The sequence below is a fragment of the Rhinoderma darwinii genome, chromosome 1 (genome assembly GCF_050947455.1).
Source record: "Rhinoderma darwinii isolate aRhiDar2 chromosome 1, aRhiDar2.hap1, whole genome shotgun sequence".
NCBI classification, from domain to species: Eukaryota; Metazoa; Chordata; class Amphibia; order Anura; family Rhinodermatidae; genus Rhinoderma; species Rhinoderma darwinii.
In genome coordinates, this window is record NC_134687.1 from 345,413,288 (window position 1) to 345,557,466 (window position 144,179).

A 144,179-nucleotide genomic window follows, 5' to 3' on the forward strand; every position below is an offset into this window, starting at 1 on the left:
GAATCTGGTTTTCCTAGAATCTGCCCGGAGGCTTAATCCTAGACAAGCTCGTTGGGCACTATTCTTTACCAGATTTAATTTCTTGGTTACCTATAGGGCTGGGTCCAAAAATATTAAGGCTGATGCACTGTCACGTAGTTTCATGGCCAATCCTCCTTCCGAGAAGGATCCTGCTTGTATTTTACCCCCTGGTATAATCATTTCTGCCACTGATTCTGATTTAGCTTCTGACATCGCGGCTGATCAAGGTTCATCTCCCGGGAACCTCCCTGGGGACAAACTGTTTGTCCCCCTGCAATACCGGCTAAGGGTACTCAGGGAAAACCATGACTCCGCACTATCTGGTCATCCTGGCATCTTGGGTACCAAACACCTCATTACCAGAAACTATTGGTGGCCTGGGTTGCCTAAAGACGTTAGGGCTTACGTCGCCGCTTGTGAGGTTTGTGCTAGGTCCAAGACCCCTAGGTCCCGACCTGCGGGCTTACTACGTTCCTTGCCTGACTGCATTGTGCCAACTGTAAAGTTTGGTGGAGGAGGAATAATGCTATGGCGTTGTTTTTCTGGGGTTGGCATAGGCCCCTTAGTTCCAGTGAAGGTAAATCTTACTGCTTCAGCATATCAATACATTTTAGACAATTGTTTGCTTCCAACTTTGTGGGAACAGTTTGGGGAAGGCCCTTTTCTGTTCCAGCATGACTGTGTCCCAGTGCACAGAGCAAGGTCCATAAAGTCATGGTTGGGTGCGTTTGGTGTAGAAGAACTAGACTGGCACAGACAGAGCCCTGACATCAACCTCATCCAACACCTTTGGGATGAACTAGAATGGAGATTGTGAGCCAAACTCTCTCGACCAACATCAGTGTCTGACCTCACAAATGTTCTTATGGATGAATGGGCAAAATCCCCAAAGACACAGTCCAGAATCTTGTAGCAAACCTTCTAGAAGAGTGAAAGCTGTTTCAGCTGCAAAGGAGGGACCAACTCCATATTAATGCCTATGGATTTAGAATGGGATGACATAAAAGCTCCTGTAGGAGTAATGTGTAGGTCTTCCAATACTTTTGTCCATATACTGTATGTATATATGTATTTATGCCATAAAACTTGATAAATTGTCTGGAATACATAGACACTAATATTTTGCTCCAAAAATAGTGCACATTAATGAATAATTTACTCCATTTTATGGTGCAATTGACAACCTAATTCTGGTGGGTTTTGCTAGTAAATCTCCCCTGTTGCATTTCACAAATATTACCATAACCAGGCAGATTGATGTATGGTTTTTGCAGATCAGACGCAAGGCTTAGCTCCATCTTGGCTTTACAATCCTAAACATTGGAAATTATGGAAAGTTACATAATCTGATTGATGTGTTAATTCTCACTATTACATAAATTCCCCCCTCCATTAACACCTAGCAGTAACAGGACATGCAGTACCATTTCAATGACTGTAGCCAGTTCTAAATTACTACATTTTCCAAATCTAAAACTTTTCATGTACCTGGAATATAAACATCTATCTCTATGTGTTCAGGATAGAGTAAATAATTTTTTAATATACACTAGTTCAAAAACGTTATCATGGGATTTGCTGGTCATGTCTATTTGTACATGTAAAATGAGCCAATAAGTTTTAGCTGACTCTTTAAACTTATGTATTTAATGGAAGTAAACTGTTTTATTTTTATTCTTATTCTTGACGTGAATCCACTTGTTGGAATGTCAAGCCTAGACCACCATTTCTGGCATGAATTACAAGTGGAGCTCATGATAGAGCTTGTTATAAAAATTAGCAAATACTGTGTGTAGATTACATTATTGAATCCTAGTGGGAAAGGGTTGCTTGCACATGTCTGAATCTGCATTCACAAGAAACAGAACATAAGTTTGTCATAGGGTAGTTAATGAGGTGATACAAGACCAATTCTATACGTTTGTTGCCAAGAGAATAAAACGCACACATTTCTTAGCAAGATTTTGGAAGGGAGTAATGTGCTCCTCAAGATGAAACATTAAGCATCTACTGAAAGAAGTATTAGCAATTTTTGAAGTTTGGCAATTGTAATGTAGTAAATTATATATACAAATATTTTTCAAACTAACTTTTTTATTTTTCTACTTTTTTTTCTTGCTGTTGCTAATTAAAAGAGGATCCGTCAGCTCTTCTGTCATGTCTGTTTTAGGAAACAATTCTATTTCACATCATATAACAATTTTGAAGTATCTTCTCTTAGAACGCATTGTGCCGTTCCTCTGTTATTACTCGTGGAAATTTATGAATAAATTGACAACAGGGAGTAACTATTCTCCTTGTCAATAGGATGTGTCCCTATACAGCCTTACACTGTCAGCCCTAATTGTGCAACAAACTGCAGGATCCTGTAAAGCTGTTTTCCGAGATCGGAAAAAATATGTTTTAAGTACTTAGTGACGCCCCTGGCTGCTAGTGCTGCATTGTTGGGTCACTTAGGAGACCCAGCGATGCAGCTGAAAACTGTGGGTCGTCGGTCATGAGAAGTTTGGGGGGGGGGCCAAGAAGAACCTTTGCATCGGGGCCCATGAGCCTTTAGCTGCGCCCCTGCGTATACGTTTTACGTATGCAAACGTAGGGTTTAAGGCCTCGTTTACACGAACGTATTATACGCGCGTGCGACGCGCGTGCTTTGCACGCATGTCGTACGCACCTATATTAGTCAATGGGGCTGTTTAGACGATGCGTGAATTGCGCTCATTGCGTGTGCGCAGAAAAAAACTCACGACATGTTCTATAATCGTGCGTTTTTCGCGCACTCACGCACCCATTGAAGTCAATGGGTGCGTGAAAACCACGCATGCCGCACGGAAGCACTTCCGTGCGAACTGCGTGATTCGCGCAAGAGCTGTCAAACTCCTGAATGTAAACAGAAAAGCACCACGTGCTTTTCTGTTTACAAACATCCAAACGGAGTGTGAAATTCGAGATGAGCGCCCCGAACTTCACCGGGTTCGGCCAAACTCGTTTTGACCGAAACCGGTAAAAAATGTTCGGGTACGCGACGTCAGGAGACAGTCACTGTCCACGGTGCTGAAAGCGTTAAACTGGTTCAGCACCATGGACAGTGACTTCCGCTCCGAAAATCCATGAACCTGTAAAAAAAAAAAGACGTTCTGACTTACCGATAACTCCGGTCCGACCTCCCGGGATGACAGTTCAGTCCAAATGACAGCTGCAGCCAATCACAGGCCAAGCACAGGCTGCAGCCAATCACAGGCCAAGCACAGGCTGCAGCCAATCACAGGCTGCAGCGGTCTCATGGACTGCGGCGTCATCCTGGGAGGTGGGGCCGGATGGCAAGAGAGGGACGCGTCACCAAGGCAACGGCCGGGAGCCCGGACTGGGGGAAGCAGGAAGTTCTTGGTAAGTATGAAAGTCTTTTTTTATTCACAGGTTGGTGTATATTGTGATCGGCATTCACTGTCGAGGGTGCTGAAAGAGTTACTGCCGATCAGTTAGCTCTTTCAGCACCTTGGACAGTGACGGGCCTCGACTACCTCATCTCTATGATGGCGGCTGCGTGAAAATCACGCAGCCGCGCATCATGACACACGGAGCTGTCAAATGCCTTTTGCGCGTTTAAAACGCAACAAGGCTGCGTATACGCAGTGCATACGCCATGCATACGCGCGCAAAACGCAGCGTTTTTTGCGCGCGCAAAACGCATACGCTCGTGTAAATGAGGCCTAAGTTTGTATTCGTAAAACGTATAAATTTTTTTCACCATATATGAGAACTTACCCAGATTATGAGACAACCACTGCCCAGCCCTTAGTACTGGTGCCAGAAAACACTGCAGCCACTCCCTACTTCTTCCTTGTTATTTTGACATTTTTCAAATCTTTATTGATTTGGTTCAAGAACAAAAAATTCTACGTTTTTAGAAGTAAGAACGGACACAAACGTATAAAAACATATATGACGTATACTACAAAAAACGTAAGCGTATGTTACAAATGCATATAATTTTGTAACTTTAAAAACGTATGCGTCGCCATATACAACAAACGTGCACAAAACGAGATGTAAACTGAGCCTAAGGAATTTATCTCTAATAAAAGCCTTGTACAGTGAAGGAAATAAGTATTTGATCCCTTTCTGATTTTGTAAGTTTGCCCACTGTCAAAGACATGAACAGTCTAGAATTTTTAGGCTAGGTTAATTTTACCAGTGAGAGATAGATTATATATATAAAAAAAAACAGAAATGCACATTGTCAAAATTATATATATTTATTTGCATTGTGCACAGAGAAATAAGTATTTGATCCCTTTGGCAAACAAGACTTAATACTTGGTGGCAAAACCCTTGTTGGCAAGCACAGCAGTCAGACGTTTTTTGTAGTTCATGATGAGGTTTGCACACATGTTAGATGGAATTTTGGCCCACTCCTCTTTGCAGATCATCTGTAAATCATTAAGATTTCGAGGCTGTCGCTTGGCAACGCGGATCTTCAGCTCCCTCCATAAGTTTTCGATGGGATTAAGGTCTGGAGACTGGCTAGGCCACTCCATGACCTTAATGTGCTTCTTTTTGAGCCACTCCTTTGTTGTCTTGGCTGTATGTTTCGGGTCATTGTCGTGCTGGAAGACCCAGCCACGAGCCATTTTTAATGTCCTGGTGGAGGGAAGGAGGTTGTCACTCAGGATTTGATGGTACATGGCTCCATCCATTCTCCCATTGATGCGGTGAAGTAGTCTTGTGCCCTTAGCAGAGAAACACCCCCAAAATATAATGTTTCCACCTCCATGCTTGACAGTGGGGACAGTGTTCTTTGGGTCATAGGCAGCATTTCTCTTCCTCCAAACACGGCGAGTTGAGTTAATGCCAAAGAGCTCAATTTTAGTCTCATCTGACCACAGCACCTTCTCCCAATCACTCTCAGAATCATCCAGATGTTCATTTGCAAACTTCAGAGGGGCCTGTACATGTGCCTTCTTGAGCAGGGGGACCTTGCAGGCACTGCAGGATTTTAATCCATTACGGCGTAATGTGTTACCAATGGTTTTCTTGGTGACTGTGGTCCCAGCTGCCTTGAGATCATTAACAAGTTCCCCCCGTGTAGTTTTCAGCTGAGCTCTCACCTTCCTCAGGATCAAGGATACCCCACGAGGTGAGATTTTTCATGGAGCCCCAGATCGATGTCGATTGACAGTCATTTTGTATGTCTTCCATTTTCTTACTATTGCACCAACAGTTGTCTCCTTCTCACACAGCGTCTTACTTATGGTTTTGTAGCCCATTCCAGCCTTGTGCAGGTCTATGATCTTGTCCCTGACATCCTTAGAAAGCTCTTTGGTCTTGCCCATGTTGTAGAGGTTAGAGTCAGACTGATTAATTGAGTCTGTGGACAGGAGTCTTTTATATAGGTGACCATTTAAGACAGCTGTCTTTAATGCAGGCACCAAGTTGATTTGGAGCGTGTAACTGGTCTGGAGGAGGCTGAACTCTTAATGGTTGGTAGGGGATCAAATACTTATTTCTCTGTGCACAATGCAAATAAATATATATAATTTTGACTATGTGATTTTTTTAATTTTTTTTTATATAATCTATCTCTCACTGGTAAAATTAACCTAGCCTAAAAATTCTAGACTGTTCATGACTTTGACAGTGGGCAAACTTACAAAATCAGCAAGGGATCAAATACTTATTTCCTTCAATGTAGATGTCTCACAAGATTAAAGGGATTGCTCAGCCAGGATTTTCATGCCCAAATTTCGGTGTTCCTCATTCATAATGTCTGCTTGCATCACGAAAGGGCAGCCACACAGGACCGAGCTGCTAGATAATTTTTTTTAACAATCTCTTTTTATTAAAGGGAGCAACATATAACAGGCAGTGTAAAACAAAAACAAAAAGCAATAGTACAATCATTTTTTTGCAGATAGATGATACATGGTAGAACAAAATCAGCCATATTATTGTATGGGATTACAAAAAGATTGATAATGTAAAGCAAGGTTACAAAGCATACATGGTATCCTGCAGGTTAAATATTCATAAAACTTAGAAACTTGGTAACATATGAAAAAGGATAGAAGGGGTGGTGGGGGAGGGGGTATTAAATTAGTTACGGTATAAAAAATTTATTCATATCCCTATTAATAAGGCAAAAAATTGTCAAGATATCAGGGGTGTCCAGATCAGAGGCAGACACAGACTGTATATAAAACTATACAAGTCTATATTGCACATTTTATTACTAGTTTAGAAGACACGTAACAAATATCAATATTGCAAATCATTTCCATATTTAACAATTGAGTACCGTATTTTTCGGACTATAAGACACAGTTTTTAGCAAGAATAAATCTTGCTAAAAAGTCCCTGCGTTGTGTAGTCGGCAGTCAGGGAACCCGGCAGTGCATGGCCCCCTGACCACTCCTTATTTAACCCCTTCCCGACCCGTGATATGCCAGCACATCATGGAGCGGGGAGGGGATGATGTATGGAGTGGGCTCACGCGCTGAGTCCGCTCCATACACTGCAGGTGTCAGCTTCTGACACGCTGCTCTAACGTCCAGGAACAGAGATGGCGCTGTTCCTGGCCATTTAACTAGTTAAATGCCGCGGTCAATAGGGACCGTGGCATATAGTGGCTTTCCCATGAAGGACATTTATGACGTATCCACAGGATATGTCATAAATGTCAGATAGATGTGGGTCCCACCTCTGGGACTCGCATCTATCTCTAGAACGGGGCCCCCTAAACCCTGTTCTATCTTACCCGGCTCTGCTGTCTTCCGGCTACTTCCTGCTTACATGGTTGAGTTACGAAAACAGTGTAACTCGCTGAGCTACACAGTTTCCGTAACTCCCATAGAACTAAATAGTAGTTACGGAAACAGAGTAGCATGCTACACTACTTCTGTAACTGCCATTCACTACTATGGGAGTTACGGAAACAGCGTAGCTCAGCGAGTTACGCTGTTTCCATAACTCATCCATGTATTGCAGTGTATTGTAACAGCGAGCCTGCCCTGCTGCTGTCTGAGCTGCCACAGGTACCTATAGAACTATAGACAATCACCTGCTCCCTGTTGGCCAGCTGCCTTACCGCCAAGGCGGTACGGCCCAGTGGGTCCACAGACCCTTCGTGACAGTACGCTCAGGCCATGGACCCCGCTGGTCGATCCAAGACTATGACGACGTCACAGGAGATGCGAGCGGATATGCTGGACCTCCGGTCTCGACGGGACCAACTCCTCCAGGCATTGAACATTCTTGCACGTCGACAGGAGGCACAAGCTGCCGTTCCTCCTACTATACCTCCTGGCAATGTGGATCCTCAGTCTACACCTCTTGGCAGTATTGACCCACGTGTTTCTTTGCCACTTCCTGACCGCTATGATGGAGAAGCAAGTACCTGTTGTGGTTTTCTTAATCAATGCCAGATCCACTTCAGTCTGTATAGTAGGACATTTTCGTCTGATGGTGCCAGGGTCGCTTTTATCATCTCTCTCCTCACTGGCAAGGCTCTTGCATGGGCGAACCCTATCTGGCAGAGACAAGGACCAGAGACCCGTGACTTCCCTCCCTCCGGACTTTTCGTATGGTGTTTTAGGAGCCCTCATGAAACCTGTGATCCTGAACCGCTATACTAAGACTCCCAGCGGTTGCCTCCAGCGGCCTCTCGGACATCTTTGAGGTCAAGGAGATCTTGGACACCAAGAGAGTGAGAGGAAAGACTTTTATTTGGTGGATTGGAGGGGGTTTGGTCCTGAAGAGAGGTCCTGGGAGCCAGAGGAGAACCTCAATGCCCCTACTCTTCTGAAGTTTATCTCTCGCTCTGGTCCCAAGAAGAGGAGGCGTAAGAGGGGGGATACTGTAATGTCCGTGGCTGTGGGCTGTCAGCTCCAACCTCTCCCTGACAGCCACAGCCACAAGTCGGCAAGCGCTGGCCCCAGCCTCCTCCTCAGGAGACGCCGGCGCTCGCATCCACTCACCTCTGCCGGATCCTGTAGGGTGCGCGCGCATTCTCGTGCCCGCTCTTGAAGGGGCAGCGTGCGCACCGGACCTCATAGATGAACTTTGACCCGTGAGTACCCTGGACTATAAGAGGGGTCCTGCCCCCTAGTTCTATGCCTGAGCGTTGTTGTGTTCCCTATAGTTTGTCTATGTGATGGCCTCCTAGTGTGTTTCCTGTTCCAGTCCCTGTCCCTATACTTGTTTCCAGTTCCTGTTCCTAGCAATCCATATCTTCCTGGTCTAGCACGGAGCTGTGCCAAAGTCGTGCTGTGCTACATCCACGTCTGACCTGCTTCACCTCGCCTGACGTCCGCCTGCTACCTAAGTCCCAGCCGAGCCTGCCCTGCTGCTGTCTGAGCTGCCACAGGTACCTATAGAACTATAGATAATCACCAGCTCCCTGTTGGCCAGCTGCCTTACCGCCAAGGCGTTACGGCCCAGTGGGTCCACAGACCCTTCGTGACAGTGGGAGAGCTATGCTGGGAACTAGGAATGAAAGGGAAAGCCATGCTGCGGACTAAGAATAAGAGGGCTGCTTATTTGTGTGCTGTACATGTTTGCTGACTGCATTGCACACTTTGACTTGTATTCTGTGTACTTTTTCTTTGGAGGATTACCACCATAAAATAAAAAATTTCTGTGCAATTTTGGGTGGTCGGCTTAAAGAGGTTTCACTGTATTTGGTTCCTTTGATGAGTCCAAGATGGCAAAATATGTACGATTTGTAGTCTAAAGGAAGGGCACTGAGCTGGGACAATCTTTTCAGGATAATCAACCTTTCTTAGGATAACTGTTATTAGGATGAAGTGTAGAAATTATATCACATGTTTGGTGTCTTTGTAACACATCATTTTGCCCCTTATTGAGGTTCCAGCTGACTATTCCAGTTCTTGAGCCATAGTAGTCTCAGTTTTTGAAAAACTTAATAAATGTTAAGCTTTAAGTGCCAGTTTATTATCAATGAAGTCAAGCATACACACAATTATACTGAACGTAAGGTTTAAAAAAAATACCAGCGCGAAACCAAACATAAAATATATGGCTAAACGAGTTAACAGAACAAAACCCTACAAGCTAGGAGTGAAACTAAGCATGAGGAAGTCTAAGCTTTTAAACTGACATATTGTAACAAGTAGCGTGAAATGTAAATCAAGTGTGGAGAAGAACAACAAACAGCAATAAGTTGGCCCCATATATACTCACTGACTTGAACATCTCAATATAATGTATGGATAAATGAGTAGATAGGAAATGAGAACAAAGGAATCAAGGAAAACCCACAACAAAGAAATGCAGTACAATTTACAGTACCATACATGTGTTTTGAAAACCCCATCTACACGTAGTGGAAAAATATGTGCCAAATTTAGTTTATGCTTTGGATTATTAAATTCACATCATGTCAATTCTGTCACGGATTTGTTGCAGATTTTCACTGCGGATTCCACTCTTTACAATGCCTAGGGTGAAAACCGTGGTAAATTCTCAGCAAAGTCATGTGGATTTTGCTGCAGATTTTATTTCTTTTTTATCATAGATTTAAGACCAAATCCACAGATAGGCCTAAAGATAGGCCATCAATTTTAGAGACCCGGATAACCCCTTTAATTGGGACATAGAGGCAGATGGTTGTGCTCGAATTCAAGACATCTATTTCACTCAGTTGATGGATGAACTAACCAGAGGGAATGCTCTGCTGGATCCGCTGTCTTCCCTAATAGACAAGATAAATTATCAGATGTGGAGAATTTGGGGAGTAGTGACGATATTATGGTAAGTTCCAAAGTAATTTTCAATAAAAACAGTGCAAAAGAGAACTTCGAAAACCTGAAATGTCAGAAAAGCAAAGTTAAATCCACTGGGGGAAGCACTCAGTCTTGTAGACTGGATCATATACTTAGGGATACAGAAACTAAATAGGGAGTCTTTTAAAATATATTGCATTAATTATGTAGTAAATGTATACCCTCTGGGCACAGAATGTCTAAAAATAAAAGGAGACCAATATCACTAAACAGGGAAATTCAGAATATAATAAGAACAATAACAAAGAGCATTTAACCCCTTAATGAACAGCCTATTTTAGACCTTAATGACCAAGCCATTTTTTACGTTTTTCCATCGTATCATTCAAAGAGCTATAACTTTTTATTTTTGCGAGACAAGTTGTAATTTTTAACAGCACCATTTTGGGGTACATAGAGTTTATTTATTAACTTTTATTCACTTTTTTTTGGAGGGGAATAGAAAAAAAAATGCAATTTCGCCACACTTTTTTGGGTCCTAAATTTACGCCGTTTACCGTGTGGTATAAATAACACAATAACTTTATTCAGCGGGTTGTTGCGATTGCAACAATACCAAATTTATATAGATTTTGTATGTTTTACTACTTTTACACAGTGAAACATTTTTTTTTCAAAATTATTTGTTTTTGTGTCTCCATATTTGAAGAGCCATAACTTCGCCGATGCAGTTGTATGAGAGTTTTGTTTTGCGGGACGACTTGTAGTTTTTATCAGTACCATTTTGGAGTAGATGCGTTCTGTTCCATCTAAGGAGTTAGGGACTCGCAAGTCTGGGGATCCTTGTCGTGGATTGCGAGCTTGCGTCCTTTTGGCCAAAATGATTACTAATACCCCAGGTATTTTTCATTACTACATATATTCGCTTCTCTTGGACACAGCTGGGTCTTTGATGCTGGGAGAGCATGGTGTGTTGTTGTTTGGCATAGCAAGCAGGGTAGCCCGCTCTATGAACTATCAAGGCGTCACAAATAGGCTTCTACCTGGCTATACACGTTGTGCCTCATGACATACACACTATCCCTCCATGTTTCACACACTTGCACCCCATTATCCATTTTATTTCTATTGAGGCACTTTACTCATTACTGCCCCCTATATTTCACTCATAGTATTACACTTGCACACACACACTATTCATTTATTATTTCTTACTACACATCCCATGCACCACACACCACTCCCCTCAAGACCAGTGGGAGTGGCTATTATTATTTAAAGCACCTGCTCACTCCTTCATCAGCATTTTCTGACCTGGCTGTGTCCATTTGCAAGTATGGCCTTTTTCTGTGTTTTCATATATGTCCCCTTGTTTTTATCGGTTCTGTTTGTACATCAGGAACGTTCTGTTCCATCTAAGGAGTTAGGGACTCGCAAGTCTGGGGATCCTTGTCGTGGATTGCGAGCTTGCGTCCTTTTGGCCAAAATGATTACTAATACCCCAGGTATTTTTCATTACTACATATATTCGCTTCTCTTGGACACAGCTGGGTCTTTGATGCTGGGAGAGCATGGTGTGTTGTTGTTTGGCATAGCAAGCAGGGTAGCCCGCTCTATGAACTATCAAGGCGTCACAAATAGGCTTCTACCTGGCTATACACGTTGTGCCTCATGACGTACACACTATCCCTCCATGTTTCACACACTTGCACCCCATTATCCATTTTATTTCTATTGAGGCACTTTACTCATTACTGCCCCCTATATTTCACTCATAGTATTACACTTGCACACACACACTATTCATTTATTATTTCTTACTACACATCCCATGCACCACACACCACTCCCCTCAAGACCAGTGGGAGTGGCTATTATTATTTAAAGCACCTGCTCACTCCTTCATCAGCATTTTCTGACCTGGCTGTGTCCATTTGCAAGTATGGCCTTTTTCTGTGTTTTCATATATGTCCCCTTGTTTTTATCGGTTCTGTTTTTAAAATATATTGCATTAATTATGTAGTAAATGTATACCCTCTGGGCACAGAATGTCTAAAAATAAAAGGAGACCAATATCACTAAACAGGGAAATTCAGAATATAATAAGAACAATAACAAAGAGCATTTAACCCCTTAATGAACAGCCTATTTTAGACCTTAATGACCAAGCCATTTTTTACGTTTTTCCATCGTATCATTCAAAGAGCTATAACTTTTTATTTTTGCGAGACAAGTTGTAATTTTTAACAGCACCATTTTGGGGTACATAGAGTTTATTTATTAACTTTTATTCACTTTTTTTTGGAGGGGAATAGAAAAAAAAATGCAATTTCGCCACACTTTTTTGGGTCCTAAATTTACGCCGTTTACCGTGTGGTATAAATAACACAATAACTTTATTCAGCGGGTTGTTGCGATTGCAACAATACCAAATTTATATAGATTTTGTATGTTTTACTACTTTTACACAGTGAAACATTTTTTTTTCAAAATTATTTGTTTTTGTGTCTCCATATTTGAAGAGCCATAACTTCGCCGATGCAGTTGTATGAGAGTTTTGTTTTGCGGGACGACTTGTAGTTTTTATCAGTACCATTTTGGAGTAGATGCGATTTTCTGATCACTTTTTATCACATTTTCAAAGAAAACAGCAATTTTTGCATTTTTATTTTATTTTTTACGGCGTTCCCGTGCGGGTTAAATGATGTAATAACTTTATAGTTCGGGTCGTTACGGACGGGGCGATACTAAACATGTGTAACTTTTTTACTTTATTTTGTTTTTTAATAATAAAGCTGTTTGTAAGCAGAAAAAGTGGGTTTTTAATGTTTTTTCCAGTTTTTATGAAACTTTTTTTTTTACTAGTCTCACTAGGGGACTTTACTATGCGATCATCCGATCACATTTATAATACACTGCAATACCTCTGTATTGCAGTGTAATATGCCTGTCCGTGTAAAACGGACAGGCATCTGCTAGGTCACGCATGACCTTGCAAGCATACACTACAGGCAGACCTGGGGGCCTTTATTAGGACCCCCGGCTATCATTGAAGACACCGGCACCCTGAGGGGTTAACGGGTGAGATCTATACTGATATCGATATCACCTATTAGAGCAGGGATACCCCCAGCCCTCAGCTACCCCTAGTAGCTGAGAGCAGGGAGATTTAACGTAAAAACACTATGGGGCGGTCACTAACGGGTTAAACACTGTAGGCTGATTGATCAGAAAAAGCTTCCCAGACTAAGGCCAGGTTCCCACCTAGCGCAAACGCTGCTGAAATTCCGCTACGGAATTCTGTGGGGAAATTCCGCAGCATTTAAAGTAGCACCAAAGTGGATGAGATTAATAAAATCTCATGCCCACGCTGCAGAAAAAAACCGCTGCATAAACGTTAATAAATTGACACTCTAAAAGATGGGAATATAATTGTAGATGACAAAGAAAAAGCTGAGATATTAAACGTGTACTTTTTATCTGTGTTCACTGATAAGCTGCTAATGTGAGATATTCAGGTGGACAGTAATCAATGTAATCCACCCAATTTTAGGATAACATTGTAAGGAGGAGGAGCATTTGCAGCACCACAGAGTGTCATAGGAAATTAAGGAGGAGGACGGAGAAGGAGGGAGGCTGTCAGAGAAGGGGAGGATACAGCAGATGTCATGCTGCACTGAATAGCTCATGGGATTGCTAAGCAAGGGAGCCTGCAGACTGCCACTGAGGTGTCAAGGTTAGCAGTGGGGAGGATATGGAAAGTGAAGCCTGACTGGGGTCTAAGAGCTATGCTGGTGTACTGTATTAGAATGAGAGAGGGAGTCATTCTGGGGACTAGGACTGAGAGAGGGAAACCTAATCCTAATTGGGACGAGAAATGAGACGGGAGCCATGCTGGGGAACAGGATTTAGAGGGAAGCCATGCTGGGGACCAGAAATGAGAGTGGGACCATGCTAAGGACTAGGAAAGAGAGGGGAGCTATGCCGGGATCTAGGAATAAGAGGGGAGCCAAGTTGGGGACTGGGAATGAGAGGAGGTCATGCTGGGTAGTAAGAATGACAGGGGGAACCATGCTGGGGATGGAAAATGAGAGGGCTTTTTATTTGTGTGCTACACGTGTTTGCTGACTGTATTACACACTTTAACTTGCATTCTGTGTAATTTTCTCTTTGAGAGGACCATCCCCATAAAAGACAATTTTTCTGTGCAATTTTGGGTTGCAAGCTCAAAGAGGTTTCATGGTGTGCAGTTTGGGACAATTCCAAATCAAGTGTATAAGACTATCTGGACATATCATATATCTTAGGGTCAATTGGAGACATTAACTTTAAATTGATATAAAAGAGTAGGAGTATAGAATGTTCTATGAAATAAAAACAGTTGCAATATTCTATATGAGACTGAAAGGGACACCTTTTCAATCGATTTGTTGTTCCATTATTTAGGAATGTTAAAAAAGTTGGAACCGGGTAACTACTGTTCGGTTAGTCTTACAGTTTTGTCATGCAAAATATTTCAAGGTATTCTAAGGAATTAACTGCAAAGCTCCATTTGCAGGAATCTATGATCTGCAAACTGTATTTGTTCTAGGGAATAGGCCAGCCACCTAGTGACAGCTATTGGTGTGCCGACGGCCACCTCCCGAAATTGCCATTGGAATGAAACGTGTCCACTCTGCTACCTCATAGCAGTGCGGTCACGTTAGGTACTCCCGTGTGCGTGCGTGCACGCTCGGGATTACCTCAAAAATGTTCCTAGAGGCTCGGTGGAAAGAACTTGTGCCTAGAAACAACATATGCAATATTGCATACCCGAAAGGATAAATGTACTCTGTAAGCTGAATCACGTTTTTAAACTGAATTTTAATAACTATCGGATATATCAAACATAAGTGTTCAGCTATTCCATCGTAACTAAAATATGCCTACTTCTTTTTTTTTTTCAAAATAATTCCTAGATCAGGTTTTCTGATCGACTAAATAGGTCTGTCTCTCAAGGCATAATTTCTTGACCTCCGAAGTATTTGGAAGAGATGTCTGCTTCTGATTCCTGGCAGTGACTATAATAAAGTGCAGAATTAGCTTTACTTGAGAGAGACTACCAGGAAAATAACATTTTGAGTTGGGTGAGGGGGCGCTATTGCTAGGTGGCTGGCCTATTCCCTAGATCAAATACAGTTTGCAGTTCAGATTCCTGCAAATTGAGCTTTGTTCTTCGGGAGTCAGCCACCTAGCATCAGCTATTGGGTAGAATAGGACACACCTGGTAGTAGCTCTCATAAATCTTATTGTCACAGCGCGGGGTGTGGACCCACTGGGCGGTACCGCATAGCGGGGTAGCAGCTGGCCAACAAGGTACAAAACAATGTCTATAGTTCGGAACGGGTACCTGAGGCAATGTAGACAGTAGCGGAGGCACGACGTGACTTTCACAGCAGGTGGCACCGTGGGTGCAGCGGAAGACACGACTTGATTTTCTCAGTAGATACTATAGCACGGAATACAGGGTACAGGCAGCAGGAAAGGGTAACACTGGGAACTGGAAAACACTGGGAGACCATTTGTAAGACAAACTTAGGTATATAACAACGCTCAGGCGAGGAACAAGTGGGTAGAACCCCTTTTTATAGTCCAGCAGCCATTTGGGCTAATTATTGACGAGTGACAGCTGGACGCATACTGGCCCTTTAAGGCCGTGCACACGCCCTGCAGGAAACAGTCCGAGGACCCAGAAGTGAGTGCCGGCGTCTCCCTGGAGGGAGCTGATGCTGCGAAGACAGATGTCCATGGCCAGGACCGTCAGAGGGTAAGTCTGAACGACGACCCCCGGCCATAGACTTTACAGTATCCCTCCTCTTACGCCCCCTCTTCTTGAGGCCAGAGCGGGAAATACATTTCTTCACGAGGACAGGGGCATCAATGTTCTCCTCTGGCTCCCAAGACCTCTCCTCTGGACCAAATCCCCTCCAATCCACCAAATAAATCATCCTTCCTCCCACTTTCTTGGTGGCCAGGATCTCCCTCACTTCAAAAGTTCCGGATGAACCGCCAGGAGCCACAGCAGAACTAGGAGTCCTGGTGTAGTGGTTCAGGACCATGGGTTTCAGCAAGGAGACATGGAAGGAGTTAGGGATCTTGAGGGTAGGAGGCAGTCGAAGCTTGTATGACACAGGATTGATCTGTAGCAGAATCTCGAAGGGTCCAAGGAACCTGGGGGCAAACTTGCAAGATGGAACTCTCAGCCGGATATTCCTGGAAGACAGCCAGACCTTAGTACCTGGAAAAGACTGGGGAGGTTCTCGTCTTCTAGTGTCTGCCTTTCTCTTCATGCGGTCCACCACCAGCAGAATAGAAGATCGTGTCTGCTGCCATATCTGCAGAAAGTCCCTGAAGGTAGAGTCGGCTGCAGGCACCTGGGACATAGTAGAGCCAGGCAGGGGTAATTGAGGATGTTGGCCGTAGACTATGAAGAATGGACTGGAGGTGGTGGACTCACTGGTATGGTCATTATAAGAGAACTCCGCCCACGGGAGCCGCTGCGCCCAGTCATCATGTCGTCTGGAGACAAAGTGCCGCAGATAGTTCTCCATAATTTGGTTAACCCTTTTGACTTGTCCATTGGACTGAGGATGGTAAGCTGAGGAGAAGTCCAATTTTACACCGAGTAGGCCATAGAGTGCTCTCCAGAACTTTGAGGTGAACTGGACCCCTCGATCCGAGACAATATGCAGGGGCAAGCCATGCAGATGGAAGATGTGTTGTATGAAGAGGTCAGCCAGTCGAGCAGCAGAAGGCAGGCCAGTCAGGGGAACAAAATGAGCCATTTTAGAAACACCCAGATCACACTGCATCCTGCAGAGAGAGGCAGATCTGTGACAAAGTCCACAGCAATATGCCGCCAGGGGGCATCGGGCACAGGCAGTGGTTGGAGCAGACCCGCTGGTCTGGAGTAGGCAACTTTGTTTGCTGTACACACCGTACAGGAGGAGACAAAGTCCATGACGTCTTTGGGCAGCGTCGGCCACCAGAACTGACGGGCAATTAGGTCTCGGGACTTACGGGCACCCACGTGACCTGCCAGCTTGGAACTGTGACTCCAGTGAAGGATTTTTCCTCAGTCAGCCAGACTAACAAAAGTTCTTCCCGGAGGAATGTCTCTAACCTGCAGAGGGTTAACAGAGTAGATGCAGGAGGGATCGATAATATTCTGTGGGGACTCCACAGTGTCCTCTGTCTCAAATGACCTAGACAAGGCATCGGCCCTCACATTCTTGTCGGCAGGTCGGTAGTGGAGTTCGAACCGGAACCGTGCAAAAAACAATGACCACCTGGCTTGATGAGGATTCAGCCGTTGAGCCATCTGTAGGTAGGTCAAGTTCTTGTGGTCCATGAAGACCAGGATAGGATGAGCTACGCCTTCCAGTAGGTGTCTCTACTCCTGCAGGGCCAGCTTGATGGCCAGTAACTCCCGATCTCCAATCGAGTAGTTGCTCTCTGCGGGAGAAAACAGTTTGGAGTAGTAACCACATACCACCATCTTGCCTTTCGAACCTCTCTGGAATAAAAGTGCACCAGCACCAACAGAGGAGGCGTCCACCTCTAACGAAAACTGTAGGGATACATCAGGATGATGAAGAATGAAGGCTGACATGAAGGCCTTTTTTAAGGTTTTAAATGCGACTTCCGCCTCTGGAGTCCATACCTTGACATTCATACCCTTTTTACTGAGGTTGGAGATGGGGGCTGTCAAAGAAGAGAAGTTGGGAATGAACAGTCTGTAGAAGTTGGCGAATCCCAGGAAGCGTTGTATGGCCCTTAAGCCTTGGGGACATGGCCACTCCAGGACAGCCTTGACCTTCTCAGGGTCCATCTTGAGACCCTGATCAGAGATGATATAGCCCAGCAAGGGTAGAGACTACTCTTGGAACACGCACTTCTCCAACTTGGTGTAAAGATAATTCTCCATTAATTGAAGCAACACCTGGCGGACATGGCCCTGATGAGTCACAAGATCTGGGGAAAAATTCAAGGTATCATCGAGATGCACCACAACACAGACATAGATGAGATCACGAAAAATGTCATTGACAAATTCTTGAAATACTGCGGGGGCGTTACACAGGCCGAAGGGCATGACCTAATATTCGTAGTGTCCATCACGTGTGTTAAATGCAGTCTTCCACTCATCACCCTGACGGATCCGGATTAGATTGTAAGCCCCCCATAGGTCTAGCTTGGAAAGTTTTTTTCACCCCCCCCCGTATGCGATCAAAGAGTTCAGAAATCAATGGCAATGGGTACCTGTTCCTCGCCGTGATCTGGTTGAGGCCTTGATAGTCAATGCAGGGTCAAAGGGATCCATCCTTCTCTTTGACAAAGAAAAACCTGGCTCCGGCCGGGGATGAAGATTTTGTATGAAGCCCCTCTCCAGATTCTCCTTAATGTAGGAAAAACAATGTCTATAGTTCGGAACGGGTACCTGAGGCAATGTAGACACTAGCGGAGGCACGACTTGACTTTCACAGCAGGTGGAACCGTGGGTGCAGCGGAATACACGACTTTACCTTCTCAGCAGGTGGCACCGAGGATGCAGCGGAAGACACGACTTGACTTTCTCAGTAGATACGATAGCACGGGATACAGGGTACAGGCAGCAGGAACAGGTAACACTGGGAACTGGAAAACACTGGGAGACCATTTGCAAGACAAACTTAGGTATACAACAATGCTCAGGCGAGGAACAAGTGGGCAGAGCCCCTTTTTATAGTCCAGCAGCCATTTGGGCTAATTATTGATGGGTGACAGCTGGACCCGTGCTGGCCCTTTAAGGCCGTGCATGCACGGGCGCGCGCGCCCTGTGGGAAACAGTCAGAGGACCCAGAAGTGAGTGCCGGCGTCTTCCTTGAGGGAGCTGACACCGCAAAGACAGATGTCCATGGCCGGGGGCCGTCAGAGGGTAAGTCTGAACGACGACCCCCGGGCATAGACGTTACATTTATTTGATCTATGTCAGAAGATCTCCAGTAGTGGTTAATAAGGGTCCTCTCTAATGACCATCTAGCTGCCTTAAGAATGGAATCCAAAGGAATCCCTCTAGCCACTGCTCTAGAAGAAGTGCTTCTAATGGACTGCACTTTAAAGATACTTTTGTCTATCCCTGCGCTTCGCATGGCAAAGAGTATCAAACCCCTGATGGTATTGTCTCCCCGCAATGGGAATGTTTTGTCCAGATAGGATTTTAACAGTATCACAACACAGAGAGATGAGTCAGCTACGTCTTCTAAAAGATCAATTTCTATAGGACTCTTGTCAATGCGTGAAATCTTGGTTCTTCCTATTAAAATAATGTGGTAACCTCTGGGAGTCTGTGAGAGCCACGGCTCCACTAGATGGATCAAAGTCCATTGGCCTAGCAGCCATAGCAAGAGCTAGAAGACAAGCTAACTTGATACCAACCCAGAGTATAGACCTACTGGAATTGCATAATTGGCTTAAATATGTGAAAAGAGGCTCCATATCTCAAGTACTTGAGTACTTTTGGATAATAGATCTGGATGCTATAGTCCCTTTCAAAAGAGTTAAACATATTATATTCTCCGTCAGATTAGGAATAATGAAACTAAGAGCAGAACCTATTGATTTTAAAGTGTTGGAGGCTATACCTGAATTAAATTTTTAATTCAAGAATTCTAGCGCTGCCCACATATCGGAAGGATCCTGAACTTCTCGGTATGTTTGTAATCTCCAAGCCTGGAACTCAGATAAAATGGCTCGATATCTGTTACGTGTCCTTGGTCTCAAGGACAAATTAATTAGGTTGTTTGCCTGTGCTGACAACTGTGGAAATGAGAACAGCTAACTCTCCCAGCTATCCACATTAGTTGTGGTAGCTGTAATAGGAGGTCTATTGCCCCTGGAAACACTGTACTGTCTTCCCCAACGGGAGCTTCTCCTCTATTGTCAGAGTGTAGTTTGGGGTATCACGGTTTCGATGCCCATACAGGGCACACTAACATTAACCATGCTATACACTCCTCTTCTATCTTTTGAAGTTTATGGCAGCAGGGTAGGGGGAGGGAAAGCATAAAGGTGTACTAAGTCCTTTCATGGAAAGAATAGGGCCTCTATCCTCCAAGCTCTTGGGGACCATGTGCGTGTAACAAATGTCTCTGTCTGAGCTGTGGTCTCTGACGCAAATAGAAATCTATCTCCAAGGTCCCAAATTTCGGAATTTATTAAAATTCTGAATTTATTAAAATTATTATTGAAATTATTTGAAAAGCTGGTTCTTTAGGGCAACCGTTGCCAAAGTAAATTTTTGTCTGGTGATTGCATCTGCAATCTCGTTTGTGTCCTGGAACATATTGTGTGGTCAAGTCTAGCTTCCTGTCTGTCGACCAAGTCAAGAACTCTAGAGCTTCTGCAAATGACCTTCTGGATTTAGTACCTCCTATCTTGTTGAGGTAGGACACTGCTGTCTTGTTGTCCATCTCTTCCTTCACTAGAGACTGACAGGCGAGTCTCGCTGCTCTTAATTCTAAGACATGTATATGTAGCTTTTTCTCTTTGCCTGACCAAGTGCCTCTTATTGTGAAGTTTAGTGAATAGGCTCCCTGCCCTGTGAGAGATGTGTCTGATGTTATCGTTAAATCTGCAGTTGCGGCGCGAATAAAATTTGGAATAGGGTCTTTCAAGAATATGATTGCCTCTACTTCTCTCTTGAACTATAAAGGGATTTTGAACACTCTGTTCCAGAGATTCCCCTGACTGAGAAGCTCACCGAACCAAAACAGCATCTCCAAGCAAAGAGAGGGAGCCGTTTTCAATCCCGGTTAGGGTATGTTCACACGCAGAGTCAAAAACGTCTCAAAATACGGAGCTGTTTTCAGGAGAAAACAGCTCCTGATTTTCAGAAATTTTTTGTGCCACTCGCGATTTTCGCAGCGTTTTTTACAGCCGTTTTTTTTAGTTTTTTTCAATAGAGTCTATGGAAAACGGCTCCAAAAACGTCCCAAGAAGAGTCCTGCACTTCTCTTTCGCAGCCGTTTTTTTACGCGTATAAAAACGCAGCAAAAAACGCTCCGTCGGAACAGAACGCTGTTTTCACATTTAAATCAGGAGGAGTTCTGCTTCCGATTTTTTGGCCATTTTTCGGCCGTTTATGGCCCAAAAAACGGTCGAAAATAGGCCGTGTGAACATACCCTAAGGGGGAGTTCACACAGAGTTTTTTGACGAGTTTTTTGAAGCAGAATGTGCGTCGGAATATGCGCCAAAAAACTGCAGAAAATGCCTCCCATTGATTTCAATGGGAGGCGTTTTTTTCCCGCGAGTGGAAAAACCGTCTCACAGGAAAAAGAAGGGACATGTCCTATCTTGGGGTGTTTACGCCTCTGACCTCCCATTGACATCAATGGGAGGCAGAGAAAGCGTATTTTGTGGTGTTTTTTGCCCACAGCGCTCAATGACCACGGGCGAAAAACGCAGCGAAAATCGGCGTGCAGGCAGAGCAAAATCTGCCTCAAAATTCCAAACTTTGTGTGAACCCAGCCTTATAGTACTACAACGCTTCCAATGAGTCTTGCAAGAGAAAGCATATCTGTGATAAGAACTAAAGGGAAGGTGTCGCGGAAATTTTTTTTTTTTATATAAATTTGCTTTTAGTATGTTATTAAAATACATTTTATTTATTTGTGTTTTTGTGTTTTACTTTTTTCTTACTTTTACTTCACTATGGGGGCTGCCATTTTTTTTTCATCTCTATATGTGTCGATTAACGACACATACAGAGATGGAATACGGCACATACATCCCCATAGAGAATGCGAACGGGAGCCGTTCCATTCACTATAGTGTACGCCGTCTGTGTGGGAACGGCGAATGCGCCGCTCCCACACAGTCCAAAAGGAAGGTCTTCAGCAGAGCGACATCCGGCGGCATTTTCATGTGGGCCGGAAGCCGCGGCCGGACAGTAAGATGACTACTTCCGGTCGCAGCTTCCGGACATATTTTCCAGGCAGCGAAGATGCGAGGAGTAGGATCGGAGGCAGCAGCAGTGGCAGGAGCAGGTAAGTTATGTTTGTGTATGTGATGTGTGTATTACATTCGTGTTATACTGTCTGATTACCACTGTATCTAATCCTCCTACACTGTGTGCCGCCATTTTCTGAGCGAATGCTCAGATTCAACCACCTCCTTCTCCTGGCACTAGCCAGGATAAGGGAGGGGCGATTGTGTGAGCACACTAGAGCGTGTGTGTCTACACCAAATTTGCAGCATAAAGCAATGAGGTTGCTTTACCTCATTGCAATGCTGCAATTTTGGGAATTGCTCCCTCTAGTGACCAGCACATGGAAATGTTATAAATTAGAATCTAATTTCTAATATTTCCTGACTTGTGAAAAAATTGTATAAATTAAAACAATGTTTAATCACTTAAATACTAACTGTTTAACTGGGAAAAAAAAATTATTCTAGCGACACATTCCCTTTAAGTGAACTCTTTCTGTTAGAACCTGTATTAGAAACGTCTCTGTATTTAGGTGAAAACCTAAGAAAATTAAACTTGTGGTGAGATAAAGAACTGACTTTTCTACATTTATTTGGAAACCTTAGTCTGACAGGGTGGACATTAGCATGTCTCTGTAAGTAATCAAAATCTTCCTGTCCTGATGAAATGAAAGTATGTCGTTTAGGTAAATTAAACAGAGAACTCCTTTCTGTCTCAGAAAGGTTATGATCGCTTTTATTACCCTCGTGAATGTATACGGGGCGTTTGAGAGGCCAAATACCATAACATTCCATTGGTAAGTATATTTTCTCCACTTGAATTGGAGGAGCCGTCTGTGCTTTGGAGCCACATCTATAGAGTGCAATGCATCTTTTAAATCTATTTTTAAAAGGAAAGCATACATTTGTAAAAAGAGTCTTAAGTCTGTCATACTTTCTAACCGGAAACTCTTCTCCTTTAAAAACTTGTTTAGTAGTTTTACATTGAGGACTGGTCTGACTGATCCGTCCTGTTTTGTGACCGGAAATAAATGGCTGATCCATCCTTTCTGTTTCAGATAAGCTAGGGAAAACTTCCCTTCTGTTAACGCTTGTTCTAGAACTGCGTCTAATCTCCTGTCTGTCCTGAATCTGGGTATTCATCTTTAAAATGGAAATTTTTTCAGAGGAAGACACAAGCCATGCCTTACTATGTTTAAGGCCCAGGGATCCGAGGTAATCATTTGCCAATCTTGCAAATATGTTTCCTTACCTGAATCCCTACATATCGGTTTACTTACTTTTCCTAATACCAAGTAAGTTCTGCATTTGTTGTGCGGTTGCTTCCCCCTCCCCCGTTTCCCTAGCTAATTTCTGCAACTTTAAACCCGCGTTACTTGTGTTGAACTGTTCTATACTTTTGCTTCTTGCCTATTGATGGAGTTCCAAATTGTCAATAATGAGATATCAATTCTGGTATATTGTGGTTACAAATTTCCGGTTACAATGCATTCGGAAAGTCTTCAGACCCTTTCACTTTTTTCACATTTTGTTATGTTGAGGCCTTGTGCTAAAATAACAAAAATTCAAGTTTTTTCCCCATCATTCTGCACTCAATACCCCATAAAGACAAAGTGAAAACAGAACTTTAGACATTTTTGCAAATTTATTAAAACTGGTACACTCAAATTTCGCATTGAGAAAAAACGTGAATTTTTTTATTTTAGCACAAGGCCCCAACATAACAAAATGTGAAAAAATTGAAAGGGTCTGAAGACTTTCCAAATGCATTGCAAAAATGAAAATTAAATTTAATATATAGACATTTGGTTCATGTCTAATGACATTGAGAGTTACAGTTGAAATTGGAGAACTATGTTTTTATTTATCTAGGGATATTAGACAACTGCTGTGGGGGGACTGGAAGAAATTATTTTCCCCAGTGAAGTAAAATTGGCCACAATCACTATAGAGGCAAACAGCTGTGTCTAAGAGAGGTTAAACTTGATGGACTTTTTTCTACGTGCAGTGCAGAGTTAATCGTCCCAATGTTTTTCAATAATCAAAAGTTGTCTTTTCCCTCTTTGCCCCATTCCAATATAATAAATTGATATATTTTTATTTGTCTTTTGTAACCATTCCAATGCATAAAATACAAAGACAAATGCAGCAAATTCTAAAGAAAGAAGGCTTAAATGCGTCTAGTCACTTCCTCATCACTAGATAGCACAGTACATTTTTTCAGTAAAAAGACACAATAACCCCAAAAATACAAAATTTGACCTTTCCTATTCTAGCATGACTGTGCCCCAGTGCATAAAGCTAGGTCCATAAATACAAGGTTTGATAAGTTTGGTGGGGATGAAATTGTGTGGCCTGCACAAAACCAAGACTTCAGCACCATCAAACACATTTGGGATAAATTTGAATGCCGATTACTAATCAGACCATGCTCTTTTGGCTTAATGGGCACAAATTCCCATAGTAACACTCCAACATTTTGTGGAAAGCCTTCCCAGAAGAGCAGAGGCTTTTATGGGGGCTCAAATCCATAATAACGCCAATGGTTTTGGAATGGGATGTCCAACAAGCTCATATAGGTGAGATGGTCAGGTGTCCACAAACTTTTGGCCATATAGTGGCTATTACCTGATCACCCATTTATTGTAATGTACACTGCATAATATGGCATAGTTTCCCCCCATGAAAACAGCTGGAACCAGGGGTCCTCATTTGGACAATGACAAGATGGGACAACCCCATATGGGAGACTACTTAGGTTATATGAGATGAGAAACAACACATTTTCTAGCTCAAATAAAATCAAAGTATTCCACATTCTCATCTGTTTAGTACATATTTTGGCATAATACAATAAATCAAAAACTGTAGTCCTGTACTAAACCTGAAAAACTCAATCTGCCAAACTTTACCAAAATTATAAATAATCACATGACATTTATTATATTATTGTACACAGTTTTATTACCTATGTGTTAGTAATTTAAATATAATTTTAAGAGATTTCCATGAATATGTAGAAAATGAAAGCACTGACCCATGGAATGAGTGAAAAACAAGTCTGAGTTTGCTGTCTGGTTCTATTCAGACTTGTGACAAAAACGTTCCATTAAATGAATATAAACAAACGCTCGCTTTACAAAGCTGATGGCTAAAAAAACAAAAAAAAAAACTCAATTGGAAAAACCGATTAATCCTCAAAAGCAGACATTTGATAATAAAGAAAGCTTATTTTACTAGACATGGTAAACGTGTTGTTATGTTTGTTTATTAGTAGTACTTTATGTTAGATAAAAGCTATAGAAAAAGAAAAATCAGCCTCTACAGTATAGTCGAAGAGCATTTGTATCTGTTTCTGCTGTGTTGTTTAAACTTTTATTTAGCTGTTTTTTAAAGGGTTTTCTCATAAGGACAACCCTTTTCCATAGGGCATTTAGATGTCATAAAGGGAGGTCCCTGGCTTGGAAACATTCACTATGAGCCAAAATGGAGAGCCTCTAAGAAGGATCGGCTTGCACTATCAAGGACCCTTCCCGGGCATGTATTACATTTTTGCCTAATGGTTTGAATGGCCGACACGTAATACTACATTATCCTTGCAGGAGCTAAACAAGGCCTTTTCAGGCTAACAGCTATGGGTTCCAGGAACTGCACCCACAGGGCTCAGCTGATCTTTATATAAGGTTTATCTTAATGACCCAAAGCTTGTGGTTATATCTGCTTCAGGAAAAGCACCAATGGTCACCATTGCAGCTCCCACTGAACCACAAAAATGTCAGTCCCCTAAATTATTCTTATTAAAGAGGATTGCCGCAAAACATAACATTGGTCATCCGAGGTTAGGGCAATTGCCAAAGACGGTAATTATGTTTTATTTAGAAACAGCAATATTGCCGTTTTTGCATTTAGTTGTAGTGGTTGTCACTTTTGAATTTACTTTGCAGAGACTTAGGAAAAACTGTCATTTTGTTATTGATAGAACAAGCTAACAGAATGACGGTTTACCATCAAAGGTGGCAACCAATATGGCTGCGCTTCCTTCGGTTGAGCAAACATTTTCTTTAAAGGAATTTTCTACTATTAATAAATACATTCAAATATGCTTAAAAAAAAAAAAAAAAAATAACAAATCGTCGCCAATTACTGCACACACGACATGATGTCAGCATGGACGGAAAGTCATAGCAACAGACCTTGATTGGCTGACATGTTCATGAGATGGGTCGTCAAATGGTACAACTGAAAAAACGGGTACAGGTCGGGATGGCACAGATCAGTAAGGTAAGTATATTGCAAGTTGGCACTTCCTCATATGGTACCCAAGGTTGCCGAATGTATATTGAGATTCTAGCAACAATCCTTGTGATAAGTTCTAAGTCATATTCATTGAAATGAAGACTACATATCTTAATGAATGGCATATTTGTACAGCGAATTTAGGTATATTCTAGCTATAGAGGGTGCAGAAGTAGAAGTTGTACTTGGGCCCTAATGTCGAAGGAGTTCACATGTCCCCTCTGACACATGAGAAGACACCAGTATTATAAATGGCATACTGTATTGTAGGTGGAGGGCCCTATTACAGATCTTGCATGGAGGCTAGAAGCAGTTAGTTACCTCTCTGAGTGTATCTACAACCACAGTATAACAGCTCCTCTTCTACTCTCTCAGGCGCAGGGTTTATAGCATTTAGTAGCATTTAGTACAACATTTAAGAATGGTAATTTGATTTAAAGACTACACTTAGCAGAAAGCTGCCAGCCTTGAAGACACAGCCAGTATTTATTTGGTAACACTGTTCTAGGCAACTAAATGCACAGGGATTTGCCAACAAGTATTTTTGTTCTGTCAGCGAATGTGTGCATTTTAAATAAATATTGTATAGTCCTGGCCGCCATGACTTGCACGTGCAGTAAAGCTGTGTGTCTTACAGTATGTAACCTCTAGAGTGCAATACGTTCTGATGTACTTATCAGCAGATTCTGGCTTTAGTTACTCCTACATTCTACTTGTCTTGGGATCTCCGCCTTTCTCTTCTTACTTGCCTTTTTCCATTATGTGAATTTTCTGGAACATGGAATAAGGAACTGCATGTATTTTCCTACATTGCATGAACAATTGTTTGTTTTTCACTAGTCAGGCCTGGTTTTCCCTAAGGGTATGTTCACACGGCCTATTTACGGACGTAAATCGGGCGTTTTTGCCCCGAATTACGCCCGAAAATAGCGCCTCAATAGCGCTGACAAACATCTGCCCATTGAAAGCAATGGGCAGACGTTTGTCTGTTCACACGAGGCGTATATTTACGCGCCGCTGTCAAATGACGGCGCGTAAATAGACGCCCGCGTAGAAGAAGTGACCTGTCACTTCTTTGGCCGTAATTGGAGCCGCTATTCATTGACTCCAATGAATAGCAGCGCTAATTACGGCCGTAATTGACGCGGCGTTCAAGCGCCTGCACATGCCGTAACGGCTGAAATTACGGGGATGTTTTCAGGCTGAAACATCCCCGTAATTTCAGCCGTTACGGACCCCCGCCGTGTGAACATACCCTAAAACTGGGGCTGCTATGGAAGCTCCAGTTATAGGAGAAATATGCACTGTAAAAAGAAAAATCAATACGGCAATCAAATCCCCCAAAGTTTTGTTTTTTTTTACATTTTGGGTTACACATGTTAAATAATATCTTAAAAATAAAAAAATGAAAAAAATAATAATAGTAAAAACAGAATCATAATAAGCCTGAAAATCAGACTATGGCTTAAAAAAAACTATACATTTTATTTCAGCTTTTCTTTTGCGTGATTTAGGCCACTTTTGCAAGGCAGTAATGTGGTCACAATTTTGTTTCAGTATTTGTAAGCCAAAACCAGGAGTGGCTCCAAAACATAGAAGAGGTGCAAATCTTCCACCATAATTTCCCACCCACCCACTCCTGGTTTTGACTTATAAATACTGACGCTTAATACTGACCTAAATTCTGCCTTGTGAAAGTGGCCTAAACATCATTTTTTAAATCATCATTTTCACGCAATTAAAGGCCCACAGCTATTTAGTAAAAAAAAAAAAATGCTAAAGAAAATCCCTATTTTTCACAAAAAAGACCCTATAAAATAAAAAAAGTTAGATCAATTGAACCAGTATATGCATAAAAGTGCAAAAAGTGTTGGTTACTAAGATCTAAGATCACCAGGCCATTTTTCGGTTCTTCCTTTTCCTTTCTTCAATCCAAAAATCATAACCTTTTTAATTTTTCTGTCGACATTGCCGCATGAGGGCTTGTTTTTTGCTGGACGAGTTGTTGTTTTTTATGACCCCATTTAACCCTTTCCCGACCGATGACGAAAATGAACGTCATGGTCGGCTGCTAGATCGCGCATCATGACGTTAATTTTCGCCAGTATTTCAAACTGTTACTCTGTGTAAACACAGAGTGACAAGCCCGCGCTGACAGCTGTCCTAGACAGCTGTCACATCAGTCTTGCCGGTCAGCGGATCATCGCCGCTGCTTTCGGCAATTAACCCCTTAAGTGCGGTGACGGATTGCCGTCACCGCATTTAAGTGGTTTGAAGCACATCGGCAGCCCCCACGAAGTGATTGTGGGGGCTGCCGATGCTTGTTGTGGCAATCGGAGGCTAGACAATAGCCTCTGGGTTGCCATGTATGGAAGCCTAGGAGGAGCAGCCTCCGGCCGGTCCTCCAAGGCTTCCTGTCAGAGTGACAGTTACGTCACAATGACAGTTAGAGTACATTACACTACGTGTGTAGTGTAATGTACTCTAGCAGCGATCAAAGCTGCAAGTCTAAATGTCCCCTAGTGGGACAAGTAAAAAAAGTAATACATTTTTTTTTTTAAAAAAAGTGTAAAAATTAGTTTATAAGTTCTATAAACACAAATGTAATGACAGGGATAGGGAAACAGACAAGTGAGCCCTAATCTACCCGCCACTCAGTCCCTGCCTACTTGCAACGACCCGCCCTAGGCGACGGGGTACAACTGGGCGACGGTCCCTACACTCAGTAAGTGCACGACAGATAACCAGACAAGGAAACACAGAACAAAGGGAAACGGGGCAGTTGCCCACGGCAACACCGTGAGCAACAAGAGTAGTAAACGAGCCGAGTCAAACCAGGAGTGTACGAGGTACCACACACAGAGCAGAAGAGTAGTCAGTAAGCCAGGGTCAATACGAAGCAGGAACAAGTAGTTCAAGAAGCTGCAGCAGGGCCAGGAAACCAACAGAGAAGAATCACAAGCAAGGAGGAACAGGAAAGGCAGGTATAAATAGACAGAGGGCGGGAGCTAGCTCCGTCTGGCCAGGCTGTGATAGGCTCTCCCACTCCTAAGCCTGCCATCCTGAGTTGTGGAAGATGGAGTCAGTCTCACAGACATAGAAGCAGGTGCAGACTGATTACCTATGGGCGTAGACACAGAAGCTGTGCCTGGCAGATCCTTAACAACAAAATGCTTTTATTTTTCCTATAATAAGATTTTTATAATAGAAAAAAAATTAACACGTTAAAAAAAGTACACATATTTGGTATCACCGCGTTCGTAACGACCCCAACTATACAAGTATAATGTTATTTTTCCCGCACGATGAACACCCCAAAAAAAATCAATAAAAAAACTACGACAGAATGGCAATTTTTTTGGTCACCACCGCTCCCAAAATAAAGAATAAAAAGTGATCAAACCCAAAAATAATACCAATAAAAACTTCAATCCGTCCCACAAAAAACAAGCCCTTACACAGCTTTTTTGACTAAAAAATAAAAAAATTATGGCTCTCAGAATATGGTGACACAGAAAATTATTTTTTTTATAAATAAATGATTTTATTGTGCAAACGCTAAAAAAAAGAAAAAAAAACTATATACATATGGTATCACCGTAATCGTACCAACTCGCAGAATAAAGTAAAAATGTCATTTATAGCGTATGGTGAACGCCGCAAAAAAAACCCTAAAAAAACGGTGTCAGAATTCATGTTTTTTGGTCAGGATTGCAAAAAAACTTGAATAAAAAGTGATAAAAAAAAAAAAATCGCATGTACCCCAAAATGGTACCAATGAAAACGACAGATTGTCCCGCAACAAATAAGCCCTCGCACGGCTCCGGTGGTGAAAATATAAAAAAGTTCTGGCTTTCAGAATATGGTGATGCAAAATGTGCAGAGTGTTCCAAAAGTGGATAAGATCGGGCGCCATTTATCAGTGCGACACTGGCCACATATCTATGAATTATTATTTATTTACCCCATTATACCCTCTTATTATGCCCTGATGTACTCCGCACAGATTATATATGCCTCCACATTATAAACTGAAATACCAGCAAAACCCCAAACAGAAAAACTACCAAGCAAAATCTGCGCTCCAAAAGTAAAATGGTGTCCCTCCCTTCTGAGGTCTACAGCGTGCCCAAACAGCAGTTTGCGCCCACACATATGGCATCGCCATACCCGAGAGAACCCGCTTAACGTTTTATGAGGTATTTGTCTTCTGTGGCACAAACTGGGCACAACATATTATGCACTAAAATGGCATATCAGATGAAAATTGCAATTTTCACTTTGAACCATCCGCTGTGCACTAACCCCTTTACGCACTATGACTTAATTGCCCGTCATGGTGCGGGGGTTGATGTATGGAGCCGACTCATGTGCTGAGCCCGCTCCATACGCTGCGGGTGTCAGCTGTGTATTACAGCTGACACCCGGGACTAACGAACAGGTACAGCGATCGCTCTGTTACAGAAGCCTGTAAGAATAACAATATACTGTAATACATTAGTATTGCAGTGTATTGTACCAGCGATCCAATGATTGCTGGATCAAGTCCCCTAAGGGGATTAATAAAATGTGTAGAAGAATTAAAGTTATTAGTAGTGAGAATTTTTTTTTTAAAGTTAAAAAAAACAAACACCTTTTCCCATTCTTCTTCTAAAATAATGTAAAAAATGAACAAAATTGGTATCGCTACGTACGTAAAAGTCCGAACTATTACAATATACCATTATTTAATTCGCACAGTGAACACCTTAAAAAAAAATTATAATTGAAACAATCGCTGTTTTTTTTTGTCACCTTAGCTCTAAAAAATAAAATGTAAGGGGGGATTCAGACGAGCGCGATTTGCGCGCGTGCAGGCCGCGTATTTTCTGCGCGTCACGCACAGCACTATAGAAGTCAATGAGGCAGTTCAAACAGTGCGTGATTCTTGCGCAGCGTTTGTTCGCTGCGTACTATACGCGACAGGTTCAATAACTCTGCGTATTTCACGCATCACGCACCCATTGAAGTCAATGGGTGCGTGAAAATCACGCATGTCATACGCTGGCAGCAGCTGCGAACGCGCGTTTTTCACGCAGGACACGTTGTCTCAATGCAAATGAGTTTGAACTAACTAGTTGAAACCAGCAGAAAAGCAGGAAGTTGGTTAGACAGCAGGTTTTGCAAAAGAGGCCACACCGTTTGCAAAAGCACCACAAGCACCTTGCAGCCATGCCTCGGCAGATGGATGTGGCGAAGCTCATTAGGTTAGTTCAGGAGCGGCCGGAGGTCTGGAACACCCATGCGGAGTCGTACCATGACCGCACATTGAAGGAGGCAGCATGGGAGCAGATAGCAGAGGCGCTATTTGAGCAGGAGTGGGCCGCCAGCCGCACCCGTGAGCGGCAACAAATTGGTGAGTGGATATCTGTGTGTCGCCATTGATGTGTATAATGACATCCATATTGGATATTGCGTCCCTGCTGAATAATTGCCTGTCATTGCCAACGTTTCGGTTCAGTGCCATCTTTATATAGTATCATCAACTTCGGCTTGTTCTTGTGTAGACGTGTGTTTAACACCAGTTTATATGCACTGTCTGTGTGCGCACTCACATCTGCTGAGTTTATTCAATGATGTGTTCTTTATTCATCATACAGTGGACGATGTAAAGAGACGGTGGCGCAGCTCGAGGGACCAGTTCCGTCGAGAACATGGATCCGGCGCCCGTAGCGGAGATGGTGGTCCCCAAAAACGGCGCTACATTTACTACGACCAGCTGTTGTTCCTGCGGGAAATAATGGACATGCGACCGTAAGTACTCGTTGTTGTCCCTTTGTGGCCACGTCACCTTCCAAACATGTTACATACGCCAAAACCCCTTTGTGTTTGCACATGACATTTGGTTCCTCAACTGACGTGTCCCCTATATTATAGAACTAGCGACACTCTGGATGCGTCAGAAGAGGAGGCACGGCCCCAGTGTAGCCAGGCGTCCGAATCCGCTGCTCCCCTGGTTGCCCTAACCCCGGAGGCCACTAGAGAGGATCCTGGTCCAGTCGCCTCAGCGCCTGAAGCAGGACAACCGGACCAAGTGGCACTTAGTCAAGCAGCACCCCGCCGCAGACGTCCTGTTAACCCACCCGCAGCTGCACAGGTGGACGCCCGTGTTCTTGAGTACCTGCGCCGTGCAGCCGATGAGGACCAGCATGATTTTTTTTGCCGGAGCATGGCACCTTTGATGCGGCGGGTACCAGAGGATAGGTTGGTGCGGCTGCAAATAAATATGCTGTCGCTAATCGACTGTGCGACACCCCCGCTAAGTCCAGGCCGGTGCTTTACTTCTCTTGAGCACTGGCGTAGTGTTTATATGCCCTCAGCGCGTGCCCATGTGCCAAGGCCCTCCCAACCTGCCCCCGTCTTCTCGCAGATGGCGCAATACCCTCCTGCCCCAAGATACCTCTCCCCTGCCCCAATGCCTGGGCCAGTCCATCACTTTCCTCCATACTCCATACCTGGGCCAAGTTTACAGGCTCACATGCAGCCTCAGGGTTACCCACCGCAGTATCAACCCCAATATGCTGTGCAGGAACAGGCTCCTCAGGGCCGGGGACAGCATAGTGGTGCGGAACGGTCTGGTTACAGCTCGCCGACCCATGCCTATCATAATCTTTAGGGGCTATTTTTTTCAACGGCCACATGTTAGAAAGCGATGACATGCTAGGAATTTGTTGTATATGCATCATGTTGGTGCACTTTTTAGTTCGGGTATGTTTTCCCGCCTCTGTATTTTGCTGATATGGCGTGTATGTGCCACAAACATGACTGCTACTAAAGTTAGATATTTTGAACTTCTGTGTGGACAATCCTTTTGTTACCTTGCGCACCATTTCTACTGCCTCTACCGCTAGGAGGTGCTGTTGCCTTAGAGGTTGTGACGGTATTATATTTCTCCACCACATCTTTGAGGTCTTCGTTGTTCGGAAGGGGTTTGGAATACCAGGAACTCAGCTGTAATTAGTATAGTTAGTGTTTGGCCATAACTAACTTTACTCACCCCGAAACGCTCACATACATATAGGGCAGGAAATACATAGTTTCCACAAGAGGATGTGATGTCCATGCATTCCTGCCGTCTAAAAAGGGTATTCCAAGCGCCTACCGAGCTTTAAGCTCGCAACCCACGTCAAGGGGCCTCAAGTTTTGCGAGTCCCTAACCCTCCCCCACACCCCCCCCCCCAAAAAAGGCCTTGAGGGATAAACAGACGTTCTCTCAAAGAATATTAACTTCACCACACCTCAAATGGCAGCGTTCTGCCAGGTTACATCTCAAGCCTGCCTGGCAAAATACTCAGCAAATTGGTGGCGCACTCGCTGCCCACATGTCGGTGGCCGGCCAGGCCGAGCAGCCTGGCTCAGGCTGGTGGTGGGTGCAGATGTTCCCATATATTCCCCATCATGAGCGGCATCATTGATGCGGGTAAAGTTGTGCAGCACAACACAGGCTTTGATCACGCATGTGACATTTGACGGCGACAATTGCATTGATGTCATCAGGACCCTCCACTTGCTGGTCATGATGCCAAAGGCACATTCCACGACTTTCCGTGCTCTGCATAGTCGCTGATTGAAAATGCGCCTACGGTTATCCATGCCCCTCCGCGCAAATGGCCGCATTACGTGTCTGCTGAGGGCAAAACCTTCATCTGCAACCATAACATAAGGAAGGGGTGGCCCGCTGGTGCCACGGAGGATGCTAGGCTCAGGGACATCAAGTTGGTTGGACATTAGACGCTGTGCCATTCTAGATGAGCGAAAAATGCGTGCATCCGCCGAGCTGCCATAGGACCCGATGTCCACGATGGTAAAGCAGAAATTACAGTCCGACAAGGCAAGCAAGACTATTGAAAAATACTGCTTGTAATTGAAGTAGCGAGAGCCAGAGTGGGGCGGTTTCTGCACACGGATGTGCTTCCCATCGAGTGCACCAATACAGTTAGGAAATTGGGTGTCGCGTTCAAACTGCTGCGCTATGCGAAGCCAGTGTTGGGCCGTAGGCTGAGGGATCACGCTGCTCTTCAATCTCTGCCACAGGACCACACAGGTTGCTGGGACAATGCCGGAAATAGTGGAGACTCCAATTAGGAATTCAAAATGAAGGGCATGGTAGCTATTGCCGGTCGCCAAAAATCTAAAAGGAAATCATACAAGCAAAGCACAAAGCAAACATGTTAGTTAGGACATTAAGGACATAAAATAAGGTGTAACCTGGCTCACAAAACTGCACATACCGTAACGTCAGAAGGAGACGCTCCTCGGGGGAAATACAGCGTCGCATGTTTGTGTTCTGATCCAGCAGCATATCAAAGGCATGCACAGACAGGCGGCAAAAGGCCCGAAATTTCTCTGGGTGACGACGGAGGTCAGCAAAGAGGGTATGAAAATGCCCTTTAGAGGTGCGTTGGGCCACTATTGGGTGAACCCACATCCTACCTGATCTCCGCCGGTGTGGCCGTAGAAGGCTACCTCGTTGCCCAAACCTCCGGGATATCATCCATGCTAATAGCACACGGGCCAGAGAGCTAGGTGGCATCAATGCAGTCTGGCAGACAAACTTCCCTAAAATACTGGTAGAAACAGTGGGTTGCATCCAAAGCACACAAATGAATTAACACAGGTGCACACATGAAGCAGGGGTATTGCATTAATGGCCCTTTTGAAGCCTGGCGTAAACAGAACAGCTGAGCGCGTTTTTTACACGCGCGGGAAAAACGCATGTCTTACGCGCGTATTACACGCATACATCGTTAAAAAACGCATTGCACACGCTGCTGACACGCGCGCAAAACGCTGCGTTGTTTGCGCGCGCAGAAACGCAACGTTCGTGTGAATCTCCCCTAATACAAGTTTTTAACCACTTTTTATGTACCAAAAAATAGTACCAATAAAAACTGCAGCTCCTCCCGCAAGAAATAAGCCCTCACACCACTCTATTGATGGAAAAATAAAAAAGTTATGGCTCTTGGAAGGCGGGGAGTGAAAATCTAAAATAAGAAAGCAAAAAATGGATCAGTCCTGAAAGGGTTAATTCATTTCTAATGAAAAAATGTATGACCACATATGGGGTGTTTCCGTACTCGGGAGAAATTGCTTTATAAAAAATGTTTGATTTTTTTCCTCCTTTATCCCTTGTGAAAATGAGAAAATTCAACATTTTAGTGGAAGAAATTTTGATATTAACTTTCGCGCCCTAATTCTAATAAACTCTGCTAAAGACCCGTGGGGTCTAAATGCTCACTATACCCCTAGAAAAATTCCTTGAAGGTTTTTCCAAAATGGGGTCAGTTTTTGTGGGTTTCCACTGTTTTGGTCCCTCCAGTGCATTGCAAATGCGACTTTGCCCTGAAAACCATTCCAGCAAAATCAGAAATCCAAATGGCGCTCCTTCCCTTCTGAGCCCTGCTGTGGGTCTAAACAGAAGTTTATTACCACATATGGGGTATTGTCGTAATCGGGAGACATTGCTTTACAAATGTTGGTGTGCATTTTCTTCGTTATTTCTTGTAAATATTAAAAATTTCTATGTTGTTTCAGAAAAAAAGTAGATTTTAATTTTTACAGACTAATTCCAATATATTTAGTGAAAAACCTGTGTGGTCAAAATGCTAACTATATCCCTAGATAAATACCTTAAGGGGTATAATTTTCGAAATGTGGTAGTTTATGGGGAATTTCTATCGTTCTGGCAGCTCAGAGCTTCTCCAAATGTACAGTGGGGCCTAAAACATTTTCAAGCAAAATGTAAAGGATCTGACAGACACAGCTTTTGTGAGACTGACTCCATCTTCCACCACTCAGGATGGCAGGCTTAGGAGTGGGAGAGCCTATCACAGCCTGACCAGACGGAGATAGCTCCCGCCCACTGTCTATTTATACCTGCCTTTCCTGTTCCTCCTTTGCCTGTGATTCTGCTCTGCTTGTTTCCTGGCTCTGCTGCTGCTGTTTGAACTACTGATCCTCTGCTTGTTATTGACCTTGGCTTACTTACCACTCTCCTGCTCAGCGTTTTGTACCTCGTGCACTCCTGGTTTGACTCGGCTCGTTCACTACTCTCGTTGCTCACTGTCTCTGTGGGCAGCTGCCCCGTTTCCCTAGCTTCTGTGTACCCTTGTCTGTTTGTCTGTCGTGCACTTACTGAGCGTAGGGACCGTCGCCCAGTTGTACCCCGTCGCCTAGGAAGGGTCGTTGCAAGTAGACAGGGACTGAGTGGCGGGTAGATTAGGGCTCACCTGTCTGTCTCCCTACCCCGTCATTACACAAAATATGAGTCCTGAAAGCCTCCGGGTGCTCCCTTCCTTTGGGGCCCTGCCGTGTGTCCAAACAACGCATTAGGGCCACAATGTGGGTATTTTTGAAAACAGGAGAAACAGAGTGATAGATTTTGTGGTGTGTTTCTTCATTTTCATGTTCGCTTTACAAAAAAGTCGGTCTTCAAACGGATACTTTTATGAGAAAAGTGAATTATTATTTTTTTCACCTGTTATGCATTAAATTTAGCAAAAAACTGTGGGAGTCAAAATACTTACTATACCCCTAGATAAATACCTTATGGGGTCTAGTTTTCTAAATGGGGTCGTTTATGGGGAGTTTCTATCGTTCTGACAGCTCAAAGCCTCTCCAAATGTACAGTGGGGCCTAAAACATTTTCAAGCAAAATATGAGTCCTGTAAGCCCAAATTGTATCAGTCTACTTTTACCACTAAAATAAAGCACAACATGTGACGAAAAAATTATGTCAGAATTACTTGGATATTCAAAACTGTCACAGAGTTATTCTCTGATAAAGTCAGACATACCAGATTTGACAAATCTGGCTTGGTCATTAAGGTCCAAACAGGCCCGGTCATTAAGGGGTTAATGTACCATATAATGTACTGGGGAAACTGCAAAAAATTATATGTTTGGTAAAATGGGCAAAAAACAGAAATTCCTCCGATGTTTTTTGGGTTTCGTTTTTACGGCGTTTATCGTGTGATAAAAACGACATGTCATTTTTATTCTATGGGTAGATACAATCACGCTACTAAAATGTATATATTTTTTTTTATGTTTTACCACTTTTACAAAGGAAAAAGTATTTGTTAAAAAAAATTGTTTTTGATGCAGCGTTCTGAGAGACATAAGGTTTTTATTTTTCCATCTTATGTTTTGCGAGGCGAGCTGTAGTTTTTATTGGTATCATTTTGGGGTACATGCAACTTTTTTATCACTTTTTCTTATTTAATTTTTTTTGGGGAGATTAGTTAACCAAAAAACAGTAATTCTGGTGTTTTTTTTACAGCGCTCAACGTAAGGCTATGTTCACACGCTTAACTAAAAACGGCCGTAAAATACAGAGTTGTTTTACGAAAAACAGCCTCTGATTTCTAGGCTTTATGGAAGCTGATTTTCTACCGTTTTTCATTTTGGAGCGTTTTTTGAGGCGTAATGTCGCCGTTGTTCGAGCCATTTTTCCAGGCGTTTTTCCAGGCATTTTTTGAAGCATCTTTCCAGGCGTTTCAAAAATCAGCCCACTAGGGGTTGTACTTCTGTCCCAGGCCCACAAAACTCTTCCCAAAATCATCCACGTGCCTTTTTTGCCATAGTACTGGGTACTGAGGAGCAGAGCACATTGCTTCATCGAATTTTTAAATTAAAAATGAGTTCCCCAACGTCCCCAAGGACATCCCAGCAGGAGCAGCAGCAGCAACAAGCAGTACATGCGCCAGAAACGCGGATTAAAGTTTGTCGCCGACATATGGATGCATTAATGCAAATTGTTCTTAATGTAATGCGACGGCGAAGAATGCGTCAAGTATGTTTGACCATGATTTTATAATGTTGTGAATGTTTTTGTATTATTTTAAATTTAAAATTATAAAGGACATTTTGTCACACTTGCTGTTTCTCAGGAGCAAGAAAGACGACGGAGGTTTTGGGTTCACCCTATTAATCTTCTCTGGAATGAAAGGGGACACATAGGGCAACTTTACCAAAAGTTGAGACGGTGAGTTTTGAATTTTTTGTTTTTGTAGCAAAAGTACATATATTGGGTTAAAGAGGCTCTGTCACCAGATTTTGCAACCCCTATCTGCTATTGCAGCAGATAGGCGCTGCAATGTAGATTACAGTAACGTTATTATTTTTTAAAAACGAGCATTTTTGGCCAAGTTATGACCATTTTTGTATTTATGCAAATGAGGCTTGCAAAAGTCCAAGTGGGCGTGTTTAAAGTAAAAGTCCAACTGGGCGTGTATTATGTGCGTACATCGGGGCGTTTTTACTACTTTTACTAGCTGGGCGTTCTGACGAGAAGTATCATCCACTTCTCTTCAGAACGCCCAGCTTCTGGCAGTGCAGATCTGTGACGTCACTCACTTCCTGCCCCAGGTCCTGCATCGTGTCGGCCACATCTGCACCAGAGGCTACAGTTGATTCTGCAGCAGCATCAGCGTTTGCAGGTAAGTAGCTACATCGACTTACCTGCAAACGCTGATGCTGCTGCAGAATCAACTGTAGCCTCTGTGCCGATGTGTCCTCGCTCGTCCGACACGATGCAGGACCTGTGAGTGACGTCACAGCGTGATCTCTCGAGAACACGCTGTGTGTCTGCACTGCCAGAAGCTGGGCGTTCTGAAGAGAAGTGGATGATGCTTCTCGTCAGAACGCCCAGCTAGTAAAAGTAGTAAAAACGCCCGATGTACGCACATAATGCACGCCCAGTTGGACTTTTACTTTAAGCACGCCCACTTGGACTTTTGCAAGCCTCATTTGCATAAATACAAAAATGGTCATAACTTGGCCAAAAATGCTCGTTTTTAAAAAATAAAAACGTTACTGTAATCTACATTGCAGCGCCTATCTGCTGCAATAGCAGATAGGGGTTGCAAAATCTGGTGACAGAGCCTCTTTAAAGGGGTTGTCCAGGAAAAAATGTTTTTCTAAAAAGTGTCCCCCAGCCTTGATTTGCCTTCCCTAATACCGCCTATTACACTCCTAACCAGTTTCTGTTTGATCTCCATCGTCACTGCTGCTCTTTCTGTTTGTTTACATCCCTTACTGTCTGTTTCCTGTCTTGTAACCCACCATACCCATGATCCCCTGCTGCTTCTGAGGAGACAGTTGCATCCCCCCCTTCCTCCAAAGCGTCTCAGCTATTTGCATACTGCCACGCCCCTCTATGGTCACAGGTCCTTCCCTACCCTAATTACAAATTACAGTCAGCTCCCTCCCTGCACACGGTCTTACACACTAAGGCTGGGTTCACACGAGCACATTACGTCCGTAATGGACGGAACGTATTTCGGCCGCAAGTCCCGGACCGAACACGCAGCAGGGAGCCGGGCTCCTAGCATCATAGTTATGTACGATGCTAGGAGTTCCTGCCTCGCTGCAGGACAACTGTCCCGTACTGAAAACATGATTACAGTACGGGACAGTTGCCCTGCAGCAAGCTAGGGACTCCTAGCATCGTACATAACTATGATGCTAGGAGCCCGGATCCCTGCAGTGTGTTCGGTCCGTGATTAGCGGATTAGCGGCCGAAATACGTTCCGTCCATTACGGACGTAATGTGCTCGTGTGAATCCAGCCTAATAATCATCATTATCATCTATCCCTGATCTAAGTACAGGCACCCATCTCCCTCTCCCACCCCTTTCACAGCCTGATAAATGTAAGGCTGGATTCACACGAGCATGTTCGGTCCGTAAAGGACGGAACGTATTTAGTCCGCAAGTCCCGGACCAAACACACTGCAGGGAGCCGGACTCCTAGCATCATAGTTATGTACGACGCTAGGAGTCCCTGCCTCTCCATGGAACTACTGTCCCGTACTGAAAACATGATTACAGTACGGGACAGTTGTCCCGCAGCGAGGCAGGGACTCCTAGCGTCGTACATAACTATGATGCTAGGAGCCCGGCTCCCTGCAGTGTGTTCGGTCCGGGACTTGCGGCCGAAATACGTTCCGTCCTTTACGGACCGAACATGCTCGTGTGAATCCAGCCTAAGTCTGCCCACTTCACCTATTTCAGACATCTTGGTACACACAATCCAGTCAGCACATTTTCCTCACCTGCTGCTGGATCTGTTCCAAGAGATCCTGTATTAGGCCCAGTTCCCACTGAGTTTTTTGCTGGCAGAAAATTCTGCCTCAAAATTCTGTCTTGAATTTTGAGGCAGATTTTGGCCTGCTTGCACGCCGTTTGCCACGTTTTTTGCCCACGGCCATTGAGTGAAAAAGAAGCGACAGGCCCTATCTTCGGGCGTTTACTCCTCTGACCTCCCACTGACATCAATGGGATGCAGAGAAAGCGTTTTTTCGCAGAGTTTTTGCCCGTGGCGCTCAATGGCCGCAGGTGAAAGACGGCATGTAGGCAGATCAAAATCTGCCTCAAAATTCAAGCGGCATTTTGAGGCAGAATTTTCTGCCTGCAAAAAACTCAGTGTGAACAGGTAAAACACCAAACACTACTCCAAACAATGGTAAAACTTTTCTTTTTTTACATAATTTACTATAAATGTATGTAAGGCCCCATGCACACGAACGTGCTTTTGTGGCCGCAATTCTCCCGAAAATCCACGGGAGAATTGCGACCCCATTCATTCCTATGGGCCCATGCACACGACTGTGGTTTCCAAGGTCCGTGCATGGCCCAGGAGCTTGGACCGCAGAAAGAACGGACTTGTCTTATTACGGCTGTGTTCTGCGGTCCAGGCTCATAGAAAATAATGGACGCGGCCATGTACACGGCCCGCGATTTGCGCGTGGCTCGCGGGTGACACTCCGTGGCCGGCCGAGCCGAAAATCACAGCTGTGCACATGGCTACGGTCGTGTGCATGAGGCCTTAGTGTGTCTCACTATTATATACTAAATATATATATAAATATATATATATATTTACAGGGGGAACACCTCCTGTATCGCATGTTGTGAAGAGGCGGTTACAATTTAGCTATCATGGAGAAATTTACAAAAGGACCAACAGTTGTCTGAAGGATTTTAAAGTCAACATTAAACTGGTTTGGTTTAGAAACATTAGATATATGAAAAAAACAACGTATTGATGTTAAGGTGTGGCTAAAAATGAACATCCTGAGATCAAAAAAACAAGTTTCGCTTTCCAATTACATTTTCTAAAAACTTACTGGCGGAGTGCCCTGTTGGGCAGGAGGAATAGCAGCTGCTGATGGAACGGACACTGTGAACTTTGTGAGGGATAGGACCCGCTCCTCTCTGCCTTTTTGAGATGCCTCTGGAAGCGGTCCCGCACACTCTTCCACCAAACATTATAAGATCCGTTTTTTCAAGTTGCAGTTTATTAGACCGTTTTGGAAAATAGTCAAATGTGGCATACAAACACAGCTAAGATGCGTGTATATGCATGTAACATTTTGCTTGCTCCTTAGAGGCGTTCCAGACTGTCATCACAAAACACTCAATTTGCGGTCTGCCCATTTCGGTTACAGCGCAAGACAAATTTCATCCCACGAATCCTGGCGCAGCGATCTTTTGCTGTACCCGAACATCCCTTTGTCCCAAAGAATGGTGCGGGCCTGCACCTAAAATAAAACAAAAACATACAAGTAAACAATAAATAAAAAAAGAACACAATTTAAAAAACAAGCTTAAACAAAGGCCAGTTTTGTATCCTCAGGCATTGTGTATTGGCCTCGGGCAAATAACAAACAGAAACCATTGTGCAACATGCAAAGCTATTGATTCTAATAACACAAACACTTAAAAAATGTTTAGAGCTTAAGTTTAGTGTCTTATTAAAATGTCGGCCGCTGGGGTTGTACCTGCTACTAAACTAAGGATCAATTGTGTTGTGTTTTTGCGTTGTTCTGCTCCAAACACAGAGCAAAGGAACGCAATTCCTAATTTTAAATAAGCACATAGAGTGAACATTTTGAACAAACTTTACAACACGAAACACTTGTCACAAATATGTTCATATATTTAAAAAAAATAGTGTGCATGGCCATTTAAACTAAGGGAATCCTGGTATTGAATTTACAAAAAATACACAATCAGGAAATTAACACAGAGGTTAAAGTTGGTACAGTTAATAACTGGTACACATAGGCCGTGAAGTGTGAGTGAGGCAAATGGAATCTGTAAATAGGGGGGAAAAAACATTTGTATTGAAAAGTTTGCTTAGGGAACATTGTATATATTGCATTGAGGCATGTAAACTTTATTATTAACGTATATTACTACACACACATCATCTAAAGGGTTAAACCGGCGGAATCAAAGTGATCTTTAATTTTGTGCATTGTAGTGAGGTGTCAGCTCTATGTTTTCCTCAACGCCTGCACTAACTTAGGTGAAAAACGATAGAAACCAAAAGAAAAGCAAATCCACCACGTCTGAACGTGCCCATCAGTCATTACTGCATGAAGAAAAGAGCTAAAAAGTCTAGAAGTGGGGAATTATTGGCCTTCAGAGAACTTGAAATATCTTTGTAGGGTTAATTTTAATAATATTATTCTGGTGCATTGGAATGATTTCCTATTTTTAAATAAAATATCATTAAGATTAAGGAGAATGAGTAAACAGAACAGCTTTTGAATTATTACTGCATCTTTAGGCTGGTTTCAGACACAGAGTTTACCAGAGTTCTTCACGAAATTTGTTGTGTGCCTTTTTTATGTTGAAAACCTCAGATGTTACTAAGAAGTATATAATAAAATATTGTAAATATTGTACACCCATTTTTTGTTTTTGAGGTTTTGTAGCTTTTTTGTTGTAAATTCCATTTTTAAGTTCTATAGAGAAGCCTATGAAGAAAAACACCCCCAAAAAAGTGCCACAGAAAAGGTTGTATTTAGAGCCTGCTTTAACACCTTAACAACTGTCCACTGTTATTTGACGGCGGGCGGTGCAGGAGCTTACACTACAGCGATATCTTTTGGCATCGCTGTAGGAAAGGCAAATGAGCGCAACGTTGAGCGCTCATGCTCTTAGAACAAGCAGTTACTAACAGTTCCTGTTCTTAGAGCAGCCTCCTGAATACGGCTGGGATCAGAGGATCGCTTAACCCTTTGACCACGACATGATCAAAGGGAACTTCAACTACCCCCTTCGATCGGTTCACCAGGTTTCCTGGTTACTGGGGAACCTTTCTGCAGTCAGCTCTAGGGATGTTAAAAGGACCCCAGTTCTGTCTTTTCAGTAAGTGACAGTATAATATAATAGCATAGAGGAGTATGCTAATACATTCTAAGTATAAAAAAAGTTGTAAAATAGTAATCAATTCAGGGAATTACATTTTTTTTTTATAAAAAAACTTATTTTAAAAAGTGATTATTTAGTATAAAATACATTACATAAAAACAAAAAACATACACAATTTAGGCATCCACATGACCATAATACCCTGAATAATTAAATAACAAGTTATTTAGTGTGAAACGTGAACGGTATAAAAAATAAACAAACAAAAAACAATGCCCAAAAAAACAATTTTTTTTATATTTAACCCCTTCGCACTCAGCAACGTACTATTCCGTCGTGCTAAGTGCATCATTCGCACTCAGCGACGGAATAGTACGTCGCTGGAGGAACGGCCATTTTGGCCGTCTTCCCGACACATACAGGAGCTGTGACAGCTGCTGTCTCGTACAGCAGTTGCCGCAGCTCCTTCAGCGGGGACCGATTGCTATGTCCCCGCTGATTAACCCCTTGGAAGCCGCGTTCAATAGCGATTGCGGCTTCTTAGGGGTTAAACTACCATCGTTGGGCCCGCTACAGGATAGCGGCCGGCGATGGTGGCTATGGCAACCGGACGCCTAATAATGGCCTGTGGTTATGCCATCTACGGAAGCCTAGTGGGTCCTGACTAAGTCAGGACCCACTATGCTTGTTGTCAGCGAGTAGCTGACAGTTCTAATACACTGCACTACGCATGTAGTGCAGTGTATTAGAATAGCGGTCAGGGCCTCTTGCCCTTAAGTCCCCTAGTGAAACAAAGTAATAAAGTAAAAAAAAAGTTGTGTAAAAATAAAAGTTTTAAAAGTAATAAAAGTAAAAATCCCCCTTTTTCCCTTATCAGTCCTTTATTATTAATAAAAATAAATAAATAAACAAATGAACTATAGATAATTGGTATAGCCAAATCCGTAACGGCCCGAAACTACAAAATGATTTCATTATTTATCCCGCGCAGTGAACGCCGTAAAAGAAAATAATAATAAACCGTACCACAATCACAATTTCTTGGTCACTTCACTTCCCAAAAAATTGAATAAAAACAGATCAAAAAGTCGCATGTACCTAAAAATAGTACTGATCGAAACTACAGTTCGTTACGCAAAGAAACAAGTCCTCACACGGCTTTCTTTATAAAAAAAACAAAACGTTATGTCTAGAATAAGGTAACACAGAAAGTAAATGATTTTTTATAAAAAGTATTTCATTGTGCAAACGCCATAAGACATAAAAAAAACTATAAACACCTGGTATCGCCATAATCGTATCGACCCGCAAAATAAAGTGAATATGTCATTTTTAGCGCAAGGTGAACGCTGTAAAAAAAAATAGAATAAAAAACAATAGTAGAATTGCTGTTTTTTAGTCACCACGCCTCTTAAAAATAGAATAAAAGCTGATCAAATATTTGCATGCACCCCATGAAAACTACAATGAATTCCTCAAGGGGTCTAGTTTCCAAAATAGGGTCACTTTTGGGGGGTTCCCACTGTTTTGGCTCCACAAGACCTCTTCAAACCGGACATGGTACCTAATAAAAAGGAAGCCTCATAATCCTCTAGGTGCTCTTTTGCTTCGGAGGCCGGTGCATCAGTCCATTACCGCACTAGGGCCACATGTGGGATATTTCTCAAAACTGGAGAATCTGGGCAATAAGTATTGAGTTGCGTTTCTTGGGTAAAACCTTCTGTTTTACAGAAAAAAAATGGAATAAAAAGGATTTTCCGACAAAAAAATGAAATATGTAAATTTCACCTCTACTTTGCTTTAAATTCCTGTGAAACACCTAAAGGGTTAATAAACTTTCTAAATGCTGTTTTGAATACTTTGAGGGGCCTAGTTTCTAAAATGGGGTGTTTGATAGGGGTTTCTAATATATAGGCCCCTCAAAGCCACTTCAGAACTGAATTGGAACCTAAAAAATAAATTAAAAAAATTGCCTTTTTCTTATACCACACCCCGATGTACCGCATGGCTCTGTCCAGGATACTTCGCTTCTTACATTATACTGATAATGAGCAGTGCCCACCCCAAGATGACCCCAGTTTTGACCAATTATTTGTATAAACGGAGACCCCTATTAGACCATTTCAGTGCCCGGTTTGCCCAAGCATTCACCCCCGAGAAGTGTATTTCTATTGATGAGTTCTTGGTACATTTTAAAGGGAGGCTTAAATTCTGCCAGTACTTGCCAAGTAAGAGGGCAAGGTATGGCGTAAAGATGTATAAGCTGTGCATCAGGGTATACCTACAAATTTAGGATATATGAAGGGAAGGAAACCAGTATTCAGCCCCCAGAATGCCCCCCTTACTGGGAGTTAATGCAAAAATTGTGTGGGATTTGGTGCACCCACTGGTGGACCAGGGTTACCACCTCTACCTGGATAATTTTTATTACTTCGCTTCCAGAAGTACTGCGGCATGCGGCACTGCCAGAAGAAATCTGAGAGGCCTCCCTAAGACTCTGCTTGGTCAAACATGAAGGGGTGAGAGCAGCGCACATTTTGGCTGCAACATATTGTGTGTCAAGTACAAGGACAAGAGAGATGTCCTTGTATTGACAACAATACATGGTCACACCAGTACCCATGTACCTGTACGGGGTACCAGTACAGATACCCCCCAAACCAGACTGCATCCTGGACTACAATAGGTACATGGGAGAGGTGGACTTATCAGATCAAGTCCTGAAGCCCTACGGCGCCATGCGGAAATCGAGGGTGTGGTATAAGAAGCTGGCAGTGCACATCATACACTCAGGACAAATTGGGCAACAAAATGGGGTATTTTATTCCTTGTGAAAATAAGAAATTTTGAGCCAAAACGACATCTTATTGGAAAAAATTACATTTTGTTTAATTCATAACCCAATTCCAATAAATTCTGTGAAAAAACTGTAGGGTCTAAATGGTCACAACACCCATAAATGAATTCCTTGAGGGGTGTACTTTCCAAAATCGGGTCACTTCTGGTGGGTTTCCATTGCTTTGATACCTCTGGGCTCTGCTAATTCGACATGGCACCGGAAAACCAATCCAGCAAAATCTGGACTCCAAAGAACACATAGCGCTCCTTTCATTCTGAGCCCTCCCATGGGCCCAAACGGCAGTTTATCACCACAAATGGGGTATTGCCGCACTCAGCACAAATTGGGCAACAAAATTGGGCATTTTGTTCCCTGTAAAAAAAAGACATTTTGATCAACAATGACATCTTATTGGTAAAAATTTCATTTTTTTTAAATTCACAGCCCAATTCAAATACGCGCTGTGAAAAAACTCTGGGGTCAAAATGGTAACAACAACCATAAATTAATTCCTTGAGGCGTGTAGTTTCCAAAATGGTGTCACTTTTGGGGGATTCCTACTGTTTTGGCACCTCAACACCTCTTCAAACCTGGCATGCTGCCTAAAATATATTCTAATAAAAAAAGAGGCCCCAAAATGCACACTAGAGCCACATGTGGGACATTTCTAAAAACTGAAGAATCTGGACAATACATATTTAGTAGTGTTTCTCTGGTAAAAACCTTCTGTGTTATAGAAAAAACTAGAATAATATTTAAATTCAGCAAGAAAAATGAAATTTGCAAATTTCACCTCCACTTTGCTTTAATTCCTGTGAAATGCCTAAAGGGTTAAAAACTTTCTAAATGCTGTTTTGAATACTTTCAGGGGGTCTAGTTTTTAAAATGGAGTGTTTATCGGGGTTTCTAATAAATAGGCCCCTCAAAGCCACTTCAGAACTGAAGAGGTACCTTAAAAAAAATGCTTTTGAATTTTCTTCAAAATATGAGAAATTTCTGTTTATGTTCTAAGCCTTGTAACGTCCAAGAAAAATAAAAGAATGTTCAAAAACGATGCCAATCTAAAGTAGACATGGGAAATATGAACTAGTAACTATTTTGGGTGGTATAACCATCTGTTTTACAAGCAGATGCATTTAAATTCAGAAAAATGCTATTTTTTCTACATTTTCTCAAAATTTAGCAATTTTTCACAAACAAACACTGAATATATCGACCAAATTCTACCACTAACATAAAGCCCAATGTCTCACAAGAAAACAGTCTCAGAATTGCTTGGATAGGTTTAAGTATTCCAAAGTTATCACCACATAAAGTGAAATATGTCAGATTTGAAAAATGGGCTCTGAGCCTTAAGGCCCAAACTAAGCTTATCCTCCTCCCCAAAAATTACACAGCAATTTATTTGTACCCCCAAATGGCAGCTCATTTATACACCGGACTACAGCACTTACACAGTAGTGATAGATCGCTGAAATCAGCGTGTCTGTCTCTACTTTATGTTAAACTTGGAGAAGGCAGCATAAAGTTGCTGACAGGTTCGCTTTATGGTCCTTTCAGGCCTAGTCATTCGGGGATAAAGAGATTTGGATAAGAAGAATGGGCTAAAATTCCTCAGAAGGGATATAAGATACTAATATAAACTTATATGAGGTATTTACTTCAAGTCATTGGAGCTAATGGTGCTAAGTGTGGTGGGACATAGGTTTTATACATTTGTGGTTTTAGCAGTGGATTTAACTTTGCAAGGATGTTTATAAATGTCACGCAGAGGTTACAACTGCACTGAAGGAGGCGAGAGTGTCAGTATTTGATGCATGTGGCTCTAGACCCTGACATGGGACCCCGCCTGAGGATGGCACAGAAATGGAGACAGACACAGCACAGTTCAAAATAACAGGATTTTACACCGGTTGAGGCACAATGCATAGTGATTACAAACAGTGGTACCTTAGTGGTTACAGTCGGTACACAGCTTGGCGGTTACCAATGGTGACACACAGCTTGGCGACTACAGTATCTTATGGACACTCACCTTGTTGGTAACAGTTTCTTATTGGCACTTAGCTTGGTGGCTACAGTCCCTTACAGTCATTTAACTGGTCTTTGGTCACACTTGCAGCAGGGTTCTCTTCTGGTCACAGAGCACTCTCATGGCAGACCAAATAATATGGCAGGCCAGTTAGGGTCAAGACACTAAAAGCAGTCCGGAACCGCTTATCAGGATACACAGGGTCTGCCTTTGCTGGGACAAAAGCTGGCTGGATTCAATCCTCTCACAGACCTTCTCCGGTTCTCTGCCACACTGTCAGTCCCGTGTGCTACTTGTCCGCTCAACACTCTGATGCGCGAGTCATGTAAAAAAACCTTCCTATACTCTAGCTCCACCCTAGTACACTCTCTCACCCTCCCTTATGGGCAGGATACACGCTGGAAGTGGTTCGCAACCACTTGCAGGATACCCAGGGCCTTATCTAGTCACTGAACACTCACCTGGCAGATCCAAATCGTATGACAGGCCAGTTAATACTAAACGGAAATGGCCTAAGATTTCTGAATGGCAAACTGTTTTAATATGCTATAACTCATGCCCTGCCATCATATTGCTGCTTAACTAGAAATAATTAGTACTCAGAAGTCAAGAAAGCCAGATGACAACCACTTGTTAGCTGTGACGGTAAGTACAGTATATTGGTTGTCATACTGTTTTCCAGAAGAGGTACATCTACAGGTACAGAAACAGCTTACGATCTGAGAAAATGAATACAAATGTCACAAATTGACTGAATAAAGACAAATCAGGGATTTGTGGGAAATGGTGTTTTACTGTTAACTGGACCATACTATAGTTTTACACAAGGCAGAAAGCAAACATAGATATTGTTAGTAAACCCATTTAAATGTACTATTTTAAATGTGGAAATGGATCTTTTTGATTTTAAACCTTAACATTTTCTTTCTTTACTGTGCTATGGTCACATTTTGTTCCATACTGTATTTAACTTTCCTATTTCATATATCACTTGTGTTAAACAAGCCGTTTGGTTTTAAACAATGACCAGAAGTTTGCACATGGTTTGTTTTTTTTGCCAGATTCCTGGCTGGTTAAAGCCACATTTCTAGTTTATTTGACTTAAATTAAAATATTTATTCTTCATATCAAAATAATTTTATACATTTTTTTAAAAATAATCTTAGTGTCAGACGAAAATTGAAAATATCTAATAAATATGCCAATTTTTGGAAGTTTTGTGTATTTATGGTATGACATATCTTAGAGCAATGCTAGAAAATATCAAACAAACACAATTATAATATGAAAACTGGAAATAATTCTGGGTAAACATTGAATTGTGCCGAAATGCTTGATTGCTGACACCTGGACCAATTAAGTGAAGAAATGTACAGTACATAAATGTAAGTGAAACACATGTGTGTAAAAGTTATTGACGAAAAACATTTAGTTTAACCCCACTCCTAATCTGGAATAGATGTGAACTAAGATGCAAGGCGAGACACCTATGATCCCCATTAATGTAACCTGAGGGTTCTCCATGTTCTGGCAGCACTGCGTCCCAAAGGGGACCCAAGCCCTTCTAATCTATTGATGTTAGCTTAGATATATAGTACTTAGGAAGAAAGCCTATGAAAAAAAAAATACTATATAAATAAATAAAAATAAAAATACAAATATATATTTTAGCATTCATAAATTTTTTTAGAATGCCAATGCACAATGTATATCTCGTATTATGAACCATAATAAACGATACAATATATTCACCATTTATTTATAATGCTAAGTAAATGCAAAAAAAAAAAATGTTGACCAGTTTTTGAAAACAAATTTTTCACATTTTCATCATGCAATGAAAAGTATGCAAAAACACCAAAGGAAAACAAGTAATCTCATAGCTATGTTGACTGAAAATAGAAAACGAAGACAAATAGGAGACGAAGGGTGCGAAACGCGCGTCGAGGTGTCTTTTCGGAGACCATCAATAGCCATCATGTCAGCCACAGGTAATTGATATGCAACTATGCTAAGTATTTATGTATGGTGGTCAATACAACTATTTTGATAGATCTTCACCCAGATAGTGGAGAGACTGATACCATAGGATTTGATATCAGCTTGGAGATTTTACACTCTTCCTGTTATTGGTGTTACTATGTGTTTGTTGTATACTATGTATCATTATAACATATGGGACATGGTGGTGAATTGATTATCTTGGTCTCTGTCCGTTTTTAACCCCTTCCCGCTCCTGGACGTACTATTAGGTCATGGCAGCTGTATCGTTCGCGCTCCATGTCCTAATAGTACGTCTCGGGAGTAACGGCCGTCCTCCCGACACATACAGGAGCTGTGACAGCTGCTGTCTCGTACAGCAGCTGTCACAGCTCCTACAGCGGGGACCGATCGCGGTGTCCCCGCTGATTAACCCCTTAAAAGCCGCGTTCTATAGAGATCGCGGCTTTTTAGGGGTTAAGCTGCCATCGCCGGCCTGCTACACGATAGCGGCCGGCGATGGTGACTATGGCAACTGGACACCAAACAATGGCGTCCGGCTATGCCATAGACGGAAGCCTAGTGGGTCTTGACAACGTCAGGACCCACTATGCTTGCTGTCAGTGAGTAACTGACAGTTCTAATACACTGCACTACGCATGTAGTGCAGTGTATTAGAATAGCAATCAGGGCCTCCTGCCCTCAAGTCCCCTAGTGGGACAAAGTAATAAAGTTAAAAAAAAGTTAAAAAAAGATGTGTAAAAATAAGAAAATAAAAGTTTTAAAAGTATTAAAAGTAAAAATCCCCCCTTTTCCCTTATCAGTCCTTTATTATTAATAAAAATATATAAACAAACAAATAAACTATACATAATTGGTATTGCCGCGTCCATAACGGCCTGAACTACAAAATTATTTTGTTATTTATCCCGCACGTTGAACGCCGTAAAAGAAAATAATAATAAACCGTACCACAATCACAATTGTTTGGTCACTTCACCTCGCAAAAAATGGAATAAAAAGAGATCAAAAAGTCGCATGTACCTAAAAATGGTACTGTTCGAAACTACAGTTCGTTACGCAAAAAATAAGTCCTCGCACGGCTTTATTGATTGAAAAATAAAAAAGTTCTGGCTCTTAGAATATGGAAACACAAAAAGTGAACTATTTTTCACAAAACGTATTTTATTGTGCAAACGCCATAAGACAAAAAAAACTATAAACATCTGGTATCGCCGTAATCGTATCGCCCCACAGAATAAAGTGAATATGTAATTTATAGCGCACGGTGAACGCTGTAAAAAAAAAATAATGAAAAAACAATAGTAGAATTGCTGTTTTTTAGTCACCACACCACCTAAAAATAGAATAAAAACTGATCAAAAAGCCGCATGCACCCCAAGAAAACTACAATGGATTCCTCAAGGGGTTTAGTTTCCAAATTGGGGTCACTTTTGGTGGTTTTCCACTGTTATGGCACCACAAGACCTCTTCAAACCGGACATGGTGCCCAATAAAAAAGAGGCCTCAAAATCCACTAGGTGTTCCTTTGCTTCGGAGGCCGGTGCTTCAGTCCATTACTGCACTAGGGCCACATGTGGGATATTTCTCAAATCTGCAGAATCTGGGCAATAAGTATTGAGTTGCGTTTCTCTGGTAAAACCTTTTGTATTATACAAAAAATGGTATAAAAAGGATTTTCTGACAAAAAAAAATATTTAACTCCTTAATGACCGGGCATGTTTGTACCTTAATGACCAAGCCAGATTTGTCAAATCTGGTATGTCTGACTTTATCAGAGAATAACTCTGTGAAAGTTTTGAATATCCAAGTAATTCTGACATTGTTTTTTCGTCACATGTTGTACTTTATTTTAGTGGTAAAAGTAGACTGATACGATTTGCGGAAATTAATTAAAAAATAGAGAAATTGAAGAAATTTTGTAAAAATTATCATTTTTCCCTATTTTTAACTGCAATATGTCACATATGTACATACATACTGCACAATTTTTTTAATTAAATATATATTTCCATCCCTTTACTCTATTTTGGCAGCACTTTTGAAAAACAAAATTTTTTTTCAGCAATTTGGAAGACTTACAAGTTTAGTAATCATTTTATACATTTTGAAGTACATTTTGTTTTCCTGCACCAAGCCAGGTTTTCAGAGGCTCATAGGTGTCAGAATGGTGGAAACCCCCACAAGTGACCCCATTTTGAAAACTACACCCCTTAAGGTATTTATTAAGGGGTGTTGTAAGTATTTTGACCCCACAGTTTTTTTTGTAAGAATTCATGCAAAGCAGGCGTAAAAAAATATAATTTCACTTTTTTCATAAAAGTATCACTTTGAAGACCGATTTCTGTGTAAAGTGACCATGAGAATGAAGAAACACACCCCAAAATATATCACCCTGTTTCTCCTGTTTTCAAAAATGCCCCCATTGTGACCCTAATGCATTGCTTGGACACACGACAGGGCCCGAAAGGGAGGGAACACCCGGAGGCTTTCAGGACTCATATTTTGCTTGAAAATGTTTTAGGCCCCACTGTACATTTGGAGAGGCTTTGAGCTGCCAGAACGATAGAAACTCCCCATAAACTACCCCATTTAGAAAACTAGACCCCATAACATAATTATTTAGGTATATAGTAATTATTTTGACCCCACAGTTCTTTGCTAAATTTAATGCATATCAGGTGAAAAAAAAAATAATTTCACTTTTTTCATAAAAGTATTTGTTTGAAGACCGATTTCTTTGTAAAGCGAACATGAAAATGAAGAAACACACCCCAAAATCTATCACCCTCTTTCTCCTGTTTTCAAAAATACCCACATTGTGGCCCTAATTTGTTGTTTGGACACACGGCAGGGCCCCAAAGGAAGGGAGCACCCGGAGGCTTTCAGGACTCATATTTTGCTTGAAAATGTTTTAGGCCCCACTGTACATTTGGAGAAGCTTTGAGCTGCCAGAACGATAGAAACTGCCCATAAACGACCCCATTTCGAAAACTAGACCCCTTAAGGTATTTATCTAGGGGTATAGTTAGCATTTTGACCACACAGGTTTTTCGCTAAATATATTGCAATTAGTCTGTAAAAATTAAAATGTACTTTTTTTCTGAAACAACATAGAAATTTTTATTATTTACAAGGAATAACGAAGAAAATGCACCCCAACATTTGTAAAGCAATGTCTCCCGATTACGACAATACCCCATATGTGGTAATAAACTGCTGTTTGGACCCACAGCAGGGCTCAGAATGGAAGGAGCGCCATTTGGATTTATGATTTTGCTGGAATGGTTTTCGGTGCCATGTCGCATTTGCAATGCACTGGAGGGACCAAAACAGTGGAAACTCCCCCAAAAGTGACCCCATTTTGGAAAAACCTTCAAGGAATTTTTCTAGGGGTATAGTGAGCATTTACACCCCACGGGTCTTTTGCAGAGTTTATTAGAATTAGGGCGCGAAAATTAATATCAAAATTTTTTCCACTAAAATGTTGCATTTTCTCATTTTCACAAGGGATAAAGGAGGAAAAAAACAACCATTTTTTATAAAGCAAGTTCTCCCGAGTACGGAAATACCGCACATGTGGTCATACGTTTTTTCATTAGAAATGAATTAACCCTTTCAGGACTGATCCATTTTTTGCTTTCATATTTTAGATTTTCACTCCCCGCTTTCCAAGAGCCATAACTTTTTTATTTTTCCATCAATAGAGTGGTGTGGGGCTTATTTCTTGCGGGAGGAGCTGCAGTTTTTATTGGTACCATTTTGGGGTACATGCGATTTATTTTTTTTTATCACTTTTTGTTCCATTTTTTTGCAATCCTGAGCAAAAAACAGGAATTCTGACACTGTTTTTTAGGTTTTCTTTTTGCGGCGCTCACCGTACGCTATAAATGACATTTTTACTTTATTCTGCGGGTTGGTACGATTACGGTGATACCATATATTTATAGGTTTGGTCCTTTTTTTTAGCGTTTGCACAATAAAATGACTTATTTATAAACAAAAAAAATTCTGTGTCACCATATTCTGAGAGCCATAATTTTTTTATTTTTTAGTCAAAAAAGCTGTGTAAGGGCTTGTTTTTTGCGGGACAGATAGAAGTTTTTATTGGTACTATTTTTGGGAACATGCGACTTTTTGATCACTTTTTATTCTTTATTTTGGGAGGGGTGGTGACCAAAAAAATTGTGATACTGTCGTCGTTTTTTATTGATTTTTTTGGGGGTGTTCATCGTGCGGGGAAAATAACATTACAGTTTTATAGTTGGGGTCGTTACGAACGCGGTGATACCAGATATGTGTACTTTTTTAACGTGTTCATTTTTTTTCTATAATAAAAGTTTTATTATAGGAAAAAAGCAGTTCATGTTTATATCACTTCTAACTTTTATTTTTACACTTTTTTTAAAACATTTTTATTACTTTTTTTTACTTTTTTAACTTGTCCCACTAGGGGACACTTAGTCTTGCAGCTTTGATCGCTGCTAGAGTACATTACACTACACACGTAGTGTGATGTACTCTAACTGTCATTGTGACGTGACTGTCACACTGACAGGAAGCAGAGGAGGAACGGCCGGAGGCTGTTCCTCCGAGGCTTCCGTACATGGCATCCCGGAGGTCATTATCTGACCTCCGATTGCCGTGACAAGCATCGGTAGCCCCCACGATCAATTCTTGGGGGCTGCCGATGTGCTTCAAACCACTTAAATGCGGCGACGGCAATCCGTCGCCGCACTTAAGGGGTTAACTGCCGAAAGCAGCGGCGATGGTCCGCTGTCCGGCGAGACTGATGTCTCATCTGTCTAGGACAGCTGTCAGCGCGGGTCTGTCACTCTGTGTTTACACAGAGTGACAGTTTGAAATGCGGACGAAAATGCACGTCCTGGTGCGGGAACTAGCAGCCGACCAGGACGTGCATTTTCGTCCTTGGTCGTGAAAGGGTTAAATTTCACCTCTACTTTGCTCTACATTTCTGTGAAACACCTAAAGGGTTCATAAACTTTCTAAATGCTGTTGTGAATACTTTGAGGGGTCTAGTTTCTAAAATGGGGTGTTTCATAGGGGTTTCTAATATATGGGCCCCTCAAAGCAACTTCAGAACTGAACTGTAACCTAAAAAAATAAATAAATTAGGCAATACTTCGATTCTTACATTATACTGATAATGAGCCGTGCCCACCCCGAGATGACCCCAGTTTTGACCGTTTGTATAAACGGAGACCCCTATTAGACCATTTCAGTGCCCGGTTTTCCCAAGCATACACCCCCGAGAAGTGTATTTCTATTGATGAGTACCTGGTACATTTTAAATGGAGGGTTCAATTCCGCGAGTACCTGCCGGGTAAGAGGGCAAGGTATGGCGTGAAGATGTATAAGCTGTGAGAGTGCATCAGGCTATACCTACAGATTTAGGCTATATGAAGGAAAGGCCATCCCCAAACCAGACTGCATCCTGGACTACAATAGGTACATGGGAGGGATGGACTTATCAGATCAAATCCTGAAGCCCTACAGCGCCATGCGGTGTGGTATAAGAAGCTGGCCGGGCACATCATACAGATGGCATTGTACAATGCGTACGTGCTACATCGATGTGCAGGCCAGAGGGGAACTTTCCTGGAATTTCAAGAGGTGATTATCAAGAACCTAATCTTTAGGGACCAAGAAGGGGGGGCACCCAGTACTTCTGGAAGCGGGGCCACACGCATCGTACCAGGGCGGCAACACTTTCCAGGAGAAGTTCCCCAAACTGGCAAGAAGGGAAAAAGTCAAAAGTGGTGCAAAGTCTGCTATAAGAGGGCGATAAGGGATGACACAATATATCAATGTGACACGTGTCCCGAAAAACCAGAGCGCTGTATGAAAGAGTGTATTAAAATTGATCATACATCCCTTGGTTTATAATTTACCCAAATTTTACTTACCCTGATGCACTCCGCACAGCTTATCACCCTCGTCTTTCCCCTCTGGGCCCTGCTGAGTGCACAGGCAGCTGATAACAGCCACATTGAGGGTATTGCCATACCCGGGAGAACCCACATTACAGTTTATGGGGTGTAGGTCTCCGGTCAAAATGCTCACTACACCTCTAGATGAATGCCTTAAAGGTGTAGTTTTGAAAACGGGGTCACTTCTTGCAGGTTTCAACTGTACTGGTACCTCAGGGGCTTCTGCATACATGACTTCGCACTAGAAAATCCCCAGTAGGCCGAATGGTGGTCCTTTCCTTCTGAGCCCTCCCATGGGCCCAAACGGCAGTTTATCACCACAAATGGGGTACTGCCGCACTCAGGACAAATTGGGCAACAGAATGGGGTATTTTGTTTCTTGTGAAAATAAGAAATTTTCAGCCAAAACTACATATTATTTGAAAAAAATAATTTTGTTTTCATTCCCAGCCCAATTCAAATAAGTTCTGTGAAAAAACTATGGGGTCAAAATGGTCACAACACCCATAAATGAATTCATTGAGGGGTGTAGTTTCCAAAATGGGGTCATTTGTGGTTCGTTTCTATAGCTTTGATACCTCTGGGGCTCTGCAAATGCGACATGGCACCCGAAAACCAATCTAGCAAAATCTGGACTCCAAAGAACACATAGCGCTCCTTTCCTTCTGAGGCCTCCCATGGGCCCAAACGGCAGTTTATCACCACAAATGGCGTATTGCCGCACTCAGGACAAATTGGGCAACAAAATGGAGTATTTTATTTCTTGTGAAAATAAGAATTTTTGAGCTAAAATTAGATATTATTGGAAAATATATATATTTTTTTAATTCCCAGCCCAATTCAAATAAGTTCTGTGAAGAAACTATGGGGTCTAAATGGTCACATTACCCATAAATTAATTCCTTGAGGGGTGTAGTTTCCAAAATGGGTTCACTTCTGGTGGGTTTTTATTGCTTTGATACCTCTGGGGCTCTGCAAATGCGACATGGCACCCGAAAACCAAACCAGCAAAATCTGTACTCCAAAGAACACACAGCGCTCCTTCCCTTCTGAGGCCTCCCATGGGCCCAAACGGCAGTTTATCGCCACAAATGGGGTATTGCTGCACTCAGGAGAAATTGGGCAACAAAATGGAGTATTTTGTTCCCTGTGAAAATAAGAAATTTTGATCAAAAATTACATCTTATTGGAAAAAATTGCATTTTTTTAATGTCACAGCCCAATTGAAATAGGTGCCTTGAAAAAACTGTGCATTCAAAATGCTAACAACAACCATAAATGAATTCCTTGAGGGGTGTAGTTTCCAAAATGGGGTCACTTCTGGTGGGTTTCCATTGCTTTGATACCTCTGAGGCTCTGCAAATGCGACATGGCACCCGAAAACCAATCCAGCAAAATCTGGACTCCAACAAACACATAGCGCTCCTTTCATTCGGAGCCCTCCCATGGGCCCAAACGGCTGTTTATCACCACAAATGGGGTATTGCCACACTAAGGAAAAATTGGGCAACAAATTGGGGTATTTTGTTCCCTGTGAAAATAAGAAATTTTGATCACAAATGACATTTTGTTGGAAAAAAATTACATTTTCTTCATTTCACAGCCCAATTCAAATACGTGCTGTGAAAAAACTGTGTGGTCAAAATGGTAACAACAACCATAAATGAATTCCTTGAGGCGTGTAGTTTCCAAAATGGGGTCACTATTGGGGGATTCCTACTCTTTTGGCACCTCAACACCTCTTCAAACCTGGCATGCTGCCTAAAATATATTCTAATAAAAAAGAGGACTCAAAATGCACTAGGTACTTCTTTGCTTCTAGGGCTTGTGTTTTATTCCACGAGCGCACTAGAGACACATGTGGGACATTTCTAAAAACAGCAGAATCTGGACAATACATATTTAGTAGTGTTTCTCTGGTAAAACCTTCTGTGTTACAGAAACAAATTAATACAATTGAAATTCAGCAAGAAAAATGAAATTTGCAAATTTCACCTCCACTTTGCTTTAATTCCTGTGAAATGCCTGAAGGGTTAAAAAACTTTCTAAATGCTGTTTTGAATACTTTGAGGGGTCTAGTTTTTAAAATGGGGTGTTTTATCAGGGTTTCTAATACATAGGCCCCTCAAAGCCACTTCAGAACTCAAGAGGTACCTTAAAATAAAGGCTTTTGAAATTTTCTTAAAAATATGAGAAATTGCTGTTTATGTTCTAAGCCTTGTAACGTCCAAGAAAAATAAAATAATGTTCAAAAAACGATGCCAATCTAAAGTAGACATATGGGAAATGTGAACTAGTAACTATTTTAGGTGGTATAACCGTCTGTTTTACAAGCAGATGCATTTAAATTCTGAAAAATGCTATTTTTTCAAAATTTTCTCTACGTTTTGCAATTTTTCACCAATAAACACTGAATATATCGGCCAAATTTTACCACGAACATGAAGCCCAATGTGTCACAAGAAAACAATCTCAGAATCGCTTGGGTAGGTTTAAGCATTCCGACGTTATTACCACATAAAGTGAAATATGTCAGATTTGAAAAATGGGCTCTGAGCCTTAAGGCCAAAACAAGGCTGCGTCCTTAAGGGGTTAAGTATGTTTTAATTTGTATGTACTTGTATGGGTATCTTTAGGGGGGTATTCCAATTGTGGAACAATAAAAATTTCTATTTTTGGACTAACAATGTCTAGAGGACTTTTTTGTCTTGTGTATACATTAATATGAGGCGTATATAGGATTTCTTAATCACAGATTATGTCTTATGGTTACTATGTTGCCCAAGGGGTATTATAGGTGCTAATCATTCTCCTAATACACCATAAAAGTAAATCACTGCAATAAAAATATTACATACACTAGCATCAAAAAAACTAGCTAAATCTCACATTTATGTGAAAGGGATAATAATAATGCACCAAACAAAGAAAACTAGAAAACTATGAGGAATGACATTCTGCACTGTCTTGTCAGATGAGAATACCTGGCTGTATTATGTGTCATGACTGCAGTTTGTCATTATAGTATAGCAAAGAGTCACATAACTACTCTAAAAAGATATGTAGAATAATACCAGATACTTACATCACTTGACAGGGACCAATACTTTTTACCACCTTAACAATATTAACATGAAAACATATTATGTAATAGAGAATTGAATTATAATGTATATTAAATAAGGAATTACACACATAAACTATTTGATCATTTATTTCATTTATGTTATTACTATTTGATTCTAAAAAAGTGATCATGTCTTTTGACAGATCTATTCACACAATGGGAATCCAGACCATCCAATACAACATATTTTTGATCGCTTTGATCACATAAAGATATTATTTCCTATAGAAAATACTTCCATTTATAGCACAAGGCTGGTTTCACACGAGCGTAGTATAGGATCTATGATGTTGTTAGACCGGGTCATTAGACCCACAGTCGAGCCAGGACCTGCGACTGTAATAGGGGTATAAAAATGTGCCAATAATGCGCTAGTGGGAAACCGGCCTCAGTCTGTATTATAAGCTTGCATTGCCCCACATGAGGCATTTATCATTACTGAACAGTAAATGTAAAAAAGGGGTTTTCTTATAAAGAGATCCCTTTTCTATTTATCTTATTAGGCCATATAGGCATCATAGAGAAGTGTCCCCTGCTTGGGGCCCTTCCCTATTAGCCAGAGAACTGCTAGACTAGAAGAGCATCTTCCGCTCTGGCGGTTTTGGTCCTTATGTATTACATGTTTGTCATCACCATTTTAGTGAACACTATGTTATACTATTTTTCCCAAGCAGCAGCTGCATGAGAGGTAGTGTGTGGCTGTTTGCAACTTCCCCTAGCTAGATCAACGCTATGCTATAGGTTCCAGAAGCCATGACTGCTTCATTTAAGAAGGGGTATGGAAGTAGTACAACTTCTTTACTGTTTTTTTTAATAGCTACTTATATTAAAGGAGTTGCCCAGTCCCAAAAAATGTATGGCCTTTCCTCGGGATAGGCCATCAATATCTGATCGTACGAGCACTGCTTCCCCTTCATTTCCTTTGCAGCTCACACTGTGAATCGCCGACACAATTGTAGCAGCAGTTCACAGTATTACAGCCTCCTCCCATTCACTTCAAGCGGGAGAAGGCTGTAATAGTGTAAACTTCCGCTATAAGTGTGTCGGCGATTCACAGTGTGAGTAGTAAAGGAGATGAAGGGGAAGGAGCGCTCCTACGAGCGCTGCGACCCCTTCAAAACAGCTGATTGGCGGGAGTGCCGGGAGTCGGGCCCCGACCGATCAGATATTGATAGCGCATCCCGAGGATAGGCCATACATTTTTTGGGACTGGACAGCCCCTTTAATATCAGTCACACATGGAGATTAAACCAAATAGAGAAATGTAATGCTTATGTAAACCACCTGCTGAGGGCAATTGATCCATCAATATATCCATTCTGAATTTGCATTTAGACAACATTTTAGGTGTATACTTTCTCTCCTAGGCTGAACTGGATGGCTGTGTCTTTTTCAACCTTACAAACTCTGTTACTATGTTACTAAGTCATTGAAAAAAAATAGGGTCCCCCGTTTATGGCAGCCTATATTCTGCTGATGGTGCATCAGATATTTTTATAAGCTGTCTATATGGCAACATGAATACATAACATCTGGAGTTAATATAAGATTGAATCATTTACAACACTTTTAGTGTTTCAAACCACTCTTTGAATTACTATGTATGCTAACTTGGCAAAACCTCATGATATAAATCATGAAAAGACAACTTAAAGAATACAGCCCAATAAATAATTGTACTTGTCCAGTCAAAACAAATATGTTATATTGAATGCAAAAGTCCAAGATCCTAGTTACAGATGGAAAGCATTTCACAAATTACATGTGTATGCTGATAATTTGTGTTCCTTTAGCTGCTTAATAAAAGGTGCAGTAAACAACTATATGTAAAATATTTCCCTATCTTTCTCATTCTCTAGTTCTATGTACTGTCTCTCTGGACTACACCAGGGGCGTAGTTATAGGGGGTGCAGACGTAGCAGTTGCACCAGACCCTGGTGCCAGAGGGGGCACAATGGCCCCATTTGCCTCAATGGAAGAGATGAGTATTATAAAGGATACATGGTAAGTGTGGGGCTCTGTTCCAGATTTGGGCCCAGGAACCTTAATTTACGCCTCTGGACAACAACACATCATCACGCATTGACGGATTGTCAACAGAAAGTGGGGGAAATTAAAGAGAATGAGCAGGTGGTGGCCAGTAAGGAGGACTCACAATATGTTTAGGGAAGCGTTTAGTGGGTGATATCTTCCCTTTAGCAAGGCATCCAATAGATGCCTTAAAATAAAGAACCAGGTGATTCTTTTTTAGGAATTTTCCAGGAAATCTGAGATTTCCATGTCAAAAATAAGATTGGCCTGATATAGTCATGAATCCACTTGCTTGTTTTACTTCTTTTTTTAAAAATATTTTCCAACAAGTTAAAAGGCATCCAGATACATAACTTGAAGCTCATGGCCCCCAATGTAAAATCTGTAACAGGGTGCTCTACATACCATTTGACATTTATAATACAAGTTTCCTCATATTTGGCAGAGGGGCCTTTGGGCTGCTACATTTACATCCCCTATGACTAAGCCCCTGGAGGTATCAATACTAGAGTTAATAGGATTGTTTTTCACGGCCGATTTGCACCCGGCAGGACCCGTTTTGATGGATCCCTCATAGACTTGGGTATATTGAGGGATATTGAGGGATTGAGGAATCCGGGAAAACGGGCAAAAATAGGACATGCCCTATTTTTTCCCGGGCCGTTTACACGGTCCGTTAAAAAAGCGGTTGTGTGAATAGACCCATAGATATGCCTTAATTTTAATGCAGCCATGTGAAGGCTGTTAAAAAGAAAGCCATCACATGGCCAACTTTCCCTGCTGTATGAATAAGCGGTAAGTGTTGAATAACTTTGTTTCTTAAATGAATATAGTAAGAACTAAAACATAATTTTATGTGTTAACTTAGGTTCCCATTAACAAATATTCTATTCTATCTATTGCTTAAAGCATAAAATCAATCTTTTATTAAAATTGCTGTAAAATTTTTATTACTGTCCCCTTGGTAACAGGCTATTTTTTAATATTACAGTAAATGCTGACTTACACCAGTTTGACAAATATCCAATCATACAAAATATCCTTTAAGGGATCAAATACTTTTTCACGGCTTTTTGTTGGGACATTTTTATACATCATAGTTAAAAGAAATAGTAATAATCCTTATCATCATGATAATCCCTGCTGCCTGTTGCAATTTGTCTTTTGTATTCTATTTACTAACAAACTGTTGTATTGTAGTAACCTTTTCACTGACTTGTCTAAAGAAATTATTCATACAGACACATTAAAACTTAAACCTCTATTGGTCTGCATTAAAAACTAAAAATATAATTCACCTCATTAAAGATAAAAGAGAGAGAGGCATTGGTATGAGTCTGCCAGACTGGTTGCGCCAGCCAGTTTTGTTAGGAGTGGATAGAGCGTAGAGAACGAACACTATCAGCGGTACTAGTCCTGGAGCACCACAGAGACTAATATGCTACTGTTCTCCCCTCACTAAATAAAAATGCACTTCCTTCATAGCTATTCTAACATGACCCAACGCGTTTCACGTGCCTTAATCATTAGGGGTCAGTAGAAAAAAAATCATAAAGTGCCCATGGTATATTGCAGCATTACGGCCTGCTTGGCCCTGTTAACAGCCGAGTACCGTCGCTACAAGAACTAGGGTTTAAAAAGAGTGTACTTCCTCCCACACTTGTTTCTAGCCCATATAGCTTCCATAATGACGTGTCACTTACCAATTTGGCTTGCTTACTTGTATGGGCGTGGAGAGTTCTTCTACTTTGTTACAATGGGAACCAACAACACTGCTGTAGCATTGCTATTTTCTACATTGCTTTAAAGAGAAGCAAATTCTACACAAGATCAGCCCCTTCTATCTGAAATCACAGTGGGTGTCGATCAAATAGTTATTTGTCTTTTTTACAGCACACAGACATTTATGTTTGCATCTGTGTACATGGAATGAAAGATTACTGTAACGACACTGAATCTGCAGATTGGCAGATAACAACAATTACTCTGCCCTAGTAACGTTGTACATACAGTATATTACGTACACAGCCCTGATGGAACCATGCTGGTGTGCTTTCTGCAATCAGAGTGAGCTATTATTCCGAGCTAATGAATCCTAACCTTTCCCGCACCATTCCGATGTGTTTGTTTTGTTGGCATACATTATGTACGCCTGCAAAGAAATCTTTGTGCTGCATTGCATGAAAAATGCCCTATAAAATAGGATTCTTTTTTTTAGAGATGATTGCAAAATACATATCAGGTACAGAAGTCATGACTGATAGAACAATGATGATGGTTAGTTTTCAGTTCTAACAAGAAATTAAGCCATATCCTTAAAAAAAAAGTGTACAGTACCCTACATAATGGATTAGGCCCAGTATAATCTAAATTATGCCGGGGTCCTTGTATTGCTAGAGCTCAGTAGCACATGATGCAATGAGTCAAATATGATCAGTCTGGCAGACCAATACCTCTCTTTCTTGTAGCTCTCTGGTGAGATTAAATTGTTAGGTTTAAATGCAGATCAATAAACGTTTCAATTTCTCTTTGTAAATAAGTTGTCCAGACAAGAAAAGCTAATTTGTAGGAAGGAAAGCAAAAACCAACACAATATTTCTACAGTGAGAGTATTGTTAAGTAGTGACCCCATTACAGATCACTGCAAAGCATTTTCTGTGCTTTCTTGCTGTACATAATGAGTTGAATGCATCATTCTCTGGAAGTGTATACAAGTCTCTATCTCTTCTATTGTAATATTTATTTTAAAACAGATGGGCCTTGTTATGTAACATTTGTATTTCTGCTTTTAATATCAGCTTTGTATGTTCATTTAACCATGCAGTAAAGAAAAAGACAGATATATGGATAAAACCATATGCTAAACATATGCAGTGGAATCTCATTTCCGGGATGTAATATGGATAACTTACCATAACTTACCAGGAAGGTAAAATGTGTGCTGGGCAGAATCACCCAATGAGTTATATCATACATGCCTAACCTGCAAAGAAACTCTGCACACCTGCTTAAAAAAGAATCCACAACAATAATAGATACCTGTATAGTGCAAAACATGGTATAAAACACATTTTTTTAGTTTATGAAATAACCCTGGAGAGAGAAAAATGTAGGGTTATAGATGTTGTAAATGTTCTTACACAGGTACTGTCATGTGCATCAATAGTTTGTTGATGAAAAACTGGCTTTGTCGATCCACTGACCTTGACAGGAACTAAGTAAGGTCAATCCAATTTACAGATCTCTACACAAAATGTAATTGTAAATTGGTTTTGTTAGGCTTATCCATTTAGTTAGAATGTACAATAGCCCACAATTGAAATTTAAATGAGCCAATATTTAAAAAAAACAAAAAAACCTAAGCAAAAGACTGCCTACTGCTACATTTTGAAAATGTCTTGATAAGGATCCAAAGGTGCCTGTATTTTATTAAATTGGTAATTCTTTTGTTGTGCATTAGAGGAGGTGACTTTAACCAGATCCCATTACAAAAAGGAGAAAAGATGATCATTTCCCAGTACTAAGGTTTTCAGTCTGAGCTACTTTTATGTGAGCGGCTTTGTCTCATATATATATATATATATATATATATATATATATATATACATACATACATATATGTATATATATATATATGTATATATTTAGAAACAACTACAGTTTCTATATTTGAGTGCACACACAATGTAATCTATTCATATAACTTGACCTCATTGAGAATCTCTGTCATGAATTTCTGTCCCAGCTCATATCAGACTTCGTTTATAAAACATAGTACAGATAAAACGTTTAGGTGTTTAAAATAGCAATTTGATTCCAGCTAGAACAGGTTAGAAAATTTAAGAAATTACTTTTCTATCTGCTCTAGTATTTATAAATGATGCCACTGTGTAAGAGTTCTATGAAGGTAACCAAAATTCCCACTCTTACTTTTCTCACAAACGGGAATTCAATATAAAAAAAGACTATTGGGGGTCCTTTGTAACTTTAAAGAGGTACATAAACAAATATGGTAAGGGAAGCTCTGACAAAGTCATGAAATGTATCCCACCCTTTCTGCTTTATGATGATGGAACAATGATCATGTTGACACTTTCGCACATATCCAGTAGAGCATGAGTCAAATGCAAATTTAATTACGATTTCTGACCACTTCGTTTTCTACCATTCCCCTGACCTTTTTCTTGCCACATTGTTCAGATGCCCCATTTATGTCATGAAAGTTCACTTTTTCAATAAGATGTTTTATTGGTGTTTGATATTCTTATCTGTTAGGAAACTTCCGTCCCTTTAAGATTACCATGACTACTAGTCTAGCTTCTGGGTGGTTCTGGTTTTACTTGTTCAGTCTATCACTTTTCTCTGTCTTTCTTCCTATCAGGTGTAAGGGTGGAGTACTTAAACCTGGGCTGCTTCTGTGTTCTTTGCTTGTGATTTTCCTTGCTGCATGTGTTTGATCAAGCTTCTAATGCTACCCTGTACCTTTGACTATTTGGACTTTTTGGAACTGGACCTTGGCTTGTCTCTGGATTTCCCTATGCTTACAGATTTGGACTTTCTGCTCCTGGCTGGTACTGACCTCTGCTATTCCTGACATCCCCTAGCTTTGTGATTTGGACTTTCTGTTTACCCTCTGGCTGTCTTGTTACCTGTTCTGGTATTGCCTGCATTGCACCTGTTGTCCAACACCAAATTCTGTTAAAGCAACCTGGGTTCTATGCAGCAAAAACCATCCCGCCTTGCGATCGGCTCTGGTGAAGACCATGGAGTAGCCTTAGACACTGTTGATCAGAGTTGTGACGGATTTGGGGTTGCGGATTTATTTGCATGCTCAGTACCGACAGTCTCCAGCAGCCTTTGGGGAATCGCTCACATAGCAATTACATAATACTTCTACCCTGGGAATTTCTCAACCAGTGATTCCATAACATTATCTTTATAATTTGAATGTATATATGATTATTTTGCCATTTGAGTCATATCCAGGTATATTTTTACACTTTATTATTTATTGTATTTTCACTGGTATTTTATATAAAAAAGATTTAACTTAAACTGAGGTTACAGCAATAGGTTACCTCTGTAATTGAAGTCAAGGTTATATGGTTCTCCTCAGCAAAGAAAATAAAAACTGTGATGAGTAAATGTAATGGACTAGTATTCGACATGTGTAGCAGTCACTGTGTCAGTATTCTTGAGAAAGTGCTTCCTTCTCCAATTAAGGATTCTGCTATATAATAGATTCATGTAGCGTTATGTTAGCTTATATTTTCCACTTTGAATCTACTATGTCTAACATTGAGGTGTCCTTTTTATAGGATTAGCAGATCATAGGTATTTGTAGAAACATACAGTAGAGTTTAAGAGCAAATATTACAGCATACCTGAAAGCATTCTGGGAGAATATAGATGTTACGGTTCTGATTGTGACTTCTAAACAAGCAGAAATAGTAAAAAAGATAATGTCGCCAGTAATAACAACGTAAAATCTTTCTCATAAATATTATTAGCTGGTCATCTATACAAATGACAAATGTAACAGAACCACAAAAAAAAACTTGGGTTTGTCTGAAGAACTGGAATGATATTTCACAGCTGCCGCAGTGATTGTCAGTTTTATTATTCTAATACAGTATATGCCTCTTTAACTGTAACTTTCTTTATTTGCTCTGTAAATGATAGTGGTTTCAGTATAGACAAATATTATAAATGAACTATATTTATGTTTTATCATTGCTGCCAAAAATCCTAGTAAAGAGCCAGGCGCCTTCCAGTAACATATGTCAACTTAGACAACATGCAGGAATGGTGTTAAACCCTTGCTTCGAACATGTTAGGTCTCCTTGGTATTCATCTGCATAATCTGGAAGTCTTGTTTATATGTCATTCTTAGAGAAATAAAATTGACCAAAATTTAAGAAATCAGCTACGAATGACTATGGCATTAAATAAGTAATAAATGATAAAGTGAAGAGAGATTAAGAAGTTTGTTTCTATTGATTGTTACTTACTTGTTGCTTTATTTCAGCATACTGTAGATAATGTATTTGCTTGTGATAATACATATCCCAGATATTATGAAAATGATCCGAAATAATCTGAGATCAAAATTAAACTTATTTAAATGAAAACCCTTTTAAAAAAAATTTTTTCTGTACCAACTTATTTTATCCTTCCTGACTTGTAATATTGCCCCCTAGTGTTGTGTCTTACTCCCTTTCAGTGCATCCACTTGGATCCACATAGTTGTTAAATGGTGGATACGTGTGTACTGTGTCTCCTCTTCTTTACTGTGGTCTTGGAGGTGAGGAGGGATTCCTGCTTGTGAGCAGGATATCCAATAATCCTTTGCTACTTCTCCGTTTGTCAGAAAACAGAAAAGAAGCTGAGCATGCACAGTGGAAAGAAAATACGAGTGGCGCCCGTAGTGCAATACTGTAGGAGACCACAGGAAATATTTAGGTGTACTTTTACATCTGCTCACCTTTTCAGGTTGTGTATTAGTGGACACAACACTAGTTATAGGATAAAACCGGTCTACATCGCTTCCTGACCCTGGAAACCTGGGCTTTCTTTTGCTTAGGATCCTATCAGGTTTGTATTGGATAGTGTGCTTTAGTCCTTTTTAGAAGTGTTAAAACAAAGACGCTGGGTTATCCTAAGAGGGAAAGATGTGGTAACAGTTCTTGTAATTGGTTTCCACACCAGACTTTATTACACACTCAACTGACCTGGGTCATATGAATCATTGGAACCATGGCCAGGGCTATATCAATCAATCACTCAATCAATCAATCAATCAATCAATCAATCAATCATTTAAGCAATCAATCAATCAAATCAATCTTATGAGTAACTGGTTGTTATGATGTAATAAATATAAAGTGGTTGTCAAAGATTAGAAAAATATTGCAGCTCATCCCTGTTCAAGTCAATGGGGCTGAGCTGCAACCTCAGATAAATTACATGGACATGTGTAACACTGTTTTTGCAACAAAAAAAAAAGTAGAAGAAAGAAACTGACCCATTATTCTAATTCTGCACAGCACCTTTAAATACATTAAAGCATTATAACCAGTTATTCGTAATATTGATAGATATGATCCTGACTCTGGTCCCAAGTATTAATATGACCAAGACCAGGCTTAGGATGGATGGTGCACTGTACGGTACCTTCTGATGGCACCTCTCCCTATGGTGTACTATCATACAGTGTACAAATTACAATTACGTACAATGCCTATCCATAAGTGCCTTAAGGTATGGTACCCAAATAGCAATGCCATTTGTTGACCAAAATTGCCAAATAACATTTCTATATACTGTAGTTGGAATAATTAACACTATACAGTGCCGCCACTACCATACACTACTAAGACAATATACTTTACAGTATCTAAATAGCATTGCCACACAATGCCCAGTAAATACCACCATATACAGGGGCGTAACTATAGGGGGTACAGATGGTGCAGTTGTCTCATGGGTGCCAAAAGGTGCCAATGAAGCATGACAGGGGTGAATGGTACGGATTTTGCATTGGGGTCCAGGAGTTTCAAGTTATTCCTTTGACTATATGGTGGACAAAAAGCTTCATAAATAAAGTAATCTAATACATGTTACAATGAACTGTGTTTCAGGAAAATGCTCCAAATCAGTTATGGGGAAAAAAGAAATGGTATGTATACCTTCATAATACACAATAAATAAATCCACTGTGAAATATAGGTCTACAATAATAGTCACAACCTTTTGATCTGATCTATCATAAGTCATGATCTAAATCTCAAGGCTGACATTGGTTTAAATCAAATAATTAACCCTTACACTATGGCTGTAATAAGCACATACATTCTACATAGGTGAGATGTCAGAGAACAGAGTATTGAAAATAGTCCATTGATGGATTAGGAAGATTAATGATGCAACATAGAGATGAGTAATTTTTAGACACATAAGAACAATATATTAGAATGCTAAATCACAAATAAACAAAAGGTATCAATTATATTTTTGTAATAAATCTCCTTTAAAAAGGACCTGTCAGCTGTACTGTAATGTCTCTTTTTGTGAATACTGGTATTCTCCATAAAATCACGTCAGGAGCATCTTTTGTTAGAACTCTGAATTGTTCCGTTCCTCTGTTATTCCTCCTAGAAATTTATGAATAAATTGATAACTTGGACACACCCCCACCTTGCAACGCCCAGTTTATTCATATATTATTTTTTTTAGGAGGAATAAAAAAGTACAGAACAATATAGTTTTTATGGAAAATATAAGTATTTACTAAAAACAGACATGTAAGGCTTTAAAGGGTTTGTCAGTCAAGTTAATATTACATTTCTTTATTATATCAGGCAGAACATATTTTTTTTTTTAATTGGAATAATTAAAAAAAATCCTCCTATTTCTAGATATTGTTTTTACATACTTGTTTGGCGCCCCCTGGTGTTCTTTTGATTCCATCTTAGAACGTCCACATAATGTGTCAAGTGCTGGGCAGAAGAAGCTGCTTCTAGTGCGCTAATTCTTTTTTTGCTGGTTTGTTCAATAGCACCGTCTGAGTATAACAGGATTCAGACAATGTGACTGAGCTACTGAGTATATGTGACCACCAGCACTGGAATTATATGGTGGACATTCTGAGAGGGAATCAAAAGAACACCAGGGTGCGCCATAATAAGTATGTAACAGCAATATCTAGACACAGGAGCAGTTTATTTTAAAGATTCCAATTTAAATAATGTTATGTTTTGCGTGATCTATTAGAGAAATTTAATATTGAATTGTTGGACAACCCCAACACAGCAGGGACCCAGCGGCAATGCTTGCGATCAGAAAAATTTCTGATCTCAAGCATTTAACCCCATTTCACTTCGGGGCTGGTGACTGGCTCCCTCACGGCGAGATTGCGGGAGCCAGTGTGTTCATCTGGCAGTTGGGAGCCTTGTGAACGCTGCCAGCCCTGCTATAGGAATATTGCTATTGAGCTCTGCCTCTGGCAGGTCTCAATAGCAATGCACTGATTTTGCTATAGACTGCGGTGCTCAAAAAAAATGATGTGTAAACGCGTCAAAAACTCTAAACTCTAAAAAAGCGCTTTTTAAAGTACAGGCATTTTTTGCTGTGTATTTTTTACGCGTTTTCAGCGCGTTTTTTGGGTGCGTAATTAGGACTCCCATTGACTATGGGAGTTAGGCGCATTTTTGGCATCATTTTTGGCGCAATTACGCGCAAAGAATTGACCTGATGTTTCTTTTTTTATACGATGCGTTTTTTAAAAACGCGAGTGTAAAAAAAAATGCGTTGTATACGCTACAATGCGTTTTCCAATTACTGTCAATGGGAAGCTTAAAGCATGCGTTTTTTATGCATTTTTAATAGCGTAAAACGCGGCAAAAACGCGGCACATACACGCCGTGTGAACAAAGCCTTAGTATAACATTACTATGTAATGATCTGTCCATAGTAACAATAAAACTAGTACCAAAAAAAACGGTGACAGGTTTGCTTTAACTCATAAAAAAAAGACTGACTACAGCATAACTGAGAAACAAGATACATAAACATTTAAACCAGCAAGAGTATAGGTTCATATCCTCTCAAGGCTAAAGGAATAACAAAAATATATGGAGAGAAATAGAATTCCATGTGATAACTGGCTTTCAAGATTTCAGGCTGCCAAAAAAGAAAACGGTTCTTGTAGTATGTGAACGGAGCTATAAATTTTATCCTAATCAGAACCAGAAACGTGAACTTCCTAGGTAACGACAGACATCCATATGGTAAACCAAGTGCTAATCATCTGCTGCTTATTTGGGTTCACATACGCTGTACACTGGGGAACATGCTGATGTTTTGATACTGCAAATCACTTAAAAAAATTCTAGAACGTTTTATAAACTTCTAACAAAAGTATTCTCAGGCAAATTTGTTGGTGGACGTTATTAAGGTTCCCATGGACTTTAAAGTGGGATTTTTATATAGATAACCTGTCAGCCAACCTAGTGAATGTGTGTTTATGGCAAATTATTGACTGTGTAATCTGTCTATGGGAGCACCAAACAAGAAACTAAAGAAAGGTCTAGAAAAATGTAATATACACAAAGAATGCCAACAGAAGCACCCAGGCATGACAAATGCTGGGACTGACTGCTGTTCATCCTGTATTTACCTCCTGTGTAGTCTCATACACTGGGGAAACCACACAAAACACTACAGTGTGTTTTGCGTCTTCGTCATTGGAGGACCCTTTGATAGCTTCTAGGACTATATCCAAATTGGAAACAGTCCTAGAAGATATCAAGGATTCAAACAGGACAATCGGAGCACAGTTTCACCCCTAATCAAAAATACAATACTCACCTCCCCTTGTCTCCAGCAGCGACACTTCCCTGCCAGCCTTCTGAGATGATGTTGTTTTGTCCCATGTGTCCACTGCTGCAATGCGTCTCTGCTGGGCTTTTGAGATTATGTAGTTTTGTCACATGTGACTACTGCAGCCTGTGATTGGCTGCAGTGGTCACATGGGACAAAATCACGTGATCTCAGGAGGCCGCCAGGGATGCGCCACAGCAGTGGTCACATGAGACAAAATAAAGCAATATCAGGAGGCCGGCAGGGATGCATTGCTACGGGAGACCAGGTGAGTATGGTATTTTTTTTTTATCTTCTATTCTCCCTTCTTCTTTTTTTCTAAACTGTAAAAATCCATTTTGCGATTTGTGCAACGCAATCTCCCAAAGTTTCGGATTTTGGTGAACATGAAAATTTTTGAAAATTCGGACCGAATTCTATTTCTTTCGATTCATTAGGCAAATCGATTCGACATGTTTGAGATTTACTTTTTGTGATTTTAAGAGAATAATAGGCTATGTGTTTCTTCTATTGTATTCTATCGTGGAACATTTGGCGCATTATTTTACTATTAATATTCCATACCAGTCCGATGACACAGAAGCAGTGCAGTGTGAAGCAAATTTAAAATTAGTATTGTGTCAGAATTCTGTCCTAAGTTTCAACTTCTTTTTGGCTCAAATCATTATAGACAATGAAATATGCCAAAAGGAATAGATGTTTTCCGACAAGTGTCTGTGGCTTAGCAGAAAGGCTGTGGTGATTCAAGATGTACAGATGTAGCCGTCTTTACTTATATAAACAATGGCTAGATCTCTTATCTTCACTTTTTCAATGCCTTTTCAATGGCTTTCGTTTTGTGATATCACGCTGCAGGAAGTTATCAGAGTCAAGTTAAAGATGGCTACATCTGTACCAAATTGCCAAAATGTGCACAAAAAAGTGGACTAAAATAAGCCAACCAAGAGGTGGTGTAAAGTTAGACAAAATTGTCTAAAGCAGGGGTCTCAAGCACGCGGCCCGCGGGCCGCATGCGGCCCCTGGGGCTGTCATCTGCGGCCCGCGGGACACAGAGCCGCTAGTATCGGCTCTGCTCCGTGACTCTGGAATTCCCTGTCATCGCTGTCCACATATGAACAGCGATGTCTGGGGCTTCCCCAGAGCCGGAGTCCCGAGCAGAGCGCTGGTGTCGGCTCTGCTCCGGGACTCTGTGGAATTCCCTGACATCGCTGTCCACATATGAACAGCGATGTCTGGGGCTTCCCCAGAGCCGGAGTCCCGAGCAGAGCGCTGGTGTCGGCTCTGCTCCGGGACTCTGTGGAATTCCCTGACATCGCTGCCCATATATGGACAGTGTGTCAGGGTCTTGCCCAGAGCGGAGCAGAGCGCTGGTGTCGGCTCTGCTCCTGGACTCTGTGGAATTCCCTGACATCGCTGTCCACATATGAACAGCGATGTCTGGGGCTTCCCCAGAGCCGGAGTCCCGAGCAGAGCGCTGGTGTCGGCTCTGCTCCGGGACTCTGTGGAATTCCCTGACATCGCTGCCCATATATGGACAGTGTGTCAGGGTCTTCCCCAGAGCGGAGTCCCGGGCAGAGCGATATTATCGGCTCTGCTCCGGGACTCTGGGGAAGCCTCTGACATCGCTGTCCATGCATCGACAATGATGTCAGGGGCTTCCCCAGAGCAGGAGTCCCAGTGATGTCAGGAGCACAGCTGGAGTCCCAGGAAGAGCCTACTAGCGCTCTGCCTGGGACTCCAGCTCTGGGCAAGCCCCTGACATCACTGGGGCAGCCTCTACAGAGGGCACTGGGGCAGCCTCTACAGAGGGCACTGGGGCAGCCTCTACAGAGGGCACTGGGGCAGCCTCTACAGAGGGCACTGGGGCAGCCTCTACAGAGGGCACTTTGGCAGCCTCTACAGAGGGCACTGGGGCAGCCTCTACAGAGGGCACTGGGGCTGCCTCTACAGAGGGCACTGGGGCAGCCTCTACAGAGGGCACTGGGGCAGCCTCTACAGAGGGCACTGGGGCAGCCTCTACAGAGGGCACTTTAGCAGCCTCTACAGAGGGCACTGTGGCAGCCTCTACAGAGGGCACTGTGGCAGCCTCTACAGAGGGCACTGTGGCAGCCTCTACAGAGGGCACTGTGGCAGCCTCTACAGAGGGCACTGTGGCGTTATCTACAAGTGGGTGTGTGACAGTATCTGAAGAGGACACTGGCATTATCAAGGGGTGTGTTGCATTATCTACAGAGGGCACTGTGACCTTATCTACAGAGGGCACTGTGGCCTTATCTACAGAGGGCACTGTGGCCTTATCTACAGAGGGCACTGTGGCCTTATCTACAGAGGGCACTGTGGCCTTATCTACAGAGGGCACTGTGGCCTTATCTACAGAGGGCACTGTGGCCTTATCTACAGAGGGCACTGTGTCCTTATCTACAGAGGGCACTGTGGCCTTATCTACAGAGGGCACTGTGGCCTTATCTAGGGGTGTGTTGCATTATCCACAGAGGGCACTGCGGCAGCATCCACAGAGGGCACTGCGGCACTATCTAAAAAGGGGCTGCCCAATCTTGACATGTGTGCTAACTGAGCCGCCGGACTGCATTTAGCGACACTTAAACTGGAAAGCTGGATTGTTGAAATAAGCACGTGGAGAAATATCTCAAATTTTAAACCTAGCGCTATTATTATAGTAATGTAGTATTATTATTCTAGTAATATAGTGTTATAGTAGTTCAAATAACTAATTGATTAACAATAATTTTGTATTGTATCAAATTTGAAAGTAATGCGGCAAGTCAACTTCCCATTTTTTCTATATGCGGCCCACTTACCCGTCCGAGTTTGAGACCCCTGGTCTAAAGGCTTGTCAAATTCATCATCTGGAATGAGCCAATGTGATAAATTTGGCACATCTAGTATAATTATTTTTATTAAAACTGCAGAACTTTTTTATCTCTAGTGTAATGTTCAGCTTAAAATTTAAAATCAGAATTACTCACTAAAATGCATCAGATATACTTAGCTCAGGGCCCTTTTACATGGGCCAATGATCGGGCAATTGAGCGTTCATATGAACGTTCGTTCCCGATCATTGCCCTGTGTAAACGATCAGCCGATGAACGAGCAAACGTTCGTTCATCAGTTGATTGTATCGTGTATGCAGCAAGAAATATTATCGTTGTCGGCAGCACATTTCCCTGTATAAACAGGGAGACATACTGCCGACATGATATAAATGTATGGGGACAAGCTATCGTAGTAACTAGCGCTAGTCCCCATAAATAACTGATAAGAGTTCCTTGTGAAAGGAGCAAATGAGCTGCCCCGTTGATCAGCGATCGTTTTCACGGCCCATATCGAGCTGTGTAATTGGACCTTTATAGTGGATAGAGCTGAAAGAGAAACCTGTAAGAGATAAAGTAGATAATCCATGGCAGAAATCCACAGCTAAAACACTCTATTTAACGCCTTAACGACGAGCGACGGTGTTAGTTCCCGCATAGCGACGGATATATCCGTCGCTCTGAGCGCGTGGGTACTGCCAGTGTACCCACGCGATCAGCGGCAGTAGCACGGCTGTTATATACAGCCTGGCTCCTGCCCCAACTGCCGGAATCGAAGCGTGCGCCGATTCCGGCAGTTTAACCCTTTAGATGCCGCTGTCAATAGCAACAGTGGAATCTAATGTGTTTGATAGAGGGAGGGAGCTCCCTCTGTCACCCCATCGGTGCCCCCGCAAAAAAATCGTGGGGCGCCGTCGGGTTTCCATGGCAGCCGGGGGCCTAACAAAGGCCCCCAGGTCTGCCTTTAGCAACTGCCTATTAGGCCATGACAGAGGCATGGCCTAATAAATTGCCTGTCAGTTTTACACTGACAGGCAATAATGCTTTGGTATACTAAGTATACCAAAGCATTATATAAGTGATCAGCAGATCGCATGGTGAAGTCCACTAGTGGGAGAAAAAAAATGTATTCGCACCATAAAAAATAAAATAAAAGTTAATCAATAAGTCCCATGTACCCCAAAATACTACCAATGAAAACTACATCTTTTCCCGCAAAAAACAAGTCCACATATGGCTAAATCGACAGAAAAATAAAAAAGTTACGGCTCTTGGAATGCAGCGATGCAAAAACAAGTAATTTTTTTTTTTTTTAAAGGGTTTTTATTTTGCAAACAAAGGAAAACATAGAACCTTTACATATTTGGTATCCCTGTAATCGTGCCAACCCATAGAATAAAGGTAATATGTTATTTATGCCGCATAGTGAACGGCGTAAATTTATAATGTGAAAAACAATGCTGGAATAGCTGTTTATTTTTAATTCTTTCATAAAATAAAGTTAATAAAACTTAATCGATATAGTATATGCATCCAAAAATGGTGCAATTGAAAAATGCAACTCGTCCCGCAAAAAACAAGCCCTTATACATTCTATGTCGACGTAATAAAAAAAAAGTTACGACACTTAGAATGCAACAGTGAAAAAACAAAAAATAATCCTTGGTCATTAACACGCAAAATGGCCTGGTCATTAAGGGGTTAAGTCTATTCGTATATGCACGTTTGCTGTTTGCAACTTTATTCAAGACCAGATGATTAAAGAAAATGTATCATGAGAAAATCTAATATTATTTAAATAAGTTTTTTTTATAAACCTATATTTCTTTTTTGGTGTTATTGTTTTATTTTATATGTGACTATCCCTAAAAAAAATCTTGAAATATTCCAGTTTTAGCACCAGCCATTGGGGCACACATAATAGGATGACACTTCCTTTTTATGCAGCTCACTTTTGGCATTTCTGTGTAGACTGGGACATGGTCGGCAGTCATCTCATTATCATTAAAGGGTAGATTTAATTCCAAATGACAACTCTACTGCACTGCTAGATATGAACACTATACATATTGATAACGTAGTAAGACCTCTTGCACTTTGAAACCCATCTTTATCATAAACCAAGCTTTATTTGCGCCTCTCTTTTGCAAATTTGCAGTTTCATAAAGAAGTTGGACTTGCATCTCAGAACCTATCCTCTTCATCATTGTCTTCATCATCAAGGCTTCACTTGAGCTTATTTTTTAAAATGACCAGTTTGATAAAGACGGTGGAACTATTGAATTTTAAAACCCAGAAGTTGTTTGATAATAATGTCAGAGTCATGGAATACTACATCGTCTTCATGAGGTTGGAGGATAATTATTCCCTTCAGATTAAACAGTGCAGATGTAATATCATGTGTTGGGATCTGTTGTAGGGCTGTCAATTCAGGCTTTTTTTGTTTCTTTCTTTGCTTTTATGTTTTAGATTTTACATAGATTTTTTACTTTCCATGTGATAAAAATTCTGCTTTACTCTAAGACAAATACGCTTGATTCTCTAAGACGAGTATGAGCGCATAGTTAAATTATATTAATCTTAAAAATCAATATCACTCTTTGTCTGTCTCAATTCCAGGTAAAGGCTTTACTACAATTTGGTTGTGTGACTAATTAATCCTTTGACAACTGTTTAAGAGCAAGCGTCTTATTTTTCATACTGTATAATTTTTATATATTAATCTGTACATAAAGGATCCGATGGCATTTCATCCTTCTTTTATTTGGGCTACAATTAGCCCTCCTGCATTAGTCTTATACCTTTGAGTCACTTCTGCTGCCCTCTCTACCCTCTTAGCTATGTAACTAAAGTGACATGCATAGAAATTCTACTAAGGGAAAACAGTTTCACCATTACATTTTTTTTGTGGAAAATTGCCCGCAAAAGACTTTGAGGTCTTTTAGGCACAAAACTCACAACTTTTTGACTCATTTTATTTCACTATAATAGTATGATGCTTGTAAAGACATTAGAAGAGAGGATTCTAAATGATGGAATCGTCATGCTTGTCCTGGGCAGATTTTATTGCGGTTGATCTGTAAACATACTCTGTCACCTTAATTTTCTGCACTGATGTAAGATAATGTATTAGGCTGGATTCACACGACCTATTTTCAGATGTAAACGAGGCGTATTATGCCTCGTTTTACGTCTGAAAATAGGGCTACAATACGTCGGCAAACATCTGCCCATTCATTTGAATGGGTTTGCCGACGTACTGTGCAGACAACCTGTCATTTACAGGGCACTTCTTTGCAACGTAATTTGAGCCGTTCTTCATTGAACTCAATGAAGAGCAGCTCAAGATATACGAGCATCACAGACGCCTCGTATATTACGAGGAGGAGCATTTACGGCTGAAACGACGCAGCTGTTTTCTTCTGAAAACAGGCTGTCATTTCAGCCGTAAAAGCCAGCTAGCCTGTGAACATACCCTTATAGTTACAAGTCCGCTGTGCTAGTGGGCCAAATCCTACACAAAAATAGTCAACCGTTTGATCAAGAATACTTTACATAGAGAATATCTTGGATTTCTTGCAATTCCATCTAATAAAATTCAGGTATATTCTTGCTTTGGTTGCAAAATGTAATTTTATTCACAGAAGCTAGTTATTTTATTCATGTTTTATATTTAAAACTATGCTGTCTGGTTGTATTTCCACCCTCCCTTTGCCAGCAGAGCAAAAGCATCCTATAAGAAAATAAAAATCATAATATTACCAATAAAAACATACATGTTTATTTAAATTTTATATGCATATTTTCTACAAATTAATTTTTTTTAAATTCAAAGTCGAATTTGGTATTAAAGTGTAACGTTTGACCCATGGAAACTTTGGGATTCCTAAATTGCTCTGTAGTACGCAGAGAGTCTAGTGGGTGTTGTCTCTCAGATTAAAACATTAACCATCTGGTCTATTATGACCCCGCAACACCCAGTTCTCTCAGCCTATTTCAAAACTGCAAAATATCTGACAATATTTAAAATATTATTTTTCACATTTTTTAAGTATGTTAACTGCTTTCTTATTGTCATTATTTTTATTAAGTTTTTTTTCTTCCCTGTATCGTAAAAACTGAGAGGCTTTTGATTACATCACAGAGTTAAACTAAAAGATACAAAACATAAAGGAGTGGTACATTCCACTACGCTGCCAAATCAGTCCACGAATCCTTGGAAATATCAATTAATATAGAAGTATTCTGTGTGTTTGTATAAGCAGTTGGATATACCAACGCAAACTATACTCCAGGGTATTCTCAACATGTGCATGGGACTATGCATTATGAAGTGGTTTTGAAATTAAAATCCCTAATGTACTAGCTTGTGTCAGAATAACAATAACATCTGTCTTATAAGCTAAACTAAAGCTACATGTGAGGAATATTAAACACAGAAAGAATGTTCAGAATATTATACTGTATTTCTACAGTAGATGGACTGAAAATAATGATGTTTAAAACAAAAAGTATTCATAGTCTTTTCAATAACAATACCTGAAAGTTAAAAGTAAGTATATGTTAAATCATTTTATTTGTATATATATATATATATATATATATATATATATTGTACTATCTATCTATATATATATATATATATATATATATATATATTGTACTATCTATCTATATATATATATTGTACTATATATCTATATATATATATATATATATATATATATATCTATATATATATATATATATATAGATATGTATAGATCTATCTATCTATCCATCTATCTATCTATCTATCTATCTATCTATCTATCTATCTATCTATCTATCTATCTATCTATCTATCATCTATCTAATATCTATCTATCTATCTATCTAATATCTATCTATCTATCTATCTATCTATCTATCTATCTATCTATCTATCTATCTATCTATCTATCTATCTATCTATCTATCTATCTATCTATCTATCTATCTATTGTATATACGGTATTATGCAAAAGTTATAGGCAGTTGTCTAAGAATGCTGTAAACATGTAGGACCCCTAAATAGTGGTAATGGGGAGTTGGTCACATGGGATCAAGAGAAGGCAGAGATACTAAATGGGTTCTTTAGCTCTGTATATACAACAGAAGAAAGAGCAGCTGATGTAGCCGGTGCCAGTGCTGTTAATATATCAGTTGATATACTGAATTGGCTTAATGTAGATATGGTCCAAGTTAAGTTAAATAAAATAAATGTACACAAGGCCCCGGGACCAGATGGGTTACACCTTAGCGTTCTTAAAGGGTGTAGTTCAGTTATTTCTGCCCCCCTCTTCATAATATTCAGAAATTATCTAGTGACTGGTATAGTGCCAAGGGAATGGCGCAGGGCAAATGTGGTGCTTATTTTCAAAAAGGGCTCTAGGTCTATCCCGGACAGGGCCAGCCTTAGGTAGGATGGCGCCCTGTGCGGGACTCTCTCTTGCCACCCCCTACACAAACCAAAAATGAACCACATATATAGACACGCACATACTGGGACATATATACTGTACATACATAAAGACAGATATTTAGACATACAGGCAAATAAACATACACACATCCGGAATATATACATACATGTAAATATATAGACGTACAAACACATATACACACACCGGCAGATAAATACACAAACAGGAACATATACAAATATATAAAAGGCACGTATATACAAGCACAAAGACACATTCATAAACAGACCCATATATACCCAGTACAGATAATGTAGTTGATTTCACGTGCAGCCCTATGTAACACCACAGATAACACAGTGATAACTGAGTATAAATAATGTAGTAGATGTTGCCTGCAGTCCTATGTAACACCACAGATAACACACAGTGATAACTGAGTACAGATAATGTAGTAGTGTTACCTGCAGCCCTATGTAACACCACAGATAACACACAGTGATAACTGAGTATAGATAATGTAGTAGATGTTGCCTGCAGTCCTATGTAACACCACAGATAACACACAGTGATAACTGAGTACAGATAATGTAGTAGTGTTACCTGCAGCCCTATGTAACACCACAGATAACACTCAGTGATAACTGAGTATAGATAATGTAGTAGATGTTGCCTGCAGTCCTATGTAACACCACAGATAACACACAGTGATAACTGGGTACAGATAATGTAGTAGATGTTACCTGCAGCCCTATGTAACACCACAGTTAACACACAGTGAAAACATAGTACAGATAATGTACTTGATGTTGCCTGCAGTCCTATGTAACACCACAGATAACACACAGTAATAACTGAGTACAAATTATGTAGTAGATGTTGCCTGCAGGCCTATGTAACACCACAGATAACACAGTGATAACTGAGTACAGATAATATAGTAGATGTTGCCTGCAGTCCTATGTAACACCACAGATAACACACAGTGATAACTGAGTACAGATAATGTAGTAGTGTTACCTGCAGCCCTATGTAACACCACAGATAACACACAGTGATAACTGAGTATAGATAATGTAGTAGATGTTGCCTGCAGTCCTATGTAACACCACAGATAACACACAGTGATAACTGGGTACAAATATTGTAGTAGATGTTACCTGCAGCCCTATGTAACACCACAGTTAACACACAGTGATAACATAGTACAGATAATGTACTAGATGTTGCCTGCAGTCCTATGTAACACCACAGATAACACACAGTAATAACTGAGTACAGATAATGTAGTACATGTTGCCTGCAGGCCTATGTAACACCACAGATAACAAAGTGATAACTGAGTACAGATAATGTAGTAGATGTTGCCTGCAGTCCTATGTAACACCACAGATAACACACAGTGATAACTGGGTACAGATAATGTAGTAGATGTTACCTGCAGTCCTATGTAACACCACAGATAACACAGTAATAACTGAGTACAGATAATGTAGTAGTGTTACCTGCAGTCCTATGTAATACCACAGATAACTCACAGTGATAACTGAGTACAGATAATGTAGTAGATGTTACCTGCAGCCCTATGTAAGACCACAGATAACACACAGTAATAACTGAGTACAGATAATGTAGTAGATGTTGCCTGCAGTCCTATGTAACACCACAGATAACACACAGTAATAACTGAGTACAGATAATGTAGTAGACATTACCTGCAGTCCTATGTAACACCACAGATAACACAGAGTGATAACTTTCTGAAAACAGATAATGCAGTAAATGTAGCCTGCAGTCTTATGTAACACCACATATAACACACAGTGATAACTCTCTGAGTACAGATAATGTCGTAGATTATAAATATCCCCACAGACACATATAAACACACACACACACACACACACACACACACACACACACACACACACACACACACACACAGAGGCATGTATATATAAGGGCAGCAGAGTATATAAGGGGCAGCAGGGTTTATAAGGGGCATCAGAGTATATAAGGGGCAGCAGGATATATAAGGGGCAGCAGGGTATATAAAGGGCAGCAGGGTATATAAGGGGCAGTAGAGTATATAGGGGCAGCAGGGTACATAAGGGGCAGCAGGGCATATGTCGTAGATGATAAATATCCCCACAGACACTTATAAATACACACACAGAGGCGTATATATAAGGGCAGCAGATTATATAAGGGGCAGCAGGGTATATAAGGCGCAGCAGGGTATATAAGGGGTAGCAGAGCATATAAGGAGCAGCAGGGTATATAAGGGTCAGCAGGGTATATAAGGGGCAGCAGAGTATATAGGGGCAGCAGGGTATATAAGGGGCAACAGGGCATATAGGGGCAGCATGGTATATTAGGGGCAGCAGGGTATATAAGGGGCAACAGAGTATATAGGAGGCAGCAGGTTATATAAGGGGCAGCAGGATATATAGGGGGCAGCAGGATATATAGGGGCAGCAGGTTATATAGGGGCAGCAGGGTATACAGGAGGCAGAGTATATAAGGGGCAGCAGGATATATATGGGTAGCAGGATATATAGGAGACAGTGGGTTATATGGGGGCAGCAGGGTATATAGGGGCAGCAGGGTATATAGGGGCAACAGGATATATAGGGACAGCAGGATATATATAGGGGCAGCAGGATATATGGGCAGAAGGATATATAGGGGCAGCAGGATATATAGGGGGCAGCAGGATAGAGGGGCAGCAGGGTATAAAGGGGGCAGCAGGGTATATAGGGGGCAGCACAGATATCTTTGTTTTATGAACACACTTTTACAAAGAGACATAAACACATGCAGAGACACACACACACACACACACAAACACACTGTACCATATACACATACAAACAGAGACACATACAGTATACACACAGACACACATACTGTATACAAACAGAGACACATACAGTAAACACACAGACACACATACTGTATACACACAGAGACATATACTGTATACACACAGACACACATACTGTATACACACACAAATACACACACAGACACTCACCATCTCTCCTTGATGACAGGATCACAGGCTTCGTGCAGGACGGGCTGTGGGCGGAGCTTCCTCCTCTTCTCTTGTTCCTCGGCTCTTAGTCCGTGTGTGTAACTAAGAACAGAGCACAGAGTAGAGGCAGAGCCCAGTGGCGCCCCCTACATGCTTGCACACCCCTAAGGCCGGCCCTGATACCGGATAATTATAGACTAGTAAGCTTAATATCCATCTTAGGGAAAATGTTTGAGGGGCTATTGAGGGACTATATACAGGATTATGTGACAAAAAATAGTATTGTAAGTGACAGCCAGCACGGTTTTACTAAGGACAGAAGTTGTCAAACCTTCCTGATTTGTTTTCATGAAGAGGTGAACAGAAGCTTAGACAGAAGAGACGCTGTGGATATAGTGTTTTTGGACTTTGCAAAGGCATTTGACACTGTCCCACATAGACGTCTAATGGGTAAATTAAGGACTATAGGTTTAGAAAGTATCATTTGTAATTGGATTGAGAATTGGCTCAAGGACCGTATCCAGAGAGTTGTGGTCAATGATTCCTACTCTGAATGGTCCCCGGTTATAAGTGGTGTACCCCAGGGTTTCGTGCTGGGACCACTATTATTCAACTTATTTATTAATGATATAGAGGATGGGATTAATAGCGCTATTTCTATTTTTGCAGATGACACCAAGCTATTTAGTTCAGTCTATGGAAGATGTTCATAAATTGCAAGTCGATTTGGACACACTAAGAGTTTGAGCTAATTAAGTTTAATGTAGATAAATTTAAAGTTATGCATCTGGGTACCAACAATCTGCATGCATCATATGTCCTAGGGGGGAGCTACACTGGGGGAGTCACTTGTTGAGAAGGATCTGGGTGTACTTGTAAATCATAAATTAAATAACAGCATGCAATGTCAATCAGCTGCTTCAAAGGCCAGCAAGATATTGTCGTGTATTAAAAGAGGCATGGACTCGCAGGACAGGGATATAATATTACCACTTTACAAAGCATAAGTGCGGCCTCATATAGAATATGCAGTTCAGTTCTGGGCTCCAGTTCATAGAAAGGATGCCCTGGAGTTGGAAAAAAATACAAAGAAGAGCAACTAAACTAATAAGGGGAATGGAGAATCTAAGTTATAAGGAAAGAATTAAACCTATTTTGTCTTGAAAAGATATGACTAAGGGGGGACATGATTAACTTATATAAATATATGAATGGCCCATACAAGGAATATAGTGAAAACATGTTCCATGTAAAACCCCCCAAAAATCAAGAGGGCGGTCCCTCCGTCTGGAGAAAAAAAGGTTCAATCTGGAGAGGCGACAAGCCATTTTTTACTATGGGAACTGTGAATCTGTGGAATAGTCTACTGCTGGAGCTGGTCACAGCAGGAACAGTAGATCACTGAGAACGTAGTCGAAGAAATGATCTTTGTTGGTGAAAATAAAATGTAACTTTAATTGGATATATACTTAAAAATAAATAAAGTGGCATTGTGGATAATCAATGACTGATATTCAATCACATGTGATATGCATCTAGTATCCACCACAATTGGTAGGTACAGATATCGAGATTCAGCAAAAAGTATTTCATACTCCAGAAGGTAAATGAAACGCTATAACAATGTACTGAATCGTGAACCTCAGCTGGTACAAATGATAATTCTGTCTCGCACTAGAATAGTGCGTTGCATCAGTGTACTGGGCAATAGTGGAGTGTAAATACTATAATGGGAAGGATCATTTGTCCTTCCCCTTAATACATTGTTGCACTCTTTACTGTTTTATTTCCGTAAGCACAGCTAAATACGTTATTTGTACAAAGTCAGATGGTTTGTAGGCAAATCTGCTCCAGCTATGCTACTTCCCTATGTACAACTGGATACAATGTATACGAATTGTCGTTGGTGAGCATATTTCTCACTCTAGTATTGATTTGGCACAACTAGTTATATTGTGTGCACATTATCCTATAATTGATGAGCATGTAATCTCTATCGTGGTTGGAGAGGGTTCATCAGGAAAACCAAATGCAATAATGGAAGGCAAGCAGTAAAAACTACTGTTTGACTGTTGAAATGATAAGCAGTTAAAACTGCTGAGCTTAAGCCCTGATGGTGGACTCAAGCTCAATGATGCAAAGCCGCGCGATGCAGCGAGAACGCTGGCTATTTAAAGACTAAGCCACACCCTCTCCACACGCTGTCATCGCCCACGTCATCAGGTCTATCATAGGCCTGACGAGCTGTGGGCGTGTACATTGGTGACGCGGCCAGGGGTGTGACAGTCGTCATAAACATCAATCAGAAGAGATGACATTTAAGAACAAGCACTAGTGCCTCCAAATAAACAAATATCCATTGTAAGAGGTGTATGATCCCTTACCATCGCTGTGATAATAACAAGTCATCCTCATATTAGTAGCCTCATAGATGTCCGCGGATAATGCAGATATAATACTTCATCCTTGCAAACTGGTACATATATGGAGTGCTAAATAAGACATCACTTAGAAAATCACCTATCAAATGACATCCAAGGTGGTATCCCATCACAGGCAGTGGCGTAACTACCACTGTAGCAGCTGTAGCGGCTGCTTCAGGGCCCGCGGCATGAGGGGGCCTGTGCCACCTTCGAAACGGGCCCCCCCCATGCCAGGTGGCGCGGCTAGCAGCGGAGGGGGCCCCAATGCTAGCAACAGCCATCCCCTCTTGCATCCCCTCTGTGCCCAACCATTCGGCGCCTTACAATGACGCTGATTGGCGGGGAAAAATGACTAGCTATCAAATGACATCCAAGGTGGTAACCCATCACAGGCAGTGATGTAACTACCGCTGTAGCAGCCATAGCAGAAAGACTCCCTGCACAGGCCGGCATGAGGATTTCACTGCATCACGATGGTCTGCACATGTGTCCCGACCGGAGCCTGTTCAGCGCTCCGTCCGTCAGAATAACCGGGGAAGGTAAGTACATTATATTTTTTTGGGGGGGCTTTGTGGCACTATATACAAGGGGGGAGCACGGTGGCACTATATTCAAGGGGGGAGCAGGGTGGCACTATATACAAGGGGGGAGCAGGGTGGCACTATATACAAGGGGGGAGCAGGGTGGCACTATATAAAAGGGGGGGAGCTGGGTGGCACTATATACAAGGGGGGAGCAGGGTGGCACTATATACAAGGGGGGAAGCAGGGTGGCACTATATACTAGGGGGAGCTGTGTGGCACTAAATACAAGGGGGCTGTGTGGCACTATACACAAGGGGGAGCTGTGTGGCACTATACGAAAGGGGGAGCTGTGTGGCACTATATACAAGGGGCTGTGTAGCACTACTAAGGGGGCGCTGTGTGACACTATCTACTAGGGGGCAGTGGCGTAACTAACGCGGTAGCAGCCATAGCGGCTGCTACGGGGCCCGCGGCTTGAGGGGGCCCGTGCCGCCAGCCGACACGCCCCCCTATATGCCTGGTGGCGCCGCTAGCAGCCGCTATGGCTGCTACAGCGGTAGCACCGCTACCACGGGGCCCGCGCTGCCGAGCCTCCAACAAGTATGTGCCGGGCGACACAGGCACTCTCATGCCCGTAGGCGTCGCTAGTACCGGAGGGGGCCCCGATGCTAGTGACAGCCAAGTACTTGCCTTAGCGCCCGACCATTCAGCGCCTTACAATGACGCTGATTGGCAGGGCAGAATGAATTGCCACTCCAATCAGCGCCTTTCAACTACGCTAGCGGCGCGATGACGTAATCGCGCCGCTTCCGTGCTTGAAAGGTGCTGATTGACGGGGCAAGTCATTCTGCCCCGCCAATCAGCGTCATTGAACGACGCGTCGTTCAGCTCCAGCAGACTTGCTCAGAATAGAGCAGATCTGCATTGCCATCCGCGGGAACGGGATCATGTGAGTATGTAAAGTTGGTTTTTAACTAATAGAACTGTGACTGCCATTATCTATAGTGGGGGCTCTATCTACAGGGGGGGGGTCATCTATATGTGGGCCACTATATACAGGGGGGTCTATATGTGGGGATATGGGGCACTATATATAGGGGGTCTATATGTGGGCCACTATCTACAGGGGGGTCTATATGTGGGGATGTGGGGCACTATCTACAGGGGCGTCTATATGTGGGGCACTATATACAGGGGGAGCTATATGTGAGACACTTTACAGGGGTGGGCTATATGTAGAGCACTATCTACAGGGGAACTATTTTTTAAGGCACTTTCTATAGGGGTGGGTTATATGTGGGACACTATATACATGGGTGGGTTACCTGTAGGGCACTAGCTACAGGGTAGCTATATGTAGGGCACTGTCTACAGGGGTGGCCTATATGTGGGACACTAAATACAGGGGGAGCTATATGTGAGACGTTCTATAGGGGAAGCTATATGTAGGGCAGCACGGTTGCTCAGTGGTTAGCGCTATTGCCTTGCAGCTCTGGAGTCCATATGTGGGCACTAACTATCTACAGAGGGCTGTATGTGGGACACTATCTGCAGGGGCTTCTATGTAGGGCACTATCTATAGAGGCTCTATGCGGGTCACTATCTACAGGGGGCTATGGGGGCACTATCTACAGGGGTAACGGTGTGTGTGTGTGTGTGTGTGTGTGTGTGTGTGTGTGACAGTGTATGGTACTATTATAATCAGGGGCACAGTGTATGGCGCTTTATTATATTTAGAGGTGTTGAGAATTTTAACTTGGTTTTAGGTGCAGAAATGTTTTAAAAGTGAGAAGCTGAAGACATCTGAGCGGCAAACTGCAGAAATGGGTTGTGGGCGGTAAAAATCCATCATAGATGTCTGGACCGGAGGGAGAAGAAAAGAACTAGAATCTGAGACGTCACCGGTGAGTCACTTAATGTAAATGTTTATTCTGCCTCTAATCAGTACTGTAGTCGCTGTATGATCTGCAGCGAGATGATGGGAGGTATGATTTTTTTTGTGAAACAGCATCTCCCAGCATATCCTTACCATGGTTTGGGCCATGCTGGGAGCTGTAGTTTTACGCCGTACAAACCTATACGGCAGGGGTTGCACTAAATTGATGTAAAGGATCTGCCAGACACAGCTTCTGTGTCGACGCCCATGGTTAATCAGTCTGCATCTGCTCCTAGGTCTGATAGAGTGACTCGATCTGCTACCACACAGGCTGGTAGGCTGAGGAGTGGGAGAACCTATCACAGCCTGGCCAGTCGGTTCTAGCTCCCGCCCTCGGTCTATGTATACCTTCATTTGCTTCTGGTCTTTGCCTGTGATTCTCTCATGTTTCCTGGCTCTGCTGTTCCAGCTATTACTATTGACCCCAGCTTCATACTGACCCTGGCTTTACTGACTACGCTCCTTGTTTTGCGTTTGGTACCTCGTACACTCCTGGTTTGACTCGGCTCGTTCACTACTCCTGTTGATCACGGTGTTGCCGTTGGCAACTGCCCCTTTTCCCTTAGCTTCTGTGTTCCCTTGTCTGTTTGTCTGTCGGGCAAAAATTGAGCGTAGGGACCGTCGCCCAGTTGTACGCCGTCGCCTAGGACGGGTCGTGCAAGTAGGCAGGGACCGAGTGGCATGTAGATTAGGGCTCACCTGTCTGTCTCCCTACCCCATCATTACAATTGAGCTGTATTTGTTCTGATGCTGTATGTAAGTACTGAACTTTGTTTTGGCGCTGTATTTATGTACTGAGCTTGGTTCTGGAGTTGTATTTATGTACTGAGCTTGGTTCTGGTGAGTATAAATGTACTGAGCTTGGTTCTAGTGCTGTATTTATGTACTGAGCTTGGTTCTAGTGCTGTATTTATGTACTGAGGTTGGTTCTAGTGCTGTATTTATGCACTGAGGTTGGTTCTGGGCTGTATTTATGTACTGAGCTTTGTTCTAGTGCTGTATATATGTACTGAGCCTGGTTGTGGGGATGTATTTATGCACTGAGGTTGGTTCTGGGGCTATATTTATGTACTGAGCTTAGTTCTAGTGCTGTATTTATGTACTGAGCTTTGTTATGGTGCTGTATTTATGTACTGAGCTTGGTTCTAGTGATGTATGTAGGCACTGAGCTTTGTTCTGGTGCTGTATATAAGTCACAGCTTGTTTCTAGTGCTACATTTATGTACTGAGCTTGGTTGTTGTACTGTATATATGTTAGAGCTTGGTTCTGGATCTGTAATTATATAGGATATATTTATATTAACAAAATTGCAGGGCACATGGAATTGTTCTCAATTCATTGCATATTTCATGGGAACCTGTCAGGTAGTTTTAACTCCTTGAACTGCCACCATGCGGTAATACATGACCTGACAATATTTCCAAACATTCCCTTGTATGTTTTTTTCAGATGCAGCAAAATCTTTAAAATCCACTTTTAAAATGTTGCACACTATATGCTAATTACTCATTAGCGGGTCATGGGGCAGTGCCGCTATCCTGAAGAGCCACATAGTCCTGCCTCCAAACCCACCTTTCCATGTTAGAGTGACATCTCCCTGGCTGATACAACTTTCTCGGATGCGCCATTGCCTTGTGGCACTATACACAAGGGGGGGGCTGTGTGGCACTATACACAAGGGGGAGCTGTGTGGCACTATACACCAGGAGGAGCTGTGTGGCACTATACACATTGGGGAACTGTATGGCACTATTTACAAGGGGGAGGGCTGTGACTCTATCTAAAGGGGGCTGAGTGTGGCGCAATCTACAGGAGGCTGTGTGTGGCACTATCTACTAAGGGAGGGCTGTGTGTGGCACTATCTACTAAGGGGGGACTGTGCTGCACTATCTACTTAGGGGGGGGGCTGTGTGGCACTTTATACAAGGGAGGGGCTGTCTGGCACTATATACAGTGGGAGCTGTATAGAGCTATATACAGTGGGGGCTTTATGGCAATATATACAGGGGGCTGTATGGCACTATCTACAAGGTGGAGGTGGGGGCGCTATCTACAGATGGGGTGTGACACTGTCTATAGGCGGGACTATATAGCACTGTCTACACAGGGGCTGTATGGCACATTCTACAGGGGGCACTATTTATAAGGGGGGCTGCTTGTGGTACCGGGGGGGGGGGGGCCCCGGTCGAGAGTTTGCTATGGGGTCTTTCCTAGTTATGCCCCTGCTAGGGGGGCTGTATGGCACTATATACAAGGGGGCTGTTTGTGGCACAATCTACAAGGATCTGTGTGTGGCGCAATCTACAGGGGTCTGTGTGTGCCACTATCTACTAAGGGGGGCTGTGTGGCACTATATACAAGGGAGGGGGACTGTGTGGCACCATATACAGGAGGAGCTGTATGGCGCTATATACAGGGGGGGGGCTTTATGGCGATATCTACAGGGGGGCTGTATGGCATTATCTACAAGGGGGAGGTGGGTGGTGCTATCTACAAGTGGGGTGTGACACTGTCTACAGGGGGGCTGTATAGCACTGGCTACAGGGGGGCCATATGGCACAATCTACAGGGGGCATTATCTATAAGGGGGGCTGCGTGTGGCACCTGGGGGGCCCCAGTCAAAAGATTGCTATGGGGCCCAGTCTTTCCTAATTACGCCCCTGATCACAAGGTAATGTCTTTATGTAATTTGGACTAGGTACCTACAATGGTGGCTTGTTATCTTAAACAATATCTCTCAACACAGTATACTGACACCCATGCCCACAAGAGGAAGATAAATGATGAGATGGAAACGAGCCAATAATCAAGGGGGCAGAAGGGTTAACTTTCCTAATCAATGAACGGAACAAAGGAAATCGAGTAATTTAGGCCCATTGGTTTCAAGCATTTAAGTCTGAAAGTCCACTGGGCTTCCTTACGTAGCAAGTAATTTTCCAGGTAACCCCCCCCCCCCCCCACTTGGAGAGGGGCGCATCTTCTCAATACCCTGAAATGTCAAAACCCTGGGGCATTGCCACAAGTGTTTGGCTAGAGGGCGATCTTCCTCCCTAAATATGTTGCCCACATGATCTTAAATTGGCGGATGATCTTACCTACATAATTGAGAGGGTATGGACATGTGACAAGATATACAACACCAGGGGTCTTGCAGTTAATTAAATCACGATTAAAGTATTCTATCCCAGTGGTGGTACTTCTGAATGTTTTACCTGTACAGACATATCTACAGGCTTTGCATGAACTGCAGCGATATGTGCCCTTCACGTTGGTACAACCTAGCCACATATTTGTATTGCTCTGGGGGGACAGGTGGCTCCTAACGAGACGGTCCTTTAGGTTACGACCCCTTTGATAGGTGATAGTAGGTCTAGATGACACTACATCATGCATGTCAGGGTCCAATCAAAGTATACCCCAATAGGACTTAACCACCTCCATCACTTCTTTCGAAGCACAGTCAAAGGTGCCAATCATACGAAGGATACCTCTGTCAACATCTCGTTGGCGTGGCACCAGCAGATCCGATCTGTTGGATGCCACCACATGATCACGTGCCTCTCTTAGAATATTACTTGGATAGCCTCGTCGATTGAATCTAGTCTGCAGATCATCAGCCTTGTTATGAAAGTCTGACAACGAGGAACAGTTCCTACGTACAGTACCCGGATGAACTGTCCTTTGGAGAGCCCTCGTTTCTACACCTGATATCCAGTTAATAGAAAAGGCGGCTAAGGGTTGACCTAATTACCATGTACAAATATACCAAAGTCTGTCAAACATTTTTTTTATTTCTTGACTGTAACTATAATAATGGAGGATTGACTACATCTAGTATAGGAGGGGTTTCTTTACTATTAGAGCCGTGAGACTATAAAACTTTCTGCCACAGGATATTGTAGTGGTTGCATGCTTAAAGGTGTTGTACATGTGTTAAAAAAAAATCTGGCAGCAGCATACGTGATAAAATAAGAAAAAGACAATACGTACCTGTTATATCCCCTGCCACTCCAGTTCAGATTCTCTCCCGTTTTTTGTTTACATGGCAACCCCTTTAAATTAACTTTGCCCCCTCACCCTTAATTTATTCATATTTTTAAATACAAACATATTGAATAAATACATTTCTTTAACCAGTTGCGGACCGCCCATAGAGTATAAACGTCACTAAAACTCTGTGATACAGCGGTTTCTAGACAGCTATATCACGGAACTTTCACCCGGAGACCACTTAGTTTGGTCTCCAGTCATGTGATCGCTGTGACAGCCTGTCACAGCAATCACGGAAAAGTTTGTTAGTAACAAACATTTCTATTAGTTGTATCCTCTCCCTCTCTGGCATTTTTTCAATAAGTATATTTATCTGTCTGTCTGTTTATCTATCTACTACACTTCGATTTTCGCCCGGCTAAAGATCCATATGTCCCATAGTCTACATTGCAAGTAATAGAAGTTAATGTAGTTATGTAAAAAACATTGACTAAAATCACATTCACATTTTTTTTCCATTTATATTTTCCATATTTCCTTCTATATTTTAAAAAAAGTTAAATATATCTATTCGTTTTTTACACAATAAATGCTTTTAAATTGGCACATGGCTAAGACTTGAATATAGGCCTGGTCAGGAAGGGGGGGGGGTAAAGCCTCTGGTTAAGAAGTGGTTGCAATAATAAAGAAAGAAATACTGTAATACATGTTTGGATGTCTTCCCCTGCCTGCAGAGAAAATTTCAAACACATGCTTAGTGTACAAAATGGTCTGATTTGGGAAAATAGTTTTGAGTGTAAACATGAGTTTGTAATTTTATCGCATATGATGCTTAAGGAGTGGATAATAAAAAAGTTGAGCCAATAATGTGACCTGCTCAGAGAACCTCTGAACCTAACAAAACACCCTAAATTATTTCTCTGTTGTATGATATAAATTGATCATAAATCTTTATATATTTAAAGGGAAGAGAGTGTTGAATCATGTCATCGGTGGGAGTACAGGCCTAGTGACCCAACTGTCACTAGAATAAAGTGGCCATGGCAATCCTTTAAGCACAGTGCCACTGCGTCTTCTGAAAACTTTGACTATTTCAAAACTCAGTTCCTTACTAGTGTGCCATTCCATGTATTAGACGTAGGTGTTGAGTGCTTTAAACTGTTTGGCAATTGACAAAGCCATGACTTTGGTCCTCAGGAGAAGGTTATAGGAAACCAAAAGATTCACAGTGCATGAAATTCTGCAATGTAGATGTCAATGTTTTCGGGAGGGCATTGAGCAACATAAGTTCCCCATCTTTTTTAGGGAATATTTTGCTTTTCCAAACAAATGTATTGATTTAATAGAATGGGTAAAACAAACTAGTGTTGTCATAAAATACATGTAAAACAGTTCTCAACAACCCGGATGGGCAGTAGACATAATACATACAAAACAATGTAAAAGTACATGATGGGTTTATTTAGGGCGGTAAGTTGAACTTGTGTATAATATACATTGTATAACATAAAATTTACAACCACAGGGCTAGGTTGTAATAAAACTGAAAGTCTGTGGAATAAGGTGGTAGAAAGCACAGGGAATAAGGGAGGCAATTTCTCGCCCTAGATATAAGGAGAGATGAGAGAAGAAAGAAGAGGAAAAAAGAGAGGGGGGAGAGGAAAGGAGATGCAACCCGAGGGCTATCCACCAGCAACAAACTGGAGCACCCAGATCAGAGGTGGATCATGGAAGATAAGGTCATCGATGGACGAGCATAGGAAATCCAAGGAAGCCATATTTTTTCAGAGCGGGTGGTCGTACCGTTCAGGACACTAGAGAGATATTCATTAACTATACAATTATCAAATCTCAATTTGACAGAGGAGAACGGTAGAGTAGGGGATTGTCACTCTTGAGCTATGGTCTGCTTTACCGACAGAAAGATGAAAGTGAAGAGTTTGAATTGTAAACCTGTAAGTCCCGGCGGCCGAAAGTATAACAGTGTTATCCAGAGGTCCCGACTTACTTACTTAATTAATTAAAAATTCTAAGCCAAAAACGAACAACCTTGGGACAAGTCCACCAGGTATTTAGCATGTCTCCTTTCTCAGGGCAACCCCGGAAGCAAGAAGCAGGGTACCCTAGGACAGTATGTGCCATTCAACTTGGGACAAGGTACCAGCGAGAGAGAACATTGTAGGCCGATTCCATGGTTGTGATATTGGTGGAACAATGAGAGATCACATCCCAGGAAAAGGTCTAGTCAGCTGTCTTGCGTTTCTGGTTTAGGTCCCTTTCCCAATTAACAACATATGAGTGTCTAGACGGGGTGGTGCAGAAAGCTAATTTTTTGTATATGAGCGAGACCAGGCCTGAATACTGGGTGGAGTTGCTTATCACCTAGTGTCTCGAAGGTGTTTACGCCCGAGAGCGAGAGTAGGTTGTGGACTTGAAGGAAGCTTTTCTCTCTCCACCAGCTGAAGACGGACAGATGTGAGACCCCATTAGAAAACAAAGGATTATGCCATAGATCCATCAAGGGTAAGTGTGGGGAGGCTAGGCCGCTGGAGAACTTCACTGATTCCCATATTGCTAGAGAGTGTTTCATTAATGGGCTGAGTGATAGGGGCCAGAGGTGTGGTGATCCAAAGGTATGAGAAAGCTGGTATGGGGTGGAAATGGGGAAGTTCTAGAAAAAGCCACATTGGTGGGTCTTTAGTGTTACGTAGTGGAGATAATTGAGAGATGGTGGCCGCCTGGTAGTATTTGAATAAGTTGGGAGCAACTAAACCACCATCGCATTTTAGGCCATGAAGCGTGAAGCGAGAGACACGGGGTCTCTTGTCTAGCCAAATTAACTAATTCAGTTTGCGTTGAAAATTGCATAGGATGTGATGTGGTACTGTTACCTGTAGTGTTCTAAAAAAAATACAAAATCCTACGTAGAAGAGTCATCCTTAACGTGTTTATCCGACCAAACCAGGAAAGTGGTAAGGTGCGCCACTTCTCTAGAAGTGCTGATAAGGACCTAAATATATATATATATATATATATATATATATATATATATATATATATATATATATATATATATATAATCAAAGTAATCAAAAGATGTTAAAATGTTTAAATGATGCTAGCGATATTATTCATAAAGGAGTGAATATATCTGTGAGAACAAAATACTCTATGTGATGAATGTACAGCTCTCATAAATTACATATTATAAGCACAGGTGTTCTTTAAGATTTTGCTTTTTGTCCTTCATGACTTATAAAGGAGATGTTTGTCTTTCCAGCAACTATGTGTTAACAGGAAATAACCCTCTCCACCCTCTATAGTTAGACAAAAAGTACGTACCACACTGGCCCTACAGTATGTGCTTTAACAATAGAGTCAATGTAACAGTATAGTTATCAAGAACCTTTCACTGTCAACATTTGTCAAAGGATTGTGATGTTATTTGTTCGTTATCTGAACAATCTTTTCTCAAACACTACCAGTGAAAAATTGGCGGCCATCCTGTAACAAACTTGAATTCCCTAATCAACTGTGATTAAAAATGACACAGATGTAAATAAAGATATATCATATATACAGCTGATTTTCTGTTTCTGTTGGGCATATAGGTAGATATGCCATATGACTAATTATATCTTAAATTATCTGCAAAGTGAATTGTACAAGATATACCAATGTGGGTCTGCTACTGTTAGTGATCTATGGAGACCACAAAAGTTTAATTGGATCGAGCAAATATCTTAGTTGCCAATTGTAAAGCAACTCCAAGTGAACAGGTGCAGCACAAAGTTCAAACATAGTGTAGTACTTATTAGAAGTGAGCAAACTTGTAACTTTTGGGTAGTTCACACACAAAATTTAATTCCCACTTAGTGGCATGCAAAAATGTTTTGCCTTTACTTACCTAGAGAGTTTTCACGTAAACTATATACATGATCTGCTGATACATATTCAAAATGATATGCCGGGCCAATGCAGTTGCAGGTGATGTGACACCCAGTGGCCACATGACATAGTTCCATGATTGCATTCATTCAAGCACTCCAGGCTCTAGCACTGTTTCCACAAAAACAGTTATAAAGGGGTTCTAAAAAAACTTATTTGATTTACCTTTATTAAATTTCTCCAGGGCTGTTGAGTCCCAAATACGTGCTAGTCTGTCAATGCACTGGTACATGTAGTACAGTACAACAATTTCACCTTTTACAACTGTGCTTCCTCTGAATATTTCTTCCAGAGCTCAATTGCTCCAAGACTTTAGTTTTTGAGGCCACATTGATGTACGTGCTAGAGCAATAAGCTAATATTTATCAAGAAATATCAAAGCAATAAGTATCGAATGGCCTGTAGCCTAGTACAGAGTTTCCCAACATTTTCGGACCTTTTCAGGCACCCTTGGAAAAAAAAAATTCCTCAGGGCACCCCTACTAAAAATTGTTTAGAGAAAGACACAAAACAGCTAAAACAAGCACTACGCTCTTAGGGTATGTTCACACAGCGTTTTTATAAGGCAGAAAAAATGTGCCTCAAAATTCCTTCAACCCCCCCCTTGTATTTAGGGCCACACAGCGCTATCCCCCCGTAAAAAAAAATATATATATTGTACTTACCTTGCCCTGTTCCCGCTCCACTTTTAATTGGAAGCTATTTAAAGCTGTCATTTTAAAGAGATGGCACCCTCCTATATAAAAAAAAAACCTTTGACTAAAAACTGTGTGTGTGTGCCCTCCATGGCTTGGGGACCGTACTCTTGGGTGTGCAGAGTATATTGCAACGTGCACACTGCACTTTTGCAGCCGCAGGTAGTCGGGATATGTGAAAGGTAATGGTGTAACGACCACAGGGACACACGGAGGTGCAGGGTCGAAGTGACTGAGGCAGGGTAGGCGATGCCAGAGAGTGAGATCTCAGATACCCATGACGAGCTAAGAGCTGACGGTCACGTTGGTGCAACCCGACTTGGTGGGAACTCCTGGGAATCTATATAGTCATAAATAACAGTGAAATGCTCAAGCATACCTATGTTATTAAATACATTATGGATTAAGACTAGGTTTGCATTATTCCACCTCTTATACCTATACTATGAGTTATGGACAACATTCCTGTTAATGATCCATGCAATTTAAAAAAATATACTCACTTAATTGCCCTCCAATGAAATCACCACTACTTCTACTAATTCTAGCATTCATGTTCCTTTAGTACTGTAATCAATATATATCCCTCTTAAAGGCGATGTAAACATTTGCATTTATATATATATATATATATATATATATATATATATATATATATATATATATATATATATAAAAATGTCTATCAGTGTGATTGATGCAACTTTCAAAATATTGCCATGTGACTGCTGCAGCCGATCACAGGCTGTAGCGGCGGTCACATGGGATGAAACTTCATCCCAAGAGGCCTGGATGACGTCAGAGGGCCGGCGTCCTGGGATGACACTTCATCCCATGTGATCGTCGCTGCAGCCAATCAATATGGATAGTAAATACATTTAAGTAGTGTAGTCCAATATTGATATAAACTACCAGTTACCCCTGCAGCTGCAGTGAAACACCTTACCCATGTTTAGAGAGCGGCACAGTCTGGCATCACACCCACCATAGTCCAAATGGTCCAGCGGAACCTGCAAAACAAAAATTAGCAGTATAAAAAATAAAAATGAAGATGGCTGCCCCCACAGAAGTACAAACATATGAATAAATAGTTACTTTAGGGAACATATTAAAATAATTAGAAAAAATAGGCCCATAAAGTAAAACATATCAAATAAAAAAAGATGAAATTATTATAACACCTTTCCTTTAAAGAGAACCTTTCACCTGCCCATACATGTGCAGCATGTAATGGCAGGGCTGCACAAACCCTGGGGCACTTTAAAAAAAATTCCTAGCCTTCCTTGCTATTTAGTTATCAATGCCGTAATATTTGGCACCCGATATTTAAATAACCCCCTGAACTGTCAATGGGGCGGTAATTGGAAAGGGGGCATGTAACATCGCTGTGACACTGTCAAATCAGCTACGGACAGTGTCACAGCAAGAGCTGGAGAGAGGAAAGCGTGTGCGCGTGCAGCTCCGCCGCCACTACGGAACAGAAGAGGAGAAGAAGAATGTGAATTCTTCTTCTTCTGTTCCATGGCATCGGAGCTGTGTGTGCACGCACGCTCTCACTCTTTAGCTCTCGGCAGACAAAGACGACAAGACTGATCTCTCGTGAGAGATCACACAGTCTTGTACTTGCCTGCCGAGAGCTGAAGAGTGAGAGCGTGCATGCGCACACGCTCTCCTCTCTCCAGCTCTTGCTTTTGACACTGTCCGTAGCTGATTGGACAGTGGCACAGCATGTTACATGCCCCCTTGCCAATTACCGCCCCATTGACAGTTCAGGGGGTTATTTAAATATCGGGTGCCAAATATTACGGCACCGATATCTAAATAACGAATGAGGCTAGGAAAATGCTAAAACAAAGCATCAGAAGTGCTCGGGTGAACGGTGTGCCGCTTCAATTCTGTTTGGCTTTCCTTGGAGCAATGTACGGCTCAATAGAAAGTCTATGAGTTCGTACACAGCTCACTCGACCGAAAGTCGATCATAAATGAAGCAGCACAGCGCTCACCCGAGCACTTCTGCTGCTTCGTTTTAGCGATCGGTAGGGGTCTCAGTGCTCGGTCCCCCACCAATAAAAACTTCTGACATGTCGGTATGACATGAAAAATGTTTAGTTACAGTTTAAAGGCTATGTGCACCTTTAAAAACTTATTTTTATATATATATATATAAGATATCTATCAGTTTGATTTGTGAAAGTTTTAATAACTTTTTATTGAAAATTATTTTGATTTTTTGAGATACAGCTGCTTTGTATCCTAAATACAGAGCAGCTGTATCTAGCGTTGAGACTTAATTCCATTAGGTCACCTATTATCGATCACATCTATGTTATGAACTTAGATGTGATCGGTAACAGCTCGATCCTGCAGGACCTGCTGTCACTGAATCCGTCAGTCCCGCTTGTTGTAAATACCCTATTCTGAAAGACAAAGAAGGAAATGTAATTTCTTTACTGGGCACCATTATATTACATATGATAGTGATTCATTTCCAATTGCCTGTTCCTTGGTTCTGTCATAGTCTGGACTGTATACTGGAGTACTTGAAATTGCTATTGTTAGTAACCCTATTTCTTTTATTCCTCTTGCATCGCTCACACACTAATGTGTACATTACATTTTACAGTTTACTGACAGTGAAGCGATGTATTTCTGATATTTTACAGAACTCAATCACAGAAAAAGAAAATTGTACTGTATGTTAGAACAATAACAAAATCAAGAAAAATAAACAGCCGATTAGATGTCACCTTTACATCATTTGTCTTCCTGCTTGAGTCAGAGAATAACAGCAGAATCCTTCTGAGATCTCATGTTCACAAATAATTTACCAAGAATTGCTTGGATAAGGTAACATAACATTTCCAGTATGAAGAGGCCACAATTTGAAAACATTGAATATTATAACTACTTAAATTCATTGGACTTAAAATATCTCCACGGACAGTCACACTTTAGTGTGTGAATAAAAATAATGAATAATTATCTTTCCTTTTTTTATTAATTTGCAAAACATGGTCAGTTGCCCAATAACCTTGTCACAACGCGGGGTGTGGACCCACTGGCCCGCACCGCGTAGCGGGGTAGCAGCTGGCCAACAAGGTACAAAACAATGTCTATAGTTCGGAATGGGTACCTGAGGCAGAGGCGTAGCTAGGTTCTCCAGCACACGGGACAAAGATTCAGTTTGGCGCCCCCCCAACCTCTTTCCCGACATCATCTTCTCCCTCGCCATGTTTGTTTTCTCTACCAATCGACGTGTCATTTCTTTTCCACAATTCTTATTATGCAACGCGAGCATAAAAACATTTGTACATTTTACAAGCAATATGGTTCTATACACAACACCAGAACCAAGCTCAGTACATATATACAGCACCAGCACAAATGCAGCTCAATTTAGTGCAACCCCTTCCGTATAGGTATGTACGGCGTAAAACTACAGCTCCCAGCATTGCCCGAACAATGATAAGGATATGCTGGGAGATGCTGTTTCACAAAAATAAATCCTATCAATCATACCACCCATCATCTCGCTGCAGATCATACATTGACTACATTAATGATTATAGGCAGAATGAACATTTACATTAAGTGACTCACCGGTGACGTCTCAGATTCTAGTTATTTTTCTCCATCCGTTCTAGACCTCTATGATGACTTCTCCCGGTCACAACCCATTTCTGCAGTTTGCCGCTCACATGTCTTCAGCTTCTCACTTTTCCACCATTTCTGCACCTATAAATAAAGATAAAGTTATCATTATACCACACACTACGCCCCTAAATATAATATCGCCATACACTGCACCTCTAATTATAATAGCACCATACACCGTGTCCCACAAACACACTGTGCCCCCTGTAGATAGTGCCTGCCATAGAGCCCCCTGTAGATAGTGCCTGCCATAGAGCCCCCTGTAGATAGTGCCCATATATAGCCCACCCCTGTATATAGTGTCCCACAAATAACTCCCCCTATAGTGCTCTACAGATAGCCCACCCCTGTATATAGCCCCCTGTAGATATAGACCAGCCCTGTATATAGTGCTCCACGTATAGCCCAACCCTGTATATAGCCCCCTGTAGATATAGCCCACCCCTGTATATAGTGCTCCACATATAGTCCACCCCTGTATATAGTGTTTCACAGATAGCCAACCCCTGTATATAGCCCCCCTGTACATATAGTCCACCCCTGTATATAGTGCTCCACTAGATAGTCCACCCCTGTATATAGTGCTCCACAGATAGCCCACCCCTGTATATAGTATATACAGGGGTGGGCTATCTGTGGAGCACTATATACAGGGGTAGACTATATGTACAGGGGGCTATATACAGGGGTGGGCTTTCTGTGGAGAACTATAGGGGGAGCTATTTGTGGGATACTATATACAGGGGTGGGCTATATCTACAGGGGGACTATATACAGGGGTGGGCTATATCTACAGGGGGACTATATCTACAGGGGTGGGCTATATCTACAGGGGTGGGCTATATACAGGGGTGGGCTATATCTACAGGGGGGCTATATACAGGGGTGGGCTATATCTACAGGGGTGGGCAATGTCTACAGGGGTGGGCTATATACAGGGGTGGGCTATATATACAGGGGGGCTATATACAGGGGTGGGCTATATCTACAGGGGGGCTATATACAGGGGTGGGCTATAACTACAGGGGGGCTATATACTATATAGCCCCCCCTGTAGCTATAGCCCACCCCTGTATATGGTGCTCCATAGATAGCCCATCCTAGTATATAGCCCCCCTGTAGATAGACACCCCCGTAGATAAAGTCCCCCCCAGATAAAGCCCCCCCATGTAGACAAAGTCCCCCCTCCATAGATAAAGCCCCCCCCCCCGTGTAGACAAATTCCCCCTCTGTAGATAAAGCCCCCCCGTGTAGATAAAGTCCCCCATGTAGATAAAGTCCCCCTTGTAGATAAAAGCCCCCCCCCCCGTGTAGACAAAGTCTCCCCCGTAGATAAAGCCCCCCGTGTAGATAAAGCCCCCCCGTGTAGACAAAGTCCCCCCTCCGTAGATAAAGTTCCCCCGTAGATAATGCCGCACACTTTTATTACAATTTTTTAAAAAAACGATTCAAACTCACCTTAATCCCGTTCCCACGCTGGCCGGCAGCCATGGAGACCTGCTCTCTTCTGCGCAGGTCTCCTGGGGGTTGAATGCAGCGTCTATGAAAGGCGCTGATTGGCTGGGCAGGATGACTTTCCCTGTCAATAAGCGCCTTTCAGAAACGGAAGCTTCACTGGTACAAAAGGTACCAGTCGCTTCACTCGTGGAAAGGCGGAACGTGCCCGGTCATAATTGTACCTGTGTCCTTGCGACACAGGTAAAATTATAGTGCAGGAGGAAGTGGCGCTGGCGCCCCCTCTAAGTTGCGCCCGGGGCACGTGCCCCGCCTGACCTGAGGCAATGTAGACAGTAGTGAAAGCAGGACTTGACTATCACAGGAGGTGGCACCGTGGGTGCAGCGGAAGGCACGACTTTACTTTCTCAGCAGGTAGCACCGTGGATGCAGCGGAAGACTAGACTTGACTTTAACTGTAGATACGATAGCACGGGATACAGGGTACAGGCAGCAGGAACAGGTAACACTGGGAACTGGAAAACACTGGGAGACCATTTGCAAGACAAACTTAGGTATACAACAAAGCTCAGGCAAGGAACAGTGGGCAGAGCCCCTTTTTATAGTCCAGCAGCCATTTGGGCTAATAATTAATGGGTGACAGCTGGATGCATACTGGCCCTTTAAGGCCGCGCCCTGCGGAAAACAGTCCCAGGACCCGGATGTGAGTGCCGGCGTCTCCCAGGAGGGAGCTGATGCCGTGAAGAGAGATGTCCATGGCCGGTGCCGTCAAGGGGTAAGTTTGAACGACAACCCCCGGCCATAGACGTTACAGTATCCCACCTCTTACGTCCCCTCCTCTTGGGGCCAGAGCGGGAAAGAAATTTCTTCACGAGGACAGGAGCATCGATATTCTCCTCTGGCTCCCAAGACCTCTCCTCTGGACAAAATCCCCTCCAATCCACCAAATAAAACGTCCTTCCTCCTACTTTCTTGGTGGCCAGGATCTCCCTCACTTCGAAAGTTCCGGATGAACCACCAGGAGCCACTGCGGAACTAGGATTCCTGGAGTAACGGTTCAGGACCACGGGTTTTAGCAAGGAGACGTGGGAGGAGTTAGGGATCTTGAGGGTAGGAGGCAGTCGAAGCTTGTACGACACAGGATTGATCTGTAGTAGAATCTCGAAGGGTCCATGGAACCTTGGGGCAAACTTGCAAGATGGCACCCTGAGCCAGATATTCCTGGAAGACACTGGGGAGGTTCTCGTCTTCTAGTGTTTGCCTTTCCCTTCATGCGGTCCACCGCCAGCAGAATAGAAGATCGTGTCTGCTGCCATATCTGAAGAAAGTTCCTGAAGGTAGAGTCGGCTGCAGGCACCTGGGACATAGTAGAGCCAGGCAGGGGTATTCGAGGATGTTGGCCGTAGACTATGAAGAATCGGCTGGAGGTGGTGGACTCACTAGTATGGTTATTATAAGAGAACTCCGCCCACAGGAGCAGCTGCACCCAGTCATGATGTCGTCTGGAGACAAAGTGTTGGTTAACCCTTTCAACTTGTCCATTGGACTGAGGATGGTAAGCTGAGGAGAAGTCCAACTTTACACAGAGTAGGCCGCAGAGTGCACTCCAGAACTTTGTTGTGAACTGGACCCCTCGATCCGAGACAATATGCAGGGGTAATCCGTGCAGACTGAAGATGTGTTACATGAAGAGATCAGCCAGTCGAGCAGCAGAAGGCAGGCCAGTCAGAGGAACAAAATGAGCCATTTTAGAAAAACGATCCACCACCACCCAGATCACACTGCATCCCGCAGAGACAGGCAGATCTGTGACAAAGTCCATAGCAATATGCCGCCAGGGTTCATCGGGCACAGGTAGTGGTTGGAGCAGACCGGCTGGTCTGGAGTGGACAACTTTGTTTGCTGCACACACCGTACAGGAGGAGACAAAGTCCATGACGTCTTTGGGCAGCGTGGGCCACCAGAACTGACAGGCAATTAGGTCTCGGGTCTTACGGGCACCTGCGTGACCTGCCAGCTTGGAACTGTGACCCCAGCGAAGGAATCTTCCTCTGTCTGCCAGACCTACAAAAAATTTTCACAGAGGAATGTCTCTAACCTGCAGAGGGTTAACAGAGTAGATGCAGGAAGGATCGATAATATTCTGTGGGGACTCCACAGTGTCCTCTGTCTCAAATTACCTAGACAAGGCATCGGCCCTCACATTCTTGTCGGCAGGTCGGTAGTGGAGTTCGAACCAGAACCGTGCAAAAAACAATGACCACCTGGCTTGACGAGGATTTAGCCATTGAGCCGTCTGTAGGTAGGTCAAGTTCTTGTGGTCCGTGAAGACCAGGATAGGATGAGCTGCGCCTTCCAGTAGGTGTCTCCACTCCTGCAGGGCCAGCTTGATGGTCAGTAACTCCCAATCTCCAATCGAGTAGTTGCGCTCTGCGGAAGAAAACAGCTTGGAGTAGTAGCCACATACCACCGTATTGCCTTTCGAACATCTCTGGAACAATAGTGCACCAGCACGAATAGAGGAGTCGTCCACCTCTAATGAAAACTGTAAAGACACATCAGGGTGATAAAGAATAGAGGCTGACGTGAAGGCCTTTTTTAAGGTTTTAAATGCGACTTCCGCCTCTGGAGTCCATACCTTGGCATTCATACCCTTTTTATTGAGGGTAGAGATTGGGGCTGTCAAAGAAGAGAAGTTGGGAATGAACAGTCTGTAGAAGTTGGCGAATCCCAGGAAGCGTTGTTGGCCCTTAAGCCTTGGGGACGTGGCCACTCCAGGACATCCTTGACCTTTCAGGGTCCATCTTGAGACCATGATCAGAGATGATATAGCCCAGGAAGGGTAGAGACTTCTCTTGGAACACGCACTTCTCCAACTTGGCATAAAGATGATTTTTCCTTAATCGAAGCAACACCTGGCGGACATGGCCCTGATGAGTCACAAGATCTGGGGAAAAAAATCAAGATATCATCGAGATACACCACAACACAGACATATAGGAGATCACGAAAAATGTCATTCACAAATTCTTGAAATACTGCGGGCGCGTTACACAGGCCGAAGGGCATGACCAAATATTCGTAGTGTCCATCACGTGTGTTAAATGCAGTCTTCCACTCGTCACCCTGAATGAACCGGATTAGATTGTTAGCCCCCCACAGGTCAAGCTTGGAAAATTTTCGCCCCCCCGTATACGATCAAAGAGTTCCAAAATCAATGGCAAAGGGTACCTGTTCTTCACCGTGATCTGGTTGAGGCCTCGGTAGTCATTGCAGGGTCGAAGGGATCCATCCTTCTTTTTGACAAAGATTCTCCTTAAGATTCTCCTTAATGTAGGCCGACATAGACTGGGTCTCTGGCAAGGAGAGAGGGTATACTCTACCGCGAGTAGGGGACGAGTCAGGAACCAAGTCGATAGGACAATCGTATTCTCGATGTAGTGGCAATGTCTCTGCCTCCTTTTTGTTGAAGACATCAGCGAACTGAGAGTAACAAGGAGGCAGCCCTGCCAATGACTGATGCAGAGAAGGCTGGTATGGATGGACATGCCCCAGACAGCGGTCGAGACACTTGAGGCCCCACTGGAGAACCTCTCCGGAGTTCCAATCCAGGACTGGGGCGTGAAAACGGAGCCAAGGCAAACCTAGCAGCACGGGGTTGAATGGCCGTGGACAGGACATACAGGGAGATGAGCTCAGAATGAAGAGCTCCCACTTGAAGTCTTAATGGCTTGGTCACAGACAATACTGGGTCAGCCAAAGGCAGTCCATCTACCGAGGCAATGATCAACAGTCTCTCCAGCAAAACAGTAGGCAATTGAAGAAGATCCACAAGGTCTTGGCAGATGAAATTGTCTGCGAAGCCAGAGTCCAGGTAGGCAGAGACTGGATGAGGTCTCTCGCCAGCGACGATGGTCACAGGAATAAACAGTTTGGACGAGAGTTCTCTTTTAAGTGCAGTAGCGCCCAAGGTTGTCTCTCCAACTAATCCCAGGCGTTGGGGTTTCTTAGGCCTCTGGGGGCACAGACGCACGACATGGCCAAGCGAAGCCACAGTACAGACAGTGTCCAGAGGTGCGCCTGCGCTGTTTTTCTTGAAAGGACAGTTTAAACCGATCCACCTGCATCGGGACCTTGGGCGCAGCAGAAGCACAAGGCAAGAGGGGTTGCTGGAAGTTGGGCAGCAGTCTACGAATCCGTTTCTCTTGTAGAATCTCTTGAGATCTCTCTCTGAGCCTTATGTTCACACGGGTAGCCAGTAGAATCAGGTCATCCAGGGCAGCTGGGAGATCTCGAGCAGCCAGTTCGTCCTTGATCTCAGGCGATAGGCCATGCCAGAAGGATACTACCAAGGCCTCATTTTTCCAGTACAATTCTCCTGCCAGAGCCCGGAACTCGATTGTGTATTTGCCCACGGAGACGTCCTCCTGACGCAGGTTCTAGATAGCACTGATTGCCGATGAGGCTCGTCCAGGTTCCTCAAATACGGAACTGAACAACCGCACGAACCACTGGAAGTCTCGGATCTCGGGTCCCTGTCGTTCCCAGATTGGATTCGCCCATGCCAGGGCCTTGCCGGCGAGTAGATATATAATGAATGCGATCCTGGCTCCGTCCCAAGGAAATCCTCGGGTGTGCAGAGTGAAGCGGATTTGGCATTGATTCAGAAACCCCCTGCACAAACTTGTGTCTCCATAGAACCGAGGTGGCAATGGCAGCGAGAACCGAGGGTCCGAACTGGAACTGCCAGGAGGTGTAGCAGGAGGGTCCATTGGAGGAGCTTGAACAGGAGTGTTGACGTAAGTAACTAGCGTACCTAGCTGCTGTGCCATGGAGTCTACTGCCACAAAGAGTTGAACCTGTCGTGCTTGCAGATCCTGCAGGTCCGCCTGCATGGCTCGGGAGGATGACAGGCTCTTGATTTGGCCAGCGGGGTCCATGGCCTGAGCGTACTGTTACGGCGCGGGGTGCGGACCCACTGGGCTATACCGTGTAGTGGGGTAGCAGCTGGCCAACAAGGTACAAAACAATGTCTATAATTCGGAACGGGTACCTTAGGCAATGTAGACAGTAGTGGAAGCAGGACTTGACTTTCACAGCAGGTGGCACCGTGGGTGCAGCGGTAGGCACGACTTTACTTTCTCAGCAGGTAGCACCGTGGATGCAGCAGAAGACTAGACTTGACTTTCACTGTAGATACAAAAGCCCCAGGCAGCAGGAACGGGTAACACTGGGAACTGGAAAACACTGGGAGAACATTTGCAAGACAAACTTAGGTATACAACAACGCTCAGGCAAGGAACCAGTGGGCAGAGCCCCTTTTTATAGTCCAGCAGCCATTTGGGCTAATAATTGATGGGTAACAGCTGGACGCGTACTGGCCCTTTAGGGCCGTGCACTCGCTGGCGCTCGCGTCCTGCGGGAATCAGTCCGAGTACCGGAAGTGAGCATCGGCGTCTCCCTGGAGGGAGCTGACGCCGTGAAGAGAGATGTCCATGGCCGGGGCCGTCAAGGGGTAAGTCTGAACGACAACCCCCGGCCATAGACGTTACAAACCTATTAACCAAACAGCATAAAAGAGAACAATGTTCCTTAACCAGCGGCTCTTGGGCCCCCTGCATGTGGCTTCCCAGTTGGCAGCTGCTCTAAATACTATTGTGCCCTATTGGCAAATTGTTTATAGGGTCAGCCTTTTAACATTGGGTTAGTAACTTTATCTGAAGTTTTATGAGGACTGGACTGCTTGTCAAAAAGAGATACAGTAGTATGCTGTTATCTTTTTTTATCAAAGTTTTTTTTACTGTACAGGGTAAACTGATTTAACTGGTTTTAATTGATCTATAATATACGTTATATTTTAAATACCTAATGTTTAGTGAAATGATTTTGACTTCCTGCACTTCGCTGTACATTTACAGTGCTGACGTGATGTACATATATGTATGGTGCATGGTTGTCATTGTCGCTGGGACAGCTCCTGACAGCTGTAATATACAGTTGACACCCTGCTCCAATTGTAAGGATTGGAGATAACTCTGATCCCACCGTTTAATCCCTTAGATATTGCATTCCGTGGCACCTAAGTGGTTTTCAGAGAGAGGAGGCTCACTCTGTAAGCTCACTGGCACCCACACCACACGATTGCGATGTGCCGATGGTTTGCCATAGCAGTCGAGGGCCTATCAAAGTCCCCCAGGACTGCCATGTTCATGAGCCAAATAAACTGCCTTTCAATATAACACTCACAGGCATAATATACTGCAATATTGCAGTGTATTATGTAATATTGCTGTGTATTATGTAAGCAATTAAGAGATCGCAGATTTAACCCCTTAATGACGGCCGATAAGCCTTTTCACGTCGGTCATTAGTGGGCTTTATTCTACAGCGCCGCCATTCCACGGCGCTGCAACAGAATAAAGTAAACAGAGCAGGGAGCTGTCAAATCTTTCTGCTCTCAGCTGCCAGAGGTAGCTGAGGGCATCCCTGCTCGACCAAGTGAGATCGATATTAGTATCGATCTCACCCGTTTAACAGTTCAGATGCGGTGCCCAATAGCATACACCGCATCTGAGTGGTTTTGGAGAGAGGGAGCTCCCTCTCTCTCCCACCAACACCCGGCGATAAGATCGCCGAGTGTCTGTGTCTTCTATGGCAGCCGGGGGGGCCTAATAAAGGCCCCCAGGTCTGCCTGTAGTGAATGTCTGCTAGAGCATGCCTCTGGCACGACCTAGCAGATGCCTGTCCGTTTTAAACGGACAGGCAGTAATACACTGCAATACGAAGTATTGCAGTGTATTATAATAGCGATCGGATTATCGCATATTAAAGTCCCCTAGAGGGACTAGTATAAAAGTAAAAAAATTGAATAAAGTTAATTAAAAAAAATGTAGAAAAAAAATAAAAATTAAAAACCGAGTTTTTCCCCTTACAAAATGCTTTACTATATATGGTATCGCCGCATCCGTAATGACTCCGACTACAAAGCTGTTACATTATTTAACCGACACGATGAACACCGTAAAAAAATCCTGACTTAAAAAAAATGTGATAAAAAGTGATCAAAAAGTCGCATCTACTCTCAAATGGTACCAATAAAAACTACAGGTCTTCCCGCAAAAAAAAAAGCCCTCATACAACTGCATCGGCGGAACGATAAAATAGTTATGACTCTTCAAATATGGAGACGCAAGAACAAATAATTTTGAAAAAAAGTGTTTTTACTGTGTAAAGTAGTAAAACATACAAAATCTATACAAATTTGGTATCTTTGCAATCGTAACAACCCGTTGAATAAAGTTATTGTGTTATTTATACCACACGGTAAACGACGTAGATTTAGGGCGCAAAAAAAGAGTGGTGAAATTTCAGGTTTTCTTCTACCCCCCCAAAAAAAAAGTTAATAAAAGTTAATGAATAAATTATATGTACCCCAAAATGGTGCTATTAAAAATAAAAACTTGTCCCGCAAAAAACAAGACCTTATACCGCTATGTCGACGCAAAAATAAAAAAGTTATAGCTCTTCGAATGTGACATTGGAAAAATGTAAAAAATGGCTTCGTCATTAAGGCCCAGAATGCAAGCAGGGGGAAGGGGTTAAGTCCTATAAAAGAAATGTTAGAAAATGTTTTATCAAGAAAAAAATGTAAATAAAAATAAATAGACATATTTGGTACCTCTGTAACCGTAACCTCCCCTACTAAACCCGTTCCCGCGCCGTCCTCTTGCAATGCAGGCCTGCTCTCTTCTGAGTAGGTCCGCTGGGGTTGAACGACGCAAGCTTGCCTCGTTGAAAGGTGCTGATTGGTGATGACATCATCGCGCCACTTACGCACTTACGTCATTGAATGGTGCTGAACAGCTCCTCCTTTCAGCGCTTTTGCATGCAATTGTATCTACGTCTTATAGATGCAGGTACAATTAGGGTATGTTCACACGGCCTATTTACGGACGTAATTCGGGCGTTTTTGCCCCGAATTACGTCTGAAAATAGCGCCTCAATAGCGCTGACAAACATCTGCCCATTGAAAGCAATGGGCAGACGTTTGTCTGTTCACACGAGGCGTAATTTACGCGCCGCTGTCAAATGACGGCACGTAAATAGACGCCCGCGTCAAAGAAGTGACCTGTCACTTCTTTGGCCGTAAATGGAGCCGTTATTCATTGACTCCAATGAATAGCAGCGCTAATTACGGCCGTAATGGACGCGGCGTTCAAGCGCCTGCACATGCCGGTACGGCTGAAATTACGGGGATGTTTTCAGGCTGAAACATCCCCGTAATTTCAGCCGTAACGGACGCCCTCGTGTGAACATACCCTTATAGTGCAGGAGGTGATGGAGGCGGCTGGTTTCAGTGGCGCCGCCGCTCATCTCGCCTCATGGAGGGTGCGGCCCTGCGCCTTAAAACTGCTGACAAGTTCCCATAAAGGGGTTAATGTTTTCTGTTTCGTGTTTGCTTTTTTTAAATGATATATTAGACTGTTTAAGAGTATATCCAGTTTACAGTCAATGACTGATTCATAAAACTATTAATTGTGATACTGTATTTCTGTCATGTAAAAAATGTATTTACAATTCTGGGTAAATGGATAGTTAACAGTTACTTAGTTTGTTGTGCAGTAAGATTTTATAACTGATAAATTGCTTTCTCCAGATGTTTGCTGAATAGTGTAAATATTAATAAGTAATATTTTGTATGTATTGCTCTAGAAAGTGCCCCAAAAAACAACAAAAAAAAAACATTTAAAGCTCGATCAAGTAGTTTTCATAGGGTTGTTTTCAGAACATGATTCATTGCAGAAATGTACTCAACAAGCACTGAGAAGGACTTGAGTGTTACGGAGAGCTCTTGACGATTGTTACCTTATCTTGGATGAAATATTTGCACATACAAAGAGCTAACATAATTTTAAAATGCTACTAATTGGTGACCGATTAAGATGAAAATATTTAGTGTTCAATTTTATTTTTTATTTAAAATAAAGAATACTTATTTTTAAGTGTTTTTGTAAAGTATATCCATAAATGAAATGATACCCTAAGGGCATGTTCAGACATGGCAGAAATTTTCCGCTGCAGCAAAATTTCCATATTTGACAGGTAATTCAGACGTGGCATATATCACAATGAATTAGCTGCAGATTTCAGCCCTTGCATTGCAAAGGCTGAAATCCACAGTGAATGCTTCTCCGCAGCAGCCTGTGCATGCTGCGGAGTGAAAATTCTGCACCGCAGCTTAAATTCCGCACTGTCATTTTCCACAAAGTCTGAACTAAGTTACTTAAAGAGGTATAGAAGCCAATGGAAAAAAAAGGCTGCTGCAGATTTCAACTACGGACTGTCTGCATCGGAATTTAACATGAACGTGACCTTACAGCTAATAATCAGCAACTTCATTTAAATGAAATTTATATAAGAGGAGTTAAATTGGCATCGTTTTTCTTCCCACACATAAGTCATTTTATAGATTGCCAGAATGTAAAAAAAACAAAACACTTAAAAAACTGGGAGGGTCCTGAAACTCAATATTTTTAGGGAAAGTATCACTGAGAATAGGCAAATAATCCCTAAGGATTTTGGAAAATTTTCTGCTCACAGGAGAAAATGTCGATACAAATGGAATTCTCTTAAGTGTTTTCTTATTCTGATTTTTCACAAGTAGATCACTACGTTTGCGGTTTTTAACCTCATTACTTGCCCTTTCGAGCACAAGTCTAGTATAACCTCGACTAAGAAATTTGTTGCACATATTGTTAAGTCTATCCTCCACAATATTATCATCTGAAACAATTCTTTTGACTCTGAGGAGTTGACTAAATGGAAGGGATTGTACTGTTCCCCGAGGATGACAACTATTATAATGCAACAGATTGTTACAGTCGGTGGGTTTCACATATAAATCGGTAACAAGACGATTGTCCTTCTTAGATACGGTTGTATGCAAAAATTGTATATTGTCTCGACTCTCGAGAATATATAAAAAATATTGAGTTTCAGGACCCTCCCATTATGTCCTTTCGTAGACCCCCTAATTTAAGAGACCGCCTTATACGTGTGGACATTGGTTCTTTGACTGGGACTAAGCCCCAAAAAAAGGGATGTTTTCCCTGCCTTGGATGTTGCAATTGCAACAGTATGATGCGGGGTAACACCATGGTACATCCAGGGACAGGGAAAATATATGGGATTAAACAATTTTTTACGTGTCTCTCTAGTTTCACTATATATATCATTCAATGTCCATGTGGGCTATTATATATGGGAGGAACCACTCAGGAATGTAGATCACGAATTAACCAGCATAATTATACCATTAGGAGTAAGAAGGTAGATTTACCGATTCCAGAACATTTCATTAAATTCAGACATAATATTTCGCAACTGCGATTTAGAATAATTGATGGGGTAGCTCCAATGAGGAGAGGAGGTGATAGGGAAAAGAGCCTTAAAAAACTTGAATTAAAATGGATTTACGAATTGGACACCCTGGAACCTAAGTGGTTAAACAGAGAGTTCAGGACAACGGGTATCTGTTAAGATCGTATCTTTGGACATGGTTTTGGCCACATCGTCATCGGTAGTAAATTTAAGATAGCGTGCCTGACCAGGAGTCATGTGTTTGTAATATTATTGGATATTCCTTTTAATATTACTTGTTATTTCTTTTATATATTTTTAGGCCACTTACACTATATGGGGAATCACTTTTGAATTATCCATGAAGAAAGCTTTGAAGAAACCTTATCAGTCTTTTGGATTGCTATTTGTTTTGGGATTTTCTGCCTGTCTTATCGAAAAATTATAGGTGCAGGATTGTTATAGGCTTTTCTGTCTATTCTTATAATTTTTTTATTGTTACAAAACTGTTATTAAATTGATATTAATGATTCCATTTTTGGTCATTTGGTATTTTGATTACCATTCCTCTGATGAGACACGCAGAATCCCTCTTTTTAGGACTCATCTATATGTTAGCGTCTTGTTGTTACTATAACAACGGGTTCCGTGGTAATTATGTTACGATTGCGTAACCTAACCTGCGCGGTCCAGAGTGAGAACGCAATGCGAAATCATAGTAACGGCAGACGCCGTTATTAGGATTTCCTGTCATGCGCAATGGAGAACAATAGACGCTGACAGGATAAGATATGACTTAATCGACTGATATACAGGTACTACACTGGCGATCTATTTATGTTTTGTGATTGTATTTCACTTTGATGATGTGGGGGATATTTAATGATATGATAATGTATTTTTAAGGGTTATTTAACTATTGTTGATACTTAATATGTTCAGGAAGTGATGTCATTTAACATGTGTTATATAAAGAGTGCACTGATTTACTATCACTATGCTTGACAAGGACCCAACAGGGGTTGAAACGTCGTTTTTACTGCTTGGTGAATAAAGACCAACATCTTTTGGATATCTGAGTGCTGCAGTTTTTCTTCTATCTACTGTGTGCAAGTTGTCCCGTTGGACCTGGGATATTTGTGCTGTGTGCTAGGGATTATCTACCTTGTCTCCCTCAAGAGAACCTTTTTGGCTGTGCTGCTGATTTCTTTACAACCAACTAGTTTCACTCATTCTGGCTTCCTCAGGGGTATGACGAATCCGGAATGGGCAAAACTATTAAAGCGCAGAAATTAATAGTTCCACAGGTTCCACCCAGTCATTGACTTTCTGAATTTTGCTCCTAATGGGGATTCGTATTTCGGCCAGCTGAGAGGAGAGCGAGCGTTTGCTAGTGAACACCAAACTAGGAAGCTTTACAAGTGGTGAAGAACTCGACTTAAACATCAAGTGGTGAGCTGCACACGCTCTCATTCCGCTATCTGTGTACTGTTCAGTTTAAATCCGCTTCTAGCTCCGAGACAGCCAGTGTATATATTACATGTTTATTTGTTTTTTTTTAAATAGTTTTATATCGTACTTATTTTCCCAAAGTCATGTTCACACAGCTTATTTTTAGGAGTATTTGGGAGTGTAAAACATTCGTAATGTGCTCCAAAACCCACTTGAAATACGCCTACAAACAGCTACCCATTGATTTCAATAGGAAATACACTGTGTAGTTCATATGAGGCGTATTTTTATGTTGCTGAAATAAAAAATGCCTCTTAAAAATATGCTTCGTAAAAAAAGAAGTGACATACATACCTGCCCAATCCAAGTGTACATATTAATGGGAGAGTCAGGGGTCATATTCATACCCAGCCTGAGATAGTTAAAACTACTTAAATGAAAAATAAAAACATCACCAGGAATAAGATATCTCAACAGTAAGGGTATGTTCAAACGGCCTATTTTCAGACATTTTTCGGCCCGTAAAGGCCCTGAAAAACGGCTGAAAATACAGGGGCTGAACGCCTCCAAACATCTGCCCATTGATTTCAATGGGAAAAAACAGCGTTTCGTTCTCACGGGGCGTTTTTTACGCAACTGTTTGTACAAACAGCGCATAAGAAAACGCCCATGCACTCCCAAGAAGTGCATGTCACCTGTTTTTCATTGTCTCAATAGAAAAACTGCTCCAAAAACGGACGTAAAAAATGCATCGAAAAACGCTTCATGCATAAAAAAACGGCTGAAAATCAGAGGCTGTTTTCCCTTTTAAAACAGCTCCATATTTTACAGCTGTTTTTTGTTATGCGCGTAAACATAGCCTAATACCATCCCTTCCAAAATTGTCCCTATTGTCCCTATTGTCTATATTATACATCCTACTACTGTAGATCAGTCCTTTAACCCCTTCCCTCAAAATGACGGAACTGGTACGACGGCATTGCAAGTAACTTACCGCAATCCAACGTACCAGACCGTCCTGTAGATGAAGCAGACAGAGGAGCTGTGCTCACTTCATCTTCAGCCGGTGTCAGATGTAATATACAGCTGACATACCGCAACAACGGCGGCGATCACAGTTACCGCCTATTGCCACCGTTTAACCCTTTCAATGCGGCGGTCAACAATGTCCGCCACATTGAAGGGGTTGACAGAGGGAGGCGGCTCCCTATGTGCCCACCCTACGAGCGATTGCGGGTGCCAGTGGTTGCTATGGCAACCAGGAAGCCTAGTAACGGCTTCCTGGTGGTCCGGTACGGAAGCCTATTAGGTCCTGCCAAGGCAGGACCTAATAGGCTAACTGTCAGTTAGAAAATGACAGTTACAATAAACTGCACTACATAAGTAGTGCAGTGTATTGTACCTGGGGTCAGAAGATCAGATCTTCAAGTACCCTAGTATGTGTAAATAAAAAAATTAAGCAAAGTTAAAAAGAATGTTTCATAAAAATAAATAAATAAAAGTTTTAACCCCCTTCCCTCTTTAGCCACTTTTGACCTTCCTGACAGAGCCTCATTTTTCAAATCTGACATGTTTCACTTTATGTGGTAATAACTTCGGAATGCTTATACCTATCCAAGCGATTCTGAGTTTTTTTTTCTCGTGACACATTGGACTTTATGTTACTGGCAAAATTTGCTCGATATGTTCAGTATTTAATTGTGAAAAACACCAAAACTTAGTGAAAAATTGCAAAATGTATCATTTTTCTTAATTTAAATGTATCTGCTTGTAAGACAGGCAGTTATAATACACACAATTGTTGCTAATTACCATATGTCTACTTTAGATTGGCATCGTTTTTTGAACATCCTTTTATTTTTCTAGGACGTTACAAGGCTTTGAACTTTAGCAGCAATTTCTCACATTTTCAAGAAAATTTCAAAATACTATTTTTACAGAGACCAGTTCAGTTGTGAAGTGGCTTTGAGGGCCTTATATATTGGAAACCCCAAAAAGTCACCCCATTTTAAAAACTGCACCCCTCAAAGTATTCAAAACAGCATTTAGAAAATGTTTTAACCCTTTAGACATTTCACAGGAATTAAAGCAATGTAGAGGTGAAATTTCATATTTTTTTGCAGAAATCAATTTTTAATCCAATTTTTTTTTATAACACAGAAGGTTTTACCAGAGAAATGCAACTCAAAATGTATTGCCCAGGTTCTGCAGTTTTAGGAAATATCCCACATGTGGCCGTAGCGTGCTACTGGAATGAAGCATCGGCCTCAGAAGCAAAGGAGTACCTAGAGGATTTTGGGGCCTAATTTTATTACAATATATTTTAGGCACCATGTCAGGTTTGAAGGGCTCTTGCGGTGCCAAAACAGTGAAAATCCCCCAAAAGTGACCCCATTTGGGAAACTACACACCTCAAGGAAATTATCTAGGGGAATAGTGAGCATTTTGACCGCACAGGTTTTTTACAGAAATTATTGGAAGTAGGCCATGCAAATTAAAATCTACATTTTTTCAAAGAAAATGTAGGTTTAGCTAATTTTTTCTCATTTCCACAAGGACTGAAGGAGAAAAAGCATCGCAAAATTTGTAAAGCAATTTCTCCCAAGTAAAACAATACCCCACATGTGGTAATAAACGGCTGGTTGGACAAACGGCAGGGCTTAGAATGGAAAGAGCGCTATTTAGCTTTTGGAGATCACATATTAATAGGAATGGTTTGCAGAGGCCAGGTAGCATTTGCAAAGCCCCTGAGGGGACAAAACAATGAAAACGCCCAAAAAGTTACTCCATTTAGGAAACTACACCTCTTGAGGAATTCATCTAGGGGTGTAGTAAGCATTTTGACCCCACAGATGTTTTATAGAATTTATTAGAATTGGGCAGTGAAAATAAAAACAATCCTTTTTCTTCAATAAGACGTAGCTTTAGCGCAAAACTTTTCATTTTCTCAACAAATAAAGGAAAAAAATAACCCAACATTTGTAAAGCAATTTCTCCAGAGTACGACAATACCCCATATGTGGTCATAAACTGCTGTTTGGGCACACGGCAGGGCTCAGAAGGGAAGGAGTGCCATTTGGAGTGCAGATGTTGCTGGATTGGTTTCTGGGCGCCTGTGGGCCCAAAACAGTGGAAATCCCCAGAAGTGACCATTTTGGAAACTACAGCCCTCAATGCATTTACCTAGGGGTGTAGCAAGCATTTTAACCCTGCAGCTGTTTTGTAGAAATTAGTGTGCACTCGATGTTGCAGAGTGAAAATGGGATTTTTTCCATAAATATGCGGATACGTGGTGCCCAGCTTGTGCCACCATAACAAGACAGCTCTCTAATTATTATGCGGTGTTTCCTGGTTTTAGAACCACCCTATATGGAGCACTAATCTTTTGCCTGGACATTCGACCAGGCTCAGGAGTGAGAGAGTACCATGTAAAATGAAGGCCTAATTTGGCGATTTACAAAGTATTGGTTCACAACTGCAGAGGCTCAGATGTGAAATAATAAAAAGAAACCCCTGAGAAGTGACCCCATTTGGAAACAGCACCCCTCAAGGCATTTATTAAGGGGTGTAGTGAGCATTTTCACCCCACAAGTCTTTTCCATAAATGATTGCACTGCGGATGGTGCAAATTAAAATTTTTATATTTTTCCCTAGATATGCCATTTCAGTGGCAAATATGTCATGCCCAGCTTATGACACTGGAGACACACACCCCAAAAATTGTTAAAAGGGTTCTCCCGGGTATGACAATGCCATATATGTGGAAGGAAACTGCTGTTTGGGCACATTGTAGGGTTCAGACTGGAGGGAGCGCCATTTGTCTTTTGGAGAGCGGATTTTGCTTGGTAGTAGATTTGTTTGAGTATTGCTGGTGTTTCCATTTATAATGTGGGGGTACATGTAAGCTGGGCAGAGTACATCAGGGGCATAGTCAGGTGGCATAATAATGGGGTAAAAAAACAATAAAATTATCCATAGATGTGTGTTACGCTGTGAAGCAATCCTTTCTGCACAGGCCGGTGTCGCACTGATATATGGCGTCCTTTCTTATCCCCCTTTTGGTCCACACTCCGCACCTTTGCAGTTTGGGGAATTTTACTGGGAAAGTGTTGTCCTGGTATAATACGGGCACCCTCCCTTCTAGCAGATATGTTTGAGTCCTCCCCTTCCTGGTTCCCTAATTTTAGGTCCTTGATAAATTGCCTCTTGAAACAGAAGAAATGTTCCCCTCGGGCCAGCACAACTGCATATTTTTTATTTCCTGACTTATTAGAGCCTTAAAGGGTTATTCCCAAGTTGATAAATGTAGCTAGTCCCCATGAAAAGTTAATAAGTTTTCTAATTACCTGTCCGTCGTCCAGCGATGTCGTTTTCTTGATATCCTTGATTGAAGTTGCGGTCAGTTCCTCTTTGTATCCTGCTCGTTGCCTAGGTTCCCGGCCACCGCTATTTACCTTTAGCGGTGGCCGCGCATGCGTAATGACATCCTCTGCGTCCTGAGCAGAGGATGTCATTTACTCGTGAACGCGCATCTCGGCGCATCTCGGCGCATGCGCAGGAGATGCCGAGGAAGGCACCCGTCGCGTGGAGAAGTCTGCGCTCCAGTAAAGGTAAGTATATATGTTTGTGTGTGTTTATCTGTGTGTTTGTGTATATCTGTGTGTTTGTGTATATCTGTGTGTTTGTGTATATGTGTGTGTTTGTGTATATGTGTGTGTGTTTGTGTATATATGGGTGTGTTTGTGTATATGTTTGTGTGTGTGTTTGTGTATATGTGTGTGTGTGTGTGTGTGTGTGTTTGTGTATATGTGTGTGTGTGTGTGTTTATGTGTGTGTGTGTGTGTGTGTGTGTGTATATATATATATGGGTGTATTTGTGTGTATGTGTATATGTTTGTGTGTATATCTGTGTGTTTGTGTATATGTGTGTGTGTGTGTGTTTATGTGTGTGTGTTTGTGCATATGTGTATATGTTTGTGTGTATATGTTTGTGTGTATATGTTTGTGTGTGTTTTTGTATATGTGTGTGTTTGTGTATATATGGGTGTGTTTGTGTATGTTTGTGTGTTTATGTGTGTTTGTGTATATATGGGTGTGTTTGTGTACATGTGTTTGTGTATATGTTTGTGTATATGTGTGTGTGTGTGTGTGTGTGTGTGTATATTTTTTTGTGTATATGTGTGTGTGTTTATGTGTGTGTGTGTTTGTGTATATATGGGTGTGTTTGTGCATATGTGTATATGTTTGTGTGTATATGTTTGTGTGTGGTTGTTTGTGTGTGTGTAGGGGAGTATAAGTATTGTTCACATTGATAACTTTTTTTTTATGTTGTTGCAGATTTTGATGTACCGATTGGACTACATATTCGATTCTTTGGACTACTGCGTAGATCTACGTTTTTTGCAAATTTTAATAAAATGGTTAACGAGGGTTTTGTTGGGGATTTCTTATTTCAATAAAAAAAAATTGTCTTTGTGTTTTTTTTTAAACTTTATTAGTGCCTAGATAATGGAAGTTGGCTGATTGACAGCGTCCATTATTAAGGCGGTTCTTAGTGTTAGCTGGTGCAGAGGCTAGCACTAACCACCCATTATTACCCCGGTACCCACCACCACCAGGGGTGCCGGGAAGAGCTTGGTACGATCCAGTACCCAACCATCTGTTGTGATGGTCGGGTACTGGGGCGGCCTTAGGCTGGTATTATGAGGCTGGGAAGGGCCAAAAACAGTGGACCTTCCCACCCTTGTAATGCTAGGCTGCCGCTGCTGTGTTGTATCGGGCTGGTTATAAAAAAAGGGGGGACCCCCACGTCGTTTTAATAACCAGCCATATACAAGGCCGCAGCAGCCTGGCATTACACGGGTGGGAGGGGCCACTGGTTTAGTACATTCCCAGGCTAATAACACTGTGTTGTTTGTGGCTGGTTATGATAAATTGGGTGGAACCCCATGTCTTTTTAACAAAAATAATAAATAAATAATAAATAAAAATGACGTGGGGTCCCCCCCATTTTTATAACCAGCCAGATACAACACAGCAGCAGCAGCCTAGCATTACAAGGGTGGGAAGGTCCACTGTTTTTGGCCCTTCCCAGCCTCATAATACCAGCCTGCGGCCGCCCCAGAGCCCGACCATCACAACAGATGGTCGGGTACTGAATCGTACCCAGCTCTTCCCGGCACCCCTGGTGGTGGTGGGTACCGGGGTAATAATGGTGTTTAGTGTTAGCCTCTGTACCGGCTAACACTAAGCCTCCCCTTAGTAATGGACCTTGTCACTCAGACAGCGGCCATTACTAAAGTGTTAGTAATAAAATTTGAAAAGAAAAGACAAAGATATAGATAAAATATTTTATTGAAATAAAGCACCCCCAACACAACCCTCATTAACCATTTTATTGATGAAAAAAAAGCGTCATCTAAGTAGTCCTCTAAACCGACGTAGTCCAAACACCAAACCTGTAAAATATATATATATATAAAAAAAAAAAAAAAAAACATGTCGTAGCCTTAGTTTCAGTTTCATGTGTGATACTGACTGTTATACCATGTATAGAAGCCTGCCGCAAAGTTGGCTTAGATACAGTGCGCCAGCAGACAGTATCATACATGGCCATACAGACATTTATACCATCAAACATACATACATGCAAACATACATATATACATACATACAAGCAAGCACATATATACATGCAAACATACATACATGCAAACATACATGCAAACATACATACTTGCATGCAACCATACATGCAAACATGTACATATATACATACATGACAACATACATGCAAACATACATACATGCAAACATACATACATACATACATGGAAACATACATACATGCAAATATACATACATGAAAACATACATGCACATATACACATACATGCACATATACACATACAATCATGACAACATACATACATGACAACATACATGCAAACATACATGCAAACATACATACATGCAAACATACATGAAAACATACATACTTGAAACATACATACATGCAAACATACATGCACATATACACATACAAACATGACAACATACATACATGAAAACATACATACAAGCAAACATACATACAAGCAAACATACATACATGCAAACATAAATACATGCAAACATACATACATACATGCAAACATACATACATGCATGCAACCATACATTCAAACATGCACATATATACATACATGAAAACATACATACATGCAAACATACATACATTCAAACATACATGCACATATACACATACAAACATGACAACATACATACATTACAACATACATGCAAACATACATACATGAAAACATACATACTTGAAAACATACATACATGCAAACATACATGCAAACATACATACTTGAAAACATACATACATGCAAACATACATGCACATATACACATACAAACATGACAACATACATATATGAAAACATACATACATACAAGCAAACATACATACAAGCAAACATACATACATGCAAACATACATACATGCAAACATACATACTTGCATGCAACCATACATACAAACATGCACATATATACATAAATGAAAACATACATACATGCAAACATACATACATTCAAACATACATGCACATATACACATACATGCACATATACACATACAAACATGACAACATACATACATGACAACATACATGAAAACATACATGCAAACATACATACATGAAAACATACATACTTGAAAACATACATGCACATGTACACATACAAACATGACAACATACATACATGAAAACATACATACAAGCAAACATACATACAAGCAAACATACATACATGCAAACATACATACTTGCATGCAACCATACATACAAACATGCACATATATACATACATGAAAACATACATACATGCAAACATACATACATTCAAACATACATGTACATATACACATACATGCACATATACACATACAAACATGACAACATACATACATGACAACATACATGCAAACATACAAGCAAACATGCATACATGAAAACATATATACTTGAAAACATACATACATGCAAACATACATGCACATGTACACATACAAACATGACAACATACATACATGAAAACATACATACAAGCAAACATACATACAAACAAACAAACATACATACAAGCAAACATACATACATGCAAACATACATACTTGCATGCAACCATACATACTTGCATGCAACCATACATACAAACATGCACATATATACATACATGAAAACATACATACATGCAAACATACATACATTCAAACATACATGCACATATACACATACATGCACATATACACATACAAACATGACAACATACATACATACAAACATACATACATGCAAACATACATACATGCCAACATACATACAAGAAAACATACAGTGAAGGAAATAAGTATATGATCCCTTGCTGATTTTATAAGTTTGCCCACTGTCAAAGTCATGAACAGTCTAGAATTTTTAGGCTAGGTTAATTTTACCAGTGAGAGATAGATTATATAATTTAAAAAAACGGAAAATCACATAGTCAAAATTATATATATTTATTTGCATTGTGCACAGAGAAATAAGTATTTGATCCCCTACCAACCATTAAGAGTTCAGCCTCCTCCAGACCAGTTACATGCTCCAAATCAACTTGGTGTCTGCATTAAAGACAGCTGTCTTAAATAGTCACCTGTATAAAAGACTCCTGTCCACAGACTCAATTAATCAGTCTGACTCTAACCTCTACAACATGGGGCAAGACCAAAGAGCTTTCTAAGGATGTCAGGGACAAGATCATAGACCTGCACAAGGCTGGACTTGGCTACAAAACCATAAGTAAGACGCTGGGTGAGAAGGAGACAACTGTTGGTGCAATAGTAAGAAAATGGAAGACATACAAAATGACTGTCAATCGACATCGATCTGGGTCTCCATGCAAAATCTCACCTCGTGGGGTATCCTTGATCCTGAGGAAGGTGAGAGCTCAGCCGAAAACTACACGAGGGGGAACTTGTTAATGATCTCAAGTCAGCTGGGACCACAGTCACCAAGAAAACCATTGGTAACACATTACGCCGTAATGGATTAAAATCCTGCAGTGCCCACAAGGTCCCCCTGCTCAAGAAGGCACATGTACAGGCCCGTCTGAAGTTTGCAAATGAACATCTGGATGATTCTGAGAGTGATTGGGAGAAGGTGCTGTGGTCAGATGAGACTAAAATTGAGCTCTTTGGCATTAACTCAACTCGCCGTGTTTGGAGGAAGAGAAATGCTGCCTATGACCCAAAGAACACCGTCCCCACTGTCAAGCATGGAGGTGGAAACATTATGTTTTGGGGGTGTTTCTCTGCAAAGGGCACAGGACTACTTCACCGCATCAATGGGAGAATGGATGGAGCCATGTACCGTCAAATCCTGAGTGACAACCTCCTTCCCTCCACCAGGACATTAAAAATGGCTCGTGGCTGGGTCTTCCAGCACGACAATGACCCAAAACATACAGCCAATGCAACAAAGGAGTGGCTCAAAAAAAAAGCACATTAAGGTCATGGAGTGGCCTAGCCAGTCTCCAGACCTTAATCCCATCGAAAATTTATGGAGGGAGCTGAAGATCCGAGTTGCCAAGCGACAGCCTCGAAATCTTAATGATTTACAGATGATCTGCAAAGAGGAGTGGTCCAAAATTCCATCTAACATGTGTGCAAACCTCATCATCAACTACAAAAACCGTCTGACTGCTGTGCTTGCCAACAAGGGTTTTGCCACCAAGTATTAAGTCTTGTTTGCCAAAGGGATCAAATACTTATTTCTCTGTGCACAAATCAAATAAATATATATAATTTTGACAATGTGATTTTCTGTTTTTTTTTTTATATAATCTATCTCTCACTGGTAAAATTAACCTAGCCTAAAAATTCTAGACTGTTCATATCTTTGACAGTGGGCAAACTTACAAAATCAGCAAGGGATCAAATACTTATTTCCTTCACTGTACATACATGCAAATATACATACATGAAAACATACAAACATACATGCAAACATACATGCATGCATACATACATGCAAACATACATGAAAACATACATACATGCACATATACAAACATGACAACATACATACATACATACATACATACATGACGACATACATACAAGAAAACATACATACATACATACATACATACACATATACACATACATACATGACAACATACATACATCACAACATACCTACATGCACATATACACATACATACATACATACATACATGACAACATACATACAAAAATAAACTCACCTAAGACGTTCCCACGAAGAGCTGAACGGTCCCGTCACTTTTCTTCTTACTACTCCCATTCACAATAACATAGCGGTGGGCGCAGATGACGTAATCACGTGGGCCTGATATGATCTGCGCCACAACGCACTGTTACTATGAATGCGAGCGGCGCCAAGAAGAAGGAAGATGGCAAGTGACGGGACCGTTCAGAGCGCCGTTAGAACGTCTTAGGTGAGTTTATTTTTTTTATATATTTTTAGTTGTTCGCCGGGTGCTGATGCAGCACCGGTGCAGCGGATACACAAATTACATGTAGTGACAGGGGGGGGGAGAGAGAAGTTGTTTGCCGAAACGGGGTGAATGTAGTGTAGTGTAGTGTAGTGTAGGGTTGATGACATTCACGGTAAGTTCGTCTCAATCGGGCTTACCTTGCCCACTTGAGACGAACATTCTCCCGATGTTGCTAGAACTACAGTATCCAGCAACATCGGGAGCGCGCACACTGCAGAGCAGAGCGGCTTGATTGACATCGAGCCGCTCACGCCCCTTTTTAGAAAAGATAACCAGCACTTGCTGAGTTATCAAGTGTAAAAAAAAGGCACTTAGGAAATGAATTTTTAAAATTTTTTAACAGCAAATGTTTTAAAATTCATTTCCTGCTTAGAATGTCTAAAAAAAAAAATTTGCGTCAACTTGGGACAACCCCTTTAACTAATTTTATTTTTTCACAATAAAATTACTTTTGTAAAAAGAATGTATTTTTTCTGTCGCCAAGTTGTGAGAATCTTAACTTTTTAATTCTTTTGTCGATGGAGCTGTATGAGGGCTTGTTTTTTGCAAGACAAGCTATAGTTTTTATAGGTACCATTTTTGGATACGTGCGACTTTTTGATCACCTTTTATTCCAATATTTGTAGGGCAAAGTAACCAAAAAAACAGAAACTCTGGTAAAGTTTTTACGGTTTTTTTACGCTGTTCACCGCGTGCAATAAATAATATAATATTTTGATACCTCAGGTCGTTACGGTCGCAGCGATACCAAATATGTATGGTTTATTATTATTTTTAAATAATAAAGGACTTGATAAGAGAAAAAGGGCGATTGTGTTTTATTTTTATTTAAAACTTTTATTGTTTTCAGACTTTTATTTTTTTCACTTTTTTTACACTTTTTTATACTTTTTTTTTAATACTTTTTCTCAAGTCCCACTAGGGGACTTGACGGTCCAACTGTCAGATTTATATTTTTCGAATACATTGCACTACCTACGTAGTGAAATGTATTAGATCTGTCAGTTATTCACTGACAGCAAGCCGATTAGGCTTTGCCTCCCGGCGGGGCCTAATCGGCTTCCGTAATGGCAGAGCAGGAGGCCATTGTGTCTCCTGTTGCCATAGCAGCAGTCGCCAGTCCTGATGTGCTAGCAACCGCTAAGATGTAGCAAACACTTTCGATTGCTGCATCAAAGGGGTTAATGGCAGGGATCGTAGCTAGCTCCAGTTCCTGCCATTACAGGAGGATGTCAGCTGTAACATACAGCTGACTTCCACCGCTGATGACGCCGGATCAGCTCCTGAGCCGGCGCCATCTTGCCGGCGGCTACGGAAGCCGATCAGGCTCCACCGCCGGGTGGATCTTGACCGGCTTCTGTGCTAGGCAGACCAGGAGGCCAGTATTAGGCCTCCGGTTGCCGTTGCAGCCACCGGAACCCTGGCAATTTCATTGCTGGGGTTCCGATGAGCTGCAAACACCTTAAATGTAGCGATCACGTTAATGGCGGGGATCGAATCTAATTTCGGTCCCCGCCATTACAGCCGGAGGTCAGCTGTAAGATACCACTGAGATCCGGCAATGATGGCACCGACTCAGCTTCTGCCAAAATATGGCTTTCCATGTCGTATACTTACGACAAATGTCGGGAAGGGGTTAAGTACTAAAAACAATAATCACCCTGTTTCCAATATCAAGTCCTTTATAATTAGAAAAAAATGAAAAAATGAAAAAAAAACTATACATAATAGGTATCGCCACGTTTGGAACAGCCTGAACCATAAAAATATCACGTTCTTTTTACCGCACGGTGAACACCGTAAAAAAAATGATATTCAACAATTACATAATTACTTTTTTTGGTCACCTTGTATCAGAAAAAAATGTAATAAAAAGTTATCAAAAAGTCGCAAGTACCCCAAAATGGTACCGACAAAATCTACAGTTTGTTACGCAAAAAAACAAGCCCTCCCACAACTATATCAACGGAAAAATAAAAAAGTTATGGCTGTCAGAAAATGGTGTGTAGTTTCCCAAATGGGGTCACTATTGGGGAGCTCCTACTGTTTTAGCCCCGCAGGGGCTCTTGAAATGGGACACAGCACCTGAAAACCATTCCAGCTAAATTTGAGCTCCAAATGGTGCTCCTTCCCTTTTGAGCCCTGCAGTGTGTCCAAACAGCAGTTTATAACCACTTATGTGATATTGCCGTAATCGGTAGAAATTGCTTTTCAAATGTTCAGGTGCTTTTTCTCCTTTATTCCTTGTAAAAATTGAAAATGTACAGGTTTTATCTGAAAAAAAATAGCTTTTCAATTTCATGGCCTAATTCCACTAAATTCGGCAAAAAACCTGTGGGCTCAAAATGCTCCCTATACCCCTAGATAATTTCCTTCAGGGGTGTAGTTTCCCAAATGGGGTCACTTTTGGGGGTTTCCACTGGTTTGGTCTTACAGAGGCTTTGCAAATGGCACCGTAAACCATTACAGCAAAATTTGAGCTCCAAAAGCCAAATGGTGCTCCTTCACATCTAAGCCCTGCCGTGGGTCCAAACAGCAGTTTATTGCCACATATGGGGTATTGCTGTGCTCAGAAGAGGTTGCTTTACAAATTTTTGGGTTATTTTACTCCTTTATTTATTGTGAAAATGGAAAATCTGAGCTAATACTATATTTTATTAGAAAAAAATGTAGCTTTTCTATTTCATGGCCTAATTCCACTAAATTCATCAAAAAAACCTTTGGGGTAAACTCGAGCTCCAAAAGCCAAATGGCGCTCCTTCCTTTCTGAGCTCTGCCATGTGTCCAAACAGCAGTTTATCACCACATATGGGGTATTGCTGTAAGCGGGAGAAATAGCTTTTCAAATTTTGGGGTGTTTTTTGACCTTTATGCCTTGTAAAAATTTAAAATTTCTATGTTTTGTTGGAAAAAAATTAGATTTTTATTTTCACGGCCTCATTCCACTAAATTCAGCAAAAAACCTGTTGGTTCAAAAATCCCCACTATAACCCTTGATAAACTCCTTGAGGGGTGTAGTTTGTCAAAAGGTGTCTTTTTGGGTGTGTTTCCACTTTTTTTGCCCGCAAGAGCTCTTCAAACCTGACATGGGGCCTAAAATATATTCTAATAAAAAGAAGGCCCCAAAATTTGGTAGGTTCTTCTTTGATTCTGAGGCTTGTGTTTCAGTCCATAAGCACACTAGGGTCACATGTGGGATATTTCTAAAACTGCAGAATCTGGGCAATAAATATTGAGTTGCGTTTCTCTGGAAAAACCCTCTGTGTTACAGAAAAAAAAAAGGATTAAATATGAATTTGTGCAAAAAAAAATGAAATTTGTAAATTGCACCGCTACGTTGCTTTAATTCTCATGAAACGCCTAAAGAGTTAAGAAACTTTCTTAATGCTGTTTTGAATACTTTGAGGGGTGCCGTTTTTAAAATGGGGTGATTTTGGGTGATTTATGGGGGTTTGTATCGTATGGGCCCCTCAAAGCCACTTCACATCTGAACTGGTCCCTGACAAAATAGCCTTTTGAAATTTTATTGAATAAGTGAGAAATTGCTGCTAAAGTTCTAAGCCTTGTAACGTCCTAGAAAAAGAAAGGAATGTTAAAAACATTGATGCCAACATAAAGTAGACATATGGTATATGTGAAATAGTAACTATTTTGTGTGGTATAAATATCTGTTTTACAAGCAGGTACATTTAAATTTAGAAAAGCGCAAATTTTAGCAAATCTCAAAATTTTGGTGTTTTTCACAAATTAAAGGAACAGTGTCACGAAAAATTTTTTTTTTACATCAGTTTGATTTTAGTGTTTTATTAAAAACTTTTATATTTATTTGTGTGTTTGTGTTTTCCATTTTTTTATTTTTGAACTTTTTCTTCCCTATGGGGGCTGCCATTTTTTTTCCATTTCTGTATGTGTCGATTAGCGACACATACAGACATGGAATACGGCACATACAGTCCCATAGTGAATGCGAACGGGGCCCGTCCCATCCGTCTGTGTGGGAACGGCACATGCGCCGCTCCCACACAGTCCAAGTTGAACTGTGCGACGTCCGGCGCCATTTTCCTGTGGACCGGAAGTCGCGGCCGGACAGTAACATTACTACTTCCGGTCGCGGCTTCCGGACTTGTGCACTTGGAGCGGGAGGTAGCAGACGGATCGGACGGACCGGAGGGAGCGGCGGCGGCTGGAGCAGGTAAGTTATTTCTGTGTATGTAAGTGTTTTACTGTGTGTTTACTAGTGTATGTAAACCTACTACACTGTGTGTTAGCTCAAAAAATGGCGACACACAGTGTAGGAGGTTTGACCGTTCAATCCCCTCATTTCTCCCGGCACTAGCCAGGATAAAGGAGGGGGGGGGATTCTGAGAGTTCACTAGAGTGAGTGAGTTTTCTCAAATTTTACAGCATAAAGCAATGTGGTTGCTTTACCACATGCAATGCTGCAATTTTGGGATTTGCTCCATCTAGTGACCAGCACTGGGAAATATTATAAATTAGAATCTAATTTATAATATTTCCTGACTCGTGAAAAAAATTAGAACAATGTTTAATCACCTATACACTAATTGTTTAACTAAAAAATATATACATTTTTTTCTAGCGTCACATTCCCTTTAATATTGAATTTATCGACCAATTTTTTTCTCTAACAAAAGGTATCGTTTAAATAGGTAAAAGCATTCCAAAGTTATTACCACATAAAATGACACGTCAGATTTGAAAAAATCGGCTTTGTCTTTAAGGCCAAAACAGGCTGTGTCCTGAAGGGGTTAAATTGACGAGGCTTCCTCTTGTGCAACATATCTAAATTGAGCCCACTATTCAGACCAATAATGTCCTAACCCACATCACTAATTTCTAGACAATTTCTTCCCTGATTATCCAGTCTAGTGTTCAACAAGAGTCTCACCGCTACATTAGTGCTACTATTAGAGTTATTTATCCCCCATACTGTACCTCCCTTCACATGCTGCTCTCCTCCCAGTCTCTTCCAAATATTTCTATTAGCCAGAAAAGTGTCAAGTTATTGTTTTACCTTTTAATCATGTGCCACTTGTAAACTCATAAACACATGCCACTTAAACCTCCCTCACTACTCTTCTACTAATTGATTTATGTCCTTATCTCTAAGGACCTCTTTCCCCATATAACTATAAGATTTCAACCTGTCATAAACCACCATCCTAAATTTGTTTCCTCATCCTATTTCACTTACTCAACCCTCAAACACCTTAAACAGTCCCTCAAAACTGCTTATCAATCTTACTCTCTTCTGTGATAAAGAAGCAGCACAATTGAAGGGGTTTTCCCATAAACAATATTTATCACCTATCTACAGGATATGTAATAAATATCTGATCGGTAGGGGTCAGAGCGCTAGGACCCCCACTGATCACGTGTATAGGCTTACCTTGCCGTTACTGGGAGCCCCCGAACGAATGGAGGGGTAGTGTGCATGCCACCACAGCTCCATTCATTTCTGTGGGGCTGCCGAAGATGTCATGCCCATGACCGCGGGCCGCTAGGTTTGCTTACCTCCTGACGACTGCAGCCATGAATCAGTGAGCGCTGGTCCCCATCTCCTCCTCAGGAGATGCCAGCGCTCACTTCCACTTTGCTCTGCTGTGTCCCGTGGGGTGGGCATGCAAGCTCGTGCCCGCTCTTAAAGGGCAAGCGCGCGCATCTGAATTAAAGACCAAATTAGCCCATGAGTACCCTGGACTATAACAAGGGCTGGGCCCATTCCTGTATTGCCTGAGCATTGTTGACATTACCCTAGTTTGTCTCTGCAAATGGTCTCCTTAGTGTCTTCCAGTTCCGAGTGTTTCCCATTCCTGTAATCTGTAACCCATGTTATCCTGGTCCAAGTGCCATATTGATGTGGAGTCATGCTGCGCTGAGTACTACGCCTGTTCTGCTACACCACGCCTGGTGTCTGCCTGCTGCCTAGTCCCATCCGAGCCTGTCTTACTACTGTCGGAAGCTACCACAGGTACACCTATACGAACTATAGACTTTGACCTCTGTCCCGTTGGCCAGCTGCCATAACGTTAAGGCTGTATGGCCTAGTGGGAACACGCACCCAACGTGACAGAAGATAGCGCTCGGCAGCCCCATAGAGATGAATGGAGCGGTGTTTGAGCATGCGCACTACTGCTCCATTTCTATGGGGCCCCCCTAGAAATGTCTAGGTAAGCCTGTTCTCATGATCAGTGGAGGTCCCAATGGTCGGACGCCCACCAATCAGATGTTTCGATCAACTTTTCTGTGGATAGGTGATAAATAATGATTTTTTGAAAACCCCTTACTCCTTGGCGACATGTCACATCAGCATTTAAGCCATTAAAATAATTGGAGCGGCCCCTTCTGACGTACAGGCCTTAATAGAAACCAGTCAAAATGTACAATATACTGTAATATGTTAGTAATTCAGTATACAGTGCCTCTGGCAGGGCTTCATAGGAGACTGTCAGTATATTATGCAAGCGATCCAATGATCGCTGGTTCAAGTCCCCTAAGAGGACTAATAAAAATGAAAAATACAGTTAAATAAAGTTTTTTTAATGTACAAAAAAAAATATTAAAAGTTTAAAAAATAACTTTTCGCATATTTTCACTAAAGTAATGTTAAAAAAGTTAACATAAATGGTATCGCCGCGTCTGTAAAATTCTGAACTGTTACAATATAATGTTATTTAACCCGCTCGATGAACGGTGCAAAAAAAATAAATTAAAAACACCCAAATTGTTGTTTTTTGGTCACATTAGCACCCCAAAAAAATGGAATAGAAAGTGATAAAAAAGTCGCATGTACCCCAACATGGTGCCAATAAAGACTACAGATCGTCCCGCAAAAAATAAGCCATCAAACCACTAAATTGACTGAAAAATAAAAACAATATGGCTCCCAGAATGTGGCAAGACAAAACTATTTTGCTTTTTACCAAAAAGTTTTTTCTTTATAAAAGTTGTAAAACATGAAAGACACTATATAAATTTGGTATCTCCGTAATCGTATCAACCCGTTTCTACTGCACAATGTACATCTAAATTCATCGTAAGCTTTTTTCCCATTCCACCCCACAAAGAAAAAATTTTCAGTCTCCCAGTACATTATATGTTACATTAAATAATGCCGTGAAAAACTACAACTTGTCCCGCAAAAAACAAGCCCTCATACAGCTTTGTCAACGGAAAAATAGTTATGGCTTTTGGAAGGCGGGGAGGAAAAAAAGAAAATGAAAATCTGAAAAATAGCTTAAGGGGTTAAAGTAATTAAATTAACAACCTCCAGATAGCCACATCAGACAAATAAAACATTTCTTAACTTGAGAGGCAAAGTCTCTGGGTTACTACTCTTTGGTTCAGGTAGGCGGATGATGGCTGACTTTCACCTTTGTCAGACACAGTCAAGGGTACTCCTCCCTGATGCAGGGGATGTCTGGTAAATTCAGACCTACTAGACCACAACTGGAAGCTGACTTGTTGTCTTGCTGATCACATGCTGACAGATGGGGGTGGCTCCTGCCTGTCACCTATCACAGCTGTCAAGACATCATGGGAATAGTCCTGCCCGTCACCCGCAATCGCTGCCTGACCACACTGACAAACGCCCACCAAGCTTGTGCACCGCTTAAACAGCTTTCTCAGTAAGGGTTTGTTCACACGTAGTGTTTTCAGCCGTTTTTGTGTTTGTGTGTGAACATACCCTTTCTCTCTCACAGCAGTTCTACTCCTCAGCACTTGCCCACACACTGAACACTTACGGAACACTGCTCTTTTGTACATCAAGCGCTGTTCGAAGCATTAGAATGCAGTGTAGCCACACTGTGACATCCTGACGCTGTTATGATGTAGAAAACATCTAGCTACAATGGCGTCTGAGTAGTTCATCCCAGTGCCAAGCAATTTAGACTACCAGCAAGCCGACCATCATCTACCTTAACTGCCACAAAAGAAATCGATGTTAAAAGGTCTTCTTCCTGGATAATGCCCTTTGGGAGAAGAAAATTCTAAAACAGCGCACACTAAATTAAAGGCACAAATTAAATTAATCACTTTCTGGCATAAGTTAAAGTCTCTTTAAAGACATGGCTATTCTCTCCCACTCTTTTACAGTAGCTCCAAAAGAAACCTTTTTGCATCCCCTTTTTTTGTGTGTTCACTATAATAATGTCCAAAACATAGGTCTTCCATCAATTTCACATCGGTGGGGGTCTGACTCCCGGCACCATCACTGATCAGCTAAGTGAAGGGGCCAGGGCGCATCACATTCCCTTTTTTTGTTTGCCATACATAACCACTACCTAACGCATGGCACTGAGCCTGGTAAAGAATCAGCCCCTTCAGTCAGCTGGTTAGAGTGGGTGCCTAAAGTAGGACACCCCAACGATCAGATATTGATAGCCTATCCTAAGGATAGGCCATCAATATCAAAGTCCCGTAAAACCTTTTTAATAAGTGAAAGGATGGTGTTCAGTTTAAAACGTGTAAAGGTCAACTAGAGCAAGGACAAATTTACAGTATTTCTAAATTCTTCAACTATGTTCTGTAAAATGAATGCAGGTTCCTTATAGGATCTTATTAGGTTGCTCAAACACAGCTGGTAAAACTAAGGTAAGGTGAGTAACTATTTGTGTACTTTTTGTTATACAAGCCTTTGTTAACAAGCACTGTTCACAAATAGTACAGGATTATTTTTTTTTCCCTGTTTGATCTTTGAGCAATGTCTATGACAGATCTCCTGATAAAAACATTTCATGCAGGATTTTATGTGGTTAAACATGCCAAAAATACAAGTAAAAGTCTGGGAAAAGTTCATTTCATGAACCATATCATGTTAATAATATAATATACCTTCTTACATTCAAACATAAGAAGTGAAAAACATGTTTTGAATATATTATATTACACTGTGAATAAAGCAGAGGGGTAATACTGATGTCTTCTTATATGGCAGAGAAGCCTATTGGCCCCCTCAGGCACCAGATGTGACTGCTACCACTGCACCCACTACAGCGACATGCATGGAGCAAAGGTTGGGATTTAGCAGGATCATACATGGATGACAAACTGCTTAACCCTTTCAAGACCAAGCTCATTTTGGCCTTCAGGTCCAGCCCCATTTTTTCAAATCTGACATGTGTCACTTTATGTGGTAATAACTCTGGAATGCTTTTGCATATCCAAGCGATTCTGAGATTGTTTTCTCGTGACATATTGTACTTTATATTAGTGGAAAAATTTGGTCAATAAATTCATTGCTTAATTGTGAAAAACACCAAAATTTAGAGAACATTTGCAAAAATTATGATTTTTCTCATTTTAAATGTATCTGCTTGTAAAACAGATAGTAATACCACACAAAATAGTTACTATTTTACATATTCCATATGTCTAATTTATATTTGCATTGTTTTTTGAACATTATTTTATTTTTCTAGGACGTTACAAGGCTTATAAATTTAGCAGCAATTTCTCACATTTTCAAGAAAATTTCAAAAGGCGATTTTTACAGGGACCAGTTCAGTTCTAAAGCGGCTTTGAGGGCCTTATGTACTAGATAGACCCCATAAATTACCCCATATTAAAAACTGCACCCCTCAAAGTATTCAAAACAGCATTCAGAAAGTTTCTTAACCCTTTAGGCGTTTCACAGGAATTAAAGCAATGTAGAGGGACAAATTTTATTTTTTTTGCTGCAATTCATTTGTAATCCATTTTTTTCTGTAACACAGAAGGTTTTACCAGAGAAACGCAACACAATATTTGTTGCCCAGATTCTGCAGTTTTTAGAAATATCCCACATGTGGCCCTAGTGCGATAATGGACTGAAATACCGGCCTCAGAAGCAAAGGAGCACCTAGAGGATTTTGTGGCCTCCTTTTTTTAGAATATATTTTAGGCACCATGTCAGGTTTGAAGAGGTCTTGTAGTGCCAAAACAGTGGAAATCCCCCAAAAGTGACACGGTTTTGGAAACTGCACCCCTCAAGGAATTTATCTAGGGGTATAGTTAGCATCTTGACCCCACAGGTCTTCTGCTATATTTATTGGAGTTTGCCTGTGAAAGTGAAAATCGACTTTTTTCTGAAAAAATATAAAAAAAAATACTATTTGCAAGGAATAAAGAATAAAAAGCACCCCAAAACTTGCAAAGCTACTTCTCCCGATTACAGCAATACACCATATGTGGTACTAAACTGCTGTTTGGACCCACGGCAGAGCTCAGAAGGGAAGGAGCGCCATTTGGATTTTGAAGCGCAGATTGTGCTGGATTGGTTTTCAGTGCCATGTCGCGTTTGCAACGCCCTGGAGGGAGCAAAATGGTGGAAACCCCCCAAAAGTGACCCCATTTTGTAGACTACACCCCTCAAGGAATTTTTCTAGGGGTATAGTTAGCATTTTGACCCCACAGTTTTTTTGCTGAATTTAGTGGAATTAGGCTGTGAAAATTAAAATCTTAGTAATGTTTAATTTTTACAATGAATAAAGGAGAAAAATCACCCCAAAATTTGTAAAGCAATTTGTCCTGATTACAGTAATACGCCATATGTGGTAATAAACTGCTGTTTGGACCCACGGCAAGACTCAGAAGGGAAGGAACAATATTTGGCTTTTGGAGCTCAAATTTAGCTGGAATGGTTTTCGGGTGTCATGTCACATTTGCAAAGCCCCTGAGGTACCAAAACAGTGGAAACCTCCCAAAAGTCCCTTTAGGGGACTGGAACGAGCGATCATTAGGTCGCTGGTACAATACACTGCAGTACTAATGTATTGCAGTATAATATCATTTTTACAGGCTCCTGTAACAGCGCGATCGCTGTTCCTGTCCATTAGTCCCGGGTGTCAGCTGTAATACACATCGGACACCTGCAGAATATGGAGCGGGCGCAGCGCATGAGCCCCGCTCCATATATAACCCCCCGCACCATGACATGCTATTTAGTCGTGGTGCGCGAAGGCATTAATGCGCAGCGGATGGTGCAAAGTGAAAATTACAATTTTCCACTGATATGCCATTTTAATGCACAATATGTTGTGCCCAGTTTGTGCCACTGAAGACAAATACCTCATACAATGTTGAGCGGGTTCTCCCGGATATAAAATATCATATATGTGGACGTAAGCTGGTGTTTGGGCACGCTGTGGGGCTCAGAAGGGAGGGAGCGCCATTTGGCTTTTGGAGCGCAGAGTTTGCTTGGTAACTGTTCTGTTTGGGGTTTTGCTGGTATTTCAGTTTATGATGTGGGGGTATGTGTAAATTGGGCAGAGTACATCAGGACATAATAAGAGGGTATAATAAATAAATAATAATCCGCAGATATGTGGCCAATGCCGCACTGATAAATGGCGCCTGATCTTATCCGCTTTTGGACACTGCACAATTTCTGTCGCTATATTCTGAGAGCCAGAACTTTTTTTCTTTTTTCTTCACCGGAGCCGTGCGAGGACTTATTTGTTGCGGGACAATCTGTAGTTTTCATTGGTACCATTTTAGGGTACATGTGATTTTTTATCACTTTTTATTAAATTTTTTTGGCAAGCAAAGTGACAAAAAAACAAATTCTGACAATGTTTTTTGTCTTTTTTTTTTTACACTTTTCACCGTGCGCTATAAATAAAATTTAACTTTATTCTGTGGGTCGATACGATTACGGCGATACCAGATGTATATAGTTTTTTTTATGTTTTGTGGCATTTGCGCAATAAAATCACTTTTCGATAAAATTATTTATTTTTTGTGTCACCATATTCTGAGAGCCATAACTTTTTTATTTTTCAGTCAAAAAAGCTGTGTAAGGGCTTGTTTTTTGCGGGACGGGTTGTAGTTTTTATTGGTACTATTGTAGGGTACTTGCGACTTTTTGATCACTTTTTATTCTATATTTTTGGAGGGTTGATGACCAAAAAAATTGTGATTCTGACATTGTTTTTTAATTATTTTTTTTGCGCTGTTCACCGTGCTGGAGAAATAATATTATAGTTTTATAGTTTGGGTCGTTGTGAACGCGGTCATACCAAATATGTGTACTTTTTTTAACATTTTCATTTTTTCCTATAGTAAAAGACTTTTATATTTGTTTTTACACTTTTATAAAACATTTTTATTACTTTATTTTTTACTTTTTACTTGTTTTACTTGAAGACTGGCAGCTCTGATCGCTGCTATAATACATTACACTACCTAGGTAGTGTAACATATTATAAACTGTCAGTGTGACGCTGGGAGTCACACTGACAGGAAGCTTATGAGGACCGGCCTCCGGCTGGTTCTCATAGGCTGCTGTACATGGCAGACTCGGGGGCCGTTGTATGGCCTCCGGTTCTTCCTTATAACCGACTGCAGCACCTGCAATCGGTCCCCGGGAAAGTTTGTTGTAGCAACAAACTTTCCAGTTTGTTGTAGTAACAAACTTTCCAGTACGTTGCTACAACAAACTTTCCCTGCGATTATATGACCGGGACCTGAACCAAATAGGTCCCGGTCATGTCTCCGGGACCAGAGGCAGGGGTTAACAGCGCGATCCAGTTGTCAGCGCTACTCTGAGAAACCCGGATCGCGCTTTTAACACCCACCATGAATTCACGCCGGCGCTGCACAGAGCCCAGCAAGCGCCGACGTGAATATACAGTGGGCGGTCGGGAAGCGGTTAAAGGTTATGTATGTTTACTTTTGCAAACATTTGAATCATTAATTGCTTAAATGCATCTAAAATAAAAAAAATAAGCAATTTTGCAAATACTATTGATTTCATGTGCAGACCTATGTGTCCCCATGGTTACATATTACAAACAAACCCTGTCTGATCCTGCAGTCATGTGTTCAGGGCCGGTTTTTGACAAAGTGCTGCCCTGTCAAAAGTGGGGACCCAAATGCTGAATTAGGGCCTGTTCACATCTGTGTCGGGGGTTCTGTTGATGGCTTCCGTCAGACCTTTCCATCGACTGCGCTATTGATTCCGCCTAAAAAACAGAAACCTTACGAAACAGAGACAAATGGAAACCATTTGCAACGGAAGCATTACCATTGAGATCAATGGTAATGCAAACGGAAGCTATAGTTTCCGTTTGGCTTTCTGTTGATGGGTTTCTCCGACGGAAAGGTCTGACGAAACCCATCAATGGAAACCAAACGCTGATGTGAACACACCCTTACTGCATCAATAATTCAAAAGGCGGTGTGCAGAGAACTGCATCGCTGATTTCTAGCGTGTCCAGGAGTGTTGCAAGCCCCAAAGCATATGTCCCCCCTCGGTCACAAAAAAATTATCTTTATACATATACATTTATTACATCATACCACTATAGCAGATGAAATATTACCTGCATACTGTCACTGAACACAACTTACTATTATAAGATCAATATTACCAATAATAATACTACATTATAAGGTCCAAATAATACCGCCATACCATAACCACGTAGTGACTGAATAATACCCCCATACTGTTACTAAATAATACCTCCACACCATAACCACATAGTGACTGAAAAATACCCCCATACTGTTACTGAATAATACTGCCACACCATAACCATATAGTGACTGAATAATACCCCATACTGTTATTGAATAATACCACCACACCATAGCCACATTGACTGAATAATACCCAGTTCTTTTACTGAATAATACTGCCACACCATAGCCACATAGTGACTGAATAATATCCCCGTACTGTTACTGAATAACACCTCCTCACCATAACCACATAGTGACTGAATAATATCCCCGTACTGTTACTGAATAACACCTCCTCACCATAACCACATAGTGACTGAATAATATCCCTATACTGTTACAGAAAAATACTGCCACACAATAACCACAGTGACTAAATAATACCCCCATACTATTACTGAATAAGACCGACACACCACAAACACATAGCGACTGAATAATACCCCATACTGTTACTGAATAATACCTCCAGACCATAACCACATAGTGACTGAATAATACCCCCATAGTGTTACTCAATAAGACCGCCACACCATAACCTCATAGTGACTGAATAATACCCCCATACTGTTACTGAATAATACCTCCACACCATAACCACATAGTGACTGAATAATACCCCCATACTGTTACTGAATAATACTGCCACACCATAACCACATAGTAACTGAATAATGCCCCCATACTATTATTGAATAAAAATCACTATACAAAGACCAATATTACCACCATATAGTGACCACATAGTGGTAGATGCCAGTTATGCAAAGGAGTTCTGCAGATGATATAAGTGATTACAGCACATTTACATCCAGTGACTCACAGATGATGTTTTCTCTTATTAGAGTCGTTCACTTTCCGTTTTTTTCTCCATCCGGCCCAGACCACTGTAACAACTTATTCCAGTCACGACTCATCTCTGCAGAATTTGGCACACAGACATGTTGGTTTCATCCAGTGGCGGACACAGACTGCAAAAGGCCCCTGTGCAGATAATGTGCCAGGGCCCCCCCGCCCCCCCCCCAATACCGACAAAGTTACCTAAACATATATATGCATATAAAAATAAACCTTACTAATAAAAATTATGAATGAAGATTTATATTGTACATTTTATTACCAGTTTAGAACACAAGTAACACATTTTTTTCCGGGTTAAATTCTTATCTAAACTAAGTCCCTAAATGTGGGCAAAGAAAATGAAAAACCTATATTCACCTCCTCCGGCGCCTCCGTTCCCCCTCCGCAGCCCCTATCCCTTTCTGTGTTTACAAAGCTGCTGTGGTGACGCGCGGTCGATGGCACATGACCGCTGCAGCCAATCAATGCCCTCAACAGCGATTTGCTGTGGAACTACTGTCCTCAGCAGCACACCAATGAGGAGTTATTGGCAGCAGCGGTCACGTGCCATCGGCAGCGCGTCACCAGTGCAGCCTTGTACACTTGTAACACAGACCGAGACAGGAGGATGGGGGCTGCGGCGGGTGAACGGAGGCGAGGGAGGAGGTGAGTATAGTTTTTTTATTTTCTTTGCCCACATTTAGAGACTTAGGTTAAATTGAATCATTGAATATAACACAAAGCACTCATGCAACTGAGATGCAATAATTTAGATGATCTTATCATGCTTAGCTTACTGCACTGTTACCTATCAAGCAGGACTGAATCTCAAGATATCTACAGAGGGGGCTGTATGGCGTTATCTACAGGGGGGACTGTATGGCGCTATCAACAGAGGGGGCTGTATGGCGTTATCTACAGGGGGGACTGTATGGCGCTATCTACAGAGGGGTCTGTATGGCGCTATCTACAGGGGGGTCTGTATGGCGCTATCTACAGGGGGGACTGTATGGCGCTATCTACAGGGGGGACTGTATGGCGCTATCTACAGGGGGGACTGTATGGCGCTATCTACAGGGGGGACTGTATGGCGCTATCTACAGGGGGGACTGTATGGCGCTATCTACAGAGGGGGCTGTATGGCGTTATCTACAGGGGGGCTGTATGGCGTTATCTACAGGGGGCTGTATGGTGTTATCTACAGGGGGGACTTTATGGCGTTATCTACAGTGGGGTCTGTATGGCGTTATCTACAGGGGTTCTGTATGGCGTTCCCTACAGGGGGGGTCTGTAGGGAAAGTCATACAGCCCCCCCCTGTAGGGAACGCCATACAGACCCCCCTTTAGGGAACGCCATACAGACCCCCCTGTAGGGAACGCTATACAGCCCCCCCTGTAGGGAACGCTATACAGCCCCCCCTGTAGGGAACGCCTTACAGCCCCCCCCTGTAGGGAACGCTATACAGCCCCCCCCCTGTAGGGAACGCCATACACCCCCAATCACTCAAAAAAATGCGACCTACAGTGTGAAAAGACAAAAGACATGTATCCCCTATCCACAGGATAGGGGATACATGTGTGATCGCTGGCATTGATAGGGAGAGCGGGGGACCGAAAGTCCCCCGAAGTTCTCCATCACTCACCTCTGACTTCCGGTGTCTGCGCAGCTCAAGTGTGACCGGCGCTCCATTCATTTCTACGGAGCTGCCGACACAGACCCCGGAAGTCCGAGGTTTGTGATGGAGAACTTCAGGGGACTTTCGGTCCCCCGTTCTCCCTATCAATGCCAGCGATCACACACGTATCCCCTATCCTGTGGATAGGGGATACATGTCTTATGTTTAATGGCAGAGCGGGGAGATACTCCCTGCTCTGCCGTAGTGTTCCGTGGCATCGCGCTGTAGCAGCCATAGCGGCAGCTAGCGGAGATTCCGGCCAAGGTGGGGGCCCGTGCCGGCAGGTGACGCGGGCCCCCTCATGCCGCGGCCCCGTAGCAGCCGCTACGGCTGCTATAGCAGTAGTTACGCCCCTGTGTTAGGGGGAGTTCACACTGAGGTTTTTTTCGCGAAAAACGTCAGAAAGTGCCTCCCATTGAAATCCATGAAATTTTTCCTGCGAGCAGTAAAAACCGCATGCGGGAAAAAGAAGCGCAATGCCCTTTCTTCGGGCGTTTCTGTCTCTGACTTCCCATTGACAACAATGGCAGGCAGAAAATGCGTTTTTTGCTGCGTTTCCCTGCCCACGGCCCGATGGCCGAAAAACGCCACAAAAAAACGCAATGAAAAACGCGGGAAGTGTTCTACCGGCAGGTCAAAATATGCCTCAAAATTCCGGAAGGAATTATGAGGCAGATTTTTCTACATAAAAACTTCTCCCTTCTGACATGAACTTTTTAACTTCATCTACCTGTCCTCTGCAGTCTGCACGTCCTCCACTCGTCCTGTGTCTGTCCTCCGCTCATCCTATGAGTTCTCCGGCAGTCCTGACTGTACTGTCCAGCCGCCCGAAGTCTTACGTCGCACCGCCCCCTGTCCTCTCCCCTGCCTGAGCGCTCCTCCTACCACCAGCATCGCCGTCCTGTCCTATTCATCTGTGCCAGATTGGCAGTGCAGTGTAGCGGCTATCACCGGGCCCGGGCACCCGCCCCCTCCCTCCCGATTGGTAGTGCAGTGTGGCGGCTATCACCGGGCCCCCGCCCCCTCCCTCCCCTCATGCCTAGTGTTGTGATGCTACTAGGCATGAGGGGGCCCGTGCCGCCAGGCCTGGTACATAAAATGTAATGTGCCTGTCAGGGCGACACGGGCCCCCCCATGCCGCGGGCCCCGTAGCAGCTGCTACGGCTGCTACTGTGGTAGTTACGCCACTGAACGGGCCCCCTTCCCACGCGGGGCCCTTGTGCAGCTGCACCGGCTGCACATGCGGTATGTCCGCCCCTGGTTTCATCCCTAGAAGAAGCTGACTTCTGTCAGCGAAACATATGGTGGGACGAGCCCGGCATTAAAATAGGGAAAGGGCAATTGAGGGAGAGATTAGGGCAATCTTGATAGCGAATGCGCTATCAGCAACTCCACTGTCCGGCTGCACGAGCACATATGCTGGCTACTGGGAGATAGTTTTTCCCAGTGCCAGCTCTCGTGACCGAGCATCGCAATCTCCCGATGTCTGCCACCGTATCCCTGAGAGCTCGCAGTGGAGAGGCAATAGCATTAACAACTGGCTGTATATCTCCCGGCGCGATCGCACTCTGTGCGATCCGTTGTGTCGGGTACATACACTTGACAGCAGGCTGCTCTTGCCCTTTGAGTCTAGCGTGTTAGGGACTCGCAAGTCTGGGGATCCTTGTCGTGGATTGCGAGCTTGCGTCCTTTTGGCCAAAATGATCACTAATACCCCAGGTATTTTTCATTATTACTTATATTCGCTTCTTTTGGACACAGCCAGGTCTTTGATGCTGGGAGAGCATGGTGTGTTGCTGTTTGGCCTACACACTATTCCTCCATGTTTCACACACTTGCATCCCATTATTCATTTATTTTTTAGGCACTTCACTCATTACTGCCCCCTATATTTCACTCACATTATTACACTTGCACATACACTATTCATTTATTATTTCTTACTACACATCCCATGCACCACATACCACTCCCCTCAAGACTAGTGGGAGTGGCTATTATTATTTAAAGCACCTGCTCACTCGCCTTCATCAGCGTTTCAGACCTGGCTGTGTCCATTTGTAAGTATGGCCTTTTTCGGTGGTTTTGAATAAATGTCCTTGTTTTTATCTGTTTTGTCTGTACATCAGGAGCTTTTCGCTCCAGTTAGGGACTCGCAAGTCTGGGGATCCTTGTCGTGGATTGCGAGCTTGCGTCCTTTTGGCCAAAATGATCACTAATACCCCAGGTATTTTTCATTATTACTTATATTCGCTTCTTTTGGACACAGCCAGGTCTTTGATGCTGGGAGAGCATGGTGTGTTGTTGTTTGGCCTAGCAAGCAGGGTAGCCCGCTCTATGAATTATCAAGGCGTCACAAATAGGCTTCTACCTGGCTAGTCACGTTGCGCCTCATGACTTACACACTATTCCTCCATGTTTCACACACTTGCATCCCATTATTCATTTATTTTTTAGGCACTTCACTCATTACTGCCCCCTATATTTCACTCACATTATTACACTTGCACATACACTATTCATTTATTATTTCTTACTACACATCCCATGCACCACATACCACTCCCCTCAAGACTAGTGGGAGTGGCTATTATTATTTAAAGCACCTGCTCACTCGCCTTCATCAGCGTTTCAGACCTGGCTGTGTCCATTTGTAAGTATGGCCTTTTTCGGTGTTTTTGAATAAATGTCCTTGTTTTTATCTGTTTTGTCTGTACATCAGGAGCTTTTCGCTCCAGTTAGGGACTCGCAAGTCTGGGGATCCTTGTCGTGGATTGCGAGCTTGCGTCCTTTTGGCCAAAATGATCACTAATACCCCAGGTATTTTTCATTATTACTTATATTCGCTTCTTTTGGACACAGCCAGGTCTTTGATGCTGGGAGAGCATGGTGTGTTGTTGTTTGGCCTAGCAAGCAGGGTAGCCCGCTCTATGAATTATCAAGGCGTCACAAATAGGCTTCTACCTGGCTAGTCACGTTGCGCCTCATGACTTACACACTATTCCTCCATGTTTCACACACTTGCATCCCATTATTCATTTATTTTTTAGGCACTTCACTCATTACTGCCCCCTATATTTCACTCACATTATTACACTTGCACATACACTATTCATTTATTATTTCTTACTACACATCCCATGCACCACATACCACTCCCCTCAAGACTAGTGGGAGTGGCTATTATTATTTAAAGCACCTGCTCACTCGCCTTCATCAGCGTTTCAGACCTGGCTGTGTCCATTTGTAAGTATGGCCTTTTTCGGTGTTTTTGAATAAATGTCCTTGTTTTTATCTGTTTTGTCTGTACATCAGGAGCTTTTCGCTCCAGTTAGGGACTCGCAAGTCTGGGGATCCTTGTCGTGGATTGCGAGCTTGCGTCCTTTTGGCCAAAATGATCACTAATACCCCAGGTATTTTTCATTATTACTTATATTCGCTTCTTTTGGACACAGCCAGGTCTTTGATGCTGGGAGAGCATGGTGTGTTGTTGTTTGGCCTAGCAAGCAGGGTAGCCCGCTCTATGAATTATCAAGGCGTCACAAATAGGCTTCTACCTGGCTAGTCACGTTGCGCCTCATGACTTACACACTATTCCTCCATGTTTCACACACTTGCATCCCATTATTCATTTATTTTTTAGGCACTTCACTCATTACTGCCCCCTATATTTCACTCACATTATTACACTTGCACATACACTATTCATTTATTATTTCTTACTACACATCCCATGCACCACATACCACTCCCCTCAAGACTAGTGGGAGTGGCTATTATTATTTAAAGCACCTGCTCACTCGCCTTCATCAGCGTTTCAGACCTGGCTGTGTCCATTTGTAAGTATGGCCTTTTTCGGTGTTTTTGAATAAATGTCCTTGTTTTTATCTGTTTTGTGGGTACATACACTTGACAGCAGGCTGCTCTTGCCCTTTGAGTCTAGCGTGCTGCAGTCTGTTCCAAGTCTGACCCGACCACTCAGACTACGGACCAGTTACTGCTTGTGTCCTGTGTTACATCACACGGAGCTCAGGGAGATTATACAAGTCTCTGCTGTGAGAATAATTTTTCAGCACGTAGTTGTAACACAACCCACCCTTCCTTTTATTCCCCTTTTTTCTCATTGACCATATTGGCAATTCAAGTTAGCAAAATTCAACTGTAAAAATGGGATTAGATAATTTTTCAATAAAATTTTATTTATAGGTAAATTCAGAAAGGGGACATTCACCTT